Consider the following 144,179-nt stretch of genomic DNA (forward strand, 5'->3'; position numbering starts at 1 on the left):
CAGACCATGGTACTCAGATCACTTCGCATTTATGGGGGTCTATACAGAGAGAGTTGGGTACCCAGGTCGAGCTCATAACAACTTTCAACCCCCAGACCAATAGTCAGTCAAAGAGGACCATTTAGTTCTTGGAGGACATGCTACGGGATTGTGTTATTAATTTTAGGGGTCAGTGGGATCATTCCTTGGCCTTGGCGGAGTTGTAATATAATAATAGCTACCATTCGAGCTTCAAGATGGCACTTTTTAAGGCATTGTATGGTAGGAGATGTCATTACCAAGTAGGCTGGTTTGATGCTTTTGAGGTTAGGCCTTGGGGCATAAAATTATCTGCGTGACTCGATGGATAGAGTTTGTATGATCCAAAAGAGGCTCCGTACTACCCAGAGTAGGCAGAAGAGTTATAGTGATAGCAGGGTGCAGCCTTTGGAATTTATGGTTGGAGATCGGGTATTCCAACGAGTATCGCCCATGAAGGGCGTGATGAGATTCGGGAGGAGGGGTAAGCTTAGCCCTAGGTTTATTGGCTATTTTGAGATCTTTAGATGGGTAGGGAAACTAGATTATGAGTTGTCCTTGCCCCCAGCACTTTCAGGTGTTCACCCTGTGTTCCATGTTTCTATGCTGCAATGGTACATCCCAGATGAATCTCACGTGCTTCAGTGGGATTTGGTTCAATTTGATGAGTCCTTAGACTTTGAGAAGGAGCCTATGTCTATTTTGAACAAGCAGGTTAGAAGTTGAGGTCTAATGATATTTCATCGGTGAAATTCTAGTGGAGGCATCATTTGGTCGAAGAGGCTACTTGAGAGAATGAGAAGGACATGCGGACCTAATATCCTCATCTTTTTAAGCTACCAGGTACATTTCTTCCTAGACTTTCTAAGATAAAAGTTCTTTTAGTAGTAGATGTTGTAATGACCTCTAAGGTCATTTTCATGCTTTTTCATATTTTTACCATTTTACCCCTTCCCATAGCTTCTTTGTAGCTCTTATGTAATGTTGGGATGGGTGGTTTGCTCCCCAAGGTGTTCTATTGAGTCTTGAGGTGGTTTCGCCATTTTTGAGGTTTAAGGTTTGAAAAAGTTGACTTTAGTCAAAATTTCAAGATTTGGGCATCGTATGAGAATTCCAATAGTTCCATCAGCTCCGAAAAGTCTATTTTGATCTAGAAGGAAGTTGATTTGGGTTTTGGAGTCTTCATTTTGAGTTTGTGCAATTTGTCATTTTAACTTTAAAGTTTTGGCCAAGTTTGACTTTGGTCTATATTTTGAGTAAACGCGCTCGGATAAAAATACCTCAGCGTGGTTAGCTTCAGAATACCAAGTTTGATCTAGAACAACCTTTGATTTGGTTTCCGAGGTGCGCGGATTGAGTTTTAAGTCATTTGTGCATTTTGAATGCTTTCTTCGGAAAGTATTGTCTTTAGGCAACATTTCAATGAAACGACCTCCATTGAAAAAAATTTCAATTCCATTGATACTTGAATGTCATTTTTGGTTTGGTGACATAGTCCATTTGCGTTCCTATGGTCCCGAATGAATTTCGGACCCCCATCAGAGAAAATCCCATTTCTCCAAAGTTCAGCACCAACTGAACTGTGAGTGCAGGGAATTTTGTTCTTCGCGTTAGCTAGCCAGGGGCTGTCATAGTGAAAGACTGATACTTTGGTCATCCCGATCGCAGAGATGAGTGTCGTGATCACGAAGGTCATTTTTATTGGGTCTCTCAATCGCCGACCTAGGTCCCATGATCACGTAGGGTAAATTCACTAGCATTAGTGAATTAAAATGCCCGTTTTCAGCAGTCTAAGTCCCATTTGGGACTTATAAAAGAGTGATTTTGGAGAGCAATTCATGACTATTTTTGATCATTTTTGTTCCGGTGTATTGGAAATTCTTGCGGGAACGTTCCGAAATCATTCTAGTCCTAAACATTTTGTAATTTCGTGTAAATTCATTATTTTCTTACATTTTTGGCTAATATTAGGCTTGAAATTTATGGCGTTATTTTGATCTCTTTCATTGCTCGGAATGTACCCATTTTTGGAGCACGAGTTTCCTGAGTTATTTGGGACCTTGTGATGGAGTTAGTTATTCAATTTCATGTGCTGATCCCAATGTCTAATTTAGACTCAATTTTAGCTCAGTTTTAATTATAGTAATAAAGGTATCGTTGGATTTTGTTTTCATGTGTTCTTCAATAATTTGATAGAGTGGCATCGTTTGGAGGCGGCCCGAAAAGGAAAGGCTCAAGTTTAGCAGTTGTGGTGCGGTTCTAGGTTGAGGTAGGTTATGACTTCCTTTTGGTAGACTTGGCTTTGTTGGAACTAATATATATCTTTAGGTGGTAACATGTGATTAGGTTGGTGATTTAGGTGTTGATACCTTATTGAGTATTTTTGAAGCCGATGATCATCATTAGAAGCTAGTTTGGGTTTTAGCCATTGGAGCTTTAATCTAGGTCCTAGCTTGGCTTGTATATATCATTCAGAAACCTTAGAACTTGCTCCTAGGTAATTTGAACTTAGGATGCCACTTGTTTGACTTGTTTGGTTTCAGTTGGTTACTTGTTATGATCTTTGACTTATGCTTGTGCCTTGTTTGCTTATGATATTGAAATATTGGACCCGAGGCCATACTTTGGGTACACTGGAGTCTCAGGTGAGTGATATACGATTTTTGACATGCTATTGTCTCATTTACCCCACTGGTGTTAAGGAAATCCCCTTAGAAAAAAGAATAAAATATGACATTGACTTTCAGTGGGTGAATAAATATGAGAAAATTAAGGGAAATATGGTGATATCTTATATATGACATTTCATGATTGATTAGCTCGAGGTATAATTTTGGGCGGCCCTTTTACTGAATTTAGGCTACACTTTATTTCATTTGTTAAGCTCTAGGTATGATTTCGTGCGGCCCTTTTATTGATGAGCTCGAGGTTTATTTCGGGTGCTTCATGATAATTTTGGACGATATTAAGCCATAACTACGAGTTTACATTATGCATTCTTCTAGTATTTTACAAGTTGAGGTTATTAATGTGATTATATGACTTGTTGGATTTACTTGATTATTGGATGATCTTCCTGTACCCCTTCTCCCGAGATCATAGTTTATGTTTCTCTTGTGTTATTATTTATACCATCGTGTTGCTTAGTATATATTTATTCTTTCTGAGCTTAGTCGGCCTATGATGCCTAAAGAGTACCATGTGTTTTGGTATTCATACTGCACTTCTGCATCTTTTTGATGCATCTCCCAGTTTGAGCCACCCTCAACATGCCTGATTATCCTTAGATGTGTCAGATCCAGATTGTGGTGAGCTCCCAGCGTTCAAAGACTTGTTGTATCCCTCTTTTTCTTTCACTTGTATTTTGTATTTTGGACAGTCAGTTCAGCATTGTGTGTGTATATATATATATAGCTCTTGTACTTAGTAGTTGTTGTATAGGTGACACCAGGTCCGGGGTTTGGTCTAGTGTTATTTCATTAATTTTGGTCAGTATCGGGCCTTTTGTATATTTTGTATCGTATTTACATATTTATAACCTAGCTCGACTTTAATTTTTTATATTCTTTTTCTTCCGCCTTCTTATGTCATTAATTATTCAATTAGATTGAGATTTGACTTTCGCTTGACTTAAGTTTGTCTTGCCTACTCAGAGTTTATAATAGGCGACATCATGTCCCGGATTCTAATCGTGACACAATTTACCATTTATTACTCCATTCCTTGCAAATATGATGTGTCACCCGAAATGCTATTAGAACCTTATTTGGTGTCTACCCCCGTTGTTGAGTCGGTTGTTGCTAGAAAGGTCTATAAGTGTTGTCATGTGTCTATCTTGCATAAAGTTGTTCCTTACAATCTCATTGAACTTGACATGGTAGATTTTGAAATTTTTCTTGGGATGGATTGGTTGCATGCATCTTATTCCTCCATAGATTGTAGGGCTCTTAGAGTTAAGTTTCAATTCCCAAATGAGTCTATTATTGAATGGAAGATACATGATTCGGTAGTAAAAGGTAGGTTCATTTCTTGTTTTAAGGCCGGAAATTTGATTGATAAGGGCTACATCAACAATATTGTGAGGGTTAGGGATGTCGACTCTGAAAGTCCTTCTCTTAAGTCGGTCCCCATGTTCAATGAGTTTTCTGATGTCTTTCTCAATGACCATCCCGGTATCCCTCCTAAAAGGGAAGTTGATTTTGTTATCTATCTCCCCCCTCACCCCCCGATATCCAACCTATCTCTATTCCTCCCTACCGAACGGCCCTGACAGAATTAAAGGAGTTAAAGGAACAATTAAAGGACTTGTTGGAGAAAGGATTCATAAGACCATCTACCTCTTATTGAGTTCGCCTAAATTAATAGCTACCACTCGCGTATTGAGATGGCATTGTTTGAGGCTTTGTATTGGAGGCGATATAGGTCTCTAGTTGGTTGGTTCGAAGTGGGTAAGATGACCTTGTTGGGTCCCGATTTGATGCTTGATGCTTTAGAGAAGGTGAGAGTCATTAGAGAAAGGTGAAAGATGTCTCAAAGTCGCCAAAAGTCCTATTTTGATACTAGGAGAAGGGATCTTGAGTTTAGTGTGAATGATTAGGTATACTTAAAGGTTTTACCCATGAAGGGTGTAGTTAAGTTTGGTAAAAAGGGAAAGTTGAGCCCTAGGTATGCAGGGCCTTATAGAAACTTGAGACGGATTGGCAAGGTTGCTTATGAGTTGGAATTGCCATTGAAAATGGCTATGGTTCATCCAGTATTCCATATATATATGTTGAGGAAATGTGTGCGTGATCTAAGTTCCATTGTTCCTTTGGAAGTACTATACATCGAAGAAAACTTGACCTGTGAAGAGGTCCCGGTTGAAATATTAGACCGGCAACTCAAGAGATTGAGGGATAAGGAAGTTGAATCCGTTAAAATCCTTTGAAGAAATCAACAAGTTGAAAGCGCTACATGGGAAGCGGAAGCAGATATGATGAAGCGATACCCTCATCTCTTTCATTCTACTAAAGCCTAAGGTACTAAGATATTTACGCTTGAATTGTTTAAGACTCCTATGTTTCAGTTTTTCTAGGTCTTTATATGCATGCATGTTTATAAAGTTGGTTTCAAATTCATGTTTTATGTAAGTATGAAAGTCTCATGGTTTATGCATGTTTATGTGTCATTGCTTTCATATTAATTTGCTAGTCCTCGTTCCAAATCCTTTCTATGCTAGTAAAATCTCATTCGAGGATGAATGTTTCCAAGGGGGCGATATTGTAAGACCCCGAAAGTTGTAAAGTTGAAACAAAGGAACAAACCTTAGAAAATGGACTACATCAGTCTTTATGACTCAACCTAGGAATCGTAGGTATTTCTATGAGTCTTAGGACTGACTCGTAGAAGTGATGTTGAGGTTGGAAATTTGTCTAAGAGAAGAAATGGTTCTACAAGTAAAGTTACGACTCATAAAAATTATAACAAGTAGTAGAAATTACTCGTCAAGAAACTTCAGAGACTTGGATATGTAGGGTTCTCAAACCCTGCGAATGAATGGGTCTTACGACCCGTAGACAAAATGAAAACTCATAAAAATGAGTCGTAGAGGAAGTTCAGAGACTCAGTTCTCAAGGTCTTTCTCAGACCCTGCGGGATGAGTCCTCTCTACGAATCATAGAAGGTCGTAAGGATCATTCGTAGGGTCATCCGATAGGGTTTTAAAAAGAAGCATTTTAGTCCTTTCCTATGTTTTATCAATAAAGTGTGGTCAATTTAGGGACTGAATTACCTTCTCTAATGACCCTAAGATATCCCAAACCCCTCATTCTCACACTTAGACTCAAACTCACAAAACCCTTCCTTCCCAAAGTTTCTTTCAAGGTCTTCTCCTTCACTAAGAAATTCTAGAGTTTCTCAAGGTCAAGTCCTCTCCTCAGAATTCAATTCAAAACCACAAGGTATGTGGGTCTTCAATCATGGGTCTTTTTCCTCATAATGCTCAAACCCTTTTTCAATTACCTCACTAAGTTAAGATTATGGAAATTCCATGGGCTCTTACCCTTGATCTCAAATGCATATATTATGCAATATTCATTATTATTGGATTATAATCAGTAACTAATGACTATTAATTTTATGAAATTAGTACTCACAATTAATTTCCTATACTAAGCATGTTAGGATTTTGAAAGTTATGGTCGGTTGATTGAGTTATGAAGTGAAATTATTTGATTTTAAAGTGGTTATGTTTTTTTTAGCTAAATTGCAAGTTTCAATGTTGTTTTACACAAAACCCACTTAAGATGTCTTATTTTCAATAAATTGCGACTTGAATGAAAAAGGTATCAAATGAAGATTTATGAAAAGAACAAGAATGATAGCAAAGTTTCTTCTATGAACGAATTATTGAAGAAATGATTATGAAATGATGGATTCTACTTGTGAAAGGCCAATTCTCACTTGTGTGAATCCAAGAAGGTTTTAATGAGCTATTTTATGTCACGACCCAATTTCTCAGGTCATGATGGCACCTACCATAACCCCCAAATAGGTAAGCCTAACTTGTAACCCATGCAATTAATGGGTATAAGGGAGAAATACTAGAGAGAACTAAAAGAACCAAACAAATACCGAAATTAGGAGAAATTAGATAAATATATACAAAATACATAAAACTGAATCCCTCCCGCAACCTGGATGTCACTAGCACAGAGCTGCTACCAAAATAAAATGAATACAAGTGCCAAAAGTGGACAAAAATATATATAAAATAATGACTAGTCTCAAAAGTACAATCAAACAGGCCATCCAAGTTGAAAGAGATGGAAATGATATCAAAACTACAAGTGCTCACCCTGGTCTCCAAAATTGACTGCAATAGGCTCGATCTATCCGTGATGGTAGCTGGTGCTCAATCCTACATCACGAAAGTAGATGCAGAGTGTAGTATGAGTACCAAATATAAATTACCCAGTAGGCATCATAGGCCGACTGAGAAGAAAAGATAAAAACAATATGAAAAAGAGGAATAAGCCTAAACAAGAGTCATAATAAGCATCTAAGGTAAGGAAGGTAAATATCTCAACTAATAAGAAGATACAAACTAGGAAGTCTACAGCTAGCTATACCCAACTAGCCCCCATATGCCCGCCGGGTACACAGAATAAATATGTCTACAAGGCTAGAAACTAGAATCTACTATACCAAGAACTGAAGAACCATATTATTACCGAACCAAAAATCTCCAAGAATCGATTAGCCATGAATGCTCTAGGGCAAACGGCCAAGACTGGCACCAGGATGCTTGTCCGAATTCTCAATATGGTAAAGGCTGGGATTGGAACCTTGATGCTTGCCATAATCCATCAACATGGTCGAGGTCGAGACTGAGACCCGAATACTTGTTATATTGACAAGTCGACAGAGGCCGAATTTGGAACACAGATGTTCGCCATACTAACAAGTCGACAAAGGCTGAAACTAGGAACTGGATGCTCCTCGATGAGATTTTAAAATGAAGGCTGGGACTGGGACTCGAATGCTCACAGATGATTTGATCGATGGTGCCGAATATTTCTTATTTCCAATTGGACGCTAACAATTTCTAAGAATCTCCTTTCAATATGAACCAAAATAATATATCACACGGCTTTAACAGGAACCGAAACAAGCCAAACAAGAAGATTAGCATCACCGACGTGTCTCAAAAGTCGCAATCATAGGAAATTATGGATAAGGTCAGTCGAAAGAGAAACGTTAGTACCTAGCTAAGGCCAACTATCAGACACTAGCCTGCTATATCATTTTATAAGGATCTGAGCCCGTTGGAGAGATGCCGGGATATCTAAAGCAAGTTTCACAACCTACATTGAGGGCAACACGATCCACAGTACCAAGATATATTCAATCAACGCCACTTATACTACCAACAATTAACAAAAAGGATCATATGCTTCCAATTACCCGAATTACCCGATAAAAAGCCTAAAACATGATTTCTAACATCTAACATATGTAAATAACCTATCCAATCCAAATTCAATCTATCTCAACATGATTTCACACATTCTAGCTCAATTTAAAGAAAGAAAACTTGTAGCCTACTTATAGGCTGAACAAGCGCACTCCAAATCACTTTGCCGGAGTTTGTCCTTTCTGAACAGCCTCATAACACTGTCACGCTGTCAAAAACAGACTCAAAATGCCAATATTGCCATTATGACATTAAAATTATCGAATTTGGAGATAGACCAATTTTGGGGTCAAAAATAGGGAATGTGGGTCCCATGTCGGAAGTTTTGGAGCTAACCCCAAAAACAAATCCTAACCAGGCCCGAACTCATATCCCAAATTGGGACATAATTCGGGGCTCGAAACTCCATAAATCAGTTCATTCATCAAAATCAAAATCTAGGCAAAAATCAATAATAGGGGAAGCAACTATTTATGCAAAAATCACCAAAACGAAGCCTCAACACTGAAACCAACTATGCCACAGCGTTCCTCACAAAAAAACAACATAATTTAGCATCAAGAATTTCTTAAATCGGACTTAAAACAACAAGAAACTAGTCTGCAAAGTTTTTTAAAATTCTACTCCAAAATTCAATTAAAAAAGCATCTAAAATCACAATTTTTACCTCAATCAAATGCCCCAAATCAGTTTTTGATAGCACCATGACGTTCTTCTAAAAATTCCACAAAAGATAGGCTTTTGAATTGTTCAAATAAGGCCTACATTGGCCAAGAAATCACTTCTCTAAATTCTCCAAAATTTCACTCTGAAAACAACAAAAGACAACAGTTAAAATATGAAATTTACCTCAAACGGAGTTTCCATATCACCTTATGAGCTTACCAACGCGTTCCTCTCAAAATCCCCTTCAATTTGGACCTTTGAATCACTAGAATTGAGCTTAAAATGGCGCTTGGGTGTGGACCAACTTTTTTTCAAAACGACCTCCTTTGGAAATTTCAACTGCACCATTGAGTCCGGAATGTTGTTTTCAATCATAATTCATATATAGTTTGCGTTCCTGGGACTACAGATGAATATGGTAAATATCCCAAAGAATAGGAAGATAAAAACTAGGAAGTCTACAGCTAGCTACACCTAATTGGACCCTAATAAGCCTAGTCGGTACGCTCGTACACAAGTTTAAATAAAACCCGGAAGAGCCCCCATAAGCCTGCTAGGTTCACAGAATAGCTATGTTTACAAAGGCTAGAAACTAAGAATCTCTGATACCCAGACTTAAGAACTATATTATTCCCAAACCAAGAATCTCCAAGAATCGATTAGCAATAAATGCTCTAGAAGTTGAGACCAGGACTGGCACCCATATGCTAGCCCAAATTCTCAATCTGGTCAAGGCCGGGACTGGGACCCAAATGTTCGACATATTCCATCATTATGATCGATGCCATGACTGAGATCCAGATGCTTGCCATAATAATAAGCCGAAAAAGGATTGGACTGAACTCGGATGCTCACCATACTAACAAGTTAGCAGAGGCCAAGACTAGGACCCAGATGCTCCCCAATGAGATTTTAGAACAGAGGCCAGGACTGGGACCCAAATGCTCACAGATGATTTAATCGATGGTACCGAATATTTCTCATTTCCACTTGGACGCTAACAATTCCCAAGAATATCCTTTCACGATGAGCTAAACCAATAATATCACTGGGCTTCACTGATCTAAGGCCAACTACCAATCTAGTCTACGTCATTCTTCAAAGATCTAAGCCCATCGGAGCGATTCCAGGGTAGCTAAAGCAAGTTTCTCAACCTACACTAAGGCCAATATGATCCACAGTACCAAGATATATGCAATTAATGCCACTTACACTACCATCAATTATCGGAAAGGATCACATGATTCCAATTACCCGAATTACCCGATAAAAAGCCTAAAATGTGATTTCTAATATCTAAGATATGTAAATAAGCTACCCAACCCAAATTCCATCTATATCAAACATGATTTCACACATTCCAACTTAATCTAAAGAAAGGAAAGTCGTATCCTACTAGTAGGTTGCACACGCGCACTCTACATCACTACAGTGGGTCTTTTCCCTTTTGTACGGCCTCAGAATGTTATCACGCTGTTAAAAATAGACTCACAATGTCAATACGGTCATTACGACAATAAAATTATTGAATTTAGAGATGGGCCAATTCTGAGATCAAAAAAATGGGAATGTTGGTCCCGCACTGAAAGTTTCGGAACTAACCCCAAAAACATATCCTAATTAGCCCCCGAACTCATATCCCAAATTGGAACACAATTCGGGGATCGAAAACTCCACAAATCAGTTCATTCTTTAAAACCCAATTCTAGGTCAAAATTAATAATAGATGCAGGGGCTATTTATGCAAAAATCACCAAAACGAAGCCTCAACAGCTTAAACCAACTACACCACGACGTTCCTCACAAAAAACCCAACAATTTAGCACCAAGAATTTTGTAAATCAAACTTAAAACACCCAAGAAACCAGTCCCCAAAGTTTGTCAAAATTCCATATTTTGATGATCTAACGCTATATAAACGATTATGTTCTTATGTTATTTAAACTATTTCATAGGATTTGACTTAGCACTGAATGAGGCTTGAGGTGGGATTCAGTAAGGGAATCCTAGTAGCAACCTCTAGTTTCATGAACTATGAGCCAACATAGAAGCCCTTGTAGACTAGGCTAGTGGATCTACAAATAGCCCTAAATGTTAAACAAATGAATGAAGTTGATAGAGTTCTATTCGGAAATTAGTCTCCCCGTGCCAACGTATGGGGTTATGTTGGATTCCATGTAATATCTCGCATGGTCTTAGATGTCAGTTATAGTCATCTTTCCACAAAATAAATGTTTCAAGTATTATTCATATTGATCGCTTATGCATGCATCTACTTATGTACTTTATATTACAATGCTTTTTAACATTTTATTGAATTTCATGCCTACATACTTAGTACATTCAAAGTACTAACACATATTCTTTTGCCTACATAATATCACCATGTAGGAACCGGTACTCCTCCTCATTCCCCTCCACGTGGCTAGCTCAGATCAATTGAGGTTGCTTGTGGTGAGTTCTCATATTTCGGGAACAGCATCCCCTTTTATTCTAGCTTATGTTATGCAAAAACATTAAGACTTCTATTATGGTATTTCCTGATACTTATTTTGAGGGTGAGCTAAGGACATGTTTTAGCCCCTGCCAAGTCTTTAGTAGAGTTATGTTTGGACACAAGTGTATGATGAGCAAAGGTTGATGATGATTTTTATTCTATGATATTCTCCCTTAGTCCCGCTTTCCCTTTTTACTTCCGCTTATTATTCATTATCATTACCTATGAAAGGTTAACGAATGCTAAGAGGCATGGATGGGGTACCTCTGGTTCCTCATTCGTCGTGTCACATCTAGCCTCTAGGCTTGGATCATGACATAACCATAAGCAAATAAGTCAAAAAGCGAAGGACAAGTCTAATGATAATCTCATCATAGCATGAAAAATTAGAAAAAAGACTATAACCCAGAATCTAAGTATGACTTAAGCCTCAACTAACATAGGTGAGTTTCTAGGATATGTCCCTAGCTAACTCTAAAATCTGAAACTGAAACAAAAGTACTAAAATAGAAATATTACATTATCCTCGGATCATGAGAACTCACCAAATCTCATACTAAGCAGATTGAATATGTACTAACTGGGGCGTGAGATGGAACGTAAGAACCTCTATTATAAAATAATATAGGCAAAAATATCCGTTCAGTACTATAAATTGTACTGAGTATGGAGAATGTGCAATGCATAATATAAAATATTATAATACAATGACCAACCTAAACATGACATAAAATCCTCAAAACATGTTTTAAGACATAAAACATGGTCAACGCAATAATCAAAAGAAAATCATAATCATAACATAACATATGTGAGAGGAACCGTTAACCAACATAACCCATGTGAGCTATAACATGGATTTCAATGTCTTGCTCCCACACCAAAAATAGATTGTTCTACTTGCCAAGGTAAGGACCCTAAAATATGAGCTAATGTGGATCCACTAAGCTTAAGTTGATTGCACAATTGAGACATCCTACGGGGCCACATAGTTATGGGATTGCTTCTAAAGAACTCCACCTCTACTAACGAATGAACCTTCATCCCAAAGTTCACTCAGTGCTAGGTATTCTCTCAATGGAATATCATACATAAACATATCATAGTACTTGAAATGATAAGAATCTAGTAATACAAAGTTCATCATAAAATACTTAAATCATAAGAATAACTCCTTTCAACATATCATAAATCATAACATAATCAACTCATAAGAGACACTTAATCAAAAGCATCTAGATCATGATAATCTTTTCATAGAAAATCACACTTCAATAGGAAGTCAATAGGAAGTGGCCAACTCATGGAAATCCTTCATAAAGAGAATACTTCAATCCGAAGAGACCTTGTTTTTATTAAAAAATCATATTGATACATTATTCAAAAACATCCTTAAATCATAGTTTCTTCAACTCATGATGCATACTTAAAGTCTCAAAACTTGATTTCAAAATCAACATTTTTATATAGTATGGGTTTATGTAAAAATCCTTAAAAATATGTAATTAAGATCAAATCATGCATAATAAGATCAATAGGAATAAATAAAATAAAATTGATTGAGCCCATAGAATAATCATAGAAACCCTAGATATTTTGGATGAAATCATGAAGAGAATTTGAAGGTTCTTTGGGACTCCATGGATGAAAAGGGGTCCACAGATGAAATTCTCATATACCTTGATGATTCCTGCTTTGGAATCAGAAGAGGAGACGTGAAGTTTAAAGAACCTTAATTCACCTTGAGATTTCTTGAAGAAGAAGACTTGAGATCTTTTGGGATTTTGAGTGAATGAGAGGGAATGGGAATAATTTGAAGGGCAAAATTGATTATAGGACTTAGGAATACGCTTAAAACGACATATTTTAGGGATTGAAAGAATAGAAATGACTAAAATAACCCTGGAAAATTAACTACCTATGGTTCGTACATGCTCCGACGGACCATACTGGTCAACCATAGAAATCAAGGGAAAATCCAACTCTCTGAAGTTAAGTCTACGACCACTCTCTATGGACATACATGTCTTTTGTGGTCCGTAGACCCTCTCATCCCATCGAAGTCCTGAACTCATCTCTCTTAATATCTTTTATGGGATGATCTACTACCTGTATCTCCTTCCACAACCTATAGATACCTCTGGTGAACCAAATTACCAAAATTACTATCTCGAAATCTCAACCCGAGAGCCATGTCTATGACCCTAGACCCCTCCACCAACCATCTTGTTGGATTATACAAAAACATCTGAGGCTTGAAACAATTTCCAACTTTTAAGACATCATCTGTGACTGCCTACCGACGGTCCGTAAATTCTTGTATGATCTGTAGGTGGTCCGTAGGTGGGTCTGTATAAACTGGAACCGTCATATTTCTACAACATTTCTTTCTAACTTAATATTTTCAACTTCCATATGTTACAAATTGTGAGACTTGTAAGTTTATGAGAGACAGGATATGGTTGGAGTAAAATACATAAACCAGCATACATGGATTAAGATTTTGAAACGGCTTGACCTAAATCCTAAATCTCGACTCATGAAAATACAAATAGTCTAATAATAATAATAATAATATATATATATATATTGAAATATACTTCATAAAAAATCACTCCGATGATCTATAAAACTGATAATACTAAAGTTCACTAACTCTGATGTCTGAGACTAAGTAATAGACATTTTATCTAAAAGTATATTAAAGTACTTAAAACTAAAGGTCTGACTATTTAATTATAAATACATGAAATCCTAAGTATTTGGGTGTTCATAACCCGCCATGTCTAAAGAATGTAACTACTCGTGAAAATATCATAATCTGAATGAAATACATATTTGTACAATCCAAGACAAAAATCATGAATTAACTATATGCTAAGGGTTCACAAAATATTAACTTGTAAAGATATTGAATTTTCATGGGAAAGATATATTCATAGACTATTCGGGATAAAGAACTAAAGTATAAGGCAGCTCATACTTTTCAAAAAAAAACTAACCACTGAAGAATGAATTAAACTAAGGAATGGGATTCAACTAGGGACTCAATAGGCAAAAGAATATCTATTGATGAAATCCCACATACCTAGAAAGAAATAGTTGATGGAATTCTTGAACTGATGCTTGAGGATAAAGAGCCTTTGTTTCTTACTTGAAAGATTGAGAGCGTAAGAGATTTTTGATTCTGAATATTAGAGATGAGTAAGGGTTTTTGGGTCGACTGAATCACCTTTGACCCCACTTAATATAGGCCAAAACATTGCGGTATAAGAGTTAAAAGAGTGGAAAAATATAAAACAACCTTGATGAAAAACTGCCAAAATATTCCACGAGGGCAATCTATGGACCATTGTTTGATCTACGGGTTGTTTATCCTATATATAAAATTCAGTTTAAATTTGAAGTCTTTGAAGTTCATTCAATGAGCCCAATTTATGGCCCGTTGTTTAATTTATAACCCGTGGTTGCATCCATGAAAAGTAGGCCAAAAATCAATTTTTAGGACTTCATTTCATGACCTCAATCTACGGTCCGTAGATTGATTTATGACCCGTATATTGGACCCATAAAACTTAGATCCTGAAATCTCTACTGGGAATTTCTCTAGTAAAATAGTCTTCAGACTCGAATTAACAAATGATCGATGGAATTGGAAAGAAGACTCATAGACATTTAATTTGGTAGGTTATTGGCCACCTAAATCTTCATATTCTGAGATATGTGGTCGTTTGAAGTTGAACCTTGCATGAACATATGCGAAAAACTTAGTCGATAGGATAGCTATGGACTCAACTTAGAGCTAGACATATCTTATGACCCTAAACCATATCTGATACACTTCCTACACTTTGAAATAGACCGTAACACATATGAACAAGTAGGACATCAATCGATCCAAGCTGATATGCTTACGATGAATAATTCGAATCTTTAGCATAGAATTTTATGAGGTGTTACAATGGATCATGAAATAATTTTATGCTCGTATAATAAATTCATGAGGAAAATTCAAAAAAAATAATAAGGTAATAGGGAAAAGCACAAGAAGAATCTACGTACCACAAACCACTTGACAATCGTGAACTAGATTATAAACTATGTCGGCAGAAAAATCTGATTATTTTAAAATTTCAACTTCTTGGACCATTATAGATAGATATTTAAGGTCTCTAGGAGAAAGAAGTGAGAGTTTCCCATAGTTTTAGTTTAGTTTTAGTTCTTTCTCCATGATTTAAGGTTTTCTTAAGTTTGTAAACAAAGTCTTTAACATTGTTTTAAGCTTTCAATATTCATAGTAAGTTATAATGTCACGACCCGATTCTTCAAGTCATGATGACACCTACTATAACCCACCAGTAGTTAAGCCAACCAGTATCCGAAATTGCAAGTAATGAGATTAAGAGTAGAAACTAAATTAGAAATAAACAATAACATAAATTACATGAACAAAAATGGAAGAAAACAAAAATATATATACAAATAGGAACCCTTCCAGAATCTTGAAGTCACGAGTACAGAGCTACTGCAAAATAGATACAATTTTCAAAAGTGGAACACAAAAATAAAGTCTTGTCTCAAATAGCAAAAGACTAGGCAACTATAAACAAATGGAGATAGGTATGTACTTACCCTTTCCTCCAACGTAGACTGTGATTGGCTCTAATCAGTGCTGGTAATTGGTGCTCGAACGTGCATCATGAAAAAAGATGCAGAGTACAGTATGAGTACCAAAACAATAAGTATCCAGTAGATATCATAGGCCAACTGAGCTTGAAAAGTAAAAGCAACATGAAAAGATAGAATCTAAGAAACAATTAAAGTTCAAAAGAAATATAAGGGAGATGCACACTAGTGTACAAGGACTAGAAGAAACTAAGTACAAAAAACTAAACCTAACTGGCCCATAAGACCAGAAGGTACTCTCGTGTGAAAGTTTAAATAAAACCCGAGTGGACCTCTATAATCCCAAAAGGTACACAAAATAGCTAAATCTACTCGGAATACATAACAGTGAGTCCAAAATTAGAAAAGCGTAGCCCAAACCTCAAACTATGGATAGCCTCCAAGTAACCAATGATTGTTGACTAGAAAAAGAGCCCAGAGCCTGGTACTCGAGTCATGGAGGAATCTCGTGGTAGTCCATAACCACCAAAAACCAATAGCAGCAGCCCAGTCAAGAAGTCCAGAGCCTAGACATCAAATCGCAGATGTGTCTCAAAGTGTCCATAGACCTTCAGACACGTGGAGCTTACATTCAACCCTAAATCTCATACTAAAACACCAGATGCTAAATATGTTTAATGGATTAGAAAAAGAACAACTAGAACCCCACAGTGCTCAGTTATAATTAAGTGCAGTGGTAAGTTTATGCATTCTGAATATGAAAGAAAGGCAGATGGGGTAGCAAAGGATCCAGTGAATATGCCACATACACTCATATAAACAAGCCAATAGATCAACAAGAGGACTCATCCATACAAGATGATAACAATCAACAACCCTAACATCTTTACAAAAGCCAACACCACCATTCTCACAAATGCACGCCAGAAAAAAAAAGGTGAAAGTTGATAAGTATGTCGACATTCTCAAACAGTTGTCTCTTAAACATTCCATTTACAAATACATGTCAAGAAATATCATGTTTTGCAAAGTATCTTGAGAACTCATTAAAAAAATATCAATACCAAATGAAATTGTCCAACTCCCTCAATTGGTAAGCATTGTTATCTACATTGGTTAGGTACAGAAGAAAAAGGAACTTGATGCATTTACAATACCCTGCTCAGTTAGACAACATGACATTGCAAAGGCTAAATAAACTAAACATCAATCTCATATCATTAGAAATTTTCAAATGACCAAGACTAAGGATTGCCAAACCACAAGCATGCAATAATAGATAGCGGACCAAACTATGAAGCAACCGACTAGTGTTATTTTTTAGGTTTGGGTAAAGATTGGCAGTTTACTCTCCTTGCTGACTTTGTAATCTTAGATTATGCATTTGAAAAAGATATTCATCATCTTGAAAAGACTCTTCTTAGCGACGGACAAATCACTAAAAGATTTAGAGAGAAAAAATAATTTATAGTGAATAATAAAGAGGTAATCTTTTAAGATAGAAGAGGTATAAAGCTGCCAAGGGCATATATTTAGATATCTTTAGTTGACATTATTGATACAATAGAAGAAGATATCAAATCCAAATGGAAGAAGAAAGTATGACATACTGGATGAAGTAATAATGAACTTCAAGATAAGAGAAAATGCAAAAGAATACACAGAGACAATCAACCCACTTGAAGGTCTAGGCTTTTTTTCATACGAGCCAAGAAAGCTATCTCTTGATTTGAAAATTGAGAAACTCATCTAGTGAAACTATAAATAATCAAATTGCATAAGCTTGAGATGATTCCCCTACCAAATTACTTAAGGTATGGATTTGGAGGACACAATAACAATTTAACCGTAATCATGTCTTCTTTGTATGGAGGGGACGGGGACGAGGGTAAGAAGGGATAAGTGGGTTAAAGGAGCGTCTAGACTAAGAGTAGGTTCTTAGAACATTGGGACATTAACAGAAAAATCCATAGAGCTAGTTAAAATTCTAAAGAAGAGGAAGATTAATATAGCTTGTGTCCAAAAGACCAAATGGGTAGGTTCTAAAGCTAAGGAGGTAGACGAGTAAAAGCTTTAGTTCTCTAGTAGATCGAAGTATAAGAATAGGGTAGGCATTTTAGTAGACAGTGATTTAAGGTATCAGGTGGTGGAGGTTAGGAGAGTCACAGATAGGATGATGTTGATTAAGGTGGTCTTTGAAGGGATCACGTTGAACATTAAGCGAGAAGGATAAGAGGCGCTTTTAGGAGGATTTGGATGAGTTAGTGGGAGGCATACCACCTACTGAGAAGCTTTTCATGGGAGGGGATTTCAATGGGCACATCGGGTCTATTTCAGGAGGGTATGATGATGTGCATAGAGGCTTTGGCTTCGAGGATAGAAATGGAGGAGGAGTTTAATTTTTTGATTTTGCAAGAGCTTTTGGGTTAGTGATAGCCAATTCGAGTTTCCCAATGAAGGAGGACCACTTGGTAATCTTTCGTAGTTCAGTGGATAAGACTCAGATAGATTTTTTACTCCATAGAAAGGATAATAAAGGTCTGTGCAAAGACTATAAGGTCATTCCGATCGGCAACCTTACGACCCGACATAAGATCTTAGTGATGGATTTAGGGATCAAGATGACGAAAAAGAAAAGGTTCAGGGATGACTGACCTAGGATCAGATGGGAGAGTTTGATCATGGTAGTGCCCTGGAAATGGGAGAGAAATTGAAGAATATGAGGGCCAGGGATAGTAGTGGGGATGCGAACAGTATATGGGATAGAACGGCTAGTTTTATTAGGGTTGTAGCAATGTAAGTGTTGGGAGTCTCGACAAGTAGCCATGGTCGGCATCGAGGGGACTGGTGGTGGAATGGAGAAATACAAGGGAAGGTGGAAGAAAAGAAGATAGCGTATGCGAAAATGATAGAAAGAAATGATGAGGTGGAGAAGTGGATGAATAGGGAACTTTATGAGATAGCGAGGAAGGAGGCAAAGTCGGGGGATTTGACGGTAAAAAGGCAGCTTTTGAATGCCTTTATGCTAAATTAGAAGAGAAAGGCGGGGATAGGAAATTGTTCAGGCTAGCCAGAGCATGGGAGAGAAGGGCACGCGATGTGGATTAAGTGAAGTACATTAAGGAAGAGCATGGAAAAGTATGGTAGATGAGACCCTCATTAAACAGAGATGGCAGTCATACTTCCATAACCTCTTGAATAAAGAAGAGGACAAAGAGATTGTGTTGGGAGATTTGGAATATACAAGGAGACGTCATAATTTTGGGTATTTCAGGAGTATTACAGTCGAAGATTTTAAGGGTGTTGTGCGTAGGATGCGCTGGAGAAGAGCGACCGAACCTGACGAGATTCCTAGAGAATTTTGGAAGAGCACAAGTTTGGTAGGTTTAGAGTGACTGACTAGGTTATTTATTGTCATCTTTAAGATGGCAATAATGCCCGAAGAATAGAGGTCGAGCGTAATGATCCCTCTATGTAAAAATAAGGGGGATATCCATAGTTGCAACAACTATAGAGGTATCAAGCTTCTAAGCCATACTATGAAAGTGTGGAAAAGAGTGGTGGAGATGAGGGTGAGGAGAGGCATGTCTATTTCAGATAACCAGTTCAGATTTATACCGGGACAGTCAACTACAGAAGCCATCAATCTTATGAGGAGACTAGTGGAGTAGTATAGGGAGAGGAAGAGGGATTTGCATATGGTATTCATCGGCCTAGAAAAGGCCTATGATAAAGTTCTATGAGTTATACTATGGAGATGTTTGGAGGCTAAAGGTGTACCTGTGACATACATTAGGGTGATCAAGACATGTATGAGGGTGCCAAAACCAGGGTAAGGACAGTAGGAAGGGACTCAAAGCACTTTCCAGTTGTGATGGGGTTGCATTAAGGATCATCTCTTAGTCTGTTTTTATTTTTCTTGGTGATGGATGGATTGATGCGATAAATTCAAGGTGAGGTGCCATAGTGTATGCTTTTCGCAGATGATATAGTCCGAATTGATGAGACTCATAGCGGAGTTAGCTAAGATGGAGGATTGGAGACATATCTTGGAGTCTAAAGGATTTAAGCTGAGTAAAACCAAGACAGAGTACTTAGTGTGCAAGTTCAGTGAGACACCTCAGGAGGTTGGCGTGGAAGTTAGGCTTGGTGACCAGGCCATGCAAAAGAAAAGTAGTTTTAATTACCTTGGGTCTATCATGCAAGGCAATGGAAAAATTGATGATGATATCACATATCGTATTGAGGTAGGGTGGATGAAACGGAGGCTCACATCTGGTGTGCTTTATGACAAGAAGATGCCACCACAACTTAAGGGCAAGTTCTACAAAGTGGTGGTTAGACCGGATATGTTATATGGGGCGGAGTGTTGGCTAGTTAAGCTCTCTCACATTCAAAAGATGAAAGTTTCCGAGATGAGAATGTTGAGATGGATGTGTGGGCATACTAGGAGCGACAAGATTAGAAATAAGGTTATTCAGTACAAGGTAGGAGTGGCCTCAGTGGAAGACAAGATGCGTGAAATGCGACTGAGATGGTTTGGTGAAGAGGAGAGACACAGATGCCCCAATGTGGAGGTGTGAGAGATTGGTCATGGATGCTTTCAGAAAAGGTAGGGGTAGGCCGAAGAAATATTGGGGAGGTTATTAAATAGGGCATGGCGCAGTTATAGCTTACCAAGGACATGACCTTAGATAGGAGGGTGTGGAGGACTCATATTAGGGTAGAAGGCTAGTACATAGTCTCGTTATTCTTCCGTATTAGTAGGCGCATTAGCACACTATAATTTCTTGTGCTCAAACTTCTGTTATTATCTATTACTTTTTGTACCTTAATTGCTCGATTTTATCTATTCCGCTTTCGTTATTTGCTTTTCCATATCGATTTGAACTTCTTAGCCTTATCTGACCTCTTTTGATGCTTCTATTGAGCCGAGGGTATCTCAGAAATGACCGTCCTACCTTGGTAAGAGTAAGGTCTGCATACACTTTACCCTCTCCAGACCCTATGTTGTGGGATTTCACTGGGTTGTTGTTGTTGTTGTTGTATTCATGTAACAAAACTGATAGCATTACAGAGAACATACCTGAAGAGAAATTGAATGGACCACTGAAGATATATGGGGCATTTCATATAAGATTTTCATGTACAAGATTCAGCTAGTAGTTGATAGTATATCTATTATTTAGCATTAAAGGCAATTGAATCTAGTAATAAAAAAATGGTAAAAAAAGAAATTATAAAGTGGTTGGGCAAATAATTTTTCCAATTGCAGACAGTAAATGGGTAAGTTTGATACACAATGAGAAGAATGAAGTAATACCCACCAGAACAATAATGGGATAGAGAGTATGCATGAATTATCAAAAATTGAACAAGACCACTTGCAATGATTACCTCCTTATGTCATTCATCAATCAAATGCTTGATGGGCTAGTATGGAAACTAGTCTATTATTTCTTAGATGGGTACTCATGGTATAAATAGATCAACATAGCACTGGAGGATCAGGAAAAAACTACTTACACATGACTTTAAGAAAGATTTGCATTTAGTTGAATGTGGTTTAGATTATGCTATGTGATGAGTTGGTATTTTACCAATTTATTAAACTCAAATTTATGAATTATTGTTATGTTTTAATGCTAATTGAGGGGATTTTAGGCCCCAGTTCTCTTGTATGTAGATGTTTCTTGGAAAATTCAAATTTGATAAATTCGGAACTTAAAATCATTGAAGCACACCAGCGAAGGAAACAACGTCCCACAAGAGTCAATTGGCTTCTTGCCGGCTGGACCGGAAGAAAGTTGTCTAAGCACCTACAATTCATTGGCGACGTACAATTTCTGATCAGTATCCCACCGACCCTATTGCAGGTGTAACTGAAGAAACGAAGGTTGAAGGGGCACCGTTATTGGAACTGAACAATCTTGGATTGGCGTTCCGCCGATTCAGGACAAGTCAAGGAATGAAAGCTCAAAGGCTATATGTTCTTGAAGGATAAAGTGCTTCCTTTGGAAGGTTCAAGGATAGAATGAGAATTTGTGTTATTATATGCTATTATCTTCTTTCCAACAGGGAATAGAATAGAAAATTTTAATTTTTGGATATTTAAGTTAGTGATAGAAAGTAGCTAAGAAATTTTCTTGCTTGTTAAGTAACAAAACTCAGATTTGTACCTTTCCAAGCTTAGATCTCATCTTTGACTATCAATTTATGCTTGAAATAAAGTTTTCCTATATGGGTATTGTCACGACTTAAGCCTAGGGCCTAGACATGACACGGTGAATGAGAAACCCAAAAGTACCTCAAACAAGCCTCTTAGCATTCATTTAGTCTTTCATAGGTAATGAAAATAAATAAATAAGCAGAATTGATGGGAAAGAGGGACTATGGGGAAACATCATAACAAACATCAATAGTCAAGATTTGTCTTACATTTGTCAAACAATACCTCTAGTCTTAGACTTGGCGGGGTCTAAGACATGTCTCTAGCTAACCCTTAATCAAAATATAAATAAAGTACCATGATATATGTCTAAAGGTCTCAACATAACATAAACTAGAAAGGAAAGGAATACTGTTCCCGAAACATGGGAACTCACCAAATAGTAGCCTTCAAACGATCCCAACTAGCCACGTTGAGGAGAACAAGGAGGAACGCCGGTCCTTATACGGTGATATCATGTAGGCAAAAGAGTATGCGTTAGTACTTTGAATGTACTAAGTATGTAGGCATGAAATATAATGGAAAACATTAAGACAATTATGAAGTGACATAGATAAGTGCAAGCACGAGTAATCAAGTAAATAACATTTAAATTATTCATTTGTAGGAAGATGACTATAATCGACATTAAGGCCGTGTGAGATATAACATGGAATCTAACATAATCCCCTACATTAGAAGGAGAGACTACTTGCTAAGGTAAAACTCCTTCAACATTCATTTCTTTTAACATATAATGGTCATTCATGGATCCACTAGCCTAGTCTATAAGGGATCCTATGGTGGCACATAGTTAATGAAACAAGAGGTTACTATTAAGATTCCTTTACAAAATCCCACCTCAAGCTCCATTTGGTTCTAAATCAAATCTCACAGGATAGTTTATCATATTAGCATAATCATACATATATTTTGAGACATCATATCATCATTCGGTAGAATAACTCCTTCAAAACCTTTGTGATTCAAATATGCAAGAACTGTCTTTATCGCATAGAGAATCCATTATCTTAGGTGAGAAAACTTCCCACCAACATTCATTCTTTCATTCAAAAGACTCCTATAATCATAGTCATTAGCTTTCATAAATATTTAATTGGAGTCCATAACCTTCAATCGTGCTTTAATGAAAATAGAGTAAAACTAGGTGAGTTCAAGTCAATGCGACTTTCAACATGTATATAAATAAAATTATGCATCAACATTATGAAATTCATCAATTAAAATCATGCTTTAAGCAGCACACCATGAACTTCATGAACCTTTAAGAAGCTAAGTAGAGAAAATATGTGCAAAATCATCAATCCATGCATTTGAAATTATTTTGCATCAAAATATACCAATAATCATTAGCTAAATCATGACTCATGCTATTAAGTAGAAATTAGAATGAACCATAAGAAAAACCTTACTTGAAATAAAGAGATTTGATTAAAAAGGTTTTGGACTCCGTAGGTGGAATTACCCACGGATAGACCCACATACCTTAGAGTAAAGCTTGAAGAATAAATGAAGAAGTCTTGAGAGGCTTGAAGTAATCTTAATGCTTGGTCTTCAACGGGGAGCCTTGAATCCTTTTAGTTTGAGAGGAATTTGTTGGAGATGATTTGTGAAGGAGGGGGAATGAAATCTTGGATTTTAGGTTGTAAAGAGGGTGGAAAATAACCCCAAATTTTGCCCAAACCCATTCATACAAGTTCAGAAAATTGTCCAAGTTGCCCTTACTTAAAACTGGAAATTTTGTAGAAATTTGAACTATCCGGAAATAGGTCCACGACGCGGAGGCACTTCCCCAAAGTTCATTTTTTAGCGAAGTTCAATTTTTGCCAGATTTGAACTCAACTTGTGCTCGGGAAAATTTGCACTATCAGGAAATAGATCCGCGACATGCCTTGATCGCAGAGTCTTCTGTTTTGAGAATTTCTTGAAAGTTTCATCTCGCGGAAAAAGAGTTCAAAAAATCCTCCAAAGTCATTTTTCCTCTAATTTACCTTATTATAACACATTCAAACCTTCAAACCACACGGGACCTTACATGTATAATCTATATTTCTTCATTTATTAATAGCTAAATCTGTAGCTAGGGGTGTGTGTGCAAGATATGGGGGTAAAATCCAATGTATATTGATTAATTAGTTCTAAAATTGGTTGTTATGTGTGGATCTATTATTGTCTTGAAGTTTTAATCGACAAATCAGTGGTCGCAAACATTGACAAAGATCTCTAACACTATTTTGTCTTGAGAAAGCAAAAAGAGTTGAGTAAGACTTTATAATGAGGACTTGATGAAATTAGTCATTGGATTAGAGCTAGAGATAGTCTAATCTGACTAATTTCTCATTTAAGAATATGAGCTAGGGATAGTCTATCCATTCAAGCAAGGTTTGGTGTTTTGTTAGTAATGGTCTTGGAGTTCGAGAGAATCTAAGGGATATACATATGATAGTTTGGGAGAATATCAGTGTAGCCTTAGACCAATTGCTATCCATGCATTAACCAATTTGGATTTAATTAATCCTTTCCTATTGTGTTGAAAGCCCATCACAATGCATACAACCCTAATCATTTCCAAACTTGGTAGAACTCATTTGTGTTATCTCATTGCTTTGGATTCAGTCATTTTCGTGCATTTTGTGTTCATTTGAGCATAATCCTCCTTGTCGGTTTTTGTGGATTCGATCCCACCAAATAAGTTGGATATTGTTTTGCATACGACTGCCTATGTCTTAAATCCAAGACATAGTTGACCGTTATAAAAAATAGCCATTGTCGGAGACTGGCTAATGATTGCCTTTAATTAATTTTTAGATTCAATCATTTTCATGCATTTTGTGTTCTTTTTGTTCTGTTGTGGGTTGTTGTGAAAATATGGAAAGATGAGCCACATGAATGGCAATGAAAGTGTTTCTGAATTTTCTAAATGAGCCCATCGAGCTCGGTGCAGCAGGGGCCATTCGCCTACCACCCACGTAAGGAAAATCAATTTTCCAATTTACTAGCACCATATTGCACCACTTTCAAATTAAAGGACTATTTCGAGGGCAAGCAGGGGAAAATGTGAAACTGTTATCTTCGTAACCTTGTGGAGGTGTGTATTCCCTTCAAACTAAAGGACTATTTGGAGGCAAGCAAGGACTATTTGTTGTTGTTGTTGTTATTCTAAGTATTTAAAGTATTTTTGTAGTGTTTGGGTATACTAAAAAAATATGCTTTTAAGCACCTATTTTAAAGTTAAAAAGACAAAATGAAATCAAAAGTCCTTAGTTAAAATTCTAACTTATGACTTATAAACGAAAAGTTATAAGCCCATCCAAACAAGCTCTAAGACTCCTCTATACCAGTGGATTACCGAACCACAATATTAGAACAATTTCCATAATACATGTATCTAATTAGATTTTAATTATTTATTTTTATAGTTTTAGATGATGTCCAATAAATTGATCTCGACAAACAAATTATCGTATGATGATTCATATTGATCACTCACACAAACTTGTACTTTAATTTATTTTTTTACGTAAAGTTATTTATGTAAAAATTTATTTATAATATTTTAGTTATTTAACAAAAATGTATGCTACATGACTCGACATACACGTGCAATACACGTCCCGAAAAACTAGTAGCCAAAAAAGAATAGAAAAAAATAACAAAATTTGTTTGAATAATCTCATTTAGGATAAAACAAATAATTTTGAAATAGGTAGAACTCAGACAACATATAGCTGTTTGAATTGACTTTTGATTTTTAACTTATAAGTCATAGGTTAGAATTCTAACTTAGAGGGTATAATTGACTTAGAATTTGTTTGGATGGACTTATTTTAAGTAACTTATAAGTTGAAAATTACTTATAAGTTAAAAAAAATAGGTGCAACCCAACTTATTTTTTTGACTTATAAGCTTCTTAAAATAAGTCTATCCAAATAAACCCAATTATTTATTGGGGTTTATTATAAGCACAAAATAACTTTCAGTTGGTTAGTCAAACACTCAAAAAAGCTGAAAACAACTTATAAGTAATTTATAAGTCAATCCAAACGGGCTATTATTCTAAGTAACTTTTTGGTTTTTAAGCTATTTTAAGGTGTTTGGAAAGACAAAAAAATGCTTTTAATCGATTTTAGGCTAAAAAGTAGTATAAAAATAAGCTAAAAATCAAAAGTTGACTATCCTCAACTTATGACTTTTAGCTTATCATTTTAAAAAAGTCAATGCAATTTTTTTTAATGATTTTTGACTTATTTTTATCATTTTAGCTTAATTAAGGGCCAATGTGAGATGAAATTATGATTTGAAATATATGAAATGAAGTTAAATTTTTGTTTGGACATGCAATTTAAATTTTTTATGCTGTATTTCTTGGTCATAAACATAAAAAATCATAAGTTGTGAAAATTATCCAAAGTGTTCCAAATTTTTATACAATCTTACCAAATAAACAAAAATTCTAACAAAAATATAATATACTATTATAAAGTTATTATAAAAAAAGTATAACATTTATTGATTGAACTTTAATTCAATAAAAGAGTAAAATTGAACATGAGTTGTAGTGTACTCTATTTATTGAGACATTAGTTGGTCAATATCATTAGTTACTATATCATCATGTTCATATTTCATGAATATTTCATCATTTCTTTAGTATTCCGCCAAAAATCAAGTAAATAAAAAATGGAAGATTTTTTATTACAAAATACTTCCTCCGACCCATATTAGTTGTCATATATACTAAAAATATTTGTCCCAAAATAGTTGTCAGTTTAAACAATCAAGAGAGAATTAATTATCTTTTTCCAACTTTGCATTTAACATTAATAATTCTAGAATTAAGAGACACATAAATAGATAAAGACTAAAGAATTAATAAGGGGTATACTATATTAGTCAAATAACGATTCTAATTAATGTTTTAAAGAATTGTGTAAAATCTTATTATGACAATTCAAAATGGACCAAGGGAGTATTAACTTATAGGTCGACTTTTGTATTTGAAAAATATAACATTTTTAAATCAAAATTTTTAAAATTTTATATCATGATTTAAAATTATGAAATGAAATTACATATCCAAACGTTTACTAATATGTCCAAACACCTACTTAGTATTGATCGCAATTTATAATTTGTAGCCAATTAATCTTCTCTGTTAACTTGTAATGTAAGGAGTAATTTTATTTAATTTTTTGAATGTAATAAAAGAGAAAAAGGATTTCTACCGAGAGAGAGAGAGTGAGAAAACAGAAGGTGTTGTTGGGGGATCCCATCTTCCTTGACTTCCAATCTCAGTTTCCTTTTCTCCCTCCACCCACCACCACCACCGATACCGCCACACGCCGCCGTTGACGATCCAAATTTCCACCGTATATTTTTCCCAAAATATACTAATTATGTCTATCAACATGAAAACTCTATCCCAAGCCTTCGCCAAAGCCTCAGCTAAAGCCTCAGCGGTGATAGAGAAAACGGTTCAAACCACCGTACACGAAGTTTCTGGTTTACCCAGAGCTTTACAAGACTACGATCTCTTAGATCAGATCGGGTCAGCTGGACCCGGCCTAGCTTGGAAGTTGTACTCGGCCAAGGCCCGAGATGGCCATGCTGTGTACCCAAACGTTTGTGTTTGGCTTCTTGATAAGCGGGCTCTTTCTGAGGCACGACAACGAGCAGGGCTATCGAAGACTGCTGAAGACTCGTTTTTTGAGATCATTCGGGCTGATGCGGCCCGGTTGGTGAGGTTGAGACATCCTGGCGTTGTTCATGTAGTGCAGGCACTTGATGAGAGTAAAAATGGTATGACTATGGTTACAGAACCCTTGTTTGCTTCGGCTGCTAATGCTTTGGGGAATTTGGAGAATATTGAGAAAGTTCCTAAGGAGCTTAAAGGAACGGTAATTATGTTATTCTGACTGTCTTTTGGATAGCAGTGTAATTAACTGCTAATTTCTTTGAATTTTTCATGGCAAGTATGATTTGAGGTGATTTAAGTGTAATTTTATTTTTGAGTTAATTGTGGTTTTATCACAGGAAAAGAAGGAAAAAGCTGAAGAGACAAATTAGATAGTAATCAGTATATTATCGTGTTGTGACAATGTGACGTTATTAAAGTTTTGTGTCATTTCCTTAGTTGATAGTTCACTTTTACTTATTTAGATAGTTTACTTTGGGTTTGTTGGTGCCATTTACTAACTTATGTAGTAGAAGTATGGTAGACTCCGACAGCTACCTACTAGGGACGGTTTGTATTAGACTATCTTAAATAGTTAGATGTAAGATTTACTGTCAAAGCTATTAGGGACCCATTGTATTAAACCAAAAGGTTTTTCTTTCTCTTTTAAGGTCCATAAATTTTTAGTTTTGGCTATTGAATCTTTCTTGGCAAGTTTGACGTTTTTTAGAGTTTTGTTGATCTTTACATGGGTTTTTGAGTTACTTTATGGTTTTATCACGGAAAGAAAGAATAAAGTGAAAAGAACAAGTCGGTTATTAGTATAGATTATCTAGTTGCAATAATGTGATCAACTGCATCCAAGGGTGTGGCCTCGTGTGTTGCAAGAATGGAATTTGAGAGGAAGACAAGCTACAACCTAAGCTAAGGTAAGAACTAGGCTAAATTAATCTAAGGGATAATTTCATTCCTACCTCCCGAATGAGTACATACAAGGTATTTATACAATGCAAAAGAGAACCCTAGACAAATGGAAATAACAATATTATCCTATTAACTGACTTAGGGTCTTAAAGAAATATAAATAATAATTTAGGACTAAATTGTAAAGGATGAAAATTATGTAAATATACTACTTTTGAACTCTCTTGGTACGACTTGCAACATTCCTTCCCCCTTAAAAGAAACCTTGTCCTCAAGGTTAAAAACATGAAAGGAGTAATGAATGTCTTCCAAAATTCACTTGAACTCCAGGGAGCATCCTTAAGTTTATGCTTCCAAAATTCATGCTTAACAAAGTCATACTGCAAGGAGAAAACAAGCACAGGGGAAATATTTTTTAACCCAATAACAACGAACTTCCTGTCAGCAACCTTAGGGACCAACATAGTGACTACATTGAGTCTTCTCCTCACATTTCTACCATGTTTTTCTGATGCCTTGTCAACTACCAAGATAACAGATGACTTGTGTATAGGTTCTGTAGCATCATTTTCACCAACAATTGCAAAAGTTGATCCATCTAGCAGACTATGCATCTTCCTCATTGGTAAGTCTCGTTGCACTTCACCTCCAAGGCCATGTAGAATCAACCATGTAAAAGAGACAATATTGAAAACTGAAAGAGCAACAATCAGCCTCAAAATGCCGCCCAGTTTTAGAAGTCCATCTTTAAACTCTAGAAATATCTTCATTGCAAGACATGCTGAAATTGAAGTAAGGCATCTGATGCAATATTACCACCCAGTAATATACTTACCTACTAAGTTTGATCCCTGTCCACATTCATAGTATTGCAAACTTGTTTATGAATTTTAGTTTATGCTTTAGCTGCCCCAATTTACTTCTAGAGTCAACCAGACAACTTATTTCTTCTCCTTGAATGAAGCCACAATATCATTATGACCTTTTGTCAACAGCCATAACCAATTGTCGCCAATATTCCAAGTCCAGCTGCGTGACATGCCACCAAACTCTGGCTCTTTCCATCAATTAAAAGTGTTCCTCCTATTTTAGCCTTAACTTGAGCAGGCTTCCCCAAATAGTATCCTTCCATCTCCTTAGCCATAATAAAAAATAGGTAGCAACAATAGAAGGCACTGACATTGTTGAAGCATTCAAAAACAAGTGTCATCTTGTTGAAAACTCCCCTCGAACCCATAACTTAGCATTTCTTCCAATTGATCATTTTGTCTCTTCCACTCTTCTTCTTTCTTAAATTGACTCAGATTTAACCTCTTCACTCCTTAACAATGGAACATGTGCCAGGGAAACACTCCACTGTTGTTACTCTTTTCTCTTCAGTAACAGGGCTGTTAATAACAAAAAACTGCTTTGCTTCTTCTACAACAGTTAACACACAAGTCCGTCCTTCCTTTGTTGGATAAACACTACCGACCAACACTAACTTCATAGTGTTTTCCTCCATGTTGTATACAACTATGTCAATGCTGAAAACAAGAGTTTCAAGGGCACGAGCCCAATGAGGAACAACATAATCAGTCAAAGCGCACTTGGATTCCAGATTTTTCACAAGAAGCTCACAATGAGTCGGTGGATAGCCATCAAAAGTAGCAGTGATGTCATATCATGTTTGATCAAAAACTACTACTAGTTTCTTTATACTCTTGGTAGTAGTTTCTGGTTCAATACAGCTTTGTGTAACATCAAATGCTTGAGAAGGCACATCAACATAGCTCTCACAAGTTCCCAGAGCCTTTATCAAACAACTTGTGCTCACCTCCTCCCCAAATGCCTATTTTGGCAAGAGAGACTACTACCCCACCCATTGTCGTTTCATCAAACAACTTGTGTGGATTTACATCAAGGGGTGAGGGCCTTAGAGAAAACTCTTCCTCTTCCTTATCATTTCCATTTCCCCCTAATTCAACCTCTGAATTCAAGTTTATTTTGCAATTATCTTTTTTGTTTGGGACTGCAACTTTTAATGTTGCAGGAACATAAACCTCTTGAGAAGGGATAGTATCATTGTCTCCAAATTTAGAGATAGGATAAGAGTTGGTGAGAAGAGGCTGGTGAACATTAGTAACGACAGATGGTGATATCAGTATCTCCTGCAAGGCTTCAAAAGTCGCAGCATTGCAACTTCCGAGGACTTGAGTACTGCTTGGTCTTTCTCCGCTGAAGCTGACGTTACTGGTGATAACCGTGGGAATCACCTTATCCATCAAAAGGTCTTTGGGAGAGAGCCCAAAGTGGATGTATTGATAGGAAACTGTTGAGACTGAAAGGACAAAGAAGGGTTGGGATGTTCAAATCGGCAGTTGGTTCCTATCATTCTTGTGTTGGAGACGAAACCCATAGTCGCAGCACCTTCTGTAACCATGTCGGCAGACCAAAAATTCGAGGATTCCCTAGTGAACTCCAACGGTTGGTAGAGATAAGAAGCAGGTTGGAGAGTGACGCCTTGTCGAGGATGTTGTGGACTAAAATTAGAAGAGTAACAAGGGTATTGTTGATCAAATTGGTGCTGACACCCCGAATAGGAAGCTCCATATCCTATATTATAGTAGCAATAAGGATTGTTAGCTTGATAGGTTGCATTTCCACTATAATTTTGCCATCGCTTTGCAGTTTCAAACTCTGGTGAAGCTTGTGGGTCACTGTATGGTGAAAGAAATCTATGAATGTCCATTTCGATGCTCTGATACCAAATGTTGCAAGAAAGGAATTTGAGAGGAAGACAAGCTACAACCTAAGCTAAGGTAAGAACTAGGCTAAATTAATCTAAGGGATAATTTCATTCCTATCTCCCGAATGAGTACATACAAGGTATTTATACAATGCAAAAGAGAACCCTAGACAAATGGAAATAACAATATTTTCCTAATAACTGACTTAGGTTCCTAAAGAAATATAAATAATAATTTAGGACTAAATTGTAAAGGATGAAAATTATGTAAATATACTACTTTTGAACTCTCTTGGTACGAATTGCAACATCGTGGTCAATGAAGTGGTTGACAACCATAGATCTACTTTTGTTTGTATTAGACCAAAAGGGATGTTTTAGTAGTTGATTGTAAGATCTACTTTCAAAGCTGCTTAAAAATAAAGCTACGAGGGATGGGGTGTATCAGACAAGAGATTTTCCATACTTTTCTGATGTCATTAAAATTTTAATTTTGGCTTTTGCAGCACATATGTTCTGTGTATCTGGGTAACAACGTTTGCATCACAACTTCTCTTTTGGAAGAATCTCACTATAATAGAGCTAGAAGGTGGTCATAGGTTGTAATTGCTTGGAGAGATTTAGTGGAGAGAAGGTTACAATTTAGCTTCAAGGCATTTATCTTAGTGCTGCTAGTAACAGTGTCCTTGTCAGTATCTATAAAGAACACGTATTGTCATGAGCACATGATATACTTCTTCATCCTGTGCATATGGTTATCATAATTGTATGTGATAATTCCAGATGTTGAGTCATATTGATGCGGCGATTCCTCTTCACCTATCACCACAGGTCATTGTCATCTCCTATGGACAAAGAAGCTCTTGTTGGTGACAAAACGGGAAAGACACAGTTTAAGGAGTCTTTTGAGTTTTGAGGGAGACTTATGTCTCACCATAGGTATAAGCATGTGATTTTGAGAACACCTAATTTGCCTTAAAAGACAACTTATTAGTTGTGGAATGAATTGGTCTGAATAGAGCTCACGAATATAGAAGGATTCATATAACTGGCCTAGATTAGTTTTGGATTGAGTATATAGGATGTGTATATATTGACTTTGTTATGTACATTGGATTTGGAGTACACTGTAAAATACTAAACAAAGAAACTATATGCAATGATGCTATAGTTGCTCTTTTTGAAGTAAAAGAGGTATTGTATTGACATTGGTAAACCAAAGGGGTAGCCAGCTCCGTAGAAACAAAAAAGTGTATACCTGTTTGGCATCAGCTATGCTTGGAATCTAGAAAATCTCGTGTGGAGCTGGAAATGCGGAGCTGGACTGGCTACGTAGCATAGAGCATGGGAATGTCTCCCAGTTGTCATGTGAACCTGATAGAAGGAAAGGAACTTTAGAGCTTTTGAAGGCCCAAAAATTAAAAGAAAAGAAGAAAAAGGACAAGAAAAATCAATGTTCGACCTTGCTTCACCCCCCCCCCCCCCCTTTTTTTTGGCATATTTATGAAGTACGCATATCACTCCTGACTCCTGCTTGTATTGATTAGGATACTTTTTCTTGAGAATTATAGATTTGTAGAACTTTCCTTTTCAATCTTTGGTATTCTGGGATCAGCTTTTGCTAGTAAAATTTCATTTACTTATCAAAAGAAAAAGAATATAGTTAAGGGATTTTGTCAACTCCCCGGGATATGAAAAAAATAGTTATTAGAAGTTTTAATTTTGAAGTTCTCTAACATACTGGTATTATACAAAATAATAAACCATGTTTAGGCTCTCACAACAACTACATCCCAGTGTAATCCCACAAAGTGGAGTCCTCACCCCATTGAATTTTTTTTTGCGGCTCTCAATAACTCCGCTATATATAAAACCAAATATTTCTAAAGTATCTGGAAAGGGTGATAAAACAAGTAATTGGCGATAGAATAGATGGTGTCGTGTAGCAACTCCCTTGTGTTTAGAAGCCTAAGCTTCTGACACATGACTGTATTAGTCATTTCATCTCTTCCCAAAGTTCACGCCATTTGTGAGGATTGTTTATCCATGAAATTGCTGAGTGTACATAAATTTGGATTTTTAAGGAACACTGAATTTGGTATGTTTGTGTAATAAAAGATGCAAACTATTACCTTGTGTATCCTTTGATTTAGCAGTCGGTTAGCACTTGGTCATACTGGGTACTTTCCTGATGCCATCTTGCTTCATGCAGGAAATGGGGTTGCTTGAGGTTAAACATGGTTTGCTCCAAATTGCAGAAACCTTGGATTTCCTCCACAGCAATGCTCGTCTAATTCATCGGTCTATATCACCTGAGGTATTTATTTTTGTTTTCCCATTTTTCTAACTATTTATGTCATTACCTCCGTGTGGGTTTTGCATTGCTCATGCATATTCTTAATATGAAACCTTCCATTTCTCTACTTAATATATATTTAAAGTACAAATATAGAGATGGCCGAGGTCGTGATATACTGTTGCCAAATATATCCTATATCGGTGTGTTTCTTTTGTTGTTCGGTGCACTAGAAGAGGAGGAAAGAAGCTTTTTTCTAGAGCTTGTATTCACAACTCATTTCATATTGCCCCTACCGTGAAATGTTAATTGTTCATTATTATGCTCTCCTATTTGTCCCTTTCCTCTTAACACTTTGTTGTCATATCTGATTGTTAAGATATTATTCTCAATCATATTTCTAGTGGTTAATTTTGCCCTCTTGGTTTAGGAAAGAAAAAAGGTAAGGTTATATTATGTTTGTTAAGCTATGGTAAGTCATGTAGCTTATGATTTCCTGGCAGCAGTGTTGGGAAAAAGCAGTAAGCGAGGCGAGGCTTAGCAGGTAGCGCTTGTAGGGTGTGAGGTGACACGACTTCAATGAAGCAGTCGCTTCTTGCACAGATGCGAGAAGCAGATGAAGTGATTGCTTCATATGTGTTTTAAAAAGACTTTATTTTCTTAGAAGAAAAAAGAAAGTAGGGAATCAACTTTTTTTTTAAGAAAAGGAACTTTTGGATTAGTTTGCTATGAAAGGAGATTTCATCTGCTTCCATTCCATCACTGGTAGGGGTTAGAAATTTACTCTAGGTAATTTTGTTTCCTTCTCCTTCTTTCTTCTTCTTTTTTCTGCTGGCAGCTGCGTCTCTGTCTCCTCCTCCTTCTCGCTGCTCAATTTCGTTTGCTCTAGCTGCTAGGGTTTCTGTTCCCTTCATTCTTTGTTCTAAAACTATTTCTGTTTTGTTCTTTCTCTGTTTTTCTTTTCAATTCTGTTAGTTTTATTTTATTATAAGAAGTCAGCTTATAACTTGAAAGACTTGCTTATATACATATATTGATACACATATATTTGACTTCTTACTTTTTAGTTTTTAAATTGAAAGATTTACTTATATATATTTGTTTTTGTTGAGTTCTTGTTTATTTAGTTTATTCTATATATTTGTGAAAGATTTATGTTCATATATTTTTAAAATTGCTTCACTTTGATGAAGTGAGTGCTAAGCTTCTCATTTCTCGCTTAAAGCGGTCGGGGCCCTTGTCACCTTTTTCACTGCTCGCTTTAAAAGACACAGTCAGACAGAGCTTGTGTTGCACCCAAGTTGTGGCCTTAGTGGTCAATGAGTTCGGTATAAATTTTGTTGACAAGGTTCAAATTCTAGTAGAGACAAAAAACCGTGTGATATTTTTCCATTTGCCTAAGTAGCCTTGGTAGGCAGTGACCTGATATTTGTGCTTATGGGAAGTTGTAGGTGCCTCATGGAATTGTCGAGGGGTGCGCCAGCTCAAACACCACCGTTGTAACAAAAATAAAATATAGAGAGGTTATGTTCTGCATTCAAAAAAGGAAATTTATGTTCAAGAAGTAAATTGTCTACTGGCATAAGGGTTAAGAGTAACCTGGTAGACTCGTTTTTTTTTTTGTGAAATAGACGATGGTGTTGATGACTGCGAGGTTGGCCATTTAAGATATTTTGGAGGCTAATGGAGTCGTATTGGGATTTCTTGCAGAGTTATGTGGAGGATTACCATAAATGTTATGCCAGTACCATTCTTCTATTCCGCTGGTTCCATTTTATGTGATACACTTTCTTTTTTGGTCTTCTCCAAAAAGAGTGACAACTTTTTATATTTAGAAAATAATTTGAACTTTAAACTTTTCATTTTACCCTTAATGAGATGATTTCTGCTACACAAATGTGTATGACTTTTTTTTTTATTTTTAGAAAAGGTAACTTGTATTATAAACAAAAGGAATACTCAGGAAGTATACCAGTAATACTTACAATCAAAACCACATAACTGAGACTGTCCTCCTATGAAATCACAAGTATCTAAAAGACTAGGGATATCCTCCTCCTCTTGAGGATATTCATGTTTACATCAAAATAGAAAAGAACCAAACAATTTAGCTTCATCTTCTCCATAGAGCAGCTCTTGTTCTCAAAACATCTCTGGTTCCTATCCAACCTAATAGTCCACCAACTGCAAGCTGGGACAATCTTCCATCTCTCCTTGTGCCCTGACTGATTTCCATCCCTATTCCAACATGCTAAAGCTTCTTTTATGTTCCCTGGCATAGACCAACTGATGCCCCTTGTGTTGATGAAAATCTGCCAAAGTTCCAGTCTCCCTGCATTGTAAGAAGAGAGGATTTATTGTCTCTGCCTCACTTTCACAAAAAGAGCACCTGGAGCACAACTAGATACCCCTCTTCATAAGGTTATCCTGAGTGAGAGCAGCCTGTTTTGCTTGATGCCAAGTGAAACAGGCCTCCTTGAAAGACACCTTAACTTTCCACATCATTTTCCATGGCCAGTAGCTTAGTTGAGTGTGTGCCCTTTGTGCGTTTCTGTAAGCTGATCCGACTGAGAATCTTCCTTGTTTGTCTGGAACCCAAAATAGTTTTATCTTCATTGTTATTGAGGCCCTTGCATTGCTCCAGGATGTTTAAAAATTCAACCATTCTGCCCACCTCCCAGTCATTAAAAGGCCTCCTGAACCTTAAGTTCCAACCCTGATCATCTCTCATCTCTTTAACAGTGGACATTTTCTGTAGACTCAAGTTGAACAGGTCAGGAAAGCTAACTTTGAGTGCCTCCTGTCCCACCCAAACTTCCTCCCCAAACAGGGTTTTCCTTCCATCTCCTATCTTGATTTTGCACTTGTTTATAAGTTTTGGCCATAAATTTCTGATTGTCCTCCAAACTCCAGTGCCATATGGTTGTGTTGCTGCTTTGGTGATCCACCTTGTCTCCATTCCATATCTGGCCTTTATGGTATCTTTCCATAGTGATTGTTCTTGCGATGAAAACCTCCACAACTATTTCATTAGCAAGCTGTGATTCTGTAGCTTCAAGTTCCTTGTTCCCAAAACCCCCCTTCTTTCTTGCTGACTAGAACTTGATCCCACTTGACCAAGTGAAACTTGTGATTGTTTGGGTCACAGTTTCCTTGCCAAAGGAAATTTCTTCTGATGGCATCCAATCTATTACACTTGCTTGCATAGGCTACACAGACATCATGTAGGTAGGCAAATCATCAAGGACACTGTTGATGAGAGTAACTCTGCCACCTTGAGATAGATATCGGCTTTTCCAATTGACAAGCTTCTTCTGACATTTCTCCCGCACATTGCTCCAGATGCCCTTTGATTTGCTCATCTTCCAAAGTCATTCCCAGATATATTGTGGGCAGTTCTCCAATCTTTCCTCCCAAAATATTTCCTAGGTACCTCATTAACTGGGTAGATGAGCTTTTGCCCAATTAATGTGTAACCCTGAGGTTGCTTCAAACAGTATCAGTATAACTCTTAAAAACTTAAGTTGGTTTCTATCTGCATCACAAAAAATTAGAGTATAATCTGCGTATTAGAGGTGGGAAATGGCCAAACTCGATCTATCCTCCATATTGATATTGAAACCCCTTATCCAACTGTTTGTTTGGGCAGTTCTTAGCATATCATTGAGACCCTCCAGTGCCAAGATAAAGAGAAAAGGAGATAAAGGATCCCCTTGTCTTAGGCCTCTCTCATATGAGAAAAAACCTGTGGGAGAACCATTAATCAAAACTGAGAATTTCACTGTAGTGGTGCAAAATTTGATCCAATTTATCCATCTTTCCCCCAAAGCCCATGTTATTCAAAGTCTTCCCGAGGAAGCCCCAATGTAAGTGCTCAGAGGCTTTCTCTATATCCAGCTTACAGAGAATGCCTGGGACCTTACTGATTTGCCTCACATCTACTCAATTTATTAGCAATTACAATAGAATCCATGATTTGTCTGCCCTTAATAAAAGCCATCTGATGTGCATCCACCAATTTGGATACCACTTTTTTCAACCTTTCAGTTAGCACCTTTGAAATGATCTTATAGATGCTACCTATTAGGTTAATAGGTCTGAAGTCCTTCAGTTCTTTGGCCTCCAACTACTTTGGAATCAATGCTATAGAGGTGACATTGAAGCTCCTCTCAAAGATGCTCTGATCATGAAAATTTTGAACTGCTGCCACTACTTCTTTGCTATATCCCAACAATTGGTAAAGAATGCCATGGTGAATCCGTCAGGTCCAGGTGCCTGTCCTAGCACATGCCATAACACAATCTTTGATCTCAGACTCACTGAACTGACTTTGGAGCATTATATTGTCTTCTTCACTGATAACAAATCCTGATCTATGGTTAAATTGAGATCTCATGGTTATGTCTGTCTACACATGGAAAATGAGAGGTCGTTACTCCTTGTGTTATACAAAATTTGTTTCTTCCAAGGAAAACGAGTTGGAATATATACCTTGTGTTGGGATGTGAAATTGAAAATTGATTTCCATGGCTATTTACTTTTGCAGACTATTCTCATCACTTCAAATGGAGCTTGGAAACTTGGTGGTTTTGGTTTTACCATATCAGTGGATCAAGCAGCTGATTTATCCAACATGCCGGCTTTCCATTATGCTGTGAGTAAATAATTGCTAGGAGCTTTAAATGTTTCCATTCTCAAAAAAATAATTCTAGGATTTGGGAGCTCATGTTTTATTTGACTTGAACTTACTATGCTTCATCAAGTCAAATAAAACTTACTATTTGACTTGGCTTGTAGTTTGCCATGGCTTCATCATTTCCGTTATTTCCTTTTTAGTAATGCTTTGGACTATTTCTTTTCCTTGACCCGAGGGTCTACTGGAAACAATCTCTCTTCCTCTAAGGTAGAGGTAAGGTCTGCGTACACTCTACCTTCCCCATACCCCACTTGGTGGGATTACGTTGGATATGTTGTTGTTGAACTTACTATGCTTTTGGAGAACCTTCTTTTCTTAGTACACCTGTTAGCTGCTCCTAAGAGGTTGTTTATGGAATTCTCTATGAACTGACTATGATGCTCGTGGTGTTCAGAAAAAAATTTCTGGGAATTTTTCAAGTTAAATGTGAATGTGGGCTGTGGGGGTGGGTGGGTGGGTTAGTATGTAGTTCATTTTCTTTCCAGTTGTGTTTTGTTTGTCATGTGCTGATGTGTTCTTTTCTATGTACATTGTGAAGCCTAGCCCTCTAATATGACAAGAAGATATTCATACATCATGGCATGTTATCATGTCTCTCGTCATAGTACGTATGAGCCACTATTTTGTTGTGCACTGATCAAGTTGATATGGAAATTTCTCTGTTTACCTTGCTATAGAGGGTAACAAATATGGTTTGAAATGCAGAAACTTAAAGCTTAGTAGGTGTTTGGCCATAGGATTTGGGACCCTAATTTCAAGTTTTGATTTGAAATCAGCATTTAATTATGAATTTGCACAAAAATTCAACTTCAATTTCAAATCAGATTCTTCAAAAAGTAGGATTCCAATTCCAAATTGTGATTTCAATTTTTTTTAAAATGTAAAACTCATACATAATTTTATATTTTGCAAATAAAAAAATTCATTATTTTAAATTTTGCAAAAAAAAAAGACTCATGCTCGATGTGAAGATTGTTTGACCATGTGAAGGATTATAAGAATAACTAGTTTCTACTATTGTTGACTAGTGGATCTTTGTAAAATTATGTGTATCTAAAAGTTTGTAATTACATGTAATTGCAAGTATTTATTTATAAAAGGAGCATGGATATATGCGATTTATTAATGTCGCACCTTAGGATATGATAATACCTTATTTATGAACTATGGTTTGCTCATTTGGTATGATTGTATAAGAGTTGAGTAAATTCTAATATTTTTCACAAATTGTGCGGATTTTATTTTTATGAGAAAAAATATACAACTTAATAAATTCAAATTGCATGTTCAAACAAAATTGCAACTTCAAGTAAACATGATTTGAAATCACTGAGTTGAAATTATGTCTCCTTAATGTTGTTGCAGGTCTTTTTAAAAATTATATGTGCTTATTGTACGACTGTAATAGAAGGTTGATGTTTTTATATTTTTGATAATGATAATGTTGTTGTTTCTTAATCTTTGATTGAACTTTGAAGCTGCAATTCGGTCCCTATTGTTTCCATTTCATGCTTGAGATGTAATATTTGTGCTTTAATGGGTCTCGGTGTTGGTGGTAATCAAATCCAACATATGTGGAGGACATTTATCTCAACAACAACAACATAACTTATGGATTTTGACTTATTTTTATCATTTTGACTTATTATTCATTTTTTTAATCTCATCCCATATGCTCCCAGGCATGACTTCTAAAAAGATGCTCTAATCTTTCCAGACCACCCTCCCCCCGATCGGACTTCCTCTCTCCTCCTTCCTTCTCCTTCCCCACCGAAATGGAGGACACCATCTATTTTGCGGTTGGATTCAAGTCTTTTGACATCACTCGGTCAGGAGACTAGTATGAATGGATCGAAATAAGTAGAAACGCCATCACCAGAACATCTTTCACCAAGAAGATAGTGGAATGGATTGTCCAGATTCTCTTTGAAGCTTCTAAGGCAAAAGGGAATGTAGTCAAAAGGTGGAAGAAGAAGGAAACGCTGTCAGAAACCCCTTTCGTGCTAGTAACTTCAACAAATACGGCAGATACATCAGTCTCATTAGTGTAAGGGGCAAGAGGAGGTCAGTCATCATCATCCCTGGACTGACTTTCAACTTTGGCTGGGCCTTCATTGCTGAGAAAATGAGGAATTTCATTGCCAACCAAAAGAGGGAGACCAGTAGAGGCATCTATAGATTAACACACTACAAACTTCCTTTCGCTGAAGTAGTCAGAAATAGTAAATGGTGCAACAAGGCAGGAAATAATTTAGAGGACTTCCAAGCATTAAAGAGGGGGAATGTCATTTGCATTAATGACCTCTCGCCCTCTTGAAATGAGGTATTAAAGGAGAGTTTGGTTGGTAATATCGAAGATGGGTCAAATCTCCCACCGACACTATTAGAAATACGGAGATGGGTCAACAACCTATGGAAACAGGCGCACGACCTAAACATATACGAAATGGGAAGGGGTCTCTTTCTCTTTGAGTTTGCCTCTAGGCTTACGGCAGAGCAAGTTCTTTCGGAAGATATGGGCTATGGCAAAAAATGGCTAAACTAGATTAAATTTTGCATATTCGGTGTGAGTTTCTCCCTATTGATAAATGGTGACACTTTAGGTTTCTTTCAATTACAGAGGGGTCTAAGACAAGGTGACTCCCTCTCAGCCTTCCTGTTCTTACTAGCTATGGAGGGTCTCAATCATATACTCAGAAAAGCAAACGAAAATGGATGGCTGAGAGGTTTTGGAGCTCATATAAGTAGAGCAAATGGCATGAGAATTTCCCACCTACTGTATGCCGATGACTCTATTTTACTATGTGAAGCAGAGGTGTCAAAAATCAAACACCTTAGGCTATTCTAACCATTTTTGAAGGCATCTAAGGACTCCATGTAAACTGGTACAAGAGCTTCCTCTACCCAGTCAATGAAGTCCCAAATATGCAGTTGTTGGCCATGAATTTAGTTTGCAAGGTTGCTTCCTTACCCACCAATTACCTGGGAATGCCATTGGGAGCCAAAAATAAGGAACTTGAAGTATGGAGGATAGTATCAGAGAGATAAAACAAAAGGCTATCAAGATGGAAGAGTCAATATTTATCCTTGGGAGGAAGACAAACACTCATAAAATCTGTCATGGATGCCTTCCCACCGACATGATGAGTTTGTTTCCTATCCCAAAGAGCATTGGAAAGAAGATCAACCAAATGAGAAAGGAGCTTCCTGTGGCAGGGCAATAAAGGGAATAGAGGCTACAATCTAGTAAAGTGGGGTGCCCTTACCCTCAACATGAAACAAGGAGGTTTAGGCGTCAAGAAGCTCAACCTCCACAATAGTTGTCTGCTGCAAAAATGGTTGTGGAAATTTGGCATAGAAGACATGACCTTATGGAAGAGACCCATCACAGAGAAATATGGACTCCTGACCCAATGGACAACTGAAGAAATGGAAGGTACTTTTGGATGCAGTGTATGGAAAACAATTAGAAGACTCTGGCCCCAGTTCAATACCAACATTTCCTTTAAGGTGGGAAATGGTATGAAGATCCAGTTTTGGAATGATCATAGGATAGGTGATGAAAGCTTAAAGACCACCTTCCCAGACCTCTACAACCTCAAGTCTCCAGAGAAATGACACTGTTGCCCAGATATGGAGTCCAGAAGGGTGGAATTTCATCTTTGGAGGAGCTTTAAATGACTGGGAGATAGACAGAATAGCTAGTCTTCTACGGACTTTGAACCCTTTTCCAGGTATCTTTGTAAATCCAGACAAACCTCTATTGAAGCTGCTCCGTAAAGGAGTATTCTCTGTCAAATCATGCTACTGGAACAACATCAGCTTCTCTTCCATTAGAATTTGGCCTTGGAAACTACTCTGGAAAATTAAAATCCTCGTGAACGTGTCCTGTTTTATGTGGTTGGTGATTAAGAGAGCCTGCCTAACCCATGAAGCACTACAAAGAAGAGGTTTACGGATTTGCTCAAGGTTTTTTCTTTGTGACAAGGAGGCAGATGTAAACAACCACCTCTTCCTACACTACATAACAACTGTAAATCTGTGGAATATGTTCTTATGTATGCTTGGAGTAAGCTGGACAATGCCTAAGAACACTTTTGATTTGCTGAGGAGCTAGGAGACAATTGGAAGAAGAAATTCTAAGGAAGATTGGTGGAAACTAATTCCAGCCTGTATTTGGTGGACCTTATGGAAGGAAATAAATGCAAGGTGTTTTGAAGGCAAAATCAACATCCAGAGGATCAGAATGAACTGCATTAGCCTTCTTTATTTTTGATGTAAACAAGATATGGTGGGGGATATAGATTTGTTAGTTGGCTTCCTAGGAAAACTGTAAAACCTTAGACCTGGCTGGTTGTTTCTTTTTTGCTATCCCAGTGGGGGTTGTAACTAACCATCTCATCATTTTTGGATGATGTTTTTATGTGAATACAAAGTTACCTTTATCAAAAAAAAAGCAACATGCCAGTGAAATCCCATAAGTTAAGTCTGGGGAGGGTAGAGTGTACGTAGACCTTACCACTACCTCATGAGGTAAAGAGGCTTTTTTCGAAATACCTTCGGCTCAAGTGCAACATATTCCGGTATAAAGAAAAAGACAATGAAGAGAAAAATTGAAACAAAAAACATTGCAAAAGTATCCAAAACAACAATAGAATCATGTGATTATCAAACAACCGTAAACCACATACTAGGGTAGATTATTATTAACAAACAATAGTAAACAATGATAAACTAGTACCATCACAAACACTAGCCTCCCTAAGCTAGACAAAACTACACTACTTTCTACCCTAATACGAGTCCTCCACACCCTCCTATGTAGGGTCACGTCCTCGGTAACCTGGAGTTGCGTCATATCCTCTCTTGTCACCTCCCCAAATACTCTCCTTGTACCCTCTATAACCTACCTAATCTCCTCTTGACATGTCCAAACCATCTCTGTCTCACTTCCCTCATCTTGTTGACCACAAAAGCCATACTCACCTTATCCTAAGTATCCTCATTTTTAATCCTATCACTCCTAGTATGCCCACACATCCACCTCAACATCCTCATTTCCGCAACGTGCATCTTTTGGACTTGGGATTTCTTGACTGGCCAATACTCAGTTCCATACAACAAAGTCTGTCTAACCTCCACTCTATAAAACTTACCTTTGAGTTGGTGTTGGTACCTTTTTATCACACAATACTTTTGAGGCCAGCCTCCACTTTATCCACGTCGCACCAATGAGGTGTGTGGTATCATCATCGATTTCATCAATCAGGAGTATGTCATCCGCAAATATCATACGCCACGACACCTCATCTTGAATGTCTCGCGTCAATACATCATTCACCAATGCAAATAGAAACAAACTAAGAGTTGACCCCTGATGTAACCCCTGCTCCACAGGGAAGTGTTCCAAGTCTCCTCCCACCGTGCTCACCCTCGTTTTGGCTCCTTCATACATGTCCTTTATCGCTCTAATATAGGTCACTAGTACACTTACTACCTCCCAACATCGCCACAAGACATCCCTTGGGACTTTATCGTAGGCCTTCTTAAGGTCAATGAACACTATATGTAAGTCCTTTTTTCACCAACTTTTATTTTGCAACCCACTAGACTTCAAAACTTAAAATACAAACCTTGAACACTTAAAATGTCACCTACCACATAATTCTTAATTTATTAATCACTCTTTATCTAACCATGAAGACACAGGTTAATTAGACATTTCAAAAAGTCGGGGTGTTGCACATCCACTACAAGATCTCTACTATCAAACACCTTCTTGCTATCAACATTGTACACTTTGTATACTTTTGCAACTGTGCTATAGTCCGAAAGAACACAAAATTCTGCCTCGCTATCTAATTTGCTTCTGTTAGCATCAGGAACATGAGCATAGCACACCGAACCAAATACCTTCACGTGTCTTGCAGATGGCTTTATACCTTTACATGCTTCAAATGGAGTCTTGCCTTGGACTGCTCTAGTTGGTAATCTATTTAGCAAATAGATAGCGGTATTGATTGCTTCGATCCAAAAATATTTAGGCATCTTCTTGTCCGCCAACATGCATCTTGCCATCTCCATCACCGTTTTGTTCTTCCTCTCAGAAACCCCGTTTTGTTCTGGAGTGTATCTAATAGTGAATTGTTGTTGGATACCCAAATCTTTACAATACTTGTTGAACTGATACGAATTATATTCAGTTCCACTATTTGATTTGATAAACTTCAACCGGCAATCACTCTCCCTTTTTACCATAGCCTTGAATTCTTTGAAAACAGAAAACACTTGAGATTTGCTACTAAGAAAGTAGACCCATGTCATTCGAATTAGATCATCCACAAAAAGAATAAAATACTTGTTTCCTCTCAAAGAAGTCGTCCTCATCGGTCCACAAAAATCTGTATGAACTAAGAGCCCGTTTGGATTGGCTTTAAGTTGGTCAAAATCAACTTAAAGCCCCTTTTTAGCGTTTGGACGTGTTTGCCTAATGCTAACTTTAAGCCATAAAGTTCTTAAAGTCAGTCAAAACTGAAAAGTTAGGATTTCTAACTTTTTTTTTCTAGTGCTTAAAGCCATTTTGTTTGACCATGGAAATTACTTTTATATCCCTTATATTTTAACTAAATTCCCAAACTACCCTTTTTATTCTTTTAACCCTAAAATTCAAACACTTATTTTCAACATAAACACTTTTATCCAAACACTCAACTGCTTATTTATAAAAATAACTTTCAGCACTTCAAAGTTCTAAAAGCACTTCATACCTAAAAGTTACTTTTTTTAAGCCCATCCAAACGAGCTCTAACTCTAGCTTTTCCTTAGCCCTCCAAAGACTTTCTTTAGGAAAGGATCGTCTATGCATTTTTCCAAATTGACATGACTCAAAAACATCTCTGTGCATGTCAATTTTGGGTACATCAAGCGCCATACCCTTTGACTGCATATACACCAGTGAACTAATTTTGTAATGACCTAACCTTTTGTGCCAAATCCAAGTATCATTTAATTCAACATTGAAAGAGCAATTATCAACAGAATAGCATGAAATTGGAAAGGAATTGTAAATCATGCTAATTTTCGCTACTTCACATCCTTTAGGATCATAAATGACACATAGTTTGTCCTTAAATTTAAGAGAATATTTTTTATGAAGCAATTAAGCAACACTCAACAAGTTTTGAGTCAAATTTGGCAAATTAAGAACATCATTAATAATTTCATACCTTCGTCAGTAGCAAATTTTATTGACCCTCTACCGTGAGCTTGCACCAATGCACTAGTTCCAAGCTTCACTTTAGTTCTATCTGATCTGTCCAATGTAACAAACAGATTTTCATCAATCGACATGTGCTTTGTGCACGCGTTATCAACATATCACTTACTCTGATCAACATGTGATGAGCGCGAGGCAATGAAAACCTGCTCCCTGATTTTTCAACTTGGTGATCATCCACAAAATTCACTCGTTGTGACGCCCGACCACTTTGAATTTGCCTTTGTTTGCAATTCCTCTCAACGTGCCCATGCTTCTTACAATATCTACATTGAATTGGAGACCTCTTTGATTTCTGCCAACAATTATTCTCTAAATGGTCTGTCTTCTTACAAATGCCACAAGGTGGAAATTTTCCTTTTATCCACAAATCACCTTAGTTTACACCAAATTATGCAACCAGACTTTTCTGTGTTCCTTTTGATGCTTGAATTATGCCTTGCTTGAAAAGAATCTTCTACTACCCCTTCACTTCTCAATTACCCGCTGCACTTGGACTGGCAATTTGGAGATCAGTTCAACTATTGTAAGAGTAGTCAAGTCACGAGATTTTTCAATAGCTGAGATTTTTGATTCAAATTTGTCCGGAAGGCTGATCAAGATCTTCTCTACAACTTTCTGTTCTGAGAAGGTTTCACCAAGTATTCTTATCTGGTTCACAATCTCCATCAGCTCGGAAGAGTATTCTTTCACACTATCTGAATCTTTCATCTTCAAAAGCTCAAACTCTCTCTTCAAAGCTAAGAGTCTAACAAATTTTACTCTGCTACTGCCTTCAAACTCCTCCTTTAAATTATCCGGGCCTCTTTTGCTGTTTCACAAGCCATAGTCCTTGTAAACATCACGTCCGTAAGACTTACATGTATGCAGGTGAGAGCTCTTGGAGATCTAGTCACTAACTCAGCATACTTTTTAATTTTATTGAGAGCTGCATTGGCTCTCAATGGCTGGACAACAGGTTCTCCACTCTCAACAATTTCCCATAAGTTGAGAGCCTTTAGATAAGCCTTCATCTTGATGGCCCAAATGTGATAATTCTCTCAAATAAAAGTCGGAGGACCCGTTATTGGTTGATTTTAGGTGCCATGAATTTTTCTAGCAAGTAAATTCAAGAAAAAACATAAAGTAGATGAGCCAAACAAACAAATTTAATTCAAATCCCATAGGAAATAGGCTCTGATACCATGTTAGGAAGAAATGGAAGAAGAACTTCAAGGCTACAAGATGTAAACAGTAGTAATTGCAGGTGTAAATTGCTACAATTATCTAGAAGTGACGAAGGCTGAAGTTTTCTTGAGTTCTATATAATCTTCTAGATGTTTCATTACATATGGTCTATATATAAACAAAGTGTGAGAATTACAGCCACATAATAAGCAAAATATCTCACACCAAACTTTGTACATATTTGGCTCACTAACCACCACTCATTTTAAATCAAAAGACTTATCTACTACAAATATATCTACAATCTAGAAGTTTCTAGAAAAATCTTAATTTCCTAACAATATGAAATAGTTGTCTCATGTCTTTGTTGTTTTACTATTATTGATTTATCATTAGCGAGTTATTACCGAAAAACCAAACCAAACCGCCAAAAACCAATACGATGTTTTTAAATTTATTTGGTTTGGATTAGAAATTTAAAAACCGTCTAAATTGGTTTGATTTTGGTTTTAATCAAAACCGAACAGTGAACACTCCTATCTGACCCTTGCCTTGTTCTGCCTCACTTTTCTTGCCGTGTTCTCCTTGCCTGTCCTTATATACTCTAACAGGTGGTTGTCTTTGCCGCTTTCCTCGTCTTAACCCAGGAGAATACAAATCTTTACTTTCTATCTTTCAATGGGATACCAATTACTCGGATGCATTTGAAAGCCTCTATAGATAAATTGAAGAAGAAATTATCTATTGCAACTGGAAGGAACTCAAGATGTTCCGAAGACAAGCAAAGCTCCATACAAAAGATCAAATAAATTGTTTTCCTAACCTATAAAAAAAGATCAAAAATGAATTGTTTCTTGTTGTTTTCATTTTTGTGTAGAAGTCTAGAAGAATATGTAAATGACGATGAAAGTATGATATATTTCATAGATTCTTACAGGAACAGTATTGGGACAAACATGTTTTGCTCTTTGGGCGTCTGATATACATACTTACGGAGCACTTAGTTCTACTTTAATATAAATATTTCATTCTAAAAACAAAGCTACTACAACTGTGTTGTGAATCTGCAATGTAACAAGATATGATCAGTAACCTTCTGTCACCTCCCTTACCACAAGCAATACCGACTTTCACCAACTTTCTCTTCTTTCTCAAATTATCTTCTCTTAATAGTGTCTGGTACAACACACCATGAAATGAAAGCAACCTTTTTAGGTGTTCTTAGTATGCCAGAATTTCCTTTACACCTCCCTCCTTTCCCCACTTAAGTCTTACTTTAATGTAATTAAAGAATATGCTTATCTAGCTGGCGATGACTTGTATTATTCATTACATGTAAAATTTCTGTATTAAACAAGTTTATCTGTCAGATATTTTGGTCTGGAGGTGATAGTTACTAAAAATAGCTTTATTATCTGATGGATTGTCAGGAATATGATGTTGAAGATTCTATTATACCACTTCAGCCATCACTAGACTACACTGCACCTGAGTTGGTTCGAAGTAAGACATCTTCTGTTGGGTGCTCCTCTGATATTTTCAGTTTTGGATGCCTTGCCTACCACTTGATTGCTCGGAAGCCTTTGTTGGACTGCCACAACAATGTGAAAATGGTACTTGCAAATGTAGTTGTTTTCTGTAACTTAAAGGCTGGCAATTGTGTGTAGCATCCTGATAGTATTGCTATGTTATTCATAGTAGATTTCAAGGGTGTTTGGATTGGCTTATTTTAAGTGTTTTTTAAGTTCTTTTTTTTATTGTTGTGGTGTTTGGGAGAGATAAAAAGTGCTTTTAAGCACTTACTTTTAGGCCAAAAAAGTACAAAAATAAGCCAAGAGTTGGGTATGACCAACTCATGGCTTTTAGCTTATAAGCCATTTTTAAAAAGCCAATGCAAACACCCTCTTCTACTCATTATATCTGTCTTTTGGATAAGGTAAAAATATTATTGATGTTGGGAGAAAACCCCAATATACAAGCAAATGGAGAACCTCTCAAAATATGGTTGTCTACAAAAGCCACCAATCATCTATACAAGTTGGGACCTTTTGGGTGCACCTACTAATTATATCTGTCTTAATAGAACTGTCTGCATGTGCAAGTTTTGAAGGTCTTTATTTAATGCATGCTGTGTTTCTTCCCTAAGGTTATGTTGTTCGGATATGGGTGTGGGAACTCGACACGGTGCGGATCTAGACCTCAGATTTGTTATCACCGATTATACGTAAATTCTTTGTGAGCACTTGATATTTTATTCATAAGTTGTCTCGTATAATGGCAAAGTATTCTAGTATGTGAATATATATATATATATATCAAACCAAATATCCAATCAACCTATAGTTCATGGCCAATGTGTAGTCAAAGCACCTTAGTTAGGTTTGACCAAATCTAGTGTGGATTCCCACACCTACACCCAAATGAAAACTACTTAAAAGTTCAAATATTACTCTCTTCTCATTCTAAAACTTTATAGGTAGCTGCCAGGTATATCTCTGAAATTATCCTGCAATTTTCTTTCTCAAAATATGTGATAGTTGAGGATAAATTGACTTACTGATCTAGGCCAAAGGGAGTAAGGGTATTCTCTTATGTATGTCTTAAGCTGCAAATCAACTTATATGTTCTTCTTGTAGGGGAGAAAATGTGGTGCGGTCATTGGTGTTGGGTTACTCATGAACCTAAGTTTCTGTGATCAAATGGCATCCTCTCAGCCAAAACTAGCGAACTTGTAACTCAACCAAGATATTTTTCCTGAGTGAAGCATCTTTTCTAAAAAGTCAGAGATATTTGACAGTCATGAAAGTTAAATATAGTACCTTATTGTACATCTAATGTATTCTCTTTGAGATGTAATCTTGTGTCAGATGAATATTGATGAAATATGACTTTGGAATTATTGTTGCTCTTATTTGGGGGTTTCTTTTGATAATAGTGGTCCTTGTAAAACTTTCTTGCAGTATATGAATAATTTGAATTACTTATCCAGCGAGGCTTTCTCTTCCATTCCACAAGAACTAGTTCTGGACTTGCAGAAAATGCTTTCTGCAAATGAGGCTTTGAGACCAACTGCCATTGGTTTTACAAGTAAGCATTGCCATTGCTTTAATGCCTTGTGAGCTTTATGTATTTATATCAACCCATTTTCTTTATCTTTCTGGTAGTTTTATTTAATTTTTAAGGAAGAAGAAGAAAGAGTGAAAAAGAGATTTCAGGAACCCCACATCATAGCACCTTGATAATTTAGAAAATAGTTTTATTTGTTATATTGGTGTCATTGTTTTCTATTATGTACCGTTTTGACTGCTGACAACATTTGGAAGCATGTCATGGACCAATATCATCGTGAATGATTTTTCTTCATCCATTTCACATCTACATTCTACTTATCAACAACATGTCCGTGAAATGTTGGAATATTGTGAAAAAGCTTGCATCATCTAAAGGGGGTTGTTTATCTCTAAACTTTTAATGATCAATTTGATTGTGTGACAATACATTAGTACCACAGAATTAGAGGGGGTGTTAATTCTTAAGTCGTAAAATTTTATAGTGGCATATTCCTTGGTTCATCATAATTATTTATTCTTCTTACCAAGTGAAATTTTACCTTTCTCTTTGGTTAAAAAAGGTTATTCTGCCCATGATGCCAAGGTTTTAAACCAGAATATCTCAGTTTCAATGATCTGATGTAATTGAGAAAGTGGCGTTGGTATGGATTGAAGATATGGGATTTTCAAATTACCAAGAAAAACAGAGAGGAAAGAATAATCAAGTGTTAGAACAATCAAAAAGAATAAGTGTTAGGACATGACCTGCAAGTGAGAATGTGAAATATACTGATTATTATTTTTGGGTAAAGTAAGAAGTTTAATATTTAGCCATTGTTTGGATTTGTGTTCAGTTGAGGTGAATACGATGGAACCAAGTTCTTTCTTGTTAACCGAGACTGAATTCTGCTTTGTCCAATCATAATGACAAGAATAATTGATCATCCTTTTTTTAATGAATGACAAGAATAATTGATCTCAGGAGGAAAATATGATTGAGAAGTGTAGTTTGCACATTCCTGTTCTTATAGATATTTATCCACTTATTTGAAATCAAGCTTATGCATCAGGAATTGAATTTCATCGAAAAATTGTTTCTTTTCTTACAGGTTCATCTTTTTTCCGTGACGACACTAGGTTGCGTGCTCTTCGCTTCCTGGATCACATGCTTGTATGGTTCTATATTTTAGCTTGTGCATGCTTGCAGGAATATATGCTTTATGTTTGGCAATGGTACAGTGTTGCAAAATGTCTAAAGCTTAGATTATTGAGGAGAACTTTTCATTTTGTAGGAAAGAGATAACATGCAGAAATCTGAGTTTTTAAAGGCATTATCTGACATGTGGAAAGATTTTGACTCCCGTGTACTGCGTTATAAGGTTGGAAGGTTATCCCTGTTATAAGTCATCTTTGATTTGATAAGTCTATTCAATAATGAGGTCTTCTGTTGCTCAAATAATTCTGTTAGTTGCTTGTGCAGTTTTGAATGAGCAGAGAATTATTACATTTGTATTATGGTGCAGGTTCTTCCTCCACTTTGTGCAGAGCTCCGGAATGTGGTAATGCAACCCATGATTCTTCCCATGGTTCTGACCATTGCAGAATCTCAGGTATTGTCTGGTCAGCATGTTAATCTGATGCTTGTATAGCTGTTACTGTTGACTAGTTCTTTTATCCAAAATTGAACTCCACCAATTATTGTTACATTTTGAGTGTATGTTTGAATATGTTGTGTAGTATCATCCGTTCGATCTTGTTTTTTGCCAGCTGAATGAGATTTAGAGTCATTTGATAAGGTGGTGCTGTGTTCTCACTCTTGGAAACATTACTATGCATTCTCACCAGTTAATTACTGGACCTATTTAGTGACTTGGAATGGCTATTTATGCTGTGAACCAGAAAATTATACGGAGAAACTGTTTTAAAAAGAAGCATGTTTTGTATGTTATCAATGACGAGAACAATTTATCATGGATTGTTTCTTCAGAAACATTGTGTATAATTTTAAACAATTGAAAACACCCAATTATCGAAATCTAGATCAATTCAAGAGGATGTCTTGAGAGAATTAAAACTAACTTTTTCTTTAGAAAGGCAACAATATTATATATAAACTTTAGCACAAAAATTCAAACCAACTTTTCCTGCCTAAATTCTGGAAAATGAAAAAATGCATGAACTGAGCTAACTAACCAACTGATTGAGTTATATATACAAAATAATCTTCACTCACCCACCCACAGAGCTAATCTTTTTTTTTTCTGACCACGGTGTCCGGGCCAGCTTTCGTGCACCTTGACTAATTCCACGTGATACCTGCCACCTCCCACCAGCAACAGGTACCCGGTAACTCTATCTACCAAATTTAGAACAGATGGGAAGAATCACCTAGTGTCTTTGTCTCCGCTAGGATTCGAACCTGAGACCTCATGGCTCTCAACCACTTCATTGATCACTAGGCCACACACTTGTATGCCCCAACTAATCTAATCTACCTGACTGCCATTCACAGAGCATTGCAGGTCCTAGATATTTTCTGTACACGTTAGCTTACTAATTTACTTAGCTCTGTCAACTAATAACTCACATCTTTGTTTATATGTCTGCATAGCTCAATCTTGTGTTATACACGTGAATCTAATATCCTAATGTGGTTAAACTTGCACTGTATTTTGTCCCTGTAATAATGTTGTACTCCAGAAGATGTTTCACATTATACATGTTCCATTGCATATTCACGTCTGCATTGCTCAATCTTATGTTTGCAACAACAACAACATACCCAGTGTAATCCCACAAGTGAGGTTTGGGAAGGGTGGTGTGTATGCAGCCTTGCCCCTACATTGCGAAGGTAGAGAAGCTGTTTCTGATAGACCCTCGGCTCAACTAAAGCATATAAAATCAAGTATTAAAAGGGGGAGACAACAGTGAAGCAGTCATGCTGAACATAGTGTTTGATTTAGCTTGCACTGTGTTTTCTTCTTGTAATAATGATGTACTTCAGAAAAATGTTTCACATTATAAATGTACCATTGCATATTCATGTCATTTTGTTTGTCTTGTATTGTTCACCTTTCTGTTATTGAATTTTTAAAAGTAATTTGTGTAACAGTACAAGGGTTAATCCTAATTTTTTCTGAGTGAATTACAATGACTCATCTTTATTGGCTGTGCCCTTATGATTAACTGATCCACTCCTACTGTACATCTATTATCTATTAATTTAGTGTAGTATGACTAATTGAGTGGTCCACTGCAGGATAAAAGTGATTTTGGGATATCGACCCTGCCAGCTCTTGTTCCTGTCTTAAACAGCGCGGCAGGTGAAACATTATTGCTACTTGTTAAGCATGCAGAGCTTATTATCAACAAGGTAAGACAAAGTTGCTGCTGACTTTTGGGTGTTCGTCTAATTGTTTTTAATTGGTCATTTTTAACGATTGCAGCACATATATTAATCCTGGTCATCTATAATGATTGCAGTACATATATTCAAACTTGTGTTAGCAATTCCTCCTAAACACCTTACAAGAGGGAGGAAAAAAAACTAAAAATAGAAAGGAAAAGAAAACCAAGCTTATCTATGAAGAAACCCAATTACTATAGGTTTTCACTGCTGACAGTGCCAAAAGCTTTACTTGGGCCTTTTTTTTTGGCTAGGCAGCAGAAGGCATTTCTAGTCTCTTATTCCTACTCGTTTCTTTCTTGAATCCTTACCTCCTTGGTGCTTGTTTTGTTACCTTTTTATTAAAGAAAAGTTTTATTAAATCAAAGATTACCAAGACGGTGATGATCAATACAAAGATGTCCGATCGTCTACTTTTGAGCCTGTAAGGAATTCAGCAGAATTAAAATCTCTGCACTCAGTTGCTACATTTCTCTAATTCCAGCAGCACGAATTCTGACTGCATCTAAACATAATATGAGAAATACTATCTTTCGTCCCCTCAAAAATCTTACTATTCTTTCCTCCCAGGTAATCCATAATCTACACAATGGAATAGACCATCGTAGTTGTCTGAACCTTCTATTAGCCTTCTGTCCTAGCCAGCAGTTGGACAACTGCTCCAACTTTCTTTGCATCACCCAATGAACTCCACAGAGAATTAGAAACATGTGCCATATCTGCCAAGCGAAATTTCAATGAATGAAAAGGCGACAGACTGATGCTGTCGGCTGTTCACGCTTGCTACATTTACCACAGAGATTTATTCTCTCTTATGCAATCTTGAGTGAGGCGAGGATCATTTGTGGTTATCCACCCAAAACAAGCAACTTTCTTGTTTCCGAATTATACTTCCAGGGCCAGTTTTGTTTCCTTGAATTATCTTGTCAAGTAGTTTATAATAGGAACTGAAAATTCTCCATCACTGCTGCTTTCCCAGAATAAGCTATCTTATTTCCCTTCAATTAAAAGTGCAGTATTTAACTTTGTAGTAAGACGCTTACATTCGCAGTCCCAAATCACTGAAATTTCTTAGCTTGCTACAGTTCATTTTCTTTCAATGGCCAGATTATGTGTATCCTTTAAATGAGTATTTTCCAGCCATTTGTCCACCCAATATCTGACCTTTCTTCCATCTCCAATTTTCAGATTTGTATGGGATTAAATTCATCCCAACAATTTCTTGTTTGCCTCCATATAGATACTCCATAAGGCGTCTTCACCAGTTTAGTACACTAGGGAAATTCCAATCCATATTTAACAGTTACCACCTTCTACAATTCTCTTTGTCACGTCGAACCTCCAATGCCATCTATGCCGCAAAATCTTTGTTGTGCAATTTCAGATCTCTAACTCCCACACCTCCAACCTTTTTATGATGAATGACTGTCGACCATCTTACTAAATGGTCCAACGCACTAGTGATGAAGCTATGAATTTCGCTAAGGATGTTCAAGATCTAATAATATGTATAAGTAGTAATTTTTGACCTACATACACGATATAATTCTCTATATACATAGTATAGTTTTTTGACTAAGGGTGTTCAACTGACCACCCTTCGGTCTATGTGGCTCTTCCACTGCAACACACTATTCACTAAAGTCAACCATCCCCAAGAGATGCATTTTTAATGGCACCAATTTCTTCTTGCATGTCCCACCTAATTCTTGCCCCCAATTGTAGACCCATATATACTGTAGGAAGTTTCTCCCCCTTGTTGACATATACTTGGTGTTTGTTTTTATCATTGCCTTTTCATTTATCTCATCTTCTTATTTATAGGCTAGTCAGGATCACTTAGTAGCACATGTCCTGCCCATGCTTGTCCGAGCTTATGATGATACTGATTCACGTTTGCAAGAGGAAGTCCTGAAAAAGACTCTAGCACTTGCTAAGCAACTTGATCTTCAGGTAATTGAAACCCTTTATTATTTTTAAGTGTCACAGCAGTTGATTGTCTGAGTTTAGATTAATGTCTATTTATATCAAATTCAGCGGTTCTACCCAGAAAAGGAAAGGAAAAAGACGTATAATCTGTTCCTCCAATAGATGTTTCTTAATGAAGTTTCATCACTGTTGAAGTTCTTTAGGCACCTCTAACATGATTAAGAATGAGAGTGCCAAAATGAAGTGAAAATAGGGAATAGGGATGCTGGGTGGTCAGAGACATGTTTACTTAGTTTGTTATGTAGGGGTGAAAAATTGTGAAGGCAATGTATTTGCGCAGAGTACTTGCCGTCTTCTATATTTTGTGCATCGTATAGTTGAGAGTCCATGAGGTGGGTTGAGAACCATGAGGTCTCAAGATCAAATCCTAGCAGAGACAAAAACACTGTGATTTCTTTCCATCTGTCTTAGCTTTGGTGCACAAAGTTACCTGATACCTGTTGCTGGTGGGAGGTGAGAAGTATTCTGGGGAGTTAGTCGAGGTGCATGTAAGCTGTACCGGACCACAATTATAAAAAAAGAGATGTCATTTTTATGGACAGGGAAGAAATAAAGAGATATTGATCTTGGGCAATGGAATTGGAGCCAGCCAGTAACCTACATGTTCTTAATATTAATGAAGGGGTAGAATGTGATATGCAGATACAATTCGTTCAGATTGAACCAGATATTTCTTCGTGAATTCTCTTTAGGTTTATACTCATCAGTTAAGTGATTTTGTTAATATAATAAAAAGGTACGAGAACAACTCCTAAAGCTAAATGGAAAGGTTACATGAAAATCTCTGAATATATGCTAGGGGATTTTGTAGAAGAGGCACTGGATAAAAGTTATTTTTTCTCCCTTTTTAAGAAGGTTGTAGGTAAGAATTTAACGTGTCATTCCAAAATGAGGCCTTTTGTCCATTGCCAACCTTGATTCTGATTCTGGATTGCATAAGTGGCCATAAGTTTCTGATTGTTCTCCACACTGTGCAACCATATGGGATTGTTACCATGTTTGTCATCCATGCATCTTTCATTCGATATTTGGCAATGATGATATCCTTCCATAAAATCACGTCTTCATTTGCAAATTTCCATAGCCACTTCATCATCAAGCTCTGGTTCTGCTTCTTCAGATTTGTATTACCAACAGCTCCGTCTTTCTTGCACACTATCAGTCCACCCATTTAATAAGGTGGAATTTTGTCTTGTCTTCACTACCTTTCCATAGGAAATTCCTCCTCACAACATCTAGTCTTTTAATCACACTAGCAGGGACAGGAAAGACAGACATCAAGTAGGAGGGGAGTGCATCAAAGGACTTTGTTTACAAGGAATAGTCTTCCTCCCCTAGAAAGGTACTGACTTTTCCAGTGTACCAGCTTCTTTTCACATCTCTCCATTACTCCATTCCATATCCCCCTAGATTATTTTTTTTTGCACCCAAAGGTAACCCAAGGTATATGGTAGGGTGTTCACCTATTCTGCCACCCAAAGTCTTTGCCAGATGCTCCAACTGTACCACTTCATTTACAGCATAGATGAAGCTTTCTCCCCAATTAATGAGTAGGCCAGAAACAACTTCAAAGATAATGAAAATAACTCTCAGCACCAAGACTTATTCATCCTCAGCTTCACAGAACATTAATGTGTCATCTGCGTACTGGATATGAGGTATCTACATGTTGTCTTCCTCACCAACCTGGAAACTCTTTATCCATCCCCTCTCCTTGGCAGTATTTAGCATGTTACTCATTCCTTCCATTACTAGTATAAACAGGAAGGGGGAGAGAAGATCCCCCTGCCTTATAAGGCCTCTGAGGTGGAAAAAAGCCATTTGGATTCCTGTTAATTAAAATGGAGACTCTTAACTTAACTGTGCTAATGCAGTGCTTTATCCATCTGATCTATCTTCCGCCAAATCCCATTCTCTGCAGCATATGGATGAGGAAGTTTCAATTCAGGTGATCACATGCTTTATCCAGTTGCATGGGGTACTTGGTTTGAGATTTCTTTGTCTGCTCTCCACACATTCATTGGCAAAATTGCATCCATGATCTGTCTTCCTTTGATGAAGGTCATCTGTTGTCTATCAACCAACCTCTGGATGACCTTTTTAAGTCTCTCTGCTAACAGTTTGGCTATAATCTTAAAGACCGCCCCCCCCCCCAAAAATAAATAAATAAATAAATAAATAAAAAATAAAAAAAATAATAAAATAATAATAGTAATAATAATAATTAACGTGATGGGTCTATCATCATCTAAAAGTCATAATTTGGTCAGGGAATATTAGTAGCTCAGTTGGTTTGTTACCTGAACTTTCACCTTGTTGGTGAGGGTTCGATTCCTAACCTTGTAATCTCCTCACCCATTTTCAAAAAAAAAGTCATAAGTTGGTCATACCCAACTTCTGATGTTCCTGAAGCTGGCATCCCATTCTTCTGATACTAGGAATCTATCAAGCGTAGCAGCAATGTTCTCGCTATCTCCTTTTTTTCCCGGTATATATTCCCCCTATAAATTTTAAATCTACCAACTCCATATCTTCAATAAAGTCAGAGAGATCAGTCATTGCCTTGCTTATTCTGCTACAGTTCTTTTCAGAAGGATGTCTAGGAGTGTTGAAGTCTTCACATAGAACCTATAGCCCTTCACACAACTCCGTAGCAGCACCCACTTCTCCCTTTCTTGTCAGTTGTCTATCATTCGGATCATAGATCCCTGTCACATGCCAGTTGAACTCTTGGTTCTTCCCCCTGAAACTGCATGAAACAGAATACATCCCTACTTATTACTCCATCCCATTCCCTTTTATCCCACATGATCACAATGCCTCCTCTACTCTCACTAGCTTCCAATTGAATGTGATTTACCCAATTGTCCCCCTATACTTCTTTTACCATATCTGTGATGTCCCCCCCTAAGTTTCGTTTCCTGGAAACCTCCTCTTCTTCTTGACAATGGCTTGTGTCCCCTTATTCCACTGTTTGTTACTATCAATCTTCATGAATATTCCCTTAGCTTTTTTATCACAACCTTTAAAATCTACCTCGAACTTTGAGCTTGGTTTAAGGATATGTTGTTGAATCCAGTCTGAAGAATCGAGACCTTGACTGACCGCCTCCACTGGTAATTGAATTTTCAGAGGAGTCGCGTCTTCATTGATGCAATCTGTTGTCTCTTCCTGTTCTGTTCCTTCAATTGCATGGCCATGGATTCTTCTTTATCTACTTACCCATGAACTTCTAGGGAAGAATTATCGACCACCTGATTCACCATCTCTTTCGAGTTCTCCACTCCCCCCTGCAGCAACTCCAGTTCCTCGAGCTTATTGTGAGAAACAAGTCTCGCCAAATTTGCATGTATTTCTATGTTGATAATGTCTTCATGGACTTGTACATAATTTAACTGCGTTTGGCCCTTCATAGTCGGACTTTAAAAATCTGAGCCCAAGTGTCTTTCTTTATGAATTCGACCCCCCAAAACCCAAAGTGGACCCTTCCCTTTAACCTGATTCCCACATGGCTTGAAATTTGAATTAATAATGTCCTTCGATGAGCCCAATGTTTTGGACGGCGATAGGCGACAAGGTTCTGCCTCACCTCGCAGCGAGGCACTCGCTTTTTTGAATTGATGCGCCAATTAATACCAAAAACTTAAAATGTTTAATTGCATATATAAATATCCAAAATCTCAATAGCAATAACGTATTAGCAAATATTTTAAACTAATAGTAGATAGTAGATACTAAAAGTCCAAAACTTGAATGACCCAAAAATTTCATAAGACAATTGACAAGCAATACTAGATAATTCATAGGCAGATTGCAGTAGTCAGTAGTCTCAAGAAATTTAAAAATAGAGCGTGAAAAAAAAAAGGACTGCACACTGCTGAGTGTTGACAGAAATAAAAAAACAGGTGAAAGAAGAAGAGAAGAAGAAGAAAAAGTGCCGAAAACGTACCTTCTGAGGTCGCGAAGCAGAGGACAAAAGAAGAAAGAAGCAGAAGAAGAGTGAAGCTGAAAGTTGTGACTGCGAATTGCGGACTGAAGGTTGCGAAGCTGAAGTGGAGTGAAAAAAGGGAGAAGAGAGTTGGGGTTTTGCCAAAATACCAAACAAACCCTAAATTTTGCCTTTTAATTATTAAATAATGCCTTTTTAAAAAAATAAAAATAAAAGGCGATGCCTCGCCTCGCTGTGTCGCCAATCGCCTATTCTCGTCTTTTTGAGATTGCCTCGCCTCGCTAGTTATAGGAACCAAGACCTCACCTTACCTCTCGCCAAAGGCGATAATGAGCTCGCCTTTCACAACCTTGGATGAACCTATATGTTTCTCCCCTAAACACGCGGGGCTTTTCACTAAAATAGGCCCTGGGTTCCTATTACCCACTGTGCAAAGATTTCCGTGTCTCTTCTTTCTTCGCTACTCTCACGACGATCGGAGATTCAACCCAGATCGAAGCTGTATAGATGTAGCCATCAGTTCTACGAGTTGTCCTTTTTAATACTTTTCTTTTTTCATTCAATTCACTCGTTCTCTAGATTTTGTTTTAATTTTTTAATTAAGAACTTGATTTTGACAATTAAAAGCTCCAATCAAGCATTTGTTTCTTAAAGAATCAAAAATAAATAAATTTGGCATGGTGTGAGACCTTTTTAAGTCACTTAAGCAGTATAAAAATGCTTTTTTTTTCCAAATATAGGATAAAGTATAAAAATTCAATTCCCAACCACAATTTTCTTAATTGATTGGCAATTTTTTCATGTTAGGTTATGAGATGCCAGATTTATTTGTATGAAGAAATTACTCGATTGGAGCGTTTAATTGTGAAAATCGAGTTCTTGATAAGAAAATAAAAGGAAAAATCAAGAGAATTGAAATAATAACAAAAAGATTATGGTTCTTAGTTATATACTACATCATCCAAATTAGAGTGAACAAAATGGAAAAAGTAGTGAACAGAACCAAAAATGATGAGTTCTTGGCCAAAGAACTATGTCACATTATCATGCTATAGACCACAATTAATATATATTAAAGGTAAAATTTTATATAATGAAATACCAATAAGTTTTGTGTTAGTAACAAAATAATCATTGAAGACCATTTTACATTGCCTTTGATACACAAAGTGCAAAACTTTGTAAAGGAGTCTTGTTCTGGGAGGGTATATCTTGTATTTCGAGTAGTTAATTGGAACTACTAAAATAAGCAATAAACAGTGTATCTATATATATTTGTAGATCATTCAAATTTCTACTTCATCTAACTAATATGACAATCCCTATTGATGAATCTTCCTCGACCATTAAATTTCCTTCTTCATATGAACTTGTATCAAACCAATGTGACCATCGCTCTTTGATGAATCTTACACCACCATTAAAATTCGTTCTTAATCTTGATGAACTTGTGTTTGTGTACCGAATATATCTATGATCTTCATCAAAGTGATGATCATATTATCACATCACCTTTTCTATGTCCACTTTTTTGATGATTAAACACATGATCTATGAAAAAAATGAAGGAAAAAACCAAAAAAGGAGAAAAAGATATTCTAATAAAAAAGAAGGAGAAAACGGAAATAAACATCCAACAATTCCATAGATGATTGTTATTTATAGATTGGTTAAGCCATACAAATAAGGTAGAAGGGAGTTGAGGAGACTTGCTATTTAAGTAGAGAATATAAACAAATGAATGTTTTTTGTAAGTCATAAGATACAATTAGATGTAGTAAATATGATAGAATTTCTTTTAATTACATCAAACAAATTGATTAATGAAAAAGAATGAAAGAAAAAATTCAAAAAAGGAGATAAAAGATAAATAATTTTCTAGGTCACAGAGAGGTGGCACATCATCCTGTCTATAGCTTTATTTTATATATATAGATTTTGCTAAACCAGAATTTAAAATAATTTAACTTGCAAGTGCTGGAATAGCAGTAAATTATCATTTTAACAGAAAAGTTACAAAATTTCTTAATGAGTTTGAAGACAATCAAGAGGAAAAGAAGGTTAACATTACCAAATAAATGAATAGAATTGAAGATATTTAGAGAAGTGGTCACTGAAGAGAATTGGAAGTAATAATTTTTATGAAAATTCTCAAAAGTTTAAGTTTGTTGGGCTCGTCCAAGACCTCTTTCCGGTGGAGAGAGTTCTTTCCAGTTAGAGTTATTTCTCAGAAAATGAGTTAGTAGTTGAATGACTTTATTGATATGAATATAGGATAAATGACTTTACTAGTTAATGTCACTAGTTAATGAACTTTACTTTGAATTTTGAAGTTTGTTTACAGTTGGTTATTATGCATATGGTAAGCTTTAAGTTGCCCACTTTCTTTTGCAACAGGATTACACGATGAGGTTTATCTCTCTTTAGTTAAACATTCATGTAACCTGCGTTTATGGTAGGCGAGATATTAATGCTTGGATATAAATGTAAAACCTTGATGTGTTACTACATATGTGGTAGGGGATAGATTAAAGAGGATGTGAGTGAATATGAATCTTTAGTTCTGGAGAACTAGTATCACTGCTGTTAACTTGGAATTAGTTTCATATGTATGTTTGTAAATGCTTATTTATTTATTTATTTATCTATCTGTTTGCAGTTAGTAAAACAGGCAATCATGCCTCGCGTTCATGGGTTGGCACTGAAAACGACTGTAGCTGCGGTACGTAGTCTTAACATTTTGTGCAGGAATGTTATGACATGAGTTACTCTAGAGCCTTGTGACTGTAAATGAAAACACCAGAAAATCCTGAATATTGGGTAATTGATATTCTTAGCAATTCTCATCTTCCAGGGCAAAATACTGCTTGCGTTGATAGGATGAGTGCTTTGGCACATCAATTTCCTAAACGTTTTGGGTCACCTTAGTTTTTTACATAAATCTTTCTTTCCTGATCCATGAGTTCATTTTTAGTGTCACTGATTGTTAAGCTAGGCCGTTCTTTTGGTTAGTGACCAAGTTGAAATAACTGGTTGTTGATAAGCCAGGTTCTTCTTTGGGTTTGTTGACCAAGTTGAAGATTGATATAGGAGCAATAATTCTTTTTCTCTTGTCAGGTGAGAGTCAATGCACTATTATGTTTGGGAGACATGGTCCACACACTGGACAAGCCTGCTGTTCTAGAGATCTTACAGACAATCCAATGTTGTACTGTGGTTGATCGATCTGCACCAACTCTCATGTGTACCCTTGGGGTAGCCAACTCTATCTTGAAGAGGGTATATATTGTCTTGGTCAAACTGATTGCTCGTGGTTGAAACAATAGTATCTAATCACTTGCTTAGCTTTTACTTAAATTTACTTTTCCTCAGAATGGGATAGAATTTGTGGCAGAACATGTCCTTCCACTTCTCATGCCTCTTCTCATTGCTCAACAATTAAATGTTCAGCAATTTGCAAAATACATGGCTTTTGTGAAGGAGATTCTCAGGTATATTACCATTTACATCCATCCGCTGATACTTATTTTCTCTCCCCATGTCATATGTGCATGTAAACTCTTGAGAGAGGGGTGATAGGAATTTCAGATTCTAAAAGAACATTGGTGAGCTGACTGGTAACTGGTATCTGGTATTTTCTTGTTCTGTCTGATTATTTCCATCATGAATTACTGGATTGGATACCAACTGCAAAAGTTGTCTGCTTCAGTCTTTGCTTTTGCTCACTGTTTTTAAAGGCACGCTAAGCCCTGAAACGAGGCTAAAAATGTGTTGAGCACTTCATCTCGCTTAATGTGCACTTCAATATCGTCATCAAGGTTCTTCGGCATACTTTTCCTTGCTAGTGATCCTCTTCTAAAGAGGCGACACTAAGCAATTGATATTTTACTTTATTGTAAGTTTTTTTCAATTTCTTTGTTCATATATTTGTCATTCATGCTTATAATTATTAGTTTTGAACTAAACATATATATTTGTATTCTTTCTCCCTTGTACCATTTTTCATTAAAGCCCACGCTTTATTGGGCTTTATTTGTGCTTAAAGCCCCAATGGACCTTAGAGATTTTTTTCTTTGGATAACACTGCTTTTGCTTAATGGAGACAACCACCCCACCACCACCACCGGAGACAACCCCCCACCCCACCACCACCACCACACACACACACGAAAAAGAAGGTTATATAGGAAACCAAAGAAAAATGGTTTTACATGTACAGGAGTGTATGCCCCAAATTGCAGAATGGAAAGAAACACGTATGAGAGGAATTGAGTGATATCAGGAGTCTATTTGAGGGGCGTTGAGCCATTTGCGGAGATTTCGGTGTCACAAGGTTCCCATCTGAAAGTAAATTGCTGAAGAAGAACCCCGACAACGGGGGATTTCTCTGATTTCATTGAAGATATGGAGCTGGTGGACTTTCAGCTGGTGGTAGTTGGGATTATACTTGGTTTAAAGTAGTTAGGAAATGCTGCCTCTAGAATTGATAGAATTCTTGTATCCAAAGAGTGGGATGACAACTTTAGGAAAATCAAACAGGTTAGGCTGCAGATATTGGTTTCTGATCACAATCCATTGTCTTTACAATGTGGTGAATGGGAACAAACCAAATCATATTTCAAGTTTGACAACTGTTGGCCGAACACAAATGGTTTTGTGGATAGAGTTAGAGGTTGGTGGGAATCTTTTGATTAACTGGAAAGCCTGATCACATCCTAGCATGCAAACTGAAAGCTTTAAAAGACATGCTAAAAAAATAGAGCAGGTCCACCCTAGGCAATCTGGGAATGCAAAAAACTCAAATTTTGGGACAAATGACTACCCTAGATTAAGTTCAGGATACTAGACAGATGATTGAAGAGGAGTCTATGTTGAAGGCAACTATGTTGATGGATTATGAGGAACACCTTAAAAATGAAGAAACAACTTGGAGACAGATCTAGGGCTCTTTGGCTTAGAGAGGGGGACAAGACTACCAATTTTTTCACGGAATACCAATTTTTCCCACAAAATGGCCAGTGCACATAAGAGACCCTATAATATTGACCAGTTAGTGATTTAGAAGGCTACTATAGTAAAGCCTGAAAGAATTAAGGGGTACGTCACTAATTTCTATCAAAAGTTATATTCTGAAACCCTTGTCAACAGACCTGTAAGCAACCTGATTAATTGTCCAGTGATAACTGAAGCTGAGAGAGAATCTTTTCTAGGGGAATTTATGGAACAAGAAGTTCTTTCTTGTTTGAAGTTGTGTGCCATGGACAAAGCACCTAGTCCAGATGGTTTCACAATGGGTTTCTTCATTAATTTTTGAGATGTCTTGAGAAAGGACATTCTGAAACCCTCAAGAATTTCCATGATCATGGAATCTTCGAGAAAAGCTTTAATGCCATTTACATTGCACTAATACCAAAGAAGACAGAGCAAAGGAACTGAGGAATTTCAGACCAATCAGTCTCACTGGTAGTTTGTATAAATTGATATCTAAGGTGTTAACAAAAGATTGAAGAAAATAGTTGACAAGTTGGACATTGAAAAGGCATATGACCATGTTACAACAACAACAACCCAGTGAAATCCCACAACATGGGGTCTGGGGAGGGTAGAATGTACGCAGACCTTACTCCTACCAAGGTAGGACGGCTGTTTCCTGGAGACCCTTGGCTCAGTAAAAGCATAAACGCATAAAAAATGTTAGATAAGAATAGAAAATTAAAAGCTTTATGAGAAAAACAACAAACAAATAATGAATAGATAACAAATAAATACAAATAAATAAATACAAATAACAAATAACAAATAAATATGACCATGTTAATTGGGAATATTTACTGAAAGTGCTTTCATGTATGGGCTTTGGGAGGAAGTAGATCAAATGGATGAGATTTTGCATCTCCACTGTCAGCTTGTCAGCTTGTCAGCTTGTCAGCTTTTCAGTTCTGTTCATTGGGTCACCTGAAGGATTCTTCCCTGTCCAGAGAGGTTGGAGACAAGGTGATCCTCTTGTCTCCTTTTCTTTTCATTATTGCTATGGAGGGTTTGAACAACATAATCAAGGTTGCAAGAAGTAATGAGTGCCTTAGAGGTTTTGAGGTGCCAACCAACTCAAACTCTAATTCAAATGTCAACATGGAAGTCACACACCTTCAATATACAGATCATTAAATTTTTGTGATGTCGAAGGTCAATTGCTGATTTTGAGAGCAATTTTGGTTCTGTTTGAAGGTGTTTTTGGCTTACGTATCAACGGGAGGAAGAGTTTGTTGTTTCCAATCAATAGGGTCACTAACGTGATAGAACTGTATTGGATTTTGGGAGGTGACGTACGGTCTTTACCTACTTCATATCTGGAAATGCCCTTAGGAGCCAAGTCAAAGTCATTAAATATTTGGAGTTATGTGGTTGAGAAGTGTGGAAAAAAGCTATCCAGATGGAAATCTCAATATCTTTCCCTAGGTGATAAGAGTCGCTCTTATAAATTCTATGTTGGATGCCCTTCCAACATACATGATGTCCATTTTCCCAAATCATTCAGAGATTGGATAAGGTGAGAAGAAATTTTCTCTGGAAAAGTAACAAGGAACATGACTCCCTCGGGGAAGAAACATGGGGGTTTACAAGGAATCTAAAGTTACAAAGCGAAGCCCGTAGATTAAAATGGCTCTGGAGGTACTCCCAAGAACCTCAAGCCTATGCGAGCAAGGTCATCAAAGGAAAATATAGAGAAGAGGACATGTGGATGACAAACGAGGTCCTTAATTCATATGGTGTTAAACCTCTAGAGATCTATTAGAGTACTTTTGTCTTTTTTGAAGAATCACATGGTTATTAAGATAGGAAATGGTTACAAGACTTCCTTTTGGTAAGGCAAATGGTTGGGGTCAAAAGGTCTAAAGGGGTTGTTTCCTCTAATGTATAGGGTGGCAGTCCAACAAGTGCATATTGCTGATTTATGGACACAACACAAGGGTGGAATATCCAATTTAGAAGGAATTTCAATGATGGGGAAATATATACAGTGACTGAATTCTTCAGAGTGCTGGAGGAGTTTAAAGGCATAAATGATGAAATGTTGGAATTTGGACAGCACATGTATCTTTAAGGTTAGCTCTGCCTATACATTTTTTAACCAAGGAAATCAATAGCCACAACTGTGGCCATGGAAACATATTTGGAAGGTCAAGATACCTTTAAAAGTTGCCTATTTCACTTGGTTATTGGCAAGGGAAGTTGTTTTAACTCAAGAAACCTTAAGAAAAGGAAATTCTCCCTCTATTCAAGATGTTACCTCTCTGGTGAAGAGGGTTAGTGTCACGACCCGAGGCCTACCCCTTAGTCGAGACATGGAACCTAGAGTCCCGAGGGACCCCAAGCTAACCACATGGCATAGCATGACACTATGATAACATACATAATTGAAGTAATATGAAAAGCGGAATAAGTTTGTAATGGGCTAATATAGATAAGGAAAATCTGAGAACAACACATATGCGGAAGTTTAAACCGACTGTTTGAAAGCCTCTACTAACATAGGTGGGAGTAGATCAAAATGTGATCTATGAAAACAAGATCAAATTGTCATCTATGAAAACAATAACGAACATATCCAAATATTGTTTGAATACCTTGTTCATCAAATTTATAAAAGCTGCAAGAGCATTTGTTAGGCCAAAAGACATAACAAAAAATTTATAGTGACCATATTGAGTCCTAACGGCTGTCCTCAGAATGTCACATTCTCTGGCTCTGAGCTGGTAATAGCTTGATCTGAGGTCAATCTTGGAGAAGAAACTAGCACACTGAAGCTGTTCGAACATGTCATCAGTCCTTGGGAAGGGATACTTATTGTTGATTGTGACCTTGTTTAACTGTCGATAGTCAATGCACATTCTGAGAGAACCATATTTCTTACGCACGAAACTGGAGCACCCCATGGAGAAAAGATGGGCCTGATGAAACCTTTATCTAGATAGTCCTTTAACTAATCCTTCAACTCATTAAACTCAACTGGAGCCATTCTGTAGGGAGGGATAGAGATATGCTGGGTATCAGGAATAAGTCTGCCAAAGTCTATTTCCCTGTTAGGAGGAACTTCGCGAAGATCTTCGGGAAATACTTTTGGGAATTCATTCACAAAAGAAACAGACTGAAGAGTTGGGGTTTCAGAGCTAGTGTCCTTAACCAGAACTAGATGATAGATAAAACCTTTGGAAATCATCTTTCGGGCCTGAAGGTAAGAAACAAATCGACCTATAGATGCTGAAGTACTACCCTTCCATTCAATGACTAGCTCATTAGAAAATTGGAGTCTTACGACTCTGGTTCTACAATCGATAGAAGCATAACCAGTAGGAAGCCAATCCATGCCAAGAATGACATCAAAATCAAGCATGTCTAGCTCTACAAGAAAAATTGAGGTGATTTTTTGAAAAATTGAGACCGAGCAATTTCTGTATACTTGTTTAGCTAAGACTGAGTCACCAACAGGAGTAGAGATCGGGAAAGGTTCTAACAAGATTTCAGGACTGACATCGAATTTCATAGCAACATAAGGAGTCACGAAGGAAAGATTCACTCCTGGATCTAACAAGGCATAAACATCAAACTGAAAGACTTGTAACATACCAGTGACCACATCAGGGGAATCCTCTTGATTGTGTCGAGTTAGAAGAGCATAAAATCTGCCTTGGCGCTGTTCGCCACCAAATTGGATGAGGTACCTTATTGAGTCGAGCGACCCGTTGGAGCACTAGGTTTAGTCTGCTGACGAACATCTTTACCTTTGCCTTGGGCAGATGGGCAATCCCTCAATCTATGACCAGTGTTACCAAAACCAAAGCATCCGGCAGTGCCGGCCAAATACTCTCTCGAATGGCTCTTCCCAGACTTCTGACGTGTGGGGAAAGAACATCCACTAGAAGCATTACCCTGAGGCTTAGGCACCTTATCTTTGTTATACTTAGGTATCAAAGCAATCTTTGAAGATAGAGCCGGGTCTGAATACCTCTAACGAAATTGAGAACGACCACTACCACCATATCTTTGATGAGAGTAGTCACCACTATTGGTCCAAACCCTCTTAATCTCCCTAGCCCTTTCTTTGAGCTTCTTTTCCTCAATTATTTTGAGCATGAATCATCTACCCCGAGATATCCATTTCCTTGATCAACATATTCGTTCGGCACTCTTTCACAAGCAACTCCGAGACACTGAAAACAAACTTGCTCATTCGAGCTGTAGGATTGGCCACCATAACTGGAGCATACTTGGAGAGTTGAGTGAATTTCAAAGCTTATTCATTCACACTCATGTTGCCTTGCGTCAAGTTGATAAACTCTTATACCTTTGCCTCTCTCATCTCAAGAGGGAAGAATCAGTCTAGAAAAGGACCATTAATCTTGTCCCAATCCAATGGACCCACATCAACAACCCTTTACCCTTTCCATTGTGTGAGCCAAATCTGAGCAACCCCTTTCAACTGATAGGCTGCATAGTCTGCACTTTCGATCGGAGTGACACCCATAATCTCAACAATCCTTTTAATACCTTCAATAAATTCTTGTGGATCCTCGTCCACCATAGAACCATGAAATTCGGGAGGGTCCATCTGAGTGAAATGAAGTATTGGACTCTAGTTATCGTCGTACCAACATTTGGGTTCACGGTAGCTACAACCTCACGTCTGTCTTGGGCAGTCATGGCTTGGGCTAACACTTGGAAAGCAGCTCTAAACTCGGCATGGGTGACTTGCTCGACCAAAGGATCAGTTGAAGTCGGAGGTGCTTCTTACTCCTCATTCACATTCACATTTACATTCCTTCTCAACAGAGCCCTTCTTGGAGGCATGATTCTGAACACGTATAGAGCACGCGTTTGATGGAAACTTTATAGCTATCGCACGACTTAAGAGTTATGAAGAAGTATTTTATAAACGTTTCATAGCCTCCTATTCATAAATGTGGCGCGACCCATGAATAAGAATATAGTATGCGACTTTCAGACATCCTAAGACACTAAAATTTGATGCTCTGATACTAAGCTTGTCACGACCCGATGCTATCCCTTAGTCGAGCCATGGAATCTGGAGTCTCAGGGACCCCAAACTAACCATATGGCATAGTATGACACTATGATAGCATATATAATTGAACACTAAAAGTTGAATAAGTATGTGATGGGCTAACATAGCAAGATAAGGAAAATCTGAGTACAAGACATAAGCGGAAGTCTAAACTGAATGTCTGAAAGCCTCTACTAACATAGGTGAGTTGCTAGGACATGTCCTTAGCTAACTCTAAAATCTGAAAACTGAAGTAAGGTTTGAAATAAACATAAGAAAGCGTCTTCCTCGGATCATGAGGACTCACCAACTAAGTACTCAAGCTGGATCTGAAACAACACTAACCGTGAGCCGGATAAGGAGTGTCAGAACCTATATTATAAAAATATATAGGCAGAAAATTATGCAGTCAGTACTTGTAATGTACTGAGTATGGAGCATATGCATAAACATGAGGTAATAACATGATAAGTATGAAAACATGATAATGCAATGACCAAGTAAACATGACATGAAAAATGATAATCTGAATTTGAAACTTAGTACATGGTCAATGCAATATTTCTAAACATCACAATCATAACATATACGAAAATCATAAGTCTTTTGTGGGGGATATCGTTAACCGACATAGATCATATGAGGTATCACATGGAGTTCAGTGTTCTGCTTCCACAACGTAAAGATAGTGTCCTACTTGCCAAGGTAAGAACTATAATCATGAGCTTAAGTGGATCCACTAGCTAATTACCCAATCAGGACATCCTACGGGGGCATATAGTTTTGGGACCTAGGTAATCACCACTAGTCCAACTCGGTGCTAGGTAAACTCCCAACGGAAATCATACATCATCATAATCATATTCATAGGTTTTGAAATAGTAACAATCTAGTAATATCAATCATTCATAAAATCTCATAGAATAGCTCCTTTGAAATTATGATTTCATAACATTTTCATAAGAGACTTAATCGAAGGCATCTAAATTATGATAGTCTTTTATAGTATAACGACACTTCAATCGGAAGTGGCTAAATCATGTCATTCTTTCATCATAAGAGGTGTTAGACCCTCAGTTTGATGGTTCGAGTGGCTCGGGCTTGACTAGGGATTTACATGATGTGCCTAATCAAGGCCCAATGCAATCAGTCAAGATTAAGTTCAATTGACAAGACCTTGGCAATGCCGTAGCTAAGGCATGACAAGGGCTAGGCAAGCTAAGGCAAGGCTAAGGCATGCAAGCCAAGAGTGGCTAAGGCATGACAAGATCTGGGCAATCTAAGGCAAGGCAAGGCTATGATCGTGGCAAGGTTGTGGCTAAACAAGTGAGCTAATTGCTGGACGAAGGGGCAAACGTTGAGGAGATTGGACCACAACGGCAAACTGTGCGAGGTCCTACCTGGGCACAGTGCAGGCACGTGGGTAGGCGCGAGTTTGGCGACCAGAGACAGATTTTGGCGCCAAGAGAGAAGGCTGCCCGCGTGTGCCGCGCACATGCGTGGGCAGTTGGGCGGTTGGACAGTTTCTAGCCTTTTTGGCCTTGTCAGCATTGTAGATAAACTTGTTTATTTGAAATTCGAATTTGGCCTATCAGTTGGGGATGTCAACTGACTTTGTATGACACATGACTGGCATGTGACTGGGTGCGGTGGCCTATTTAATGGCACAGGCAGACCAGCCACAAGCAGAGTCATTGGATCAGAATTTTATAAGGCTGATTTTGTGTGCTTCTTTGTGACACGAGTTTAATACAAAGTTGGCACTTTGTCTTGTACTTGTTGGTATGTTTCTATATTCATAGGCATTGTCTAAGTGTGAAGCGAAATTGAGGGAAAAGAAAGAAAGGGATGAGTCTAAGTGTTAAGCTGCCGAAGTGGGTTAGATCATCGTGAGTTGACCCCCTTACAAGAGGTACTTCATTTGGAAGCCTCAATTTTGAGAAAACTAATTGATACTTTATTCAAAAGCAGCCTTGATTTCATAAATTTTTCATATCATAATGCATGCTTATCGTCAAAACTAGATTTTCATATCAAAATTACTTATATAGCATGGGTTCATGAGAAATTCATTAGAAACATTAAAATATGATCAAATGATGCGTAATAGGATCAATCATGATGAACAAACTTGAATTCAATTGAACCCTTGGAAGAATCATGGGAACCTAGAGTTTGGGTAAGACTCATAATTAAGAAATTGAGGTCTCTCTTTGGGACTCAATGGGTAAAGAAGGACCCATTGATGAAGTTCCCTCATACCTTGATCCAAAGTCCTAGCTGAATATGGAGAAGAAAACTTGGAGATTGAAACCCTTGCTTTTGTCTTGAGAGAATTTGATAGAGAAGAAAACTAAATTTGGGAGAATGAGAGTGAATAGGGAGTTTAGGAGATTTAGAAATCAGATTTAGTCTTCTAAATAAGTCCAAAACGACATGGTATAGGAATTTAAAGAGTAGGAAAAGACCCAAATAGCCCTGAGAAAAAATTGTCGGAAGTCATCTTCACGGACACTTTTACTGCCCATGTAACACTCCGCGGATCGTGAAGGTGTCCGTAGAATAACTGAGGGTTCTGAGTTATGAGGCCTGACTTCTATCGATGGTTATGCGGGTCGTATAACTCCCTACGAGCCGTGCAACCTCTCGTACAAGACTGAAACTTCTTGGGTTACAGGAATCCTGTTTCACGGATCGTTCTACGGCCCGTGAAAGCTTCCATGGTCCGTAAACAAGTCCGTGAAACTCTCTTCCATTTCCAATTTCTGAAGTCCACTTTCACGATGGCTTCCAATGACCGTGAAATCTTGCACGGTCCGTGAAGGTTTCCGTAGAAACAAAAGTTGCAGACCTCAACAACTCTTTCTGCATTTTCAACTTTATCTGAGTTAGGCACTTCAGGATGTTACAATGAGACTGTCAGTCTTCCATTTCTACTGTTGCTGGATCACATCTTAGCTACGGAGGATTATTGTCAGCCTCAGGGGTATTGCTTGGGTTATGCCCAACAAAATCACACAACTATTATAAATTTGGGAGGGAGGCAGGAGCAGGAGCTGCAGACAAAGATAGGTGGAGGTTTGTCTCAGCCTGTAGCTGGTGGACAATCTGGAAAGAGGAATTTTAGATGTTTTGAGGGCAAAAATTGTAATCCAGAGAATATCAAGTTAAACTGCATTAAGCTTTTCTTAGAAGATACTGAGTCAATCATTGACATCTTAGGCACTTGTTAGGATTGCTGATTCAGTTGTTTATTTTTGACTTGTTGTAAATACGGTTTTCAGTACAACCTATGTACTGTCCTTGTCAATATATGCAAATGTTACTTCTCAAAAAAAAAGGTTTAAGAAATGGTATGTTGTCATGTATTTTCTTAGATTACAAGATTCTGCCCTTCCGTATGCCCAAGGACTTCATTAGAGAGAACTTGCTAGTTGTATTGGGTTTTTAATTTATATCATTTCTATTTCTATCTTCTTTTTCATTTTCTTTTTCATGCACATTTTACAGGAAGATCGAAGAGAAGCGAGGAGTGACGCTGAGCGACTCAGGAAATCCAGCAGTAAACATAAAATCATCTCTTACAGTTGATACTCAGATGCCTGAACAAATGAACAAAACAAGTGCAAATTCTCAATCTACCACAAAACGCAGCCCGTCATGGGATGAAGACTGGATTCCACCAAGGGGATCTTCAACGACCGTACAGTCTTCTACGACATTGCCTGCCCAGTCTACTACTGCAGGACAGTCGATCCAAGTTACTTCTGGACCTTCACAGTCATACATGACATCTGTTGTATCTAGTCAGCAACTATCGTCTTCATGTCCTGCAGTTGATGTGGAGTGGCCTCCTAGACCTTCGTCACTTGGTACTACCATCATAAGCGATTCTGAGAAACAATTAGAAAACAAGAGGGCATTGGGTTCAAGTCTCGATGATATTGATCCTTTTGCTCACTGGCCTGCCCGACCTAGTGGCTCCTCAGCTGCTTCTCACTCTTTGAACAATGGAACAATGTTCCCGTTTGCAAACAGACCCGTGTCTAACAATAGTGCAACTCTTCTGAATGGTTTGAACTCTCAAACAAATGGCCTTGATTCTTGGGCTTTCAGCACCCCAATTTCTTCTCAGCCCTTGAAACAGAATCAAGGGATTACATCACACACTGATAGTATCAGTAGTGGGGGTCTTGACTCACAGAGTTCACTTGGATTTATGAAACATAGTCAAGGTTCATCATCAGCTTTGAGTGCTTCTAGTGGTCGAGCAACCGATATTGGATCAATTTTTTCTTCGAACAAACGTGAGCAGACTGCTCCAAGGTTGGCTCCTCCTCCATCAACTGCTGTCGGTAGAGGAAGGGGAAGCGGAAGGGGAAATCAAGGGCAACGCAAGTCCTCAACATTAGGGTCTGGTAATGCGAAGTCTCATCCAGAGCAGCCCCCTCTACTGGATTTGCTCTAATTGCCAAGATGCAGATCCCTTGTGATGCGAGTCAGGTGATCTGATTAAGATCAATCTGGAGAGCTATCGATACCACGTGATTAAAGATTTTTGCCAGCAATGCCATGGAGAAATCTGTTCATACTCTTGCTGCATGGCAGTGTTTGCCTGGGTAGGCAAAGATTGTTGTAGAGTGACTCTTTTTGTAGTATAGTGTGGCTGAGTTTTTGTTTTCCTTGTTTAGCATTTTTATTCTTAAAAAAATCATTTAATTTGTTGAACAAGGGTTGCTTTGTAATAATTGTATTTTTAAAAGCAATTGGCTCTCAACGATGTTAAAGAAATAATGAAAGAGATGGCTGATGACACATTTCAATCTTTTCTCTAGAGTTTGGGTTGAAGGTTTATGAAATCAGATTTCCTCTTTTATGAAGTACTCTTCTCATCATCAGCATTGAAAATAGATTCGCTAATGCAAGGTCTTTTCAGCATGATTTTGCCCAGAAGTGCGAGTATTATGAATAATACAGGTAGTGGTGGATCCAGGATTTTTCACTCAGGGGGTTCGAAAAATAAAACGTGCGAATAAGCCAACAAAACACAATTCCAAGTAGTAGTATGTAGTTTATAGATACAAGAAGTTAGTTTTGTCACACGAGACCTAAAACTAATAGGTCTAAGTTACCCTTTTACAATATGTCAATCTAGAACTAGGATGCTAGGTAGAGCAAAAAATGTGCTAAGTAGAGCATAAAAATTAGTCGTACCTAATATATCACTCTAGAACTAGGGTGTTAAGTACAAACTCCAAAAAGAGATCACTCCTAATATTTTTCAAGCACATTTACAATACTATTTTATGAGGTTTCATTGGTTAAAAAGAGAAAAATAATATCATCAGTTGAAACATCATTAAACACATCCTTTTCCATTAAAGGAACCATGCAACCACTCAAGAACTCATCATTCATTCGACTTCTCAACTCATTCTTAATAAACTTCATTGCTGAAAAAGTTCTTTCAACGGATGCAAACACGAATGCTTTTTTGTCTCAACAAATCTTTTTGAAAGATCACAAAGCCCGTTTAAATTAGAGAACCTTTTGTTGATATCATGAACATCAATTATGTAATTTGCAAGCAGATTCTCAAGTGCACACATACTAAGTTCATCAAAGTCATTAGGATATAATTCATCCATTCTCATTATTTTTTGAATATCAAAACTTGAAAATGAGTCTTATCGGATTCAAACAAGCAACTCCATAAAGCATCTCAGTTGTCACCTCATCAAAATGATCATTAAGTTCTTGCAGTTGCCAATCAATTATCTTACAAAATACTTAAACACGATAATGATGAAAGACAGTATATCAACAAGTTTACGTCGTGATCTTCCAAAGTTAACATACCGCTTATCAAAATTAGGTACCACAATGATATATTTGACACAAAAGCTAGACACCTCAACAATAAATAATTCCCATCTTTTATTTTTCCTCAAGTCTTGTAACCTTTTCTTGGCCACTTTAACAAGTAGCATGGCATTTGCAATGTCTTGCTCCATTTTTGTAAACATGTACTAAGATCATTTGTAATTCCTAAAATTTCTTTCATCAAATGCAATATGAATGCAGCCTCATATGTTTGAGAAACTCTGATATATCCTGTTGCCCTAGATCTTTCATCCATACAATGTGCAGTTTCAACAATATTATCAAGTATATCCATAATGGTACCAAACTTGAGAATAAAACAATTAAAAGATTTGAAGTGAGATCCCCAACGAGTATCACAAGCTCTAGAAATATCAAGTTCTTCGTGCAAACCTCTACCAGTTTTAAGCTCACCCATATCAAAAGCCTCTTGAATTTTCTTTTTTGAGATTCTCGATATTCATCCATACGTTTATAAGAAGCCGCCAACACATTAAAAATATCTGAAACCAAGTGTACAAGTTCTCTAACTTGAAGACATTTTTTAGAAACACCAACAAGAGTTAATTGAAGTTGATGAGCAAAACAATGAATGGAATAAGCCGATCTACTTTCTTTCTTAATCAACATCTTAAGGTCATTGATATCACCTTGCATATTACTTGCTCCATCATAGCACTGTCCACGCGCGTAAGATAGACTCAAGGAATGTTGAGAAAGTAAATTAATAATTGCATCTTTCAAAGATAAAGCACTAGTATTTTTTAACATGAACAATGTCAAGAAGTCTCTCCATCACAAATTTTCTTCTATCAACATATCGTAAAAAAACCGTCATTTGCTCCTTGCGTGAAACATCAAAAGATTCATCAACCAATAAGGAAAAATAGTCACCATTTAGTTCCTTTATGATACCCTTAATTGTTTCAATATTACAAGCAATCACAATTTCTTTTTGAATCTTTGGACAAGTCATTTGATCATTTTGAGGAGCATTTTCCAATACAAAAGTACGAATTTCATCACACTTTTGAGCATAAAATGAAAGAATCTCAAGAAAATTACCTCTATTAAGTGATAATTTAGATTCATCATGACCTCGAAATGCCAAACCTTGTTTCACAAGAAATTTTACTACATCAACCTAAGCTCCTAAGCGGATTCGATACCCATGCTTATATTGATTGGATTGTTTCTCAAATAAAGCATGAATAGATTATTGTTGCTGTATTAGATCTTCATTTTTTCTTTTTGGTTGATTAAGGATGCTAGTAAGCCCACCAACATGTATTTTCAAACTAGACTTTTTGTGCCAACTTCTAAAACTTGTATTCGAAAATACTTCACCTCCACCTGGAAGATTATTATTTCCCTTGAATAAATAACAATACAAACAATAGGCTACATCTTCACTTACACTATACTCTAACCAATTAGAAAATTCTTCAAACCATTAAAGATTAAAATGTTGCATATCTCTAGAAATCTCTATTTGAAGAAACTCTCTTAATAGAGGTTGACAAGGTTTTTTTTGAAGACAAGCTCTTATAATAGCGTCACGATGATTTGGGTGAAATTTCAAGATTTGAGTTCTTTCACCCGGATCAGTCTTTAAAGAACTTAAATCAAATTTTTGAGAAGAAGATGATGGTACTTCTAAATGATTAGCATTTTCTTCCCGATTAGGTTGATTATGATCGATAGAACTTGAATTTGATACTTTGAAAAAGTACTTCTTCATTGATCCTTGAATCTGTATAAAATAGTTGAATGTTAAATACGTTAGAGACAATTCTTTACAAATTACAATAGGTGTTACTATCAACATTCCTTTACTCTTCTATTAGTAGTCGTTGATAGTTTTAACAAAGTTAAGAAAGTTAGGTTGAATATTTATTAGGTAACCCGTAAGATTTATGTGAATGACTCAAGAATATTCGATAGTATACTTATTGTTAGAAATTAGAATACCCATCATTATTATCAAAAGCAATATATTGTCCTAATTCCTAAATCATTCTAATTTAAAAATTCAATTTCAATGTTCATAGAACTAAAATTTACTAAAAAATAAGTAAACATAATCAATTTCAATTTAGTTTCTCTTTTCTTCAAATCTTTGACAAAGTTAATAAAGTTTTTATTCTCTATTTCTAAAAATGCAAATGGTTTATAAATCTATTTACAATTATCAAAGAAAGAAGTAGAAAAACAATCTCGAAAGTTTCACTACTTAAGAATGTAGATAGCCAATATTTAATCAAAAAAGACAAACTTTTGAAAGAAATGGAGAGAAGAGCTTACCTTAAAGAAAGAACTCTTAAGCTTTAAGGAAACATGCCAAAGGAAGGATATAGGCTAAAAGTGAGCAATTTAGCTATAAGCAACCTATACGAATAGACTCTAAGCTGTGCCCAACATAGGGCCTCTACTGATAGATTATTAATCCCGACTAGGGAGGATTACAACAGCGCGGATAGCCAACAACCAACAATCTTGGCTACAAGTATAACAACGATGACAACAACCTTCTCGTATTCCTCCTAAGCTTTAAGGAAACATGCCGAAGGAAGGAGATAGCCTTAACATATCTTTTTCAATGATTTCAAGCGGCCTATAGACTTTTTAATGAACCCCCTTGCTACTACAATATGGAAGTACCATAATTAACACATCGAATATAAGACACCACAACAATTTAATAAATGGTAATATGGATTCCTCGTCATCGATGACTATTTACGGCTTATCGAAGCTAGAATTAGCGAAAGGAGGGTCTTACCTTGATCTTAACCTTGGAATTGAACTCAAACCTTCAAAATGAATCAAAACTACTGCTGTTGAAAACCCAACGGAGATACACCGCATAATCCACAAAGAAAACTATACCAATGTCACGAGCTCGCAATGTAGAGCAATTTTGGTACAAGGTCCAAGATGAGATAATCAATGTTTAGGGATGATTATGAGGTAGTTGCTTTGATTTTTTAGGGTTTTGACGAATTGGAAATGAGTAAAAATGAAGAAGATACACTTTTATAAAGCTCAACTGACCTAGGGGGCCCACTTCGCATTCCTGCTTGTGCAGTGTTACAAAAATAAAAATATCTGCCTATTCTGAAGTCGTATTGACAAACAGTTAGATATGTTGGAAATTAGACTCGTAGACCTTCGATTTTATAGGTCGTGGGACTTATAACTCTTTATATATTTAGAGAAAAGCTCAGAGACATTTGACCCAAATTTTAGAGAAATCTTTATAAAAGAATTTATGATAATTTTCGCCAACTTTTGTTTTGCAACCCGCTAGACTTCAAAACTTAAAATACGAACTTTGAACACTTAAAGTGTCACCTACCACATAATTCTTAATTTATTAATCACTCTTTACCTAACCACGAAGACACGGATTAATTAGACATTTTAAAAAGTTGGGGTGCTGCACATCCACTACAAGATCTCTACTATCAAACAACTTCTTGTTAGTAACATTGTACACTTTGTATCCTTTTGCAACTGTGCTATATCCCGACAGAACACAAAATTCTGTCTTGCTATCTCATTTTCTTCTTTTAGCATCAGGAACATGAGTATAGCACACCGAACCAAATACCTTCACGTGTCTTGCAGATGGCTTTATACCTTTACATGCTTCAAATGGAGTCTTGCCTTGGACTGCTCTAGTTGGTAATCTATTTAGCAAATAGACAGCAGTATTGACTGCTTTGGTCCAAAAATATTTAGGCATCTTCTTTTCTGCCAACATGCATCTTGCCATCTCCATCACTGTTCTGTTCTTCCTCTCAGAAACTCCGTTTTGTTCTGGAGTGTAGCTAACAGTGAATTGTTGTTGGATAACCAAATATTTACAATACTTGTTGAACTGATACGAAGCATATTCAATTCCACTATTTTATTTGATATATTTCAACTGGCAACCACTCTCCCTTTTTACCATAGCCTTGAATTCTTTGAAAACAGAAAATACTTTAGATTTTCTGCTAAGAAAGTAGACCCATGTCATTCGAGTTAGATCATCCACAAAAAGAATAAAATACTTGTTTCCACTCAAAGAAGTCGTCCTCATTGGTCCACATAAATTTGTATGATCTAACTCTAGCTTTTCCTTAGCCCTCCAAAGACCTCCTTTAGGAAAGAAGCATCTATGCATTTTTCTAAATTGATATGACTCAAAGACATATTTGCGCATGTCAATTTTGGGTACATCAAGCACCATACCCTTTGACTGCATATACACCAGTGCACTAATGTTGTAATGACCTAAACTTTTGTGCCAAATCCAAGTATCATTTAATTCAACATTGTAAGAGCAATTATCAACATAATAGCATGAAAGTGGAAAGGAATTATAAATCATGCTAATTTTCGCTACTTCACATCCTTTAGGATCATAAATGACACATAGTTTGTCCTTAAAATTAAGAGAATAAATTTTATGAAGCAACTAAGTAACACTCAACAAGTTTTGAGTCAAATTTGGCAAATAAAGAACATCATTAATAATTTTCATACCTTCGTCAATAGCAAATTTTACTGACCCTCTACCGTGAGCTTGCACCAATGCACCAGTTCCAAGCTTCACTTTAGTTCTATCAGATATGTCCAATGTAACAAACATATTTTCATCAATTTCACCCTTTTTTTTAAAAAAAGAAGAAAAAAAATTGAAATGTGGGCCAGCTTAATGGTTGTTTCCAAATAATAAAGAGAAGCTAAAAATACATGCCCACAGCGAGGTTTGAACCCAGGGCGCGAGGGTCCTGAGCTCGAGCTGCGAGGGCCTATCTACCGCTACACTACACTTTGTTCAGGAGGTTCAAAATTAATATATAAGAAGTGATTTAGGGATTTGAGAAGAAAGAAAAGTGATTTAGCTTTTGGAAATGGGACCTTTAATTGTTTTGGGTTTAAATATATTATTTCAGCCCTTCTTTAAAAAAAAAAAAGAAAAAAAACGTGAAATGTGGGCCAACTAATGGTTGTTCCCAAATAATAAAGAGAAGCTAAAAATACATGTCCACAGTGAGATTCGAACCCAGGACGCGAGGGTCCTAAGCTCGAACCGCAAGGGCTTATCTACCGCTACACTACACTTTGTTCAGGATATTCAAAATTAATATATAACCATAAATATTAAATATTTACCTTTTATATATAATGTAATTTTTTGCCGAGCAGGATCGGGTGAACCACGCCTCTCTAGATCCGCCCCTGGATACAGGGGTGGCATTATAACCCTGTTACTGAGTGCAGTTGACATAACATCAGACTCAGTGGATAGAATTAAGGAAATTATGCGGTTATAAAAGAACTGCCCATGCATGGGGTCCAAGAATGTTGTGGGCGGTAAGTTTTCATGACATCACAGACGTCCTATCTGTTATTGTCACCTTTTGGCTAGGAATACTTAAATGTGTTTTCAATGAGTTGAACCCAAAACGCTCAGTATCTTTATATCGCAACTTTACACACATTGACAAATTTCCCTTTAGCAACAAGGACGAATACTTGGTTCAAGAAGTGATACAGAATACTAGAGACCCAAATACTATTTTATAAACTTTAAGTTGATTTTCAATTATTTGTTTTACGTCTAAAATCCTAAACTCTAAACATGCTAATATCAATTTTGAGCTTGCTCAGGAAGATGTTTCTGCTGATATTAACCTAACAAATTGTTTGCTCCCAATAAATACGAGATTTAGTAAGTTAGAACCCATTGAAATCAGGGAACAAGAAGAGTCTGACACCTATTTTCGTTTGTTTTATTATTATGTGACTGGTCTTTCTCATGAGCTGTAAATTTTTAGTGGAGCCAACTGGTCATTGACCTTGTTTGCAGTTGATCATCTTCTATAAGTTGGAGCTATAAGTTTTAGTTCCACCAAAATATCATGAGTTAACCATTTTTTAAAACTAGTCCATCTCTATTTTCCAACCATGGACCTGATAATCTAATAAATGACATATTATAAAGAAAAAAATTACTTAAAAAGAGTATTTTTTAATAAATAATTACTGATTTTAGCGATATTTTTTATTTATTACCATTTATAGCAATACATAGCAATATTATGATAAATCTACACTATATATTAAAAGTGAATTATGCATGTAATATAAATGTATTATAAGTGTTTTAAAAATACATTATGTTTGCTTAGTAAAAAATAGATACAGTGTAATTTTGGAACAACGCGAACTCGGTAGGTTTGGAGTGGCTGACTAGGTTATTTGATATCATTTTTAAGACGGCAACGATGCCCGAAGAATGGAGGTCGTGCGTAATGACCCCTCTATACAAAAATAAGGGGGATATACAGAGTTGCAACAACTATAGAGGTATCAAGCTTCTAAGCCATACTATGAAAGTTTGGAAAAGAGTGGTGGAGATGAGGGTGAGGAGAGGCGTGTCTATTTCAGAGAACCAGTTTGAATTTATGCCGGGACACTCAACTATAGAAGCCATCCATCTTATGAGGAGACTGGTGGAGCAGTATAGGAAGAGGAAGAGGGACTTGTATATGGTATTCATCGACCTAGAAAAGGCCTATGATAAAGTACCATGACAGATGCTATAGAGATGTTTGAAGGCTAAAGGTGTACCTGTGGCATACATTAGGGTGATCAAGGACATGTATGAAGGTGCCAAAACCAGGGTAAGGACAGTCGGAGGGGACTTAAAGCACTTTCCAGTTGTGATGGGGTTGCATCAAGGATCAGCTCTTAGTCCATTTTTATTTGCCTTAGTGATGGATGGATTGACACGACAAATTCAAGGTGAGGTGCCATGGTGTATGCTCTTCGCGGATGATATAGTCTTGATCGATGAGACTCGTAGCGGAGTTAACGCTAAGCTGGAGGATTGGAGACATGGAGTCTAAGGGGTTTAAGCTGAGTAGGACCAAGACAGAGTACTTAGAGTGCAAGTTCAGTGAGACACCTCATGATGTTGGCACGGAAGTTAGGCTTGGTGACCAGACCATCCAAAAGAAAAGTAGTTTCAAGTACCTTGGATTTATTATGCAAGACAGCGGAGAGATTGACGATGATGTCACACATTGTATTAGGGCAGGATGGATGAAATGGAGGCTCGCTTCCGGTGTGCTATGTGACAAAAAGTTGCCACCACAACTTAAGGGTAAGTTCTACAAAGTGGTGGTTAGACCGGCTATGTTATATGGGGAGGAGTGTTGGCCAGTTAAGGTATGTCACATTCAAAAGATGAAAGTTGCTGAAATAAAAATGTTAAAATGGATGTGTGGGCATACCAGGAGAGACAAGATTAGAAATGAGGCTATTCGGGACAAGGTAGGAGTGACCTCGGTGGAAGACAAGATGCGGGAAACGCGACTGAGATGGTTTGGGCATGTGAAGAGGAGAATGGAGATACACAGATGCCCAGTGCAGAGGTGTGAGAGGTTGGCCATGGATGATTTCAGAAGAGGTAGAGGTAGGCCAAAAAAATATTGGGGAGAGGTTATTAGATAGGACATGACACAGTTACAACTTACTGAGGACATGACCTTAGATAGGAGGGTGTGGAGGACCCACATTAGGGTAGAAGGCTAGTTCATAGTCTCGTTATTCTTTCTTATTAGTAGGCGCATTAGCGCACTATAATTTCTTGTGGTCTGATTTTTGTTATTATCTATTACTTTCTGTACTTTGATTGCTCTATTTTATCTGTGTTGCTTTCGTTATTTGCTTTCCCATATCGCTTTTAACTTCTTATCCTTATCTGACCTCTTTTTATGCTTTTACTGAGCCGAGGGTCTTTCGGAAACAGCTTTCCTACATTGATAGGAGTAAGGTCTGCGTACACTTTACCCTCCCCAGCCCCCACGTTGTGGGATTTCACTGGGTTGTTGTTGTTGTTGTATTATAATTGTATTAAAGTGTGTGACAAATGTATTACCTATCAATAAAATTCGTATTATAGGTGTTTTATAAATTATTTTTTATAATATGTATTAAAACTGTATTATAAATGTATTATAAGTATTCAGCGAAAATAAAAATATTATTGCTATAAATGATAAATATTTTTCTAATAGTATATCTATGTAAGTTTCCTATTATAAAAGTAAAAGTAGGAGGCTTGGTTTCTCAAAACAACCCCTATACCTACGGAGAGTGGAAAGTCAAACTTCATCCTATACATAAGAGTAGGTAAGCAGTTAAGTTCACAAAAACTTTCCAAAGTCGGGCTATGGTATTACCATATTGTTCACGCCTAATATTCGTCCTAAAAAAAAAGTGATCGCTGCAAATATAATCCAATTTATTAGTCAAGAGTCTAATTCCAAAAAAAAAACTAAGTTTTAGCTATAATTATTTTGTATCACTAAATTATTTGAGTTACAAGGATTAATAATTTTATTTCTAACTAATTAACTAAGATATATCAAAGCAGTAAAAAATATCAACCAAAGTGAATTGGTTGACTTCAAGATTAAGGAGGTTTAGAATTATGATTTTCTCAATTGTCGGATTTCTTCTCACTACATTAGCTATAATTTCGCCAAACTAACCTCTATCAATCATGAATCTTTTCTTACTATAAATATCTCTTGATCAAGTATAGTAATTTTTTAGCGTTATTTTCTCGAATGAACCCTAGCTAACCAATTAATGTATTCACTTAGATTGCATCAACACATCATTATCTCTAACCTTAACTTTTAAAACCCGGTCATTAATTTATTAACACTTCGAAGTGTTGTTGCTCAACTAAAATTTAATTTCATAGTCTATCGCAAAAACAACAAGATATAATAACACCGTTAATCGAGGGACCTTTAGTTAAATACAATCAATCCGTGGTTAACATCGTTGAATTGCCCTTTCTTTTAGGCTACATGCATCTATAGCTTTTGGCAATGTGGGTGGACCTCGCTAGATTGAGTTCGGCGATACACCAAACTGCCACTCAAATCACTGGGAACCACTTCGACTATGCACCAAAGTGTTAGGCGACACGCCAAAGTGGTTTGCAGGGTCAAGCCTTACCTACTCTTTTCCAGTTTTACACTCTTAATCCATATGACAACTTGCGAGAAAAAGTCATAAATGGTCCCTAAACTAATGATGTCTAAAATAGTCCCTTAACTATATATTTATCGAATTTAGTTTTTTAACTATCCAAAAGGTTATTAAGTTTAGTCCATTAATTATATACTTGCCGTTTTTAGTCCCTTAACTATACACATACTAGTTTTAGTCCTTTAAATATTCAAAAACTTATCAGGTTTGGTATCTGTCTATTTTTTATACAAATAGCTAAGATTTAGATTAACGAAACTCATGCCTCCGTGAGATTACATTTTTAACCTATTTTTTCGATTGTTTCTCTCTCCCACTATTTTTTCTTCAAACTACTCTTATGAAAAGAACACTAACCTCAACGATTCAAAATATAATTAATGGAGAAAGAAGATATAAATCCTGATATTATTCAATGGGAGATAAAATGAAGCATATTTTTATTGCTAATGACTTAAATATTATGTTCTCTTCTTTAGCGGTTAACGGTTCATAATCAACTTCAATAGTTTTAATTTTGTATTTCATACAAGAAAAAAATAAGAGATTTGATCTTATTATTCAAATTTCTCTACGTAAAATAATACAAACAGAATAATAAAATCGATCTAATTCAAAATTAAAATGAATCTAAAAAAAGTTGCAAATCTACAATTTTATAAATTACAAATTATAAATTACAACTTCTAAAATATTAAACAAATTTACTTCAATAAAGTCTTTGGAGTATAAAATTTGAAATCAAAACATGTACAAAACTTTTAATTTTATTCTAATTGCAAGAAATTTGTTTCTATTAAATATAAATAAATCTCTCTCCACACCTAACGGGTAATAACTTCTTTCAAAATAAATTTTAGCATATTGAAGTCATTAGTAGTAATAATATGCTTCATTATATCCTCCATTAAATAATATCAGAACTTATATCTTCTTTGCTCGTAAATTTTATTTTGAATCATTGAGGTTAAAGTTTTTTTCATAAGAGTAATTTGAAGAAAAAGTAGCGAGGAAAGAGAAACAACTGAAAAAATGGGTTAAAAATTTAATTTCATGGAGGCATGAATCTCGTTAATATAAACCTAAGCTATTTGTATAAAATTAAGACAGAGACCAAACCTGGTAAGTTTTTGAATCCTTAAAGGACTAAAACCGCTAAGTGTATAGTTAAGGGACTAAAAACGGTAAGTGTGTAGTCAAGGGACCAAACTTGATAACTTTTTGGTAGTTAAAGGACTAATTCCAATAAATGTATAATTAAGGGACCATTTTAGGCCTACTCCAATAGTTCAGGGACCATTTATGGCATTTTCTCGATAACTTGCAACTCAACTCACGTTATTGAAACATCATAGAGTAAAACTTGGGTTGCCTCCCATGAAACATCGTAGTTAGCATCGTGTCACGATGTGGACAGTTCCATTCAAGCATCATCTAAATAAATCACCTCAATTATGGAAATTTCGAATCCGTCACCGAAGTACAACTTGAGACGTTGCCCATTAACTTTGAATCTCGACCACTTGTGGTTCTTCACTTCGATGGATCCATAGGGAAATGCATGTATCACACAGAATGGTCCGAACCACTTGGACTTCAACTTGCCCGTAAACAACTTTAGCCTTGAGTTGTAGAGAAAACTCATATCACCTACTCTAAACTCTCTTTTCAAGATGTTGGCATCATGTCATTTTTTCATCCTTTCATTGTAAAGAGTTGAGTTTCATAATCCCTCAAATGAAACTCTTCCATCTCATGCAATTGTTCAACTCTCCCTTTCGAAGCCTCTTCCAAATTGGACTTCAACTTTTTTAAACCCACAACGCTTTATGTTCTAACTCATCGAGTAGGTGAAAAGCCTTTCCAAACACAAGTTTGTACAGGGACATGCCAATATAAGTCTTAAGTGCAGTCTGATAGGCCCACTATGCATCATTCAAGTTTTGAGACCAATCAATTCGGTTTGCATTAATTATTTTAGCCAAGATTCCATTAATTTCATGATTCGACACCTCAACTTGCCTACTAGTTTGAGGATGGTAAGATATGAAAACATTATTCTTGAAACATATTTAGCAAGCAAAGTCCCAAACAAGTGATTGCAAAAATGAGATCCCCCATCACTAATGATAGTACGAGGGATCCCAAATCATATAAAAATGTGCTAGAAATTGTGTAATGCTTCTTCCCTCATTGTTTGATAGAGACATAGCCTTTGTCCACTTGGAAACATAGTCCAGAACCACCAAAATATTCTATTTTCTATATGAACTCACGAATGGCCCCAAGAAATCAATTCCCCACGCGTCGAATAGTTTAACTTCAAGTATCAGAGTGAGAGGTAGTTCATGTCGTTGAGAGACACCCCATGCTTTTGGCATTGCATACAAGACATGACAAGTCATGGGTATCTCTATACATTGATGGACAATAGAAACCCCTTTAGAGAACCTTTGAGCTGTTTGCATGCCCTGTGGTGCCCACCAACGAGTGACGCTCAATAATGGGCTTCACTTTCACCTCAAGAACACATCTAAGAATCATATGGTAAACTCATTTCCTAAAAATACAGGGACCATCCCAATAGTATATCTTGACATCAAAATGGAACCTCATCCTTTGATAGGAATTTAGTCCCTTGGGCAACATGCCACACACAATAAAATTTACAAAATCAACATACCACAACACTATATTTCTCGAAATAACCATCACACACTCATCGGAGAATGACTCATTAATATACCTTTTCCCATAATTCACAATATTAGATTCAAGGTGAGACAAATGGTCCGCCACTTGATTTTTGGAGCCTTTCTGATCTTTTAATTCAAAGCCAAACTATTGAAGAAACAACACCCGCCTAATCAATCTTGACTTTGCTTTCTTGTTAGACATCAAGTAACAAATAACAACATGATTGATGCGGAACACAACTTTAGTACCGAAGATATATGGCCAAAACTTTTCAAAAGCATACACAATAACTTAAAATTCTTGTTCTGTTATGGTGTAATTCTTTTGGGCCTCATTCAATGTCTTACTAGCATAGCACACCATGTGGAATAATTTATCCTTTCTTTGGCTAAGAATTGCACCAAGTTCTACCCCCTAGTATCACACATCAATTCGAAAGTCAAATAGCAATTAAGAGCTACAATAATAGGAGCCAACACAAGATTGTCTTTAAGGCATGTGAATGCCTTCAAACAAGCACAATCAAATTCAAATGTAGCCTTTTTTTCAAGAAGCTTAAAAAGAGGATGAGCAATTTCGGAGAACTCTTTAATAAACTAATACGAAGCTTACACACAGTGATTATATATTAAATATTTAAAAAATTCACTCTTTTTTCTCTCCTAAGGATGACCTCCAAACCCTAGATGGGAGTGAACTATGTGCCCATTGGCCAACCAGATGGTCAGCAACTTTCAATTGTAAATCCTCCCTACTAAATGCAAATTCCATGGAAGAGCTCAAAAATCCGACACCTCTAGAGAATTTGTGTGTTGATTCGTTGTTAAGAATAACTCCTAATACTAAAACCATTTCTCGTAAGGATGTTGTCATGGTGGAAGGTGTTCCACATGTTAAATAGACAAAGGAGGATGTAGACACAATGAATAGGATAGAGAATCTTCAATATGTTGTGATGGGTTAATTTACCTATGATTAGGCGGATCTCGATGAATTAAGGAGAATTATTCATCAACAATGTGATATTTAAGGTGATTGTCAAATTGGATTATTCCAAAATAAGCATATTCTCATTCATTTGACCCAACAAGCAGATTTTATCAATCTCATTTCAAAGGAGGTATTCTATGTTTTATGCAAAGATGGATTTTCATATTTAATGCACACTCTTTTTTATGATTCAAGATTCAAGTTGAATGAAGAGACCACAAAGACATTAGCATGAATATATTTTCCTAATTTTTGACCCACATTCTTTGCTAAAGAGTGCTTATTCTCTTTAGCTGTGATAACACTCAACTAATGATTTGAAGTGTAGACGATCGATAACAGTATAGCCCAACGTATAAGGATGGGGTTGAATCCCACAAGGAACAATATGTAGGCTATTGAAGAAATAAAGAATTACAAGCTACTAGTTTGAATTCGAACTGAGAAGTATAGTTCTTAATATAAAGATAGCGGTAACAATTTAGGATAGGGGAGAACAAGGACAAAAGCCTTTTCAAGCAAGGATACCAATGGAATTTGGTATGGAAAATCAATCAACACCTATAATCTCAATTAATCAAGGGTAAACTCATACATGCCTTAGAATCTAAATTATCCGCCTATTTCTCTCGAATATAGGCAAATATTTCTCACTAGTTCTCTCGAATTTAGTTAAGTGACTACATAATTTATTCAATTATAGGTATTGCATGGATTTACTATATCTAGCTAAAATCCGATAAATGAATTTCTACACTTCCAATTCAATTATGCACTAATCAACTTTTCCCAACCTCAATTGACTCTCTCAAATTCAATCAAAGTAAATGGGCAAGTCCAAGGAGTGATCAAATCGATTAGGAAAGCAATTAAAGCATGAAATTGATTAGATAATCAGAAACCCATTTCATAAATGAGAAAATATTCAACCAACTACAATATTCAACCAACTACAAAAGCACAAGATGTAAATTAACGACCCACAATTTTATTATCTCTAACCCGAAATCAAAATCACCAAATAACTACACCTAGAATTTAAGCATTACAAAATAAAGAGTTGAAGAAAGGGTGAAAAATAGTTACAAATTAAGCATTCAATCTTCACTCTAATGGTGTTTGTTGGGAAAACTTCCTATCAAAACTATGCCCAAGTTCAGAAATATCCAAGCATTAATTAGTATATTGCCTGTACATGAGTGTATAATGAAATTTGGGATCAAAAACGTGAATTTCCAACACTGTCCTGGACGCCTGACAGTTTACCTATCGGGTCACGACCTATTAACCGTGATCGTGAAGTAAACACTGATTAGACCATCACGGTCGCGATAGCATACCTCGCGATCACAATTCAGTGTATTATGTTGACCGCAATCGCGATACTTTGACCATGCGATCATGAACACCATTTTGTGCTAGTTTTGATTTTCCCATTTTAACCCTTTTTGCCTCATTTTCACTTCATTTCTTCAATTATTCCCCATATCAACTTATATTTCATTTTCCTGCAAAATATGAAGAAAATCACATCAAATGCACCCATTCTCACATAAACAAAGCAATAACATGATCTTAAATGTAGATAAATGGCTAAAAATACCCACTCATCAACCCCCAACTTAAAAACTTCACTTTTCCTCAAGCAAAACAAAATCAAAAGAAGAAGAGGCAATCAAATTAAGCACACCACACTTCCATTTCAATTAAGGATCATGATCATGATTTTGGTTGGTACTAACAAATAGTCCTTACACAAACTTTTCACAAAAGAAACCCCCTATTTCTCATGGTACATTTTTTAAGAACCAATAATCATTAAGTGACAACAACTAAAAATCAAGAAGTGACTCAACTCTTTAGCTCTTTTACATGCTCACTTGATTCAGTTAGGAATTTTTAAAATCACCACTTAATCAACTTACATGCTTTCATAAGAAAAGAAACATCCTAAAATACTCACAAAGTATCTATGAACGAGGCACAAAAGCACAAACACTCACACTTACAATAGAACATCGTACGAACACAAATGTCACACCATAGGCTTGTCCATATTTTCAATCAACACTGACTGAACTTCATTTGGTTATAAATATCAAAGGACTTTGTTAATCTTGTAAGGTAGGCTTAGGGAAGGTTAGGATAACATTTAGGTACAAGTGACTATACCCTCCTTGAACACTTCTCAACAACTTATGATTTTTCAAATTTTCCACCTTTTCTTCACTTTTCAAACCAATGCACATTTCACATTTCACATTTCACTTTTCTCATTTCCACTCTAGATGCCCTACATGCAACCATTTTCAACTTTTAGAGGATTCAAGTCTTACTTATTCACTTTCTTTCCTTCTTTTTCAACACTTTTTCTTTCTTTATGACTTTTTCCTCCATTTATCATTTTGTTTTTATTTTTAATTTTTATATCAAACTCTTCTGTGATAGGCATCTCTTCTATGAGTTTTCCATAACACCCCCAACTTAGGCTTTTAGCCTCTGCTTTCACAATTTCAAATTCAAGGATGGAAGTAGTTCAAGAGAGGAATGTCTTTTTAAAATGGGTAAGACTTAATAAGGTTTCCAACAAAAGGGATTAGGCTCAAAGGAGACAAAGTTGAGGTTTTTTAGGCCAAGTGGGCTTCAAGAACAATAAAAAAACCTAAGATCATTTTTCCAATCAAACTCAATTAAGACTAATATTTCAAGACCAATCAGGCAAGTTCTAGGTAGCACAAACGAACATAAGGCATTATTCAACAACTCACCACACATGAAATGCAAATCACTCAAGGTGGTTCAAAATCTTATTTTCTTTTCAACATACAAGGGGAATTGAACATTCAAACCTCTAACAAATCAAAAGTCACAAAAGGATTTACAAAAGTTGTCACAAATCATTCAAAATATGCTCAACTTTTAAAATGGAGGGGTATGCAAGAATATGTTATTAGTACCAACAAAGCTCAACCTCTAAAAAGACAACAAATTTTACCTTAAGAAATCCGTCAACCAATCCATCATAGGGAAAAGTCATATATCTATTCGGGATCGGCTACTCAAACTTTCACACATATGGTTACTCAAAATTCACCACAGATATATGGCTACTCAAACTTCACCACACAAAAACACTCAAATACTCTCACAACAGACCGAAAATTTTGCCCATAAGAAAGTTGTCACTCTATCCATCATAAGGCATTGCCACTCAATAACACCATCCCAAAAAAATGAAAATAACGAAGCTACCAAACAAAATAATAAAAATTTAACAAAGTAAAAATAAAAATGACTAGTCCATCACAAATAAAATAAAAATCTTGACAAGGGCACATCATCCATATAATCATCAAGGCTCGATAAGGGCACACAAATCTATAACAAGCCCGACAAGGGCGAAATAAGAATAATCAACAAGGCAATAAAAATCTAGAATCACAAATCCCAACATCAATCATACAAAATAAAAGGCCCTAAGGGAAACATCCCTAACTAAAAATAATATCGTGTCCACAAAGTACAACTATGAAATCAGAAAGAGAATATGAGGGGATCCCTAAAATGCATCAATAAGAACTGGAGCTGGACCTTGAAGGACATCATCCTCATCATTGCCGGAGTCGTAGAACTTCCATAATGTGTCCATCATCTTCATTAGGAATTTGCTTTTCTTCTTTTCATGTTCTCTCATATTCTTTTGCCTCCTCTCAATTTTGGCCAACCTATCCTTAATCTATTGTTCCTCCTATACTATAGTGGACAAGGTCGATGAAGCAATACCTAAAGCAAAAGAGAAGGTGTCTTCTATCCGATGGAAAGGCGCTGTACAAGCTCACGAATCTCTGAATCAATGCCATGCACCTGGCAAGATATGTGAAGTAGTTCTAGAGGCCCATTTTGTAGTAGCCTGATAGATGTAGAGGTGGATTGTTGATCAAGAGGAGTACTACCCTCGATGAATGTACAAAAAGCCGTATCAAGCATATCAATATTCCTCTTTTTAATCACATGCCTTGGTCTATTCTTCTTTAAAGGATGAATCAACTTTTCAAGGCTTTTCATGCTATCCATAACTTTTTTCTACCACAATTGTCTGGTATAGATAAGTAATCAAAGAAGGAAAGTAAAGAGTTTTTGTACCTCTACCTCCTAGATTTGTTGCATAATAAACTCGCCAACATTGACTTCAAGTCCCTCTATGATGGAGCAAATGATCATTTCCCTATCAAGAGAAATATCGGTCTCATTCCTCAAAGGGATGACTCAGTTGTAAATGACGGATAGCCATGGTGTGGCCTCAATGGTAAATTCTGATGACTCGATCTTGGCATATGGCCATCGTGAAAGTGTCTTACACACCAATCTTTCCTTTCTTCCCTTGCTTTGCCTTATGCATTTCATTCTTAGTATCGGGAAGGCCATAGTAAACATTGATAGTAGTGGAGTCAAAACATACTTGCTTTCCTCGAACCATGACTACCAAGTCACCAGCAAAGTCCATTTTGGTGGTGTTTGCATAAAATTTGCAAACCATGGAGTGATTCTCCTTGAGAGGTTCAGGTGCAAAGCACATCCAACCGTTGGACTACAATCACTTATAAAGATCGGGCATTTTGGATGGAAAGTTGTCCAAAAGAATACCCTCTCCTTGGTAATATTTGTTGATGTGAGCTAGTCATTCAATTGGTGACACTTGACTGAAACAAATAGCTCATGGTTGTAGTATTCTTCCTCAAGTATTTGTTGCTCAACTTGTTGCTCCTTTGGAACAGAGTCTAAGGCCATTTTTGATTATTAAAGGCCCTACAAATGATGCAGACATGTTATACAATCATGTAGGCATGTAAAATAATGTATTAGCATGAAATTAGACCTAAGAAATGGGTGAAAAAAGGAATCTGGGAAGTCGGGGGTGAAACTACTATTTTTGACAGTTTTCACTGCCAGTTCTATTGCTATTCACAATTACAGAATGCGCATTGTGATCGCGATGAATAGCTAGTGCTAGACTAGAATTTGTGCATCGATTGCGTAGTTGTGCATCACAATCATGAGCTTCAGGACTTTGTCTCAATGCAATCGTGGAATTGGGATTCATGATCGCGAAGAATAATATTTTACCATAAATCAAAACTCATTCAAGCATTCAGTCAATCACTTTGTGTGCAACTAATTTTCAAGATTTTTCAACACAATAATGCCACCTATTTACCCCGATCTCAGTTAACAACCCACAACACTAATAATTATCAAAATAATCCACGATTTGTCAATTAAGCACATAAATTTCATGGTTTAATCTTGAGCGAGAATTAACCCAATTTTCAACGAACTTACAAACTCTAGAGACAACAAAAGAGAGAGGAGAAAAGGAGATATACCTTGGGAGATTAAACCTTGAAGAAGTCTTTTGAGTGAACTCGATCACAGGAAAGGGGAAATTTTTGTGAAGAAGAAGAGTTTTAGGTCCGTTTGGGGGATGGAGGGGGGGGGGGGAGGGAATGTGTTTTCAAAATTAGAAGACCCCATTTTTTAACTGACCATGAGTCATCATGGTCACAACCCACTCCTCGCGATTGCGATAGGTAACCTGCTCAACTCTTCACAATCACAGGTAGTGGCTCACATGATCATGGTCAGTCACCCGATTGTTCTTTATGATTGTGGTGCATGGTTCACACGATCACGATTAAGAGTGGAGTGATAGAACCTAGAAACTCTCTTGACTTTTCGAAGATGTAATGACCCATTTGGCAACTCGCCCACTTAATTTTGCTATCATCAGCTCCTAAAAAGTGTTCCAAACCTCATTTTGATGATATTTCAACCCCAAACTTCAATTCCCTTCAAACTTTAGCTTTCAAACTTGTTCAAAACACTTCCAAAACCTTGAAACCATGAGGATTAATCCAAAAGAAAATCCTAATCTATTCCAAAAATCAAAAACTCAAAATTAACGAAGAATTAATTTTTTCTTGGATACCAATGAGTTGCCTCCCATCAAGTGCACAATTTAACGTCACGGCGCGTTGCCTATTACATCACCCTTTATGTTTCCACTTTGAGGCAATGAACCTTCTCCCCAACTTTAATCAATTTCTCTTCGAAGAGCATGAGGAGAACTTGAGATCATCAAGGATTTCTTTCGATCTCTTCACTTCGAAGTCTTGAATTTCTTACCCAACTTCACATTATTTTTTTGTGGAGGAGCATTGGGTAATAATGAGAGGATCACTAGGCCATTTTAATCGAACTTCATAATCCTTGGCCTCCAAGTAAATGGCACCATTACTTTCGAATGAACTAGAGTTGGCATATACGATCTTTTTGCAAACCTAGTACCATTTCTATGATTTCGGCAATTTGGAATTTTATTGGCTTGGCTCAGTTGTAAACACCCAAGATTTCATCCATGTTAATCACAACCCCTTTTTCTTGAGACTCCAACTCCATTTCACTATTTTTGACCACTTGGAAATCATTGCTAGTCCCAAGCGAACCCTTGGTCGGGCTAAATCACTTAGCGAAAGACTCAACTCATGAAAAATAGAAGCTCAAGTGGGAATTTATAAAATATCCTCATCAATCTTTAAATATTTAAATTAAAGTATTCAGATTTAAAATATATTTCTTAATGTCATCACTCAAATAATGAAATAATAGGTTAAAACAAACTCTTAAAGATTCATAATGACTCAATTCCACTTAGCCTATAAAGCCTCTACTAACTATTAAAAAGGTGTCGAGACAAGCCCAAGACTACCTCAGAAGAACTAATTAAAATAAAGGAAGCTGATAATGAAGGAGCTCCTCTGAATGCAAAAAGGTCTCACCAAAAGCTCAAAAAAATAGATCCTCAATAGTGCACCTATTGATGATCTCTAACACTTGTATATGTATCATAAAATGATGCAGGTCGAATGACATCAAAATATGGAATGTATGATATGTAAAATAACTGAAAGGAAACTTACTCAACCCAAGAAACTCGACTTTGATAATAGTTCAACTCAATAAAATATGCAATATAATAAATAACAATGCTTTAAATAACGTGACATAATGAATGTAACTCAATATATAAAAATAGGATACTCTACTTCTTGGGGAGTTTCTCTAACTGACAACCATGAGTATGAGCTAGTGACAATACAACAAAGCGCTGTTGTTGTCACAACTGTCCAATGCCCTTCCAGGATAAAGGGCATCACATCTCTGGATCCATATATACAAGTCCTCTTTTAGGACCATGAAAAATCATCCGAATGAATGACATGATCCTATCCTACGCTAGGTACGTATTTTATGAGGATTGAGTTATCTAAACTCTTACCCAAGTCGGTGCTCAATACTATCTACAAAATATTCATTATGCTCATATACATCAAGTGAGTGAAATACTCAAAATACACCTCATCTAATCTCGTTGGACCTTTACATGAGTTTACATCAATTCTTCTTAACTCATCTCTTCTCTTAAAGGTAGGTAACATCTCATATCAATAATGCATTTTAAAACATACATTAACTTTTCAACTCAATTCTCAAAATAGACATTTAAAATGTATTAATACTCATGTTTGAAAATAGGCGTTAAGGGACTTTCTCAACTAAACTCTTTCTCAATTAAACAATAACAATAATCATTCTTTTAACATCAACAATGCAAAAACATGCTATGAAAAACTCAACTAGGGTTCATATGAATGCAAATATGAACAAACTTCTGAAGGATTCAACTAATGAAAATCATCAACGTATATTTATATATATATATGAAAAATCAATAGAATTTATATAAATAACTCAAGAATTCACTCTAATGGAATTGAAAACTCAAACTCATAACTTAATTTGACTTTATGAACATGTAGAACACAGGGACGAACTTAGTCAAATGTTTTGATAGCTTTACATACCTGGAACAAAGATTATATAAGCAAAAATTGAAGACTTGGCTCAAAACTATTGAACCTTAGCTCTTCTCCTTCTTCTCCAATGTATGCTCTCAAAATTTCTAATTGTTAATTAGAGAAAAGACACATTGGTACTGATAAGTGGTAAATTTAGTCCCAAAATGGCTTGGGTTGAGTTTGGGAAAAAGACCAGAATGTTCCTCTTTAAATTGGGTCTGGGTCGCTATAGATGACTTTCTACGGCCTATAGGAACTCCTATTGACCGTAGAAAGGTCACTCATATGAAACCTTGGTCCAAGATAAGGAACAACTTAAATTTGCAGTAGGGGTCTACGACCACCCTTCTACGGGTCGTAGGCCCTGGGACGGGTCATAGGGACTAGTTCGTAGGAATCAGGTCACTTTCCTGGTTTCTGAAGTTGACCTACCGACCCCTTCCTATGGGTTGTAGGATTGTCTATAGACTGTCCTACTAACTCGTAGGTAGAGTCCTACACACAAGAGATGCTGAGTCTCTGAGCTTCACCTATGAGCTTCTCCTACGGCCCGTAGGAAGTCCTACGAGCCATAGAAGCCACTCGTATGGAGGGTTGAAGAAACTCAAATATTTCTAAGAGTTGGGGTAACCTATGAATGGCCACCTACAACTCGTAGGGACTCTAACGGAGCTTAGGTACCACTCGTGGAAATAGGTAGTCTACTCTTTTTATATTTTTCTCAGGTTTTCTCTTGGTTCTCCAACTTGATCTAGGTTAGAATAGCACGGGGTGTTACAATATCTCTCCTTTGGGATCATCCATCCTAGAATGATAGCCTATCTAAGAATTTACTCAAGGCATGAATACAATGCATAACTTAAAATACCAATCTCAATAATTACTCACTCAATTACTCAAACTCAAGAAGGTAGTAACTGAAAGATAGAAATAGGAATATTACGTTCAATATCAATATTAGGAGGAATAAATAGATACAGGAACTTGAATTTCATATCTTCCTTGGCTTCTCATGTATCTTCCTTAACAAATTGATTTCTCCACAAGACTTTGACTGAAGCGACTTCTTTGGTCCTCAACTTACTAACCTAACGATCAAGAATTTGGACAAAAATCTCCTCATAGGACAAGCTGTCTTTTACTCCAATATTTTTTGTAGGGAAAATGAGTGAACGATCTCCTAAGCATTTCTTAAGCATGGAAATATGGAACATTGGATGAACGACATTTAACTTTGATGAAAGCTCTAATTCATAGGAGACAATACCAATCCTCTTGATAATATTGCAAGGAACAATATATTGGGGGGCGCAACTTCCCTTTCTTCCCAAACATCATAACTCCCTTCATGGGGAAACTTTCAAATACACCCAATCATTGACATCAAACTCCAAGTTTTTTCTCCTAATATCTTTTAAGATTTATGATGACTTTGCGTAGTTTTTAACCTTTCTTGGATAATATTTACCTTCTCCATAGCTTGATGAACCAAGTCTAGCCCTATGAACTCAGCTTCAGCAGCCTCAAACCAACCAATTGACGATCTACATCTTCTCCTATAAAGAGCCTCATATGGAGCCAATTGAATGCTCAAACAAAACTATAATGACCCCCTGGGTCATTTTAGAAATAAAACATTTATTTCATTATTTAGAGTGTTTCTGTAGTAACCCCAAGTCATTTAACTTGCTGGCACTAATTATTCGGCTAGTTGGTCATTCATTTGGGTGTTAGCTCTATTTTCATATTTTGGAGCTTTATAACTTTAAAAAGTGATTTCAATAATTACTTCAGGTAAACTGTCATGACCCAACCCCATAGGCCGTGACTGGGGTCCGACTTGGACCCCCCATATACATACCTATCAGCTGTGGTCACATTGAACTGTAAATAAGACAATATCATATAACAGATCCCTATTGGGCGACAACGTTTTCATAAACCTGTAGCCCTTTTCATTTGTATCATAACATGACAGGGCACACAAGCCGACAGGGCTGCCAGAACATAATAACGTATATCATATATCACGTAGACCCAGCTGAATCAAACTGACATACACAACCCACATATACATGTCTGCAGACCTCTAAAAATATAAATGACAACATATGGTGGGACAGGGCCCCCGTCGTAACCCTGAATAAACAAAACAATTTTATACATCATTAGTCCGTATTCAGAAAAACTAGGGTACGACATAATGGAGCCTCTTCTAACTGAGCTGAACGGAATCCTAAGCTGACGGACTTCCAAAACCTGTATCGGTACCTGCGGGCATGAAATGCAGCCCCCCCGAAGAAAGGGGGCCAGTACGACATATGTACTGAGTATGTAAAACATACTATGATACAATTGGAAGCATATCTGAAATAGAGAAGCAGGGGATAAAATGTCAAATCAGAAATCAGTACCTGGAAAAGTAAAATTATGCATGCTCAAATTTTCAATATAGTCGGCCCTACCAGGGATCCGATGAATCATATCTGTAGTATCAGTATCAGGCCCCGTGCCATCGCCACCTTATTATAGCACATCATTATCATATATATACATACATACCCGACCTTCTAGTGAAGGGCTCGGTGGACAATGCAGTGAATTGCACGAATCTTATAGCCGGCCTGGGACTCGGAGAAGAAGTGTTATAGTATACACGAGTAGAGTAGTGAGAAACAAAACACAATTTAAATCATTATCTGAGACTCAATGAAGTCATCAAGCGAATCATCACTTGGAGGTCAGGGTAGGAATGTAGTTGTTTCAAGTGCCCTCTAACTCTCACTCGGGGCTATATCAGTTAAGATCTCAGGTACCCTAGACGCATACTAAAGTAAGGCCAATTCACTTATGGAATCTGAACATTTTTTATCAAATAGTTTTAAGACTTGGAGTCTGTACATTCATACCTCTTTAATGTATAGGAGTTTCTAGGGAAATAGTTTAACTACCGTAGAGTTCAACATCCAGTAGTAAATAAGAGGTACTTAAGAATGGAATTACCCTGGAGCTCGTATCACATTTACCTTACAACTAGGACATGCCAAAAAGAAAGTGAGTAAACTCTATGTGGTCTGTACTTTTCTTCTGGTGGTCATGACATACATATCTCGTACCCGGCCCTTCATGGGGCTCGGTGAAACACCATGGCATTGTAATCTCATTTTCGTATCAAATACATTTCAAGGGAAATGAGAGATAGCTTCCCATACATTACATTCTGACATACAGAATCCCTACTAGGAAATACTCAGAATTCTAGGAATGGAATTATCCCCGCACTTCATATACAATTCACTTAAGGCTAAACACTGCCAAAAGGAAAGAAAGATAGCTGTACGAACTTATACCAAAACATGCCAAGGTAAAGCTTTACATACCTTTTGGGAGTTACCCTTTATCCTGCTCGTCTCGTCGTCTTCCGAACCTATTCAATATGAAAGTAATACGAATATCAACTACTCTTAACTTTCCAGCATCTTGGATTACACCTTAATGTTAATGGAATCTATTTCCTTAGTCGTTTCCTCGACTAGTCCTTTAGTTTGTTAAGGCGTTAACAAAAATTGGGCAGCACCTCCCCTATAATGTGCCCTATCCGAATTTCTAATTAGGTACCTAAGACCTACAGCCAACCAACAACAATAACCTGCAGCAATTCATACCAACAATATACAACATAAACTCCAAACGACTTATTCAAAAATACGATATCACAATAGGGCGTCTAGCCTTTATTTTGTAACGCCTTTAATTATACGCAACAGGGGGTCATGTGGCTTCAAACAGCATCACCCTAAACCATATTAGAACATGTTTAGGTCCTGAAATAACACACCACACCCCTGCAACAGCAACTCACAAGAACAACACTTCATTTCGACAACAATTCAACTATAGCGATTTCAATTTAGTTTATTCCAAACGTTGAACTTTTTTACGACTTTTCCCCAACTTCAAGCAGCCCAAAAGGTGTGTAATACACCCTATAATAACACCATAAACTTCAAATTAGAAGTAAAGGCCTTACCTTACGTTAAACTTGTCAAACTCGCTAAAACTATCAAAATGCGAAATCTGGACAGCCCACTGTCTTATATTGTCGCTTAGTTTCGGAGGGGTAATTGAGGGAAATAGGATTTGTGTCCTCAATGAAAGTTATAGAAATGTGTATCGAGGTCGCAAAAAATTTTGAATTACCCCTACAGCAATTTTGTACGAAAATATATGACCAAAATACTTACAGCTGTCCGTGTAGAATTTCCAAAACCAAATCTGAGCAGTACCTCCTCTACACTTCATCACCATTTTTCGAGCTGATACAAGTAAAACTGGATTTTGGAGTCTGAATGAAAGTTATAGACCCATGAAATAAATTTCCAAAACATATTAAATCATTCAAAACGAATCTGTACACAAGAAGTTATACCAATATTACTAACAACAGTCCCTTCCAAAAACGGGTTGGTTAATTAGTTCTTAACATTTCTCCTTCAACTTTCTCTTATTTTTTTCCAAATGTAAACTGCAACCATGGTTCCGTAGGCATCCTAATACACATGTATACACCCCCACATGGTTGAAAAACATTGTAGATAATTAATTGACGGAGAAAAAATCGAAGAACTCACCTTTAATTCTTCAAAAACGTGGCTGCCTTGTTCCTTTTGGTTCTTCACGTTTTCCCTCTTATTTGGCTGCTGTTTTTGGATGGAAAATGAGTTAAGAGTCAGCCAACATGTATATATACACCTACTTAGGAGGTGACACGTGGCAGCCTCCTAGGGTTCCACCTCGTCTAAGCTTCCAACACAAAACTGCCACGTGGCAGCATGGGTTCCATCCCTAGTAGCTAGTCGCTTGCTTGTCACCTGCCTGTCACCTGCTTGCTTGTCACCTGCTTGCTTCACTTTCGTAAGTTCGGAAACTAGTTTTTGCTCTCTCTCGTAGGTTCGTAATCTCATCTTATTTTAAGAGCCTACGTAACCCATGCTACACAAGCTTGGTATGTACTCCAATAGCTTAAGTATGTAAGACTTCTAACTTAGTAGTTTACGTAGATAAGTCGAGTCCTACGACTCATTACTTGGCCTCCAACTCCTTCCGACTTCTCTGGACCCTATTTCCAATCTTCCCTACCACGGGGTGTCCCATTCTCCCTTCTTAGAGTTGTTAAATAGGGTCGTAACTTAAGTAGCTCACATACTAGCTTCTAAGTAACTTAAGGAACATTCCGAGTTCAAAGATGTGGGGTGTAACATAAACGACTTTAGAATGGAATTCTGATGGTTCCATCAGCTCTAGAATGGCCAAATTAGGATAGTAGTTGATCGGCATGAGTTTCGAGGCATTTGGTTTGGGTTTAAGGCCATTTGGCATTTTAGCTTTTGAAATTTGGCTTAAGATTGACTTTGGTCAACATTCTTGGAAAATGTGCTCAAACTAAAATTCCATCAGCGCAGTTAGCTTTGAAATATTGAGTTTGGCATATAATGACCTTTCATGAAATTCGCAAGGCTTCTGGTCTCATTCCGAGCCTCTTTGTAGATTTTAGTTTAAAACGATGCTTGGGTGTGGTACTCACTTTTTATAAAGATGACCTCAGATGGAAATTTTGAGTGCTCCGCTAAGTCTGGAATGTCAAATTTTGTGGGGTAGCATAGTTTGTTTACACGCATGGGGTTCTGAAAGAATCCCGAGCACCCCATCGGAGACTTTAAAAATAAGAATAATCTGCTGGTGCAATGGTGCACCGTATCTGGTATACCCTCACCCTTGTCACGACCTGAATCCGAGTCATAATGACGCCTACCATAAACCTCGAGTAGGCAAGTCAAACCCAAGACAAGCAGAAGACAAATCTCAATTTAATTAAATAATTAATAACATAAAAAGGCGGAAGCAAAGAAATATAACCCAAGAAAAGTCAGGCCAAGGTATAAATATGTAAGTACGATACAAAATATACGAAAGGCCCGAAAGTGATCAAAAGAAATGACGAACTGACAGTAGACCAAACCCCGGATCTGGTGTCACCTATACAGGAGCTACTAAGTACAAAAGCTGACAAAATGTATAAATGTACAATGAAGATCTGATTGTCCTAATATAAAATATAAGTCAGAGTAAAAAAAGGAATGTAGCATGTCTCTGAACACCGGGAGGTCAACACAATCTGGAAAAGGCCCTACTAAAGATGATTAGGCGCGCGCTGAGGGTGGCTCGAACTAGGAGCTGCATCGAAAGATGGAGAAGTTTAGTGTGAGTACCAAAACACGGGATACCCAGTAGGTATCATAGGTCGACCAAGATCAGAAAGAATAACATATATAATAAGTAGCACAATGATACCAGTAACAATAAGAGAAGAATACAATCTACAAATACGGGGAAAAGGGGAACGGGAATAATCATACGACAGTCAAGCAAGACCGACAAATTAAGTAAGCACATCAACAATACCATCTGATAAAATTACCGAAAGAATACTCAATGTAAACTCGTAGCTAAGGCTTAATATCGTCAAAAATATCATGAAGAGCCCAGAATTCATGCCTCGAGCTTTCCAATAATAGTAACCCAAATATGTATCATGGGTTGCTCAGAATTCACACCTTGAGCTTCTCAATAATAGTAATAATAATAACCCAAATTATTTAACAATGGATCGCCCGAAATTTACGTCTTGAGCTTCTTAATAGGATTTCCATAATTAAAATACCACCGATATTTCCTTTAAATCATTACACTTATTTATAAATAAACAAATCTTGGAAATTTCCATTTTTAATCTAAAAACAAAAGTTTTTAACATTAGCGAGGCAAATCAATAAAAGTAGCAATTCAAAATCATATATCACTCGAGTAGAGTAAAAATCTCGCCAGAGGTGCCAAATCACTAACCTGAGACTCCAGTGTACCAAAATCACGGCCTCGGGCACAACATTTTAATATTAAAAGCTAGCAAGATATAAGCATACATTGAAATCGCACCAGCCAGCAACCAAAACCAAATGATTCAAACAAAGGGCTTCCTATGTTCAAATCACCTAGGAACAAGCTCTAAGGATTCTAAGAGATATAAACAAGCCAAGAAATCACCTAGAATAAGGATCCAATGACTAAAGCCCCAACTAATCACTAACGATGATCATCGACTCCCAACTTCTCAATTGACTATCAACACCTAAATCACCAACCTACTCATGCATTAATACTCAAAATATACCAATTCTAGTCAAGGAAAGTCTAAAAAGAATAAGCCATAGCCTACCTCAAAACTGAAACCGCACCCGTACTGCTAAATTTGAGTCTTTCCTTTTCGAGTAGCCTCCAAATGATGCCACTCTAACAAATTATTGAAGAACATATCAAAAAACGCCAACGATATCCATGTTGCTATAATTACAATAAAACTAAAAATTGGGTCAATATTCGACATCGGGACCCATACACGAAATCGAAAAACCAACTCCGTCACAAGGTTCCAAATCACTAAAAGAACTTGTAGCTCAAAAATGGGCACATTCCGAGCATCGAAAGAGCTCAAACAACCCAACCAATTTAAATCCCTAGAATAATGTTAAAATGCAAGAAATAGTAAAATTTACGTGAAACTTACATGGTTTTTAGGATAGAAAAAGGTCTCAGAATGTTCCCACTAGAATCCCTAATGCACCGGAACAAAAATGATCAAAAATGGTCAAGATTTGCTTCAAAAATCATGTTTTAAAATATTGAAAATGGAGAGAAAAGGGCTGGCATCGGGTCTTATAAGACCTCACTTCCAGGCCCCTCAATATTCTCCACAAACGCGGAGACAAGCTCCACGAATGCGGAAGTCAGTAAGCTGACTTTACGCAAATATGGTGGCTTGTCCTCGAACACGGAGTACAACCATCCATACCTCTGAGAACGCAGCCAGGCCCACAAATGCAGAGAGAAAAATACTCCACCTCCGTAAATACGGCTAGGGACCTGCGGACGCGGAGAGTAAATTAGAGGAGCACCAGCAGCTGTGCTGGTCCATTTCACCAAGGGTAACAAGTCCCTCAACGGGGCTCGAAACTCATTCGGAATCCCGTTGACATGAATGAACCATGCTTATCCAACTAGAAATGACATTTCGAACTGAATGGAATTGATGGATTTTCTAATGGAGGTCGTTTCGATAGAATGTTGGCCCAAGTCAAAGGATATTAAAGAAAACACTTAAAATGCAAAAAGGGCCAAAAACTCATTCTGATCACCTCAAAAATCTAATCAAAGGTCGTCCTAGACCAAACTTGGCGTTCTGAAGCCAAATGCCTTGACTAAATTTTTATCCGAGTGTGTTAACTCAAAATTTTGGCTGAAGGCAAACTTGGCCAAAACTTTAAAGTTAAAACGCCTAATTGCATAAACTCAAAACCAATACTCCAAAACCCAAACCAACCTTCCTTCTAGACCAAAATGGACCTTTCAGAGATGATGGAACCATCAGAATTTTCATGCAATGCCCGAATCTCTGAATGTTGATTAAAGTCAGTTTTTTTAAACCTTAAGCCTCCAAAATGACCAAACCACCTCAAAACTCAATCAGATACCTTAGGAGGCGAGCCTCCCATCCTAACATCATATATAAGCTATGAAAAAGCTACAAGAAGAGGTGAAATGGTACAAACACGTAAAAGCACGAAAATGACCTTAGAGGTCATTACAACATCCATTACTAAAAGGACTTTCGTCCTCAAAAGTAAAGGAAAAAAAGTACTTGGTGCCTCTAAAAGGTGAGGATATCAAGTTCACATGTCCTGCTCAGTCTCCCAGGTAGCCTCCTCGATCGAACGATGCCTCCATTAGAGTTTCACTGGTGGAATATCCTTAGACCTTAACTTCCTAACCTGTCTGTCCAAAATAGCTACAGGCTCCTCCTCAAAGGTCAAGGACTAATCAAACTGAACCGAATCCCACTGAAGCACGTGACACTCATCTAGGATATATCTCCGTAGCATAGAAATATGGAATACAGGGTGAAAACCCAAAAGTGCTGGGGCAAAGCTAACTCATAAACTACCTTCCTTACCTGTCTTAAGATCTCAAAAGGGCCAATGAACCTGAGGCTAAGGTTACCCCTCATACCAAATATCATCATACCTTTCATGGGCGATACTCACAGGAATATCCAGTCTCCAACCATGAACTCCAAAGGCCGCACCCTCCGATCAGCATAACTCTTCTGCCTACTCTAGGCAGTATAAAGTCTCTCCTGAATCATACGAACTTTGTCTTTCAAATCATGCAGCAAATTGGTGCCCTAAGGCCTAACCTCTAAAGAATCAAACCAGCCCACTAGGGAATGACATCTCCTACCATACAATCCTCAAAAGGTGACATCTTAATGTTCGAATGGTAGCTATTATTATATGAAAACTCCGCCAAAGCCAAGGACTGATCCCACTGACCTCCAAAATCAATAACCCTAGCCTGTAGTATGTCCTCTAATACCTTAAATAGTCCTCTCTAACTGGCCATCGGTCTGGGGGTGGAAAGCTGTGCTGAGCTCAACTTGGGCACCCAACTCCTTTTATATAAACCCCAAAAATGCAAAGTGAAGTGAGTATCACGTCTGCAATGATAAATATTGGCACCCCATGCAATCGAACCACCTCTCGGATGTAAATCTGAGCCAACTTTATGAAATGTAGGTAGTCTAGACCGGTAAGAAGTGGGTAGACTTAGTTAATCAATCTACAATGACCCAAATAGAATCAAAACCTTGGGAGGTATGTGGTAAACCTACTACAAAGTCCATAGCTATCCGCTCTCACTCCCACTCCTACTTTGGAATGGGTAGTCATTGGGTCAAACCACTTGGCCTCTGATGCTTGAACTTGACCTATTGACAGTTCAAGCACCTAGCCACAAAATCTACAATATCCTACTTCATCCCACATCACCAACAATGCTATCATAGGTTGCGATACATCTTTGTCGCACCAGGATGAATGAAATATCTGGAATAATGAGCCTCCTCAAGGATGAGCCTGACTAGATCTCCAACTCTAGAAACACAAATACGACCCTCAATCCTCAAAATGCCCCATGGATCTAAGGTTGCCTTCCTAGCCTCCCTACTTAGTACCTTGCCATGAATCACTCTCAGCTGTGGGTCCTCAAACTGCTGCACCCGAATCTGCTCCATTAAGGAAGAGCTAGCCTCTACACAAGCAACTACCCTGCCTGGCTAAAAAATATCAAGTGAACCATCGGGTTAGCTAAGGACTGAACGTCCAAAGCTAGAGGCCGCTCCTCAACCGATAAGAATGCCAAACTCCCCATACTCACCACCTTCTGGCTCAAAGCATCTGCTACCATATTTGCCTTGCCTGGGTGATAAAAAATGGTGAGGTCATAATCCTTCAGCAACTCCAAACACCTGCGCTGCCTCAAATTAATGTCCTTTTGGCTGAATATGTAATAAAGACTACGATGGTCAGTATTTATCTCACAACATGCTCCATACAAGTAATGCCTCCAAATCTTCAATGTGAAGACTACCACCACTAACTCTAAATCATGTGTGGGGTAGTTCCGCTCATGCATCTTCAGCTGCCTAAAGCATATGCAATAACTCTACCCTGCTACATCAAAATGAAACCCAAGACAACACCTGAAGCATAATACACTATAAATACCTGATCCTCAATAGGAAGAGTGAGAGTCAGAGCTGAAGTCAACAAGGCTTTGAGATTCAAGAAGCTCGCCTCACGCTTGTCAAACCACTGGAAAGGAATATTCTTCTTAGTCAATTTAGTCAAAGGTGTTGTAATGAAAAAGAACCCCTCTACAAACCATCAATGAAATCCTACCAACTCGACAAAACTACAAATCTCAATAGGAGAAGTGGGCCTAGCCCAATCACAAACAGCCGCTACCATCGCCGGATCTACCATAATCCCATCCTTGGATAGAACGTGCCCTAGGAATGCTACATAATCAAGCCAAAATTCACACTTACTGAATTTGGCATACAACTGCTGATCCTACAAAGTCTGAAATACTATTCTTATGTATTTCTCATGCTGCTCTTTTTTCGCGGAGAAGACTAGAATGTCATCAATGAATTCTATGAAAAAAGAGTCCAAGTAGGGCCTGGAAAAATAGTTCATCAAATCCATGAATGCTGTAAGAGCATTAGTCAACCCGAAAGACACGACTAAGAACTCATAGTGCCCGTATCGAGTCCTGAAAGCAGTCTTAGGTATATCTGACTCTCTAATCCTCAACTGGTGATACCCTGACCTCATGTCTATCTTAGAGAACACTTCATCACCCTAGAGCTGGTCAAATAGGTCATCAATCTGTGGCATCAGGTACCTATTCTTGATGGTTACCTTATTCAGCTGCCTATAATCAATACACATACGCAATATACCATCCTTCTTCTTCACAAACAAAATAAGAGCACCCTAAGGAAAAATATGTGCCTGATAAACCCCTTACTCAAGAGGTCCTGGAGCTGCACCTTAAGCTCCCTCAACTCAACTAGAGCCATTCGATACGGTGGAATAGAGATTGGTTGTGTACCCGGCCCAACATCAATACCAAAATCAATATCATGCTCAGGAGGAAGACCAGGAGAATCAGTGGGAAACACATCAAGGAACTCTCGGACCACCGGAACAGAATCAATAGAAGGAGTGTCAGAAATAGTATCACAGACATAAGCAAAATAGTCTAGACACCTTTTCCCCACTAACCGCTAAGCCCTAAGAAAGGAAATCACACCACACGGCATATGAATAACTGCACCTGCCTACACGATTGGAGAAATACCAGGCATACACAAAGTAACGGTCTTGGAAAAGGAATCTAAAACCGCATGATGAGTAGACAACCAGTCCATGCCTAGAATTGAGTCAAAGTCTACCATATCTAGAAAAATCAAGTCCGCTCTATATCATACCCCATAATAGTCACCACATAGGATCGATACACTTGATCCACTACTAAAGAATCACCTATGAGGGTAGCTACATACATAGGCATAGGAAATGGCTTACATCTCACATAAAACATCCCATTGAGTAGTATAACTAGCAGACACATAGGAGTAAGTAGACCCTAGATCAAATAAAGTACAGGCAGGCTACTAAGAGATGGAGATCATACCTTTGATGATGGCATCTGATGTCTCTGCCTTCAGCCTATCCGTATAGATATACATATGGTTGTGTCCACCTCTACCACCTATACGGCCTGCCTGGTGACCACCCATAGTACCCTGAGATTCACCTATACCACCCTGCACAATCTCTCTAGGAAGTTGAACTAGGGCCTTGAGGGCTTGAGCCTGCTGATCTTGTTGACTCTGGCGCATCTAGCATCTACGATGTGTAATAGTAGGACACTCTCTAGCAAAGTGGCCTACCATACCACACTCATAACACAAACTTCTAAATGAACCACCAAGTAATGTACCGACTGTACCTGAATGGCCACTACAACCCGAATATGCAGAAGTCTAACCTTGAGAAGACTAACCCAAAGTCTGACCGCTTTGACCGCTGGCACCTGTTGGTCCACCATCGGTAAGCTGCAAGGCTACCTGTACAAGTCTACTGGGTCGATACTGCTGGGGATGGCCTCTGCCAAAAGAACCCCTATCGTGTGACTAGTGCCCACTGAAAATGCCTTGGCGATGAGGTCTCTTGTCGCTGCCTCCATAGGCCTCTTGACATATAGACTTAATAGTAAAAGACATGATCTACTATTTATAGGAAAGAACAACCCGATGCAATCATCTTCTCTATGGCCAACCTCAGAAAAACCGATAATCCTCTAACAAATCAGCGTATCCACTCCTTCTCTGTCAACATAATTATGGTGGAGTGTCTGGAGAGATCATGGAATTAAGACTCATACTAAAGGACCATCATTAATCCCTATACCAGCAATGTGAACTCATCTCTCAACCGCTCCCTCAAACTGTGGGTACATACTTTTCCATGAAAGCCTCGAAGAAGTAAGTCCATGACTTTGGTGATAATCCTACGGGTTTGCAATTGAGGTAAGACCTCTACCACTACTTCGCCGGTCCATCCAGTTGAAAAGCAGTATAATGAAACCCATGAGACTCTACCAACCCAAGGTTATGCAACCTCTCCTGGCAACTGATCAAAACCTCATGCGCATCCTCGCCTGCGTCATTGGAGAATCTAGGAGGGACAAATCTGATAAACCTACCCAATATCTTCTTCTCCTCTGCATTCATAACCGGCCTAGCCACCATGTGTTGAGAAACTGGAGGAATATGCTGAATCACCGGACTGGGAGCTGTAGTAATGGGCTGTAGAACTAGGGCCGGATCATATTGTTCCCCTACCTACCCTAAAGTCTGAGCCTCCTCTCAGACCTGAGGTACAGATGAAGTGCTAGGTAATGTCCCAACTCAAAACATACTGTAACACCCCCTAAAAAAGTTGTATATGGTGTTCCAATTTTCGATGAAAATGATTCAACTTCTATATTTTGGGCTTCACTTTTCATAGGTTTGTCCAAATTAGGTGATTCAAATTTATAAATAATTCCAACATCATTACCTAGAACTTTTGTGAAGACCGTATCTTAAGATTCAGAGGCTAAGTAGGTCAAATAAATTAATTTTTGCAAGACATGGTCTGTGATGAAATTGAGTATTTGTAGAAGAAAATTCATATAACACTATATAATGCTCCAAATCAGTTGATTCTTGAACGAAATAAAAGTAGAATTCTATAAAAACAATTCATATGAGACACCAAATCCTAATGAGGAATTTATCTTGTTCAAATGCAGCTCCGAAAAAGGGTATTCCATTAAAAAAAGGTTCATCTCACCAACAATGGAAAGATCTAGATTCATTTGAGATCATCAATGACATCAATCATCCTCCATTTGATATCACCCATGGCATCACAATCCTCCATTAAATTTTCAAAATTTTCTTTATAATTATTTTAATTTTTGTTAGGTTCTTCCTTCACATCTACAAATACCCATCTTATTTCATCATTTTGTTCATCAAGCTTTCTCAAACAACTCTTCTCTATATACACTTCTTTAATCATTATCAAAATATAGTTTTAGTTCTTAGTAGTGTATAAATAGTATTCTGGTAATTCATATACTCTGGGTAGTACACAAAATGTTCTGGCGAGGAGAAAAGGCTAGGACTCAAGAATGTTAATTAAGTCCTTCGATTCTAAGTAAAGCTTCAGATTTCAGGTATGTAAGGCTTCAATGAGAGTATTCCTTCCATTATCATGCCTAAATTGTTTTGATTATATGATAAATTATATTTATTTACCTAATTCTTTTCAAGTTTTACCCTAAGGTATGTGGATATTGATTCATAGATCCTTTCATGCATGAAGCCCAAATAAATTATCAAAGTTTTCTATTTAATTTAAGTATAAAACTTTATGGGTTTTCATATCATGATTCCAAATATATAGATTATTAAGTATTTTAAGTTTAATTACCTATCTTATATTAGTGTATGTAAGTCTTCAATGAGAGTATTCCTTCTACGTCATGCCTAAATTATTTTGATTATATGATAATTTATGTTTATTTACCCAATTCTCTTTAAGTTTTACTCTAAGGTATGTGCGTAATGATTCATGGATCCTTTCATCCATGAAGCCCAAATAAATTATCAATGTGTTATATTTAATTCAAGTATGAAACTTTATGGGTTTTCATATCATAATTCCAAATGTATAGATTGTTAAGTATTTGAAGTTTAATTACCTATCTTATATTAGTGTATGTAAGGATTCAATGTGAGTATTCCTTCCACTCTCATGCCTAAAGTATTTTGATTATATGATAAATTATGTTTATTTTCTTTAAGCTTTACTCTAAGTTATGTGGGTGTTTATCCATGAGTTCTTCCACCCATGTAGTCCAAAACTCTTTCAACTAAATCTCTTGATTTCAAGTAAGATTTTCTTATGGGTAATTCTTATTTCTACTTAATAGCATGAATCATGGTAAAATTAATGATTATTAGTCTATTTTAATGCAAAATAATTTCATAGGTATGGATTGATGGTTTGCAAGTATTTTCTCTATTTAGCTCTTTAAAGGTTTTTGAAATTCATGGTGGGTTATTTAAATCATTATTTTTTTATTAATGAATTTCAAAGTATTTATACATAATTTCATTTGCATACATGCTTGAAATTTGAAGTAATTTTAACCCACCTAGTTTTATTATATTTTCAATAAAGTTTGACTTGAAAGCTTTGACTCCAAATAAATATTTATGAAAGCAATGTCTATGATCAAAAGAGAGTCTTATGAAAAATAAGAACGATGAACTGCTATGAATGATGAATTCTTTATGCAATAAGGACAATTCTTTCATATTTGAATCACCAAATATTTTAATGAGCTATTCCACCGAATATGATGTTTTGAATTCTCAAGGTATATGCTATGAATATTTTTAAGTATTAAACTATTCTGTGGGATTGACTTAGCACCGAATGGGGCATTGAGGTGGGATTCGGTAAGGAAATCCTAGTAGCAACCCCTCGTCTCATTAACTATGTGCCAACATAGGAGCCCTTGTAGGCTTAGGCTAATGCATCCACCAATAGCCCCTAAATTTAAAGTTAAAGAAATGAATGAAGTTGACCGAGTTCTACTCGACAAGTTGTCTCTTCGGCCAATGTAGGGGTTATGTTGGATTCCATGTAATAGCTCGCATGGTCTTAAATGTCGGTTATGGTCATCTTCCCACAAAATAAATATTTTAAAGTATATCTATTCCATTGGTTATGCATGCATTGCATTGTGTTTCGTATTACATAAATGTTTTAATGTTTCCTTAATGTTCATGCATGCCTACTTACTTAATACATTCAAAGTACTAACACATACTCTTTCGACTGCATGATATAACCATGTAGGGACCGATACTCCTTCTCGTTCTCCTCCATGTGGCTAGTTGAGATTTTGTTTGAAGACTACTTTTGGTGAGTTCCCATGTTCCGGGAATAATACTCCTTTATCTTTCTAGCTTATGATATGTTGAGATCTTTAGAAACTTACTATGACATTTCTTTCTATTATGATTGAGGGTGAGCTAGGGACTTGTCTTAGCTCCATTAAATCTAAAAGTTAGAGGTATTGTTGGACATATGTAAGTTGAAGATTTACTATTATAATTTCCGCTTATTTATTTATTTATTTATTGTCATTACCTATATTTCGTGATACCTCAACACTCGATCTCCCCCTTTGGCAAAAGCCATCACATTGTGCTTATGAACATCTTCTTTTAATTGAAGGATAATAGGATCTTGATCTTTCTTTTACTTTACCTCAACAATTAATGAAGTCTCACTCCATTCTGAATAGTCTCACTCCCTCATCAGAGTTTACAAGATGAACTCCCAACCATTCTAGTCTATGCACTTTTTTGGCAAAATTTTTCTTCTATTCCTCCACATGGTAGGTGCTTCCAATGAAAAACCTACTAAGAGCATCAACAACAGCATTAGCTTTACTTGAATGGTAGAGAATACTCATGTGATAATCTTTGAGCAAGTCAAGCCATCTCATCTGTCTCAGGTTTAGCTCTTTCTGACTAAATAAATATTGTAGGCTCTTGTGATTAGTAAACACATCTAGATGCAGGCCATAGATATAATGATGCCAAATCTAAAGATCAAATACTACCGTTGCCATCTCTAGATCACGAGTTAGATAATTCTTCGCATAGATCTTAAGCTTTATGGAAGCATATGCTATTACCTTTCCTTACTGCATCAATAGTAGACCCAGTCCAACTTTGGACGGATCACAACAGATTATAAAACCATCTGTTCTCTCAGGTAGGGATAAAATCAGAGTAGTGATCAATCTTGTTTTCCACTTTTGTAAACTCTTCTTACAAGCATCAGACAATTGAAACTTAGACTTATTGTGAGTCAACTTAGTCAATGGCGACAATATGGATAAAAATCCCTGAAGAAATATTTTATAATAACCAACAGAACCCATCAAACTTCTTATATCGATTAGAGATATGGGTTTGGGCCAGTTCTTAACATTTTCAATCTTCTGCGAATTTACTCGAATACCATCATTAGAAATAATATGTCCTAAGAATGCCATAGATGCAAGCGAGGACTTACACTTTGAAAACTAAGCATATAAATCCTTTTTCTTTAGTGTTTGGAGAACAATTCTGAAATGGTTGGCATTCTCCTTCTTACTCCTCGAATAGATTAGAATGTCATCGATAAACATGATAACAAACATTTCTAAGAACTGCTTGAACAATCTATTCATGAGGTCTATGAATATTGCAGGAGTGTTAGTCAAATCGAAGGACATAACTAGGAACTCATTGTGACCATATTTGGTTATGAAGTCCGTTGTTGGAATGTCACTTCACCTCTGATGATAGCCTGATTTGAGGTCTATCTTGGAGAAAAAAAACATGAATTGGTCGAAACCCTTATCTAGAATATCTTTCGACTGCTCTTTCAACTCTTTTAACTCTGCAAGAGCTATTCTATGTGGCAGAATAGAAATAGGCTGAGTATCGAGAAGAACGTCTATTCTGAATTCTATTTCCCTATCATGAGGGACTACATGCAAATCCTCATGAAAAAGTTTTAGAAACTCATTTACAATGAGAACGGATTGAAGGGTCGACGTCTTTACATTATCAACTCTAACTTGGACAATGTGGTATATACACCCTTTGGAGACTAACTTTCTAAAGGTATGAAATGAATCGACCCTTAGGCAAAGCTGGACTACCCTTCCACTCAATAACTAGCTCATTCAGAAATTAAAACTTGATAATTTGAGTTCTACAATCAACTGAGGCATAACAAGTATACAGCCAGTCCATTCTAAAAATGCAAACAAAGTCAACTATATCTAACTTAACTAAGTTGACAGAAGTATCTTTATAATAGCTAGAGACTATACAGTTATGATAGACCTTCTTAGCTAGAATAGACTCACCAACAGGAGTATATACACTGAATGGTTCTAAGAGTTGTTCAGGGATAATTCCAAACTTAATGGCTACATAAGGATTCACAAAAGATAAAGTAGCACCTGGATGTAGTAATGCGTAAACATCATGGGAAAAGACTCAAAGCACACCAATAATAACATTTGGTGAGTTCTCTTGGTAATGCTGATTAGCCATAGCATACAAGTGGTTTGAACCTTCGCCTTCTCCTAAATTAACACTTATCAGATTACCTCCGTCATTACCTTGATTTCACATGGGACAATCTTTTAGAAAGTGACCCATCATACCACACTAGTAACACCTATTGGTCCCAACAAGACACTCTCCCAAATAAGGCCTTTTACACTTATTACAATATGTCTTGTGTGAAGAATGTTGGACCATACTTTCCTCGGACTGAGAGCCTTGAACTCTGATATTCGGGTGTCTTTGAGACCTATGATCATTTATGTTATTAGTTGTATGTGCACTAGCTATAGATGGTGCATAACCAAAAGACCTTTTCTAAAAAAAATAGCAGTTGCCATTACCACCCTTCTTATGGTTGCCTTCATTACCTGCAAACTTAAATCTCTTTCGTTGAAGCTCCTCCATATCCTTCTTCTTATTTTCCTCAACATGTTGGGCATACATCATGAGTCTGGATGTGTCCATATCTTAGATAAACAAAGCTTCCTGATACCCCTTCTTCATATGCCTGCCCAAACTCAAAATAAGCTTCCTTAACTTGGCCCTCGCATCGGAGACCATATCTGGAAAACTAAATGAATTTGAGACTATAGTCCTTGAAAATCATCCCCTCTATCTTTAATTGCACAAACTCTTCCATATTTGCCTCCTTTAGCTCTAGTGGAAAGAAGTGGTCTGGGAATACATTCTCGAACTCATCCCAGACTGCAGGCTCAACATACTCACCTCTACTTTCCTTTCACTAGTTGTACTAGATATTAGAAATATCTTTGACCAGGTAGGAGATAAGTTCAACTTCTTCTATCTCTATGGGATGCATTACTTTCAAGATCTTCCGCATGTCTTTAATGAAATTTTGAGGATCTTCCTCAACTATGGAACTAGTGAAGATTGGAGGGTTCATTCTTAGAAAATCTCCAATTTGATTGGAAGCAGATAGCTCTTGGGATCTAGATCAGGGCACTGGAGTGCCCTAACAACTAGAATGTGCAACCATCAACTGGGTGATCATAGATATATCCTTCTTCTTATTTTTCTCAACATGTTGGGCATACATCATGAGTCTGGATATGTCCATAGCTTAGATAAACAAAGCTGCCTGACACCCCTTTTTCATATGTCTGCCCAAACTCAAAACAAGCTTCCTTAACTTGGCCCTCGCATCGGAGACCATATCTAGACAACTAAATGAATTTGAGAATATACACCTTAAAAATCATCCCCTCTAGCTTCAATTTCACAAACTCCTCCATATTTTCCTCCCTCAGCTCTAGCGCAAAGAAGTGGTCTGGGAATACATTCTCGAACTCATCCCAGACCGCAGGTTCAACATACTCACCTCTACTTTTCTCCCACTGGTTTTACTAGACATTAGAAACATCTTTGACCAGGTAGCAGATAAGTTCAACACTTTCTATCTCTGTGGGATGTATTTCTTTCAAGATCTTCCACATGTCATTAATGAAATTTTGAGGATCTTCCTCAACTATGGAACTAGTGAAGATTGGAGGGTTCATTCTTAGAAAATATCCAATTTGATTGGAAGCAGATAGCTCTTGGGAGCTAGATCAGGGCACTAGAGTGCCCTGATGACTAGACTGTGCAACCATCAACTGGGTGATCATACAGATAGCTTCCCTAAATTTAGCCTCAGAAGTCATTTTGGGCTGGGCAGTTTGCGAAATCTCTTGATTTTCATTCTCAACCTCATTCTCAATAGCTCAAGCTCAGTTCTGGGTCTGTATTCTAGATGGTTGTGGAATCTCTCTCTCATCAATGTTCCTTTGACTTAAAGTTCTTTTTAAAGGCATGATCTGAAATCATGAAACACATGAATTAGAAGGCAATTTCCTAGAGTTAAATTTTATAGCACGAACTGAAGTGTAACATTCCTTAAAATACTCACAAGTGCCTTAAGAATTTCTTGGGAATAAGCCGCTCACTTAATGCATTATCCATAAACTTTTTGGCAAATCAGAGTCCAAAGTATTGATAAGGGGGTCAAAACCTACGGAAAAATGGTCTCGATGAAATATTAGGATCCGTATATTAAAAAATAGATTTTTTAAAGAAACTACACAAAACAGTAAAGTTCGTAGAAAGTCTGTGTCGCGAACTTGCTCCCGTTCAATACAATTTTCTTCGAGTTAAAACTGGCCAAAATCTTATTTGCTCAAAATTGGTCTATTGGGGAACACCTCCGCATCGCAGACCTGGGTGATGGTTTTCGTTTGAATTCAGTTTTAAGTAAGGGCACTTTAGACTTTTTCCTAATTGTTAGTTAATGAACTTAGACATTTTTAGGATCTAATTTAGTTCTATAAATTAACCTAAACCTCTAATTCTATTAATTCTTCTAAAATTCCCCTACTCAAATATTTCTCTCTCTAAAAAAGAATCTCAAGGACTCCATTGAAGACTTCAAATAAATTCACTCAAGCTCTCCATCAAAACTCTCAAGTACTTCTAAATTATTTGGTTTTCTCACTTAAGGTGTGTGAGTATTGATTCATGGATTCTTTCATCCATGATGCTCAATCAAATTCTCAAGTTTTCTATCAAATTAAAGTATAATATTTTATGAGTTTTATGATCTTTAGTCCAATTGCATGAATTATGATTCAAATTGTGATTATGAGTATATTTTAATATAAATTGATAGTTATTACATTTAATTGAAGAGTTTTCCATGATTTTCCTATATTGACCTTTAGGATTCATGTTATGAATTATGGGTATTTTCAATTATACTCCAAATGATATTATCTTTATGAATTATGTATGGGATGATAGGAGGTATATGATCATCCATGTTTTCAAGTCAATTTCATGGTTTTCAAATCAACTGATCATGCATCTATGTCTTACCCTAATTTGATGTATAAGACAAGATCATAAATTTTCAAGTATGAATTATGTCTATGTATGTATGATTTGTAATGTGGAAAGGCAATACCCGTATTTCACTTATGTTATGAAAATGAGCTACTCTATAATTTCAAACCTATGATCATGACATTGATATATTTTTATTACTATTTCTATGCTATGTATGTATTTGACTTAGCACCGAATGTGGACTTAATGTGGGGGCTTAAAAAATGGGGTCCTTATATAAATTCTCTTATTGCATAACTACGTGCCACCGTAGGTTTCCTTAATGGCCTAGCTATTGGATCCACATATAGCGTATGTATGACCCGCCTAGCATGGTAGTGTCTACCTTGGCAAGTAGATTCCCCTTTCCTCTGATGTAGTGGTAACATTGGGATTCTATGTTATAGCTGACATGATCTTATTGTCGGTTATGGTTCCTATCCCACATATGTATGATCCCATATATATATTCATGATCTCAATTATGCTTTTTAAATGCTTTGGTCATTATAATTTTCTCATGACTTTACTTATCTCATCTTAGCATGTGTTTTACTTGACCATTGCATCCTATGATTTATGTTGCATGTCATGACCTCATACTTAGTACATTCTAACGTACTAATACACACTTTTTCCCTACATTGTCTCATAATATAGGGGTTGAGGTTGAAGATCATCTTCGTCCATGTGGCTAGTTAAGCTTTCCTATCCGGCGATATTTGTGGTTTGTTTTCATTTATGAGGGACTAGTCATCGAATTGGTTATTGTTTTCAAATACCTTTTGTTATATTTCATATTGAGAATGAGTTGGTGACATATCTTAGCCCCCACCAATGTTCATGAGTAGAGGCATCTAGTTGGACAAATGTTTCGAGTTTATGTTGTCATATGACATTCTTCATTTACTATTCATGATGTAGACTCTTTTATGATTACGCTTTTACTTTACCTTATGTATGCTTATGATATATATAAGAGGATTGGTTGGAGCCTTTTGGGGTTTCGATCTCTGTGTTATGACTAGGCGCCCTAGGTTGGGTCCTGATAAACTTGGTATCAGAACATATGGTTCAAGTTTCCTAGGATGTCCAGCATGCCGCATCAAGTAGAGTCTTATTCATGGGTGTGAGGCACCAAACTTATGAGTCAGAGGCTATGAGGCATCTTAGAAAATCCTCACTTCTTTCATGATCTATATAGTGCGATAGAGTGGTACTCTAAGCCTTTCCCTCCTAATGATCATTCTTCATGATTTTCAGAACATGCCTCCAAAAAAGACAAATCGCTCAAGCTAATGGTCTTCTTCCTGATAAAGTAACTAATGAAGAGTTTTGGAATGCTATCACTATGCTAACTTGCATAGTGGACAACTAAGGAGTAATGGATCCTCTAAATATGATCACACCAGCTTCAAGAGTTAGATACTTCATAAGGATGAACCTTCCCTAGTACCATGATTTTGAAGGGGATAAGAATCCCTAAGACATTGTTTATGAGGTATATAAGATTATAGATATTATGAGGATGTCTTCTGCAGAGATAGAGGAGATGGCATCCTACCAACTTAGGAGTGTCACTCTAGTGTGGTATGACTAATGAAAGGCCAAAAGGGGTGAAAGAGGCCCTATAAGTTGGGAGGATCTCAAAGTTGCTTTTCTTGACTGCTTCTTTCCACTTGAGTTGGGAGAGGCAAAGGTGTTAGAGTTTATCAACCTCAAGTAAGTTAATAAGAGTGTGAGGGAGTATGCCCTCAAGTTTACAAAGTTTTCCAAGTATGCTTCTTCTGTGGTAGTTGGTTCTCGTGCTCGAATGAGTAAGTTCCTTTTGGAGGTATCTGACTTAGTTGCCAGAGAATGCTGAGCCACTATGCTTGTGAAAGAAATGGACAAATCTTGGCTCATGACCTATGTCGAAAAAATAGAAGGAGAGAAGCTTGAGGAGAGAGATAGATGAGGGAGTCTAAGAGGGCTCGATTTGAAGGCAAATTTTCTAATGCTAAGACGGTGAGGATAATGACCATTTTCAACAAGGCCAAAGATTCCAAGGTCAAGGTTCCCCTCAAACTTCGAGCAAATAATTTGATAAGGAGAGGGTACCATACCCTAAGCGCCAAGGTGGAGGTGTGAATACTAGTGGTACTACTCTCCCTACGTGTACCAAGTGTGGAAGGAATCATGGGGGTAAGTGTTTGATGGGAATGGGTGCTTGTTTTGGGTATGGTAAAATAGGGCACAAGGTCTCCAAATTCCCTAAAAAGAGGAGAGAAGGATGTCCTCAAAGGAAAGCTACTCAAGGTGGACAAGTTCAACAAGGTGGCGGCCCGCACCACAATAGGTTCTATGCACTTCACACTAGGCAAGATGTTGAGGAGTCTCCCAATGTGATTACGAGTAAGTTGCGGTTGTTTGACTTTGATGTTTATGTTTTAATTAATTCGGGTGCCATATTATATTTTGTTACTCCTTCCCTTTTTATAAGATTTGATGTATGTCCCGAAATCTTGGTAGAGCCTTTTTTGATTAATACCTTTATGTGACTCAGTATTTAGGGTATGTTTGAGTAATGCTAATGAGAGTGGTGTTCTTGTTTGAGATGGTTAGGAATTATGATTGGTAGTGCATGAGAAATTGGTGGTTGATGAAAAGATTGAGATTCTCTCACAAGGGGCGATAAAGTATTTCATTACCAAGGTTGCTTAGGAGTTTCAAATGTAGATGGCCTAAGAGAAATGCTATTGAGTAAAGTTCATAGCTCTCGATGGATGAGTTAGGGAAGATTGGGGGAAGAGTGGAAATTCTATATTGTGATAATTGTGGTATGCTTGGTACATTTAGGGTTATAAATATGGAGGAAGATCTAGATGAGACCTTGTAGTGTGAAATAGATAGGTAAGAGTATATTAGTGTGACCTTTGGTAGGAATGAATACCAATGAGGATATAGAGATGCTAAGGTAGACACAAAAATGATTAAGTGATGTTGACTTCAAGGGAAACATAAAGTGGTTAGAATGGTAGGCTTGAGAGTGTGGTTGTGGATATGTGAGTGATTATAGTAGGTTATTGATGACTTCTTGTTAAGGGTTTCAAGTGAGTGTATTAGTGTTGTTATAGAACTAGGCTTAAATGTAGTGTTGATGGCATATGGTTGAATGTACGATGTATTATGTGTTTCTTTATTAGGTCTCGAGTTTAGTTGAATATGGTAGTAAGGGCTAGTATTCTTGGAATAAAATTTCCTATAGAGGTAAAGTGCCCTACGGTGTACTGGGGGAATGACATGAAAAAGGACATAGCGGAGTTGTGGCTAAGTGTCCTAATTGTCAACAAGTTAAGGTTGAGCATAAAAAAATGAGAGGTTTAGTTCAAGACTTCTTATGGTGCCGAAGATTATGCTAAGTCATACATTCTTGAACTTATGAAACTTCATGGTTTTCCTTTATCAATTTTATCGTATAGAGGTACCCAATTCACTTCACACTTTTGAAAGTTGTTTCAAATAGGTCTTGGTACTAGAGTTAAGCTATGAACTGCTTTCCATCCTCAAACCGATAGACAAGTGAAAAAATGATTCAAACTTTGGAGGATATGTTAAGGGCATATGTGATTGATCTTAAAGGAAGTTGGGATGGGCATTTTCCATTGATTGAGTTTGCATATAATAATAGTTACCAATTTACCATCCAAATGGCTTCTTTTGAAACCTTGTATGGGAGAAGATATAGGTCTCCGGTGGGGTGGTTTGAAGTTAGTGAGATGGCATTGATTGCTCCATATTTGGTAGCTGATACAATGGAGAAAGTACAGCTCATAAGATAAAGATTGTAGATGGCTCAAAGTAGTCAAAAGTCCTATTAGTACACTAGGAGGAGAGACCTTGAATTTGATGTGGGTGATATGGCGTATTTGAAGATTTTACCTATGGAAGAGGTAATGGGGTTTGGTATGAAAGGAAAGTTGAGTCCTAGATATGTAGGACCATATAAAATATTGAAGAGTATTGGCAAAGTGGCATATGAGTTAGACTTGCCACTTGAGTTGGCTTTGGCTCATCCGATATTTCATGTGTCAATGTTGAGGAAGTTTATGGGTGATCCAAATTCTATTGTGACAATGGAGAATATGAGTAAGAGAATTTGAATTATGAGGAGGTTCCGATTGAGATTTCATACCGGCAAGTGAGGTTGTTAAGAAATAAAGACATTGTGTCCGTCAAAGTTTTATGGAGGAATCAACAAGTAGACAGTGCTACGTGGGAAGTGGAATTGAACATGATAAAGCGTTATCCGTATCTCTTTCCTTCCACTCAAGCCTAAAGGTACTAAGTTGTTCATGATCAAATGGATTAAACTCCTATGTTTCAGTTCCATATGTCTTTCATATGCATGCATGATTCATGAAAATGATTCTTTTATTCAAGGACAATGTCTTATATTAAGTATGAAGTTTACATGTTCTATGCATTTTTTTAAAGTGTCCTCATGTTTATGTTGGGTTGCTAGTCCTTTTTCCATGTCCTTCCTATATTAGTTGAATCTAATTCGAGGACGAATGTTCCCAAGGGAGAAATATTGTAACATTTCTCAAAATATTCACAAATGCCTTAAGAATGCCTTGGGAATAGGCCACTCACGTAATACATTATCCTTAATATTTTTGGGAAATCTGATCTAGCATATCGATTAGGGGGTTAAAACTTGTGAAAAAATGGTCTCGGTGGATTTTAAGGACCCGTATAACAAAAAATAGATTTTTCAAAGAAACTGCGCAAAACAGTAAAGTACACGGCAAGTCTACGTCACGGAATTGCTCCCATTTAGTATAATTTTTCCCCGAGTCAAAATCTGGCCAACATCTCATTTGCTCAAAATTGGCCTATTAAGGAACACCTCCGCGTCGCGGACCTGGGCGATGGTTTTCTTCTAAATTTAGTTTTTAGTATGAGCACTTTAGACTTTTCCCTAATTGTTAGTTAATGAACCTAGGCGTTTTAGGACCTAATTCAGCTTTATAAATTAACCTAAACCTCGAATTCTATTCATTCTTCTTTAATTCCCCCTCTCTCTACAAAAGACTCTCAAGGACTCCATTGAAGACTTCAAATAAATTCACTCAAGCTCTCCATCAAAACTCTCAAGTTCTTTCAAATTATTTGGTTTTTTCACTTAAGGTATGTGGGTATTGATTCATGGATTCTTTCATCCATGATGCCCAATCCAATTCTCAAGTTTTCTATCAAATTAAAGTATGGTATTTTATGGGTTTTATGATTTCTAGTCCAATTACATGAATTATGATTCAAATTTTGATTATGAGTATATTTTAATATAAATTGATAGTTATTGCATTGAATTGAAGAGTTTTCCATGATTTTCCTATATTGATCTTTAGGGTTCATGTTATGAATTATGGGTATTTTCAATTATACTTCCAAAGGATATTATCTTTATGCATTATGTATGGGATGATCGGAGGTATATGATCATAAATTTTTTGAAGTCAATTTTATGGTTTTCAAATCAATTGATCATGCTTCAATGTCTTACCCTAATTTCCAGTATAAGATATGATCATTAATTTTCAAGTATGAATTGTATCGATATATGTATGATTTTTAATGTGAAAGGGAAATACCGCATTTCACTTATGTTATAAAAATGAGCAATTCTATGATTTCAAACCTATGATCATAACTATGATATATGTTCATTACTATTTCTATACTATTTACGTATTGCATCGGATTTGACTTACCACCGAATGTGTACTTGAGGTGGGGGCTCAAAATATGGGATCCTTATAAAAAGTCTCTTGTCTCTTAACTACGTACCACCGTAGGTTGCCTTCATGGACTAGCTATTGGATCCACATATAGCGTATGTATGACCCGCCTAGCAGGGTAGTGTCTACCTTGGCAAGTAGATTCCCCTTTCCTCTGATGTAGTGGTAACATTAGGATTCCATGTTATAGCTGACATGATCTTATTGTCGGTTATGGTTCCTATCCCACATATGTATGATCCCATATATATATTCATGATCTCAATTATGCTTTTCAAATGCTTTGGTCATTATAATTTTCTCATGACTTTACTTATCTCATCTTAGCATGTGTTTTACTTGACCATTGCATCCCATGATTTACGTTGCATGTCATGCCCTCATACTTAGTACATTCCAATGTACTAATGCGAACTTCTTTCTTACATTTTCTCATAATGTAAGGGTTGAGGTTGAAGATCATCTTCGTCCACGTGGCTAGTTAAGCTTTCCTATCCAGTGGTGTTTGTGGTGAGTTCTCATTTATCGGGGTCTGCTCATCGAGTTGGTTACTATTTTCAAAGACCTTTTATTATGTTTCATATTGAGGGTGAGTTGGGGACATGTCTTAGCCCCCGTCAATGTTCATAAGTAGAAGCATCTAGTTGGACAAATGTTTCAATTCTATGTTGTCATTTGACATTCTTCATTTGCTATTCATGGTTTAGACTATCTTATAATGTTTCCTTTTTTACTTTACCTTATGTATGCTTATGATATGTACAAGAGGCTTGGTTGGAGTCCTTCGGGGTTTCGATTAATGTGTTATGACTACGCCCTAGGTCTGGTTGTGACATGAAGTATGAAAGAAGTGAAAAAATTCCAAAAGGTCCTGTAGCCTCCTCATTATAGATGTGGCATGCTTCATACCAATAAGAAGGACTCTACTAGACTCAGCTTCATATACACTCTAGGACTTCTGGACTCTTTGCTCTGATACCACGTTCGTCATGCCAGCCTACACTATGGGCGTGACCAACACTCGAAAACTATTGCTGGTCCTAAGAAAATGATTGGCAAAGCTAACTTACTCAAAAGACTCAACTCATGAAAAATAGTAGCTCATGTAATGACCTCCAAGGTCATTTTTATGCTTTTGCGTGTTTTTACTATTTTTCCTCTTTCTGTAGCTTCTTCAAATCTTATATGTGATGTCGGGATGGGTGTCTCACCACCTAAGGTGTTTGGCTGATTTTGAGGTGGTTTTGCCATTTTGGAGGCTTAAGGTTTGAAAGAGTTAACTTTAGTCAACATCCAGAGATTTGGGCGTCGTATGAAAATTCTAAATGTTCGATCAGCTCTAGAAGGTCCATTTTGGTCTAGAAGGAAGGTTGGTTTTGGTTTTGGAGTCTTCATTTTGAGTTTATGCAATTAGGCATTTTAAATTAAAAATTTTGGTTAAGTTTGACCTCAGTCAACTTTTTGAGTTAACACACTCAGATGAAAAATCCGTCAACGCAGTTACCTTTGGAATACCATGTTTGGTCTAGAATGATCTTTGCTTCAGTTCCCGAAGTGATCAGAAGGAGTTTTGGGCCATTTGTCCATTTTAAGTGTTTTCTTTAAAATCCTTTGACTTGGGCACACATTCCTTCAAAATGACTTTCGTTGGAAAGTCCATTAATTCCATTGACTCTGAAATGCTATTTTTAGTTGGGTAGCATGGTTCATTTGTGACGACGGGATTCCGAACAATTTCCAAGCCCCGTTGAGGGACTTGTTTCCCTTGGTGAAATACACCAGCACAGCAGCTGGTGCACCTCAAATTTACTCTCCGCGTCCGCGAGTCCCTGGCCGCATTCGTGGAGGTCGAATATTTTTCCCTCCACGTTCGTGGGCCTTTGGCCACGTTCTCGGAGGTATGGATGGTTTTACTCCATGTTCGCGAACAAGTCTTTATGTTCGCAGAGACCATTGAGGGGCCTGACAGTGAGGTCTTTTAAGACCCGATGTCAATACTTTTCTCTCCATTTCCAATATTTCAAAACATGATTTTTGGAGCAAATCTTGATCATTTTTGATTATATTTGTTCTGGTGCATTGGGGATTCTTGTGGGAACATTTCGAGACCTTTTTCCATTTTAAAAACCTTGTAAATTTTGCATAAATTTCATTATTACTTGCATTTTAATACTATTCTAGGTCTTGAAATTGGTTGGGTTGTTTGAGCTCTCTCAATGCTCGAAATATGCCTATTTTTGGAGAATAAGTTTCTTGAGTTATTTGGGACCTTGTGATGGAGTTGGTTTTTTGATTTTATGCACGGGTCCCAATGTCGAATTTTGACCCTATTTTTAGTTCCGTTGTAATTATTGCAATATGGGTATCAGTGGCCTTATTTTGATATATTCTTTGATAATTTGATAGCGTGGCATCGTTTGGAGGAGGCTCGGAAAGAAAAGACTCAAATTTAATGGTTTGGGTGCGGTTTTGGCTTTGAGGTAGGCTATGACTTATTAATTTTAGATTTGGCTTGGCTAGAATTGGTATATTTTGAGTAGTAATGTAGGATTAGGTTGGTGATTTAGTTGTTGATAGTCAATGGAGGAGTATGTAGTCGATGATCATCGCTAGTGATTAGTTGGGGCTTTAGGTGTTGGATCGTTATTCTAGGTGATTTCTTGGCTTGTTTATATCGCTTAGAATCCTTAGAGCTTGCTCCTAGGTTATTTGAACATAGGATGCCATTTGTTTGACTTATTTGTTTTTGTTTTCCGGTTGGTGCGATTTCGGTGTATGCCTACATCTTCCTATCTTTTAATATTGAAATTTTGGGCTTGAGTTTGTGATTTTGGTACACCAGAGTCTCAGCTTAGTGATTTAGCACCTCTGTCGGGACTTTTATTCAACTCGAGTGATATATTATTTTGACTTTCTACTTTTATTGATTTGCCTAGCCGGTGTTAAAAACCTATGTTTTTAGAATAAAAATGGAAATTCCCAAGATTTTTGATTTATAAATAAGTGTAATGATTTAAAGGAAATACTGGTGGTATTTTAATTGTGGAAATCTCATTGAAAAGCTCAAGGCGTGAATTTTGGGCGATCCATTGATACATAATTTGGGTTCTTCTTCTTATTATTATTATTGAGAAGCTCGAGACGTGAATTTCAGGCGACCCATTGATATATAATTTGAGTTAATATTATTATTTCTATTATTGAGAAGCTCGAGGTGTGAATTTCGGGTAGCCCATGATATATATTCGGGTTACTATTACTTTTACTATTATGGGGAAGCTTGAGGCATGAATTACGAGCCCTTCATGATATATTTTGAGGATATTGAGCCTTAGCTACGAGTTTACATTGAGTATTCTTTCGGTATATTTATTAGATGGGACCGTTGATATGCTTACTTGATTGGTCGGTCTTACTTGACTGCCGCATGATTATTCCCTTGCCTATTTCCTCGTATTTGTAGCTTTTATTCTTTCCTTATGTTACTAGTATCATCGTGCTACTTATTAAATATATTATTCTTTCTGAGTTCGGTTAGCCTATGATGCCTACTAGGTACCCCATATTTTGGTACTCATACTATATTTCTACATCTTTTGATGCATCTCCTAGTTCGAGCCACCCTTAGTGCGCGCTTGATCATCCGTAGCGGGGCAAATTTCAGATTGTGGTGAGCTCCCGACATTTAGAAACTTTCTACATTACCTCTTTTGCTTTGACTTATATTTTGTATTTGGACAGTCAGATCTACATTGTACATTTATACACTTTGTCCGCTTTTGTACTTAGTAGCTCCTATATAGGTGACACTAGGTCCGAGGTTTGGTCTAGTGTCAGTTCGTCATTTCTTTTGATCACTTTCAGGCCTTTTGTATATTTTGTATCGTACTTACATATCTATACCTTGGCCTTACTTTTTTGGGTTAAATTTCTTTGCTTTTGCTTTCTCATGTTAATAATTATTTAATTAGATTGAAATTTGTCTTTTGCTTGTCTTGGGTTTGGCTTTCCTACTCGGGTGTTATAGTAGGCACCATCATGACTCAGATTCAGGTCATGATTGAGTCGTATCAGAGTTTAGGTTCACCAGTCTCACCATTACAGGCAAAAATGTCTAGTAGAGTCCTGTAAATCGGTACGATGGCGTCCGTATTCAATCTTTGGAGGCTATAGGATATTATTAGGAATTAAGTCACTATTTTTATTTCTGATCATGCGTTGATGATGATGAAAACCTCTAAATTCTAATTGTTTCACTCTTTATCAGATGTAAAGGATAAGATCTACTCGGGGAGGACGAGCACCCCTTATGCATATAGATAGAGCCCTAGATTAGGGTAGAGGTCGAGATCGACATAGAGGCTGGGTAAAGCTCAGGCCACAACACCAGTACCTGAGCCAGACATAGAGGTTGAGTAGTACAAGGCTCAGCTAGAGGAGGAGCATCCAGCCCAGCCTCCACCCGGATTCATGGCCACCCTGGTGCTACAGGATAATCTGGCCCATATCCTCAACTTCATAGAGGGTATGTCTCAAGCAGGGAAATTACCTAGCACTTTAGATGGACATCAGATCCGAGAGGAGGCTTAGACCTCAAGCTAGGTTGGAGCAGAATATGATCCATCCCAAGTTCTACAACCCACTACTATAGCTTCTCGTCCGGTAATTGAACCTATTCCTATGGTTGTTCAAAACATGGAGGATAGGCCGGTTATGACTGTGGAGGAGCAGAAGATATTGGGTAGGTTTATAAGATTGGGCCCTCCCAAATTATCCGATGCCACGGTGAGGGTGCCCATGAGTTTTTGATTAGTTTCCAAGATAGGTTTCATAACCACGGGTTGGTAGAGTCTCATGGGGTTGATTACACTTCTTTTCAGCTGGATGGACCAGCAAAGCAATGGTGGAGGTCTTATCTTAGTTGCAAACTTGCAGGATCGCCACTGATGTCATAGACTGAGTTTTCTGAGGCTTTCTTAGAGTAGTATATACCCCATAGTTTGAGGGAGTGGTTAAGAGATGAGTTCACATCGTTGGTATAGGGATCCATGATGGTCAAAAAGTATGAGTCTCAATTCTATAAGCTCTCCAGGAATGCCACCAAGATTATGCCGATAGAGGAAGAGTGGATATGCTAATTTGTTAGAGCTTTATCAGTTTCTCTAAGGTTGGATACAAAGAAAATGGTTGCCTCGGGATGTTCGTTCCTGCATATAGTAGATCATACCCGTACTATTGAGTCTATATGTTGCAATGCCTATGGAAGGAGCAACAACAAACCTCGTTGCCAGGGAAGTTTAAATAGGCACCAATTACATGGTAGAGGTTCTTTTAGTAGAGGCCATCCCCAACAGTATGCACTTAGTATACCTATACAGGGAGCCTTGCAGCTTACCGATGATGGATCACCAAGTGCCGGTGGTCAGATCAGTAAAAATTTAGGTCAGTCTTCTCAGGGTCAGACTTCTAGGTATTCAAGTCGTGGTGACCATTTAGGTTCAGTTGGTACATCATATGGTGGTTCATTAAGAGGGTCGTGCTATGAATGTGGTGGTGTAGGCCACTTTTCCAGGTATTGTCCTACTATTACATATTGCATACGCCAGATGCACTAGAGTTAGCAGGATCAGCAGGGTCAGGCCCCAGTGCCCCAGTTCAGTCTCCTAGAGAGATTGTGCAGAGTGGTAGATGTGAGTCTCAAGGACTAGGCATGGTCCCAGATAGGTGGTAAAGGTTGACACAGCTATATGTATGCCTTTCTAGGTAGACCAGTAGTGGACACATCTGATGCGATTTTCACAGGTACGATCTCTCTCTCAGCACCTTGCCTATTCTTTATTTTATTCCAGGGTCTACATACTCATATGTGTCCACTCATTATGTTACTCGATGGGATGTTTTATGGGAACCATTGCCTGTGCCTATATGTATAGGTACCTCTATAAGTGATTCTTTAGTAGTGGATCGAGTGTATCGATCCTGTATGGTGACTATTATGGGGTATGATACTAGAGCAAACCTGATTGTGCTAGATATGGTAGACTTTGACTTGATTCTAGGCATGGACTAGTTGTCTACTCATAATATAGTTTTGGATTGCTTCTCCAAGACCGTTACTTTGTATATGCCTGGTATTCCTCTGATCGTGTGGGCAGGTGCAGTTAGTCATGTGTCGAGTGGTGTGATTTCCTTTCTCAAGGCTTAGCGATTAGTGGGGAAAGGGTGTCTACCCTATCTTGCTTATGTCCGTGATATTAGTATTGACACTCCTTCTATTGATTCTATTGAGGTTGTCCAAGATCTCCTTGATTTTTTTCCACCGATTTACCTAGTCTTCCTCCAGAGCGTGATATTGATTTTGGCATTGATGTTGAGTCAGGTACACAACTAGTCTCTATTCCACCATATTGAATGTCTCTAGTTGAGTTAATGAAGCTTAAGGTGCAGCTCCAGGACCTCTTGAGTAAGGGGTTTATCAGGCCTAATGTGTCTCCTTTGGGTGCTACTATTCTGTTCATGAAGAAGAAGGATGGTACCGTATATGTATATCTATTACAGGCAGCTAAATAAGTTGACCATCAAGAATAGGTACCCGATGCCGCAGATTGATGACTTATTTGACCAGCTCTAGGTGCAGTAGTGTTCTCTAAGATTGAGTTGAGGTCAGGGTATGACCAGTTGAGGATTAGAGAGTCAGATATCTCTAAGACTGCTTTCAGGACTTGATACGGGAACTATGAGTTCTTATTTATGTCTTTCGGGTTGACTAATACGCAAAATTCATGGATTTGATCAACCGTGTGTTTAGGTCCTACTTGGACTCTTTTGTCATTGTATTCATTTATGACATTCTAGTCTACTCCGGGAATAGAGAGCAGCATGAGCAGCACTTGACGATAGTACTTTAGACTTTGAGGGATCAACAGTTTTATGCCAAATTCATTAAGTATAAATTTTGTCTTTAGTGTGTGGCATTCATAGGGAACGTGGTGTACAAGGATAGGATTATGGTAGATCCGACGAAGATAACGAAAGTTTGTGATTGGGCTAGGCATACTTCTCCTACTGAGGTTTGCAGTTTTGTTTGGTTGGAAGGGTATTACAGATGGTTTGTGGAGGGGTTCTATTCTATTGCAGCACCTTTGACCAGATTGACTCAGAAGAATGTTCCCTTCCAGTTGTCTAATGAGTGTGAGATGAGCTTCCTAAAGCTCAAGGCATTGTTGACTTTAGCTCCGATTCTTACTCTTCCTGTTGAGGACCAGGGATTTACAGCATTTTGTAATGCTTCAGGTGTTGGCTTGGGTTGTGTTATGATGCAGTAGGGTACAATTATTGCATATGCTTCTAGGAAGCTGAAGGTCCATAAGCAAAACTACACCAGGTATGATTTAAAGTTGGCAACGGTGGTCTTTACATTGAAGATTTGTAGGTATTACTTGTATGGATCCCATTGTGAGTGTTATACCCCACACTTTTGTACTTTGAAACATGTTCCTAACCTTCTTGAAAGTGTCCATATGACCCCTACTCTCTACACACTTATCAAATACCTCTAAGGAAGAGAGGATGTGATGCTCCATATAGGGAAGGTTGGAAATGGGGTTATAAGAATTCAAAAGGAGTTGGAGGCTAAGAAATGAGTCGTAGGACTCGACTTACTTATGGAAGCTACCAACTCGGAAGTCTTACAAATTTAAGCTACTTGAACACAAGTCGAGCTTACGTAGCAAGGAGTACACGGGTTCTTAAAGTAAGATGAGATTATGAATCCACGAAGAGGAAGAAGAGCGACATATGGCAGAAAGAGGAGGTGCCATGTGGCAGCATGGGGAAGTGACATGTGGTAGAAGGTGACCCACTTTCTTGGGGACAAGTAGGTGACCCACCTTCTTGGGGGCTGGATACCACCTTCCATGTGGAAGCCTAGGGGTGGCGCATGGATGTGTTGGCCCAATAGGCCTGGACACGTGTCACCCTTAGGGACAAGACACGTGTCACCCTCAGGGGATGACATGTGTCACCTCCTACAGAGGTGTATACATTCACCTTATAATAACTAAAATTCATTTCTTTTGTTCATACTTAGCCAAAATTTGAAGAACTTGGAGAATAAGGGAGCATAGCTACAAATTGCTTCCTTCAAAGGTGAGTCTCCAATTTTTCTCCATAAATTAATTATCTAAGGTGTTCCTCAATCACGTGAAGGTTTATATATGTACCTTATGATGACTAAGGAGTCATTTCTTCAGCTTTACACTTGGAATAATTGGAGAGAAACTTGGGAGAAAGAAGAGAGGAGAGGTACAGCCTAGGGGCTGCCAAAGTAAGCCTCTGAGCTTCTCTCTGTGAATTAATTATCTAGGTATGATACTATGAATTTAGAGTGTTAATAACATAAATTTACTGGTTGGAGCAGCACCAAAAGGGTAACGACCAGCCACCACAATTTCAGCCGCGTTAAGGAACCTTCGAGGCGAGTTTTGGCGAGCTTTGGCTAGTTTTCGACAAGGTAAGGCTCCCCCTTTCAAATTGGGGTTAATGGTGTTGTTATGGAGTATATTAAATGTGTTAAAGGAAGATGGAAGTAGGAAAATTGTATAAGTATGCCTGACGTTAGAAACAAACTAAATTGGAATCGTTCTAGTTAAATCAGAATCGAGTAGTGTTGTTGCGATTGTTGTGCTGTGGTTGGAGATGGTTTTATTTTGTGTTGAAGGGATGGAAAACGTTCCAAAAGGTGGGTTGGAGCTTCTAGTTTCATCCACATAACCCTCCGTTACGTGTGGTTAAAGGTTTTACGAAGTAAAGATTGAAAACCTTATTTTGGTACTGTAGTTTTGGGTGAGTTGGTTGGAACTTGTATTGCATAATATTGTAGTGATGTGATTATACGTAGTTTCTGGTTGTTGTTGTGAGTATGGATGCTAAGGTTAGAGGCTAAAACTAGAAGTTTGGATAGGGCCAGTTATAGGGGAGATGCTGCCCGATTTTCACTAACTTCAGAACTAATAATAAACTAGTCGAGGTAAATGGATAAGAAAATGATTCCTATGGATACTTGAATATGAATTTAGGATCTGGAATGTCGAAGTTCATTAATCTTAGTATACTCTCGTTTTAAATAGGTTGAAGGATTACCAGGCAGGCTGGGTTACAAGTGAGCTACTATAGGTATGTAAGGCTATCCCTTCTTTTTTTTGGCATGTCTTAGGTATAAGTTATGAATGATATGTATATAAGCTTGGGGTGATTCCATCCATAAATTCCAAGCATGAACCATGAGTCTCATTCACTTCTAGATGTTAAAACTCCTATAATAGTTAAGTTATTACCTTTTTTAGGCTTCGATATGATGAAAGGTAGTACATGTAAAGCCTATCTCTTCTTTCTTTAGGAATGTCTTAAATGTAAGCGAAATGAAATATGGTATGAGTGTGGAGGTAGTTCCCATTGTAAGTTTCGAATATAACTAGTGACTCGTGTGTACTTCTAAATGCTAAGGCTCTTAAGGTAGTTGAGTTATCACCCTCGAGCCTTCTATATGTAAAGACATGATCCATGAATCTTAGTCACGTCTGAATGTAAAGTTCTTGAAGTAGTTGAACTACTACCCTCAATTCCCTATATGATGAATACTAATTGAATGTATAATCTCCTATTCCTAAGGAATCTATGACGACAAGCGTCTCTAATTCTATAAGTTGTTTAGCTTTGTCTCGATACATTTCTACGATTCGTAAGATGATTACTATTCTAGTCTTCAGGTGATGGTTCACTTGAATGTTTCATCGAGTCTTAGATGATGACTTTACTTGCATATGATTTCTCACTACTCTACTTGCGCATACTATAACCCCTCTTCCTTTGGGTCCCACAAGAGGGCTGAGAACGTCATCGTGCATAGCTTTACTACTTCTTTCATCGAATCTCGGGCCGGGCAGTATATGTGAGGGTGGTATTATGCCATATATGATGATATGAATTTGTGATAATATGATAATTCACTGCATCTCGGGCCGGATATAATATGATGATATGTATGGTGATATAAGTAAGGAACACCGAGTCCCCCACTAGAGGGAAAAGTACGATATGTATATATATGATGATTGTACATTATAGACGTACACTACTCCCTTCACTGAGTCCCTCACTAAAGGGCCGGATACTTTACGTAGGCATGCATATGAAAGTATAGGGGTATATATTTGTGACTCCGAGCCCTATAGTGGACCGAATATAATATGATGACATATATGATAAGATTATGCTGTATACGATGATATGATACCATATATGATGACATGATGAAATAATGTACATGATGGAAAGGGATGATGACATGATAATATGATGATATGGTAATATGATGAAATAATTATGACACCAAGTTCCTTAGTGGGCCAGGCATAGTGTATAATGATGTATATGACTACGTGTCTTAAGGTGCAGGTACAATAATTTGTTAATTGTTATACTTGTCCCCTGCATCCCTGGCTCAGCTATGGTCTCAGTTATGATGTGTTATGCTTTATGTACTCAGTACATATATTGTAATGACCTCCTTTCTTCGTGGGGATGCGTTTCATGCCCACAGGTACAGGTACTTACTTTGGAGATCTGCCAGCTTAGGGTTTCCACTTAGCGATTTGGAAGCCTCCGTTGTGCCGGAGCCCAGATTTTGGTACTGACCCTTGATGTATATATTTTCTTATTCATGGGTATGGTGGGGGCCCTGTCCTTCCATATATTACTATTGATATTCTTATAAGTCTGTAGATATATGTACGTGGGTTATTTACAAGTTTGTTTTAGTTGCGCCTATACGGCATATTGCAAATCTTATTATGTTAAGGCAGCCTTGTCGGCTTGAATGCCCTTTTATGACATGATGTAAATGAAAGAGGCTATATGTATGCACATATGTTATCACCCATGGGGCTTCTGGTGTATAGTCCTTATATTTTATAGTTAGGTAGATGGGGGTCCAGGTCGGACCTAATCACGGCCTATGGGGTTGGGTCATAATAGTGAGATCTACACTGACCACAGTAGTTTTCAGCTTATATTCAGCCAGAATGACCTTAATTTGAGGCAGTGCAGGTGGTTGGAGTTGTTGAAGGACTATGGAGTCACCATTCTCTATCACCCGGGCAACGCAGATGTTGTAGCAGATGCTTGGAGCCGAAAGGCAGTGAGTATAGGGAGTTTGGCATTCTTTTAGTTGAGGAGCAGCCTTTAGCTTCGGACATTCAGTCCTTAGCTAACTAGATGGTTCGCCTTGATATTTTTGAGCTGGGTTGGGTACTTGATTGTGTAGAGGATAGGTCTTTCTTGATGGAGAAAATCCGAGCATAATAGTTTGAAGAGCCACAGTTGAGGGCAATTCGTGATAAGATACTCAGTAGGGAAGCTAAGAAGGTGACCTTAGATCTGTAGGGCATTTTGAGGATTGAGGGTCGTATATTTGTTCCTAGAGTTCCAGATCTAGTCAGGCTCATCCTTGATGAGGCCCATTATTCCATATATTTCATTTATCCTGGTGCGGAAAAAATGTATTGCAATCTACGGCAGCATTACTGGTGGTATGGGATGAAGTGGGATGTTGCAGTTTTTGTAGCTAGGTGCTTGAACTGTTAGTAGGTCAAGTTCGAGCTTCAGAGACCAGGTATTTTGACCAAATGAATACCCATTCTAGAGTGGAAGTGGGAGCGGATAGCTATGGAATTTGTAATGGATTTACCACGTACTTCTTGAGGATTTGATTCTATTTGGGTCATTGTAGATCAATTGACCAAGTCTGCTTACTTCTTACCAATCCAGACTACCTACACTTCATAGAAGTTGGCTCAGATTTATATTTGAGAGGTGGTCCGATTGTATGGGGTGCTAGTGTCTATCATTTTGGACCATGGTACTCAATTCACTTCACTTTTCTAAGGGTCTATATAGAATGAGTTGGGTACCTGAGTTGAGCTCAGCACAACTTTCCATCCCCAGACCGATGGCCAGTCAGATAGGACTATTCAGGTCTTAGAGGATATGCTATCGGCCTATGTTATTGATTTTGGAGGTCAATGGGATAAGTCCTTGGCTTTGGTAGAGTTTGTATATAATAATAGCTACCAATTGAGCATTGAGATGACACCTTTTGAGGCATTGTAGGTAGGAGTTGTCGTTCCCTAGTGTTCTGCTTTGATGCTTTTGAGGTTAGGACTTGAGGCACCGATTTGCTGCTTGAGTCGATGGAAAAAGTTCATATGATTCAGGAGAGACTCCGTACTTCCCAGAGTAGGCAGATGAGTTATGCTAATTGGAGGGTCCGACCTTTAGAGTTTATGGTTGGAGAATGGGTATTCTTGAGAGTGTCGTCAATGAAGGGCGTGATGAGATTCGGGAGGAGAGGTAAGCTTAGCCCTAGATTCATTGGACCTTTTGAGATCTTGAGATGGGTAGATGAGGTAGCTTATGAGTTGGCCTTACCCCCAATACTATCAAGTGTTCAATTTGTATTCCATGTTTCTATGCTGCAGCGGTACATCCCGAATGAGTCTCATGTGCTTCAATGGGATTTGGTTCAGTTTGATGAGTCCTTGACCTTTGAGAAGGAGCCTGTAGCTATTTTGGACAAGAAGGTTAGCAAGTTAAGGTCTAAGGAGATTCTGTAGGTAAAAGTCCAGTGGAGGCATCATTCGATCGACGAGGCTACTTGGGAGATCGAGTAGGATATGCAGATCTGACATCCTCACATTTTTTAGGAACCAGGTACCTTTCTCCCTTGACTTTCAAGGATGAAAGTCCTTTTAGTAGTAGATGTGGTTATGACCTCCAAGGTCATTTTCATGCTTTTACATGTTGTTTTTACCATTTTACCTCTTCTCGCAGCTTTTTCACATCTTATATGTGGTTTTGGGATGGGTGGCCTGCCTGCCAAGGTGTCCGGTTGAGTTTTAAGGTGGTTTGGCCATTATGGAGGCTTAAAGTTTGAAAGAGTCGAATTTAGTAAACATCCAGAGATTTGGGCATCATATGAAAATTTTGACAGTTCCATCAGCTTCAGAAGGTCCATTTTGGTCTAAAAAGAAGGCTGGTTTAGGTTTTGGAGTCTTCATTTCAAGCTTATACGATTAGGCGTTTTGACTTTAAAGTTTTGGCCATGTTTCACCTCAGTCAACTTTTTGAGTTAATGCATTCGGATGAAAATTTCTTCAGCACAGTTAGCTCTGGAAAGCCAAGTTTTGTCTGGAATGACCTTTGGTTCAGTTCTCGAGGTGATCAAAATGAGTTTTTAGCATTTTGTGCATTTTAAGAGTTTTCTTTAAAATCCTTTGACTTGGGCTAACATTCCATTGAAACAACCTCTATTGGAAAATGCATCATTTCCATTGGGTCCAAAATGTCGTTTCCAGTTGGGTAGCATGGTTGGTTCCTGTCGATGGGATTTTGGACGAGTTCCGAGCCCTATTGAGGGACTTGTTTCCCTTGGTGAAATGCACCAGCACAACTTTTGGTGCACCTCAAATTTATTCTCTGCGTCTGCAGGCCCCTAGCCGCGTTCGTGGGCCTTTGGTCGGGTTCTAGGAGGTATGGATGGTTGTACTCCACATTCGCAAAAAAGGCTCCGCATTCACGGAGAGACAGCTTGCTGAGTTCCGCATTCGCGAAGAACATTGACGCGCCTAGCAGTGAGGTCTTTTAAGACCCGATGCCAACCCTTTTTCTCTCCATTTCCAATATTTTAAAACACTATATTTGGAGCAAATCTTGACAATTTTTGATCATTCTTGTTCTGGTGCATTGGGGATTCTTGTGGGAACATTTCGAGACCTTTTTCCATTTTAAAAACCTCGTAAGTTTTGCATAAATTTCATAATTCCTTGCATTTTAACACTATTCTAGGGATTGAAATTGGTTGGGTTGTTTGAGCTCTTTCGGTGCTCGGAATATGCCTATTTTTTGGACACAAGTTTCTTGAGTGATTTGGGACCTTGTGATGTTGTTGGTTTTTCGATTTCGTGCTCGGGTTTCAATGTCAAAGTTTGACCCAATTTTTAGTTTTATTTGTAATTATAGCAATATGGATATCGTTGGCCTTGTTTTTATATGTTCTTTGAAAATTCAATAGAGTGGCATCATTTGGGGGAGGCCCAGAAAGGAAAGACTCAAATTTAGTGGTTCGGGTGCGGTTTTGGCTTTGAGGTAGGCTATGGCTTATTCTTTTTATGCTTCATTTGGCTAGAATTAGTATATTTTGAGTAGTAATACATGATTAGGTTGGTGATTTAGGTGTTGATAGTCAATTGAGGAATTGGGAGTTGATGATCATTGTTAGAGATTAGTTGAGGCTTTAGTCGTTGGATCCTTATTCTAGGTGATTTCTTGGCTTGCTTATATTGCTTAGAATCCTTAAATCTTGCTCCTAGGTGATTTGAACATATGATGCCATTTGTTTGATTCATTTGGTTTTGGTTGCCGATTTATGCGATTTCGGTGTATGCCTATATCTTGCTATCTTTTAATATTGAAATATTAGGCTCGATGCCAGGATTTTGGTAGACTGGAGTCTCAGGTTAGTGATTTGGCACCTCTAGCGAGATTTTTACTCAACTCGAGTGATATATGATTTTGACTTGCTACTTTTATTTATTTGCCTCGCCGTTGTTATAAACCTTTATTTTTAGAATAAAAATTGAAAATTCCAAGATTTTTGATTGATAAATAAGTGTAATGGTTTAAAGGAAATACCAGTGGTATTTTAATTATGACAATCCTATTGAGAAGCCCGAGGCGTGAATTCCGGGTGACCCATTGATACATAATTTTGGTTATTATTATTATTACTAATATTGAGAAGCTCGAGGTATGAATTCTGGGTGGCCCATGATACATATTTAGGTTACTATTACTTTTACTATTATTGGGAAGCTCAAGGCGTGAATTCCGAGCGCTTCATGATAATTTTGAGGATATTGAGCATTAGCTACGAGTTTACATTGAGTATTATTTCGGTATTTTTATCAGATAGGACTGTTAATGTGCTTACTTGATTGGTCGGTCTTGGTTGACTGCCATATGATTATTCCCATGCCCCTTTCCTCGTATTTGTTGCTTGTATTCTTCCCTTATTGTTATTAGTATTATCATGCTACTTATTATATATGTTATTTTTTCTAAGCTCGGTCGGCCTATGATGCCTACTGGGTACCCAGTGTTTAGATACTCATACTGCACTTCTGCATCTTTTGATGCAGTTCCCAGTTCAAACCATCCTCAGCGCGTACCTGATCATCCATAACGGGGTGGGGCCGGTTCCGGATTATGGCGAGCTTCTGGCATTCAAATACTTGCTACATTCCCTCTTTTGCTCTGAATTGTATTTTATATTTGGACAGTCACATCTGCATTGTACATTTATACCTTTAGTCAGCTTTGGTACTTAGTAGCTCCTGTATAGGTGACACCAGGTCCGGAGTTTGGTCTAGTGTTAGTTCGTCATTTATTTTGGTCACTTTCAGGCCTTTTGTATATGTTGTATCATACTTACATATCTATACCTTGGCCTGACTTTTCTTAGGTTATATTCATTTTCTTCTGCCTTCTTATATTATTAATTATTTAATTAGATTGAGATTTTTCTTCCAGTTTTCTTGGGTTTGTCTTGCCTACTCAGGGGTTATGGTAGGCGCCATCATGACTCGGGGGTTACATTTGGAAATGGTGGGAAAAAGAAATTAATACCCCTCCTATAATTGGGTTTGGTTTCTACAGATGGCTTCCTATTGATCGTAAAAGGTTACTCGTAGGAAACCTTGATTAAAGATAAGGACCTACTGGAATTTTCCCTAGGGGTCTATGACTACCTTTCTACAGGTCATAAGGACTAGCTTGTAGGAATCAGGGCACTTTCCTGGGTTTCTGAAGTTGAACCTATGGACCCCTTCCTACAGGTTGTAGGACTGTCTATGGATTGTCATGCTAACTCGTAGGTAGAGTCATGCATATAAGAGATGTTGAGTCTCTAAGCCTCACCCAAGAGCATCTTCTATAGTTCGTAGGAATTCCTATGGGCTGTAGAAGCCATCGTATGGAGGGTTGAAGAAACTCAAATATTTTTTAGTGTTGGGGTAACCTACGAATGGCCACCTACGACTCGTAGGGATTCCTATGAATCATAGGAATCACCCGTGGCACTAGGCGGTCTACTCTTTTTATTTTTTTCACAAGTTTTGTCTTGGATCTCCAATATGACCTAGGTTAGAATAATATGGGGTGTTATGATGACATACTCAAATTATTTTTCTTACATTGGTCGTGAAAGTTGCAATTTCAAACTCAAGTTGGATGACTTCATGGCACTGAGTTAAGTGCAAATTTTGCAAATCATCCCTCATTGTGAGCATTAGATGTTGTAGCCTCTCACCATGTCAAGGCCTTTGGGCCAAGCTTATGAGCAATATTGACTCACCACACCCAATTTTTCACACAATTCTTCATCTAGAGAAGCCTCCACACAAATTTACCCAACACGAGGTCTTCTACAACAAGGCCACAGGTCATCAACATAGGGATTGAAACCACCAAACATTGTTTCTTCACAAGAAGCCATTGAACCAAACAAAAATAAATATTCACTATTTGGATGGATACTAGTAAATAAATTCTAAATAAATTCAATACGCCAAATTGTTCCCTGGCAACGATGCCATTTTTGATAACGCTCAACAACATCCTTATGATTAGAAGTGTAGGCGGCTAGCAATATAAATTCAACGTATAAGGTCGGGGTCGAATCCCATAAGGAACAATGTGTAGGTTATTGAAAAAATAAAGAATTACAAGCTACTAGTTTGAATCCGAAATGAGAAGTACAATTTTTAACACAGAGAAATCGGTAACAATTTAGGATGGGGGGTAGGAGAGAACAAGGACCAAATCCTTTTCAAGCAAGGATACCAATGAGATTTGGTAATGGGAAATCAATCAACACCTATACGCTCTAATTCATACTCGCTTCATACAATCTCAATTAATCATGGATAAAATCATACATGTCTAGAATCTAAAATATTCGCCTATTTTTCTCGAATATAGGCAAATATTTCTCAACGAATTCTCTTGAATCTAGATTAGTGACAACACAATTAATTCAATTATACGTGTTGCATGTATTTACTATTTCTAGCTAAATTATGATATATGGGTTGCTACACCTTAAATTATGCACTAATCAACTTTTTCCAACCTCACTTGTCTCTCTCAATTTCAATCAAAGTAAATGGGCAAGTCCAAGGAGTGATCAAATATATTAGTTAAGCAATTAAAGCATGAAATTGATCAGATAATAAAAAATTTATTTCATAACTGAAAAAATATTAACTAACTATAAAAGCACAAAATGAAAATTAACAACCCACAAATTGATTATCTCTAACCCAAAATCCAAAAAATCAAATAACTACACTATAATTTAATCATTAGAAAATAAAGAATTGAAGAAAGGATGAGAAATAGTTACAATTAAGCATTTAATTTTCACTCTAATGGTGTTTGTTGTGGAAACTTCATTTGAAAACTATGCCCAAGTTCAGAAACATTCAAGCATTAATTAGTATATTGGTTGTATATGAGTGTATAATAAAATTTGGGATCTAAAATGTGAATTTTCAACAGTGCCCTGGATGCATAGCAGTTTACTCATTGCAATCGTGACTTGTTGACCGCGATCACAAAGTCAACACTACTAGACCATTGCAGTCGCAATAGCACACCTAAGGATTGTAATTTAGTGTATTATGTTGACCATGATGCGATACTTTGACCACGCGATTGCAAAGACTACTTTCTTCTAGGTCTGATTTTTCACATTTTAACCCTCTTTTTACCTCATTTTCACTTGCTTTTTCTATTATTCCTCAAATCAACTTATATTTCATTTTTCTACAAAATATAAAGAAAACCAAATCAAATGTACCCATTCTCACATAAACAAAAAAATAACATGAGCTTAAAGACAAGACAAATGGCTAAAAATACCCGCTCATCAAGCTGCAATGTAGGTAAACCTATGCAACTTTAATCTAGCACAATTAATAGAGTTAGACCAAGTTTTTCAAGAGTGAGGTATTAATGGACCTGAAAGGAGAATTCTCTAAGTTAGTAATTATGGACGTTAATAATGGAACTACATGGGAAAGGAGGACATAAGTGATGTACATTAAATATGATTACGTCCATAAGTATTGATTAATAGAGGTAGACCAAATAACTACTATAAAATGCAAGTTCATGAAAAAGACGAATGCATAAGTAGCTCCAAGACAAAAGACACAAGGGTTACATATTGGAAAAAAAGGGTAGAAAAGAAACAAAAGCAGCAGCCTCAAAACCCATTCCCGTTTTTGTCCACAAATTCAAGAAATAAAATGCTAGAGTCCTTTCAAGTGGCAAAGTGCTAAGAGACCATGTAAATTATAGAATTGTGAAAGATGGGAAGCAAGTTATCACCCGACCTACTCCACTGATGGAGAAAATTTTTGTTGTTCTCATAGACGAAAATCAAGATAATCCAGCATATATTAATTCAATACTTATGGCTTATATGTGCAACGATAATGATAACAACCAAATTAATAATGAGAATCTAGTTGAAAAATGATTTCGATAGTAGCACCAGGAATTTTCCAAGGAATAGATTACAAGAGTATTTGGAAAACTAAGTAGGGCACTTCTCCTTGAAAAATCTTCAGAAGAAAGCCCAACTTAGTTACATGATCAGATTAAGAAAGTTGATAATGTTCAAATAGAGGAAAATAGGAAACACTTTGATGCTACAGTGGATATTGACAAAATTATAACTAAGTACTAATAAAAGAAACCATGAACGAGAAATTTAAGATAATCAAGGCAATCAACAATCTAACCAAAGCAACAATATTGATAGTGGGGAAGTTCCAATTTCCTGGGATAATGTGGCAATCAAAGATAATACACATCTGGTTGAGGTGAAAATGGAACGAAAGAGTGTCTTGATAATGGTGGAGGTTAAAAAACTAGGGCAGATTGACGAATCCTTTGTGGTTCTTTCTCCCAATAAAGTTCTTTATGATATTGTTTCCCATAATGTAGGAGAAGTGGGATGCAGTATTTTAAAAATTAATCAAATTGCCAAATGAATTTTGGAAACAAAGGAAACTAATGAGTTGTGGAATAATGCCTCACTATTAGCTAATTTATACCTAAGATTTTTCAATAGTGCAAAGAAGGGAAAGAAACATGGTAATGGAGAGAAGTCCCAACCCACAAGAGTTCAGCCAAAAGGAACCATAATCCTTAATAATCAACAAAATCCTTCATTTGGAATGTTAGGTCGGTGAAGTAAAGCATTTCAAAGAGTTAAGATGCCCATTGATTTTCATAAATACACTTTTATTGATTTGTTAGAGCCTTTTAGAATGCTAGGCATATCAACAAGTATAAGAGAAGATTGTAAATACAGTTGGAGCAAGATTTGGTTATTTACTAACGATGATATTATTATTAATGTAATAAAGGATACTGAACCACAACTCATTGTACAACTGCAAGATCAACATCATGCTTTAAACTTTTTTGTCACACAAATTTATGTGAATTATTCTATTGATGAGAGATTAAGGTTATAGGATGATGTTTATGAAGTTGCAGCTGTTATGACAAGGAGGGGATTTTAATATTGTGATGAACTTTGAAGAAACGATTGGTGGTCTACCAGTTATGATGCTGATCATTGGAATATTGAAACCTATGTTTCATCTTGTGATTTAACTAAAATTATTTTTAAAGGAGCCCTTCACCTGGTTAAATGGTAGAGAAGGTAATAATTGCATCTTTGAAAGATTGGATAGAATCATGGTCAATCATGATATGGAAGGAAAGATTGCATCTTTGGAAGATTGGATAGAGTCCTGGTCAATCATGATATGGAAGGAAAATTTAATCATATGGAGGTGAAAAATCTAGATAAAGTAGGATCAAACCATGCTCTAATACTCCTAACCTGTGAGGACAAAACTTCCATATACAAGAAACCATTTAGGTTTCTCAAATTCTGGACTGAAGATCCTTCTTTTCTTGATGTGGTAAGGCAAAATTGGTGCTCTACTAGGACCATGAATCCTTTCTATAGTTTAAAGAAAACATTAATAAATTGACTAAATGGAGTAAGGAAATTTATGGATAAATGTTCAAGCAATTATTAATCAAAGAAGACATTTTTAAGATTAAGAAAAATCTTTTTGAAAAAGTCCCCAATGCTTAAATTTAATGACCCTCCAAGTCATTTTTGTGTTTTTGCTTATGTTTTGTAGTTCAGAGTATTCCTATAGCGATCCTAGGTCATTTATGACCTACTGGCGTAAGTAGCTCAGTCGCTTAGTTGTTCGTTTGGGTTTTAGGCTCGTTTCCCTGTTTTGGAGATTTTATAATTTGAAAAGTAGACTTCGGTTATAACATCAGCAAAATGACCTTAGAATGGAATTCTAACAGTTACATCATCTCCAGAATATCAAAATTAGGCTAGCAGAATGGTTCGCACAATTATCGAGGTAATCGATACGAGTTTAGGTCCATTTGGCACTCTTGCCTTTAAAGTTTGGCCTATGGTTGACTTTACTCAATATTTTTAGAAAAAAGCACTTAGATGAAATTTAAGAAATGCGGTTAGCTTTGGAATGTTGAGTTTTGTCTAGAAAGGCCTTTTGTGTATGTTCCGAGTTTCCGATCTCATTTTGAGTCCTTTTGTGGCTTTGGTTTAAATTGATGATGGGTGTGGGACCCACTTTTTTTTTTATCGAAACGACCTCTATTTGAAATTTTGATTGACCATTGAGTCTGGAATGTTGTTTCCAATCAAAATTCATCTTTGGTTTGCATTCATGGGACTTCATATGACTCCAGAGCATCAAAAATCAAATTTTGAACTGCGCTGTCACTATTTGTTGTGGTTACTATTCACTCGAATATTTCAGATTTAAGTCCCAACATTGACAAATGATTTCTCCATAATTTTTAGCTCAATTTAGTGATTCAAAGGTCCAAATTGAAGGGATTTCTGAGAGGAATGCATTGAGGTAATTTTTGTATTTTAGCTGCTGTCTTTTGTTGTTTTCGGAGTAAAATTTTGAAGAATTTTGAGAAATAATTTCTTGGCCAACTTGAAAAGTTGACTTCAGTCATAACATCAGCAAAATGACCTTAGAATGGAATTTTGACAGTTATATCAGCTCTAGAATATCCAAATTAGGCTAGTAGCATGTTTGACACAACTATCGAGAAAATCAATACGAGTTTGGGGTCATTTAGCGCTCTTGCCTTTAAAATTTGGCCTATGGTTGACTTTGGTCAATATTTTTAGAAAATGCGCTCGGATGAATTTTTCTGACAATACAGTTAGCTTTTGAATGTTGAATTTGGTCTAGAATGACCTTTCTTGCGTGTCTCGAGCTTCCAATCTCATTCCGAGTCCTTTTTTGGTTTGAATTGATGCTTGGGTGTGGCACCTA

At 37.2% G+C, this 144,179-nt stretch overlaps 1 protein-coding gene across 1 annotated transcript; it reads left to right on the plus strand.

Annotated features, from left to right (window-relative positions):
• Window positions 1-27,169: 27,169 nt before the first annotated feature.
• Window positions 27,170-74,085, plus strand: LOC129902137 (SCY1-like protein 2 B). Its single transcript, XM_055977197.1, has 14 exons — window positions 27,170-27,887; window positions 33,529-33,633; window positions 38,159-38,266; window positions 48,182-48,364; window positions 49,712-49,838; window positions 50,911-50,972; window positions 51,094-51,180; window positions 51,325-51,411; window positions 53,061-53,174; window positions 55,032-55,160; window positions 61,805-61,867; window positions 62,263-62,424; window positions 62,518-62,636; window positions 72,716-74,085. The coding sequence occupies exons 1-14, from the start codon at window positions 27,387-27,389 to the stop codon at window positions 73,671-73,673; spliced, it is 2,805 nt and encodes a 934-aa protein (XP_055833172.1). The 5' UTR covers window positions 27,170-27,386; the 3' UTR covers window positions 73,674-74,085.
• Window positions 74,086-144,179: the final 70,094 nt, after the last annotated feature.

The sequence above is a fragment of the Solanum dulcamara genome, chromosome 9, assembly GCF_947179165.1.
Source record: "Solanum dulcamara chromosome 9, daSolDulc1.2, whole genome shotgun sequence".
Lineage (NCBI taxonomy): Eukaryota > Viridiplantae > Streptophyta > Magnoliopsida > Solanales > Solanaceae > Solanum > Solanum dulcamara.

Bases quoted from the DNA above. Each gene is read 5' to 3' on its own strand.
- LOC129902137 (XM_055977197.1), top strand. From the start codon at position 27,387: ATGTCTATCAACATGAAAACTCTATCCCAAGCCTTCGCCAAAGCCTCA. The intron at 51,181-51,324 runs GTTGGAAGGTTA...ATTATGGTGCAG, and splicing joins CCCGTGTACTGCGTTATAAG to GTTCTTCCTCCACTTTGTGC. The intron at 55,161-61,804 runs GTAATTGAAACC...ATCTGTTTGCAG, and splicing joins CTAAGCAACTTGATCTTCAG to TTAGTAAAACAGGCAATCAT.